Source organism: Parambassis ranga, chromosome 8 (genome assembly GCF_900634625.1).
Source record: "Parambassis ranga chromosome 8, fParRan2.1, whole genome shotgun sequence".
In the NCBI taxonomy this organism is placed as follows: domain Eukaryota; kingdom Metazoa; phylum Chordata; class Actinopteri; family Ambassidae; genus Parambassis; species Parambassis ranga.
Genome location: NC_041029.1, coordinates 2,483,626 through 2,627,804, shown reverse-complemented (window position 1 = coordinate 2,627,804; position 144,179 = coordinate 2,483,626). Strand labels below are relative to the sequence as shown.

Sequence of the window (144,179 nt, the reverse complement as noted above, 5' to 3'; positions counted from 1 at the left end):
GTTTCTGGGGGACATTAAAGGGTGGCGGACCTGCTTAGTGTCTGGTGTCAGTTGTATAAACAATGCAAACGATGTGTGTTTTTGCTCATTTTTACTGTGTCCGTCACCTATTAAGGCCCCTGAAAACGTCTCCCCTGTGCTGCAGCGTGTTGTAAGATTGATGTTGTCCATACAGTGCTTTTTGTTCATGTTTTCTCCTCTGACAAGCTAACTGCTACTTTCTCCAATCAGTTACCAAGTATCTGTTTAAGGGCTTCCCAGATGGTTTCCTTGGTAACCTCTGACTCGTCAGGTTAGCATCTCATGTCTGAAAGGGGCTGAACAGAAACAGAAGCGATGACACAAAAATATCGCTGCATTTTTTTACCTCTAAATGTTTTCCATGAAAAAAAAAAAGACAGCCTTGTTAGAAGTAAATGTTCCGTTACCACAGTGCATCACTGGATGATTTCGATGTGTAGGGAGGCGAGTGCTCCTACGGTGTCCATAGAGATTAAAGCATACTGTATGTGGTCAGCCAATAAAAGAACTATCTGTCCTAAATGTCACCCACACCTCAAAGTAAAGGCCCAAAGGGGCGGCCCTCTGCAGGTTACAGCATGTAAAGTGTGATGGCGCTCCACGGGTCAGTCTAAAAGTCCACCGTGTGTCCCGCTCTGTGACCGTCACACCAGCCAGAGTTATGTAAATCTCTCCCGTCGTCCTCGGTGACCGCAGTCCACAGCCAGTATACAAATGTGTCCATATAAGGCTATTGCAGAATCCCGTTCAAGTCTAGCCCATAAGGAAGACAAGCCAGTGCCCCCCCCCCCCCCCCACCCACCCCCACCTCTGTTGTTGTCCCACTGGAGCCTTGGCACAAAGTGCAGTGGGAGGAGAGAGAGAGAGAGATAAAGAGAGGCGAGAGGGGCCCGAATACTTTCGCACATAATCGAGGACACCATGCATCAGTAATCGCTTACAACTGGTTGGGTACACTGAAGCGGCAGGAAGGCTGGAAGAGGAGGAAGGGGAGGAGGAGGAGGACAACAGCTACAGTTGAAAAAACAAATCCCAGTTAGGGAAACACCAAAGCCGAACAAAGCTGGAACGAGGAACCTGGGCAGGCAGCTATAGGTGTGGTCGCTTGAGGGTAGCTACAGGAGCCCGCCGGACAGCAGGGGGCTTCTGTGGCAGCTCTAGTAGGTGAGGCGGGAGGCCTTCATGTTGTAGCAGGGTCTGTCCGTTAGGCCTCCAGCCCCGGAGAAGAGGGACAGGCCTTCTGCCTTTTCCAGCACCACCTCCAGCTCCTGGAAGTCCTGCAGCCGGGCCACATCTTTGTCCTGTGCAGGAGAGATCAATAACAACCCTGATCATTGATTATAATCAGGAGACATGCAAAACCTAAATTATATAAGTATTTATATGTACAGCTGCCAATACTAGCATTAATGAGCACATAAAAAAGTTAAGCTAACCTTTCTTAACATGGTGTTCGGCAGCTTGCGGATCTTCTCCACATGCTCGGCACTGATGTCCAACTCGCGGCAGCAGACCCTCAGCAGAGAGCGGTAGGTTAGCTCCTGGCGGTCCAGCTCCACCTCAATGAAGTCATTCTCTCGTGCGTTGGGGTTTTGGATTCGCACCTTCAGTACCAACTCTGTAAAGGGAGCACGCATGCACGACTAGCATTTGATTCAAACATTTTAATCAGACACACTTTCTGGGCAGTATGACACGGCTGCAACAGTCAGAGATGCTACAGGTAAATTTGTTAGGAACTGATTCTATCATTTCTTCTGTCGACAGGGCGGATGTTTTGTTAATCTCTGTTAATAATGAGGATGCTGAGCAGCGAGCCTCGGCCTCCACTGAGAACCCTGTCTGGTTTGACTGGTTGGATGCCTTCACACAGACAACGCCTGTTCTCCAAATGGTCACAAGACAAAATTTTGACTGAAGATCTGAACACTGTTTACACATAACATATTTTAAAAGTGTGTGCTTTTCTTGCCCCTGTTGAGCCTCACAGGAGTTCAGCCAGCTGCACTATCTTTAAAGGGGTCGGTGGTAGATGCCTGGCAACCTCAAGGTGATGAAACAACTCCAGGAAGTGACTCCTCTCAGTGTTTACTGGAACCCCCTGTGAGGAAGTGCTGGCTGTTCTAAGTGGCGATGAAGAGAGGTCTGTTGGTTCATAAATAACTTTAAGTAAAAGTGTATATAATGCTGACATTTTCCTCACAAAGACACAACAATCCTCTACAGACATGCTAACTGCTACCTGCTAGCTATCCCTCACACTGTAAAGTTACATTCCTTCTTCCTGTTGAACGTATAATTAACAGTGGTCTCACCTTGCACGTTGACAGGGAAGGTGCTGGTGAAGAAGAAAGGCTGAAAGGCTGGCATCGGCCCGCTGGCCTGGCCGTAGCTCAGCTGCTGTGGGATGGACTGCTGTCTGCTCACCGTAGGGTTCGCCATCGGGGCTTGGACCTGACTCCCCCCGTTGCTGGCCAGGCTGGGGCTGGGTGAGGCCAACGGAGGCGAACACATGGTGCCGTTGTGCGCCACTGCATGTGGGTAGTCAGCGTGGTTGACCAGGTGAGGCTCCACTGACAGGTCCATGGGCACCGTGCAGTTCACCGCGGCATGATTGTGGGACGAGGCCATGCTGGGCGACACGCCGTTCTGCTCCGTCACAGGAATCAGCTCGCTGGGCTGGGCTGGACTGTGATTGGGGGCGGGGTTCGGGCTGTCAGAGACCAGGCTCTGTGAGGATTTCTGAGGCTCATGTGTTGGCGAGAGCGATGCTGAGTCGCTTTGTGTGTCTTCAGCATGCTCTCCAGACCCGTTCTGCGTGAGGTGCTCGGCGAGGATGATGTCCGATTGGTTGTCCATCTTGGAGTACATGAAGGGTGGGTTGGACAGGTAGTTGGGGATGATTGGCAACTCAGGCTCCTTCTCTTCAGGCACTTCCTCCACCTCAACTGTGGCAACAACAGAAAGGGATTATTTCCATAACAACAGCTCTGAAACATCTTCATCTCATCACATATTTTACCTCCTAACAGTCGCTTGATCTCCGGTTTGGATGTGAGCTGCGATGCCAGCTCGTCCTTAGCCGTCAGGATTTCTTTGTCCGCTCCACAGCTGAGTAAATAGGACACTATGTGCTTATGGTTCCTCTTACATGCCCAGTGCAGGCAAGTCCTGGCGGGGATTAATGGAAACAGACAGACAGTTTAATTACTTATGAAAAATAACCAGATGATATTGGCACTAAAACAGGCTGCATGCTCATCCTGGGAGTCAGTTAAAAGACATTTCCATAAAATCTTCTTTGACTTTACAGGACGTTGCTTCTCCTCCACTGTCAGAGGGTAATTGATACGTTTAATTGCAGGGCAACTCCTCAGTCACTGTTTATCTCTGTTTTATTCACGATCACTCAGAAAAACTAGCCAGCTCAGCAGTTTGTGTACACTTTGTGTTGGTGGCGTGGCTGATTAAGCTGCTCTGCTAAGAGGATCAGGCTGAACATCTTAATCCCTGCAGCTTCGCACTTTGCTGTTAATGGAAAACAACACTTTTAACTATAATCGTGCCATGTCAACACTCACCATCCATTGATTTCGTTCTGTGAATTAACATTTACTCCACTCTCCACTAACGTCCGCACCTCATCGATATCTCCGATGGCAGACGCCTCTCTCAGGCGCTCCTGTAATTCCTTATCCAACGAAGTCATGGACATTTTGATGCAGACAGCTAGCGGCGTGAGATCATAGGAAATGTACAATTAACTTGCCAGCGCTAACCACTGATTGTCAGTGTAAATACACCCTGCTCGGCTAACATTAGCTGCCCCGGCTAACCTTCCTTCCTTGGCTAGCTCAGCGAGGTGCTAGCAGAGACTTTGGTGCTAGCTTGTGGCAGCAAATCGACCCGGATGGATCTAAGTCGGTGTTGATGGTTCACACAGCGAGTTCCGTCCTCGCCATTTATTTCTGCTGCTCGCTTCAAGTTTTAGTCTCACTGTCAGCGGCTCATTCAGGCAATCAGCGGCGTCAGAGCTCCGCTCGGTGCGCTGCCAGGAACACCACCGCCTCATCAGGGGGCATCTTTGGATGTGACAACAGTCACCAGGAAGGTTAGTTCCCCCCCACCCCGAGTAACAACACGCAGCTCAACCATTCAGCACTTCAGTCATAAATATGTTATAACTTTACACAGTTATTACCAATTAACTCAAGTTGAAGTACTTTTATCACCAAACACGTGTTGCTGGAGGGAAGCTTTCTGCTCATTTTAAAAGTTTGCAATATTTAATATTGTGAAAAGGTAAACAACAATTAAACATGAACAAAAATAAATACGACGTAATAAAATGTTACAGCACTACAGCATGGAAGACAACAAAAGTGTTTAAGTCAATATTTTGATAACCTATGCCCATCTACTGCCACATCCCTAACTTTACAGTTGATGTTTTTCAAAATGTTTTTCTTTCTAAAGATAATGATATTTTAATCCTACTTGTCTAGTTTTAGTTTAGTTATTTTTATATTCTTACATTTGCGTATCTTTTACTTTTATGTTTATGGGTTTGCAAAGATTAAAAAGTTTTAAAATAGTATTAAAAATGACAACAAAATTGCTTAATATTTAAAAAATTAGATTTTTTGAAAAAGTTGAAGTTGACCCGGAATGTCCTCTGTGAGATGAACATTTTGATAGTTGAATGGCTGAAATCGGTCAATGTATGATGAAGATATGCTGCGCCAAAAAACGTACGGAAGAATATAAAAGAAGAAGAAGAAAGAGAGAGAGTGAAGAGCAAGAGTGAAGAACAATAGTTTGATTGCCTAGCAACGGCAATCAAACACAAAAATGAACGTCATGCCAGTGACGAGACACTCTTTTCTGTTTGTTTTTGTTTACGAAGAAACGCAAAACTATATTATTCATACATATTTAATACCTTTATTTCCATTGTGTACATTAAAACATTATATTATTATTATTTTATTAGATATGTGTCACACTTGTACTTCCGGGTCAGCGGCCGCCGGAGCTGTTGGGCTGTGAACGGGCGTTGTTGTCACGGCGGCGTCTGCCATTTTGATTAGTAGTACTTTGCGCAGTAGATGTTGTGAACTGGCCTGCTTCTAACCGAGGTTCCTTCTTCCAGGCGAGATGCTTTCCGCAGCCCAGTTACTCGATGAGTTAATGGGCCGAGACAGAAACTTGGCCCCGAATGAGAAGCGGTCCAACGTACGATGGGACGACGAGAGTGTAAGTTAACGTTGGAGCTAACATTAGCTTAGCTAGTTTGACAATGATGATAGTGTAATATAATGATGTCCAAGACAAGAGCAAACTGTGCGGAGTGTAGGAGTTAGTTTAAGTAAGCGGCGTGTCATTGATTCAGATTTAATTGATTATTCGCCGAATCGGTGCGTATATGCTGAGTAAAGTCTGCACACGCGTGTTAGCCGAATTAGCAGAGAATGCTAAAGCTGGTTCATTGACACACAATGAGGCTTCCTGAGCTGCTGCAAGCGCCAGTTTGAGGATTGAACTGAGTATTGTAGCCTGCTCTGTCTCATGTGTTTTTATGTTAAGAGTTAACTGAAAAATTAAAAATATAACTATGCATTTTACACATTTACAGGCTTAGTACTTATTTTATTTTTATTTAACTCTTACTACGTTACCTTATTTTATATTCCTAACCTGTTTTTTGAGTATACATGGAGCACCTGGAATGAAAGCAATTTCCCCCAGGGATCAATAAAGTATTTCTGATTCGGATTACTTAAATTGGAATTAAGAGGTCTGTTTGCAGAACATTAAAATGAATATTTTTTACTTCATGAAGGTCTGTCGGTACTATCTGTGTGGCTTCTGTCCAGCTGAGCTTTTCACAAACACCCGCTCTGACCTGGGTAAGTGGAGAACGTGAGGATCCATAAATAAATCTGATTTAATCCAGCAGTCCTTGACAGATCCATGTGCTCTACCATTCCCCACAGGTCCTTGTGAGAAAATCCATGATGAAAATCTCAGAAAATCGTAAGTTCTAGTTATAAGTTTGAAACCAATTTCTCTGTAAAGTCTCTTTATTTTCAACTATTTAAACATTTCCGTGACCAGATATGAGAAAAGCTCCCGGTTCATGAAGGAGGGCTACGAACGCGATTTTCTACGCTACCTGCAGTCACTCCTTGCAGAAGTGGAAAGGCGGATTCGTAGAGGTCATGCCCGGCTGGCCCTTTCCCAGGCGCAGCAGAATGCCGGAGTGAGTTGCATTTTGATTTTGACACTTTATTCTGTCATCTGCAGCACAAATCATGAACTCAAACTGCAATACGTGGCCTCCATATTTCAGCAGGGTCCTGCTCCGTCAGGGAAGAATGAAGAGAAGGCCCAGGTTCTAACAGAGAAAATTGAAGACCTGGTTGTACAAGTATGTAATGGACACATTTTTATAGTTTGTACATTTTGAAGAAAAGACAGTTGAAACTACTTGTTGGTGTTTTTGCATTGCTACATAGTGTGATTACCTTCACTCAGATTGAGGAGCTGGGGTCAGAAGGCAGAGTGGAGGAGGCCCAGGGAATGATGAAGCTGGTGGAGCAGCTAAAGGAGGAGAGGGAGCTGCTCAGCTCCACCCCCTCGGTAAGTCAGCTAACATTGGGCTAATCGCCCTATAGACACTGTTCAGGGGGTCGTTTCATCAAGGAGGTTCAACAAACTCTGGTTTCAAATGGGCTCCTTGGAATCAGTTCTGTCAGTCGCTGAGTTAAGTGAATGTACATTAACTGTCAAACAGTCATCATTAATGGAGCCCTGATACCAGGATTCACCATGGAATTAGAGGCTGAGAGCAAGAGGTGCACCTGAAGCAGATACATGGCGAGTTTGAACATATGTTCCGTTAAAAAAGTAACATGGCTTCAGCAGCAAGGAGTGTTGCTATCTTAAATCTGAAATTCATTATCTTGTAGCGGCAGCTGACATGGGTGGAAAACAAAAGGTGCTAAAAGTGAAATATAATAAATCAATTAAGCATAATCTTATAGTTGTATTGGAGCAGTAACTGCTAACTGTCAACTAAATCAGCCTCCTCGCAGACAGGTTTTATAAATATTCACTCAGCTTCTGGTAAAGCATGCGTCGTAAAGATTGAGCGATTGAGGAAATGAAACTGCCTCTTGCTGTTTAAAGGGAAGGAGTCTAAAAGCGAGTTGCCATGGTAACAGACTCAGAGTATAAGTTACCTTGCTGTCTATTTAACATACTCCTTGTTGAAATGGTAAACCTGCGAACCCCATGCTGTTTATGTTATGTTGGCAGCTGACACACAGTTTATTCATGTTAAATACAAATGACTCTTTTAATATATATATATATATTTTGTGTCTAGACTATCGAGAGCTTTGCAGCCCAGGAGAAACAGATGGAGGTGTGTGAGGTGTGTGGGGCCTTTCTCATTGTGGGTGACGCACAGTCCCGGGTTGACGACCACTTGATGGGCAAGCAGCACATGGGCTATGCCAAGATCAAATCCACTGTAGAGGAGCTCAAGGTAACGGGATTGTGCCTGAGCTTGTGTTTAACCAGGTATGACGCTGAGCTGTGATGTGACTTGATGTATCTTCTTTCAGGAAAAACTGCGTCGCCGCTCTGAAGACCCGCAAGGTGAAAACCCAGCACTTAGAAGAGACCGAGAGGACCGCGAGCGCGAGAGGGAGGAGAGGGAGAAGAAGCGCAAAGAGGAGGAAGAGAAGGAAAAGGAGCGAGAGAAGGAACGGGAGAAAGAGAGGGAACGAGAGAGAGAACGTGAAAGGGAGAGGGACAGAGAGCGGGACAGAGATCGAGACAGAGAGAGGGACAGGAGGTCACGGCGAAGCCACTCCAACAGTCGCCACTCCAGTCGAGCGTCGGACAGGAAGCGGAGTCGATCCCGGGATCGTCGGAGGTCCAGGAGCAGAGACAAGGAGCGGGAACGCAAACGCAGCAGGTACAGCTGACTTTACCCACAGTGATGAGACTGGACTTAGAGCACAGTTTTTATCCACCCTCAGAGCTAACATGACAGTTTGACTGCTCTGTAAACCCTGCAAGTTAAGCCTGCTTTGTGTTTTACAAATGTCCTGAAATTGCAGGGTGCATCCAGCATGCTGCTGACAGTACTAATTCAAATGATGAAGGCTATCAAACTTCACTTAGCTGCTCTAAAAGTAACTCTTCTCCTCCTTATTGAACATTTTAAATACCAGCTCTCAGTAGTGAGGACAGAGAGGAGACAAAATGTAGGCATACATCCCAAAGCACCACCACGGCTGCATCGTTAACACACGCCAGACCTCTGCGTTTAACATGTAGTAACTCCTTCTTCCTGCAGGAGCCGTGACCGTGAGAGGAGGCGCAGTCGTGATCGCTCTGACAGAAAGCGACGCTCCCGCAGTCGCGACAAGAGGAGGTCCCGCAGCTCGGAGCGTAAATCGCACCGCCACCGCAGCCGCAGCAAAGACAGGGACAGAGAAAAGGAAAGAGACAGAGAGCGGTCGTCCAAAGACAAAGGTGAGGACTTTGAGGGAGATGGCAGTTTGAAGCTTTTCCTTCTCAAACCTTAAAATTGGGCTTAGTCTAATTATATTGTTTTCTCAACCATCAGTCACTAAAAGTTGTTTTTTTCCATTTAGCCTTGTGTGTATGACCAAAGACATTTTGCCACTATAGACTTTACTTGAGTAAAATGTTAATGAAAAAAATCAGTTCTCTCCAACAACACATCCAGCTAGTAAAATAATAGTAGATTCCAAGGCAGCTGGCGAAGCCTCTGCATGCTGCAGCTGTGATCACTTGACTTGCCTTTCCTCTGTATTGGACTTTTTTCTCACTATGTAAACGATAGTGCCATCTTATGCCTGTCTTCACTTCCTGGGTTTAGAAAACATCATGTAATGTTTTGGCCAGGACCGTAGTGCTTGTTGCAGAAAATTCCCCCTTAGGGGTTTTTTGTTGTGGTCTGATTATTACTTCACCTTCTGAGCCCCATGACTTCTACACCTCAGTGGAAGGTCTGAGGCTCAAAGGGACGATAAGGGGACCATTTCTGTTGCAGTAAAAATGTCATGACGAGTAAAGTGGACCCTAGACGACCTGACCATAGATGATAATAAATTAATGTTTCCTCAGACCGTAAGGTGACGGAGGAGAGGAGCAGCTCTAAGAAAGACAAACATGCCGACGGTGATGCGGCCGCCATTAAGGCTTCTTCAGAAGCGGAACCGATGCAGACCGAGGCAGCTGCCTCCTCCCCTCTGCTTAACGGCCAGCAAGAGCTCCTCCATTCTGAAGGTGACACTCAGTCCAATTAAAACTGATCTGATAGGACCTCAGATCAGGCTCAGGTAAGTGCGTCCTCCTCCTCACTCTCCCCTGGCTCTCAACCCAGCCCTCCACCCTTTCACAACCCCAACCTCCCTCCCCCATCCCCCATCCCCCCTTGCCTTACCCACCCTCTCACCTTTCCTCTCCCACCCTGTTTATGTTCAGTTCAATGCCTATGATTTTGTCTTATGTACTACATGCAAATATCTTTATCCTGTTTTTGAATAGTGCATCTTAAGTATGCACTGAAGATGAAGGACTAGGCCCGATGAATGAGAAGAAGGTAGAAAACATTCACACAAAGCCAAGAGGGAAAGGCCAGTGTAGCCCTGAGCAAACATGCCCGGAGGTACCCCTCGTTTTGTATCGGTTTTTGATCCTTATAGATGTATTATTTGTCTCTGTGGACAAAATGGCAGAAAAAAACAATCATAAATAATCAACGTTTTCCTGCCTGTTTTTTTTTTACTTGTTTTTATTTTTTTACTTTTAAAGAAGGAAGCTGTAATAACTTGCTCTTTGTTGAGATATTCCTTGTAGGGTTGAGATTCAGTCACTGTGTGCCTACATGTGTGTTGTTGTGTCGCTCACATGTAAACACACAGACACACAGGGCCTAAAGGCGTATGTGACAAAACTCGAATGCCATGGATTTGTTGTCGAGCTGACTGTGCCTGATGATGCCATGCAAGTGTGTGTTTTGGTGGGCGGGCTTACTAACTGGAGGGTAGGGGTGTATCGCATGAATTGCAGCTGACTTCCATACCTCACACAGCGTTGGTGTTGTGAGCGAGACCACATGAGAAAAAGGGCAAATTAAAAATCAAGGATACTCTCTGACTGTCAAACTGTGCAGGTACTCACCCCAGGTACTCCTTTCTCTACCCACATCCATTTCTGTCAGAATAACAATGCTGTACTGATCCAGAACGCTTGATGGTGTATATTTATGTATATATATTTTTTTTAACATGTTTGGGGAGAAAATGTGATTTGAATCAGAGACACATGTTTGTAAGAAAATGATGCACAGATGGGTATACCTCTGCCAAAAGTGGAAATTGTCACCGATGTATGTGTTTCTACAGAGTTCAGATCTAAAGCATTGATTTATGCACTTTCACTTTGGCAAAGGGAATATCATCTTCATTTTAGACCTCCCAGAAAAACATCAATAATGTACAAGTGTGTGCTAGTATTTGAGTAGCTTTTACGGTGTCTCTTGTTTCCGTTCTCCTCTGAGGGATGATGATGATGTCTGATGGTGGGACCTTTGCTAACACTCCTCTCTGTGGACGTTTTTTTTTGCCCCACAGGGGATGCTGGGATATTTCTGGTGGAGGAAGAAGTGGAAGAGCGCAACCCATCCTCACCCTGAACCTGACACGTCGCTGCTTAAAAACAAGGTGAACCACAGATACGTAGTGGCTTATTCAAAAGAAAAAAAAAAACACAAAGTACACATGTAAAAGCAAACACAGAGAGAGGAAAGGTTGAGTTCCATTTCCTGTCTACAAATATATCAGATTTTTTTTCATTTTTGGCCAGACGAGGGTAGTTGTGGTTCATCTGATTTTCAGACCTTTAAATACCAAACCTTAGAGGAGATATTGGTTTTTGTTCTCTTATTTTGAAATCTTTACACATCCTCCATGTTCCTTGACATTTAGTGGAATTGAAATAAAAACAGTGCTTGTGGTTTGTATTGATTTGTCACGTTCCACCTCACCTCTTGACTTTTTTTTTTTGGAAGCGTATGTACAATGTTAGACAGGGAGTGTCTCTTTTTCTCCTCCACTTTAGAGCTACGTCCATCGCTCGTGTCCCGTAACTGTAAAAATACTCTGATTTCATTTTGATCAAAATATTTTGAGGACTGAAGAACTTGTTTAAATTTGCTCTGCTTTTAATGTTCATGTTAAGATGAAATAAAAAAGTAAAAACTTGTATTTATTGTGTGTTTGCTTTACTTCACGTCATGGAAATATGCGAATCTGCTTCCACACCTCAGCTCGTTCGCTCTGGTCTGAATTGCTCGACGAGTCACCACGGTGACGGTTGATTACATCACAGCATTTTTTGCACATCAGTTCGACAAAGAAGCTGGAAAACAAATCTGCTGATGCTGCAGAGTCGCATTTCAAGGTGGAAAGAGCGCCACACAAGACCTGACCAGATGACTAGGAGCCAGATCTAATCTTTGGGCGTCTCGGTCTGAATGTTTTGGTCTGGTCATGATTTCTAAGACGAAGACTAAACTAACCTCGAAGGCAAACTGGTTCTCAGGGAAAAAAAGCAGCCTGAGTCAAGGCTAGACTTTTTTCCCCATCAATATTATGTGACAGTCACTTGGACTGGAATGGTCTTAAAAATGAACTGAAGAATATGGAGGTCAAAGGTCACGTCCTCACCAAAAACAATTGAGGTAATCATGAGCAAGAAGTCGTGTCCCATCATCACCTTGTTTAAAAACATTCACAGCTTATTTAATCATATTTTTATTTTATGTGTGGTCAGTATTATGAATAAAACATGCAGCACATACATGAAGGCCTTTGTATCACCATGCATGAAGCTGTCTTAGCATTTTTTGTGTATTTACTAATTAGGTTTAAATGAAAAAAAAGCTGTTATGAAAATATATAGACAAAGCAAGACGATATGAGTGCAGATTATCTCATGAAAGACACTTATTTAGACTTTACATGTAGCTGAGCCCTAAATCTCGCACAAGCTACTGTGAATGGTATTCACACATGACGTCTCTGTGACACTGCTGTTATTGTGGGTGCTGTTGTTTTGCAGCAGGCTGACCTTTCCTGAGCAGCTGCCTGTGGCGACAGTTTGTTTTCACTTTGCCTCTTAATTCCTGCAGAATCACTACAAACTGTAAGTAAAACGTGTAATCCCAGTGACCACGCACACAGGAGTGAAGTGTGTGAGTGTAGGAGAGAGAGGACTGTGCTGGGAAGTGAATGTGACACATCAAGCACATGCAGGTGTGTGTGTGATCACAGAGAGGGCCTCCAGTGATCACATGGGTGATTTGGACACATTTTCCCTGAATTGAAAATGATTTGGCACTCTGCTGCTTCACTCCATCATCCCCACTTTTCTGTGGTCTCAGTAGAGTTCAGTTAAAGTTAAGTGTGTGTGAAAAATAAACAGCTTTGTGTTTGTGCATCCCACAGCTTTACAGATTACCCATCAATTACCTGTAACCATGCTTGATTGTGCAGGTGAAGTGGCCCAGCTGTGACCTCTGCCTCAATCAGCCTGAGCTTTCTGGCTTCATCTGTCCCACAACACCAAAGCAGCAGGTGTGTTTCAGACGGTCTGGGAGTGAGGCGGAAACATGGAACAATGACCCGTGGATGCAAAGGCCGGGATGGAGAGCCAGTCAGAGAGCCTCCTGTGGGGACCGGCGGCTGGCTAAAAGCTTACTGCTGTCTGCCTTCTTACAGCAACATCACATGACTTTGATTTGGAATGGACTGAAAGATCCAGAATTATTGAACCAGCCTGCATCCTTAGATCCTCAGGTGGGACCCTTCTGATCATCAGAACTATTATTGCATCCCGTTGTGTGCTCCATCGCTTATCGCTTTGTAAACCTTATTTTTAAAGGTGCTATATATATGATGATGTTGATGATTATTGTTTTTGTTGTGGCTTTAACTTTGAAATGTGAACAGCAGGGGGCAGTATGCACCTATGTTTTGACTGGAACCTCCTCAGTAGTGCAGATGCAGGATTTCATGTTCTTGCTGTTGCGCACAGGAGGAACCTTGAGAATAGTAAGTGCTTTAAACAGTGTGACACTCAGGCGGCATTAACATCGCTCTGAGAGTGCGTCATTAACAGAGCAGCATTTCCCCGGGGTGAAGGAATAGGAAAGCAACAAGCGAGCTGCAGAGACAGGGGAAATGAAAAAGTGATCGAGCTGGAAACAAGGGAAGAGATGTAGGGTGTGTGTGATGCTAAATAACCAGCGTGAAGAAGGGGGTAATGGAGATGGATCGTCTTCTCTTTTCTCTACTTTCACTCAGTCAAGTCTCCAGTGAAGGTCGAGGAGGGGAGGCCAGCGTGTAGATTAGATGCAGCAGAGCAGGCGATTCATCAGTGCTGCTGGCATGCTGTCTGATTAATAATCGAAACTCCAACACACAGCCTCTGTCAGCTGTCAGTCATGTTCTGACGGGGGAGTTTAATTTCTCCCTCAAGGCGTCTGTCATTTGTGCTGAGCTAATGCTAAGTGCATACGCCACCATTATTCTTACAGTAACACAGGTGCAGTCATGTCGCTCACCCAGCAGGTCATCACACAGGCTGTTGGTGGAGGATTTCTATACTAGACACTGCTCACTCTGGCTCTTCCACTTCTGCACTGACTCACTCCACCATCCAGTGGTTCAAAGTGGGGGCAAGTGTTTGCAGCTTGTTAGCATGCTAGCTTTAATTATACACGTTGGATGTTGGAGTATGAATGTACGAGACCTCACCGCTCTGATTCTTCCTTGGGGCAGACTACACTCAACAAGCACATATGCATACAATTAAAAAAAAAGAAAAAAAAAGAGGCTGTTTGTATGAAATTTGTTCTGCCCTCCTCCAGATGGGGGCGCTGTTGTTTCCCCTAAATGGCTCTCATCACTCACACAGAGCAATATTAAAAGAAAGGATGCTCTCTTCCTCTCTAACTGGTCTGAGACTAGATATTACGTTGGCCTATTACACCATCTAGTGGTGCAAATCTGTATTGCCAACACAATGTCACACATATCTTAAATATGACATGCACTATATAGACCACAGGAGGGCACCAGATGTGTGCACTGTAGTCCTTTCTGAGGCCTACCAATATCAAGACCTCTCAGCATTCTCCTAGTGATGTTGGGTGTATTTACGGTTAGCAGCTTAGCATGCTAACTTTAGTGCACCCTTAATGCTCGACGACAGATGCCGGTTTTAAGACTTGTGCTGGACTGCAGAGGTACAGCCTTAATACTAGCACACAGCAGAGGTGCATCTGTTTTCTCTGCTTTGACCTGCACGCTGTAAAATCTAAATATTCAGTGATGCTTTAGTGTTTGCAGGTTTGAAGGAGAAAGCTTTTCCTTTTTCCTCCTTCTTCTTTATTTCCCACCAGGAGCCAGAAGGGAGGGTGGCAGCCAGCGAGCATTTTTTTTGCCCACCTGAGCATCAAAGTCCTGTTTGTGGCTAATGGAGATAGAAGAAGAGGTCTGTTTCATCCTCCCAGAGCTCCTGAAGAGACAGTTGGACCGAGGACGAAGGTACATTTCATAAAGACACGGACTGCTGGCAAGCTTTTAGTTCAGTTTTGTATTTTATGTTCAGGTGAATCACCTCATCCATGAATTATTTGAGTTTTGGGGCAATATGGAATCTTCCCTCTGGTGTAACCCTGTCTCCATGGCAACAGGTCAACCTTGCCTAATATGTACCGTAACAACCCCACGTTCGCACAGAGCGCCGGAAAAATGTGCACCAGCTGAAATGATTTTGCACACACAGAGCAAAGAGACCCGCCTGTGTGTGTGTGTGTGTGTGTGATAGTTGAAAAGTACGGAAAGACCATCGCCGCTGAGACAACGCGCTTCATTTCTGCATCAACCCAGCTGACTTTTCAACCCTTTGATGAGCTGCTCTGTCACTACAACAACCATTAACTATCGGAGTTATTGATCCTTGACTGCGGCTCATTACAAGCTGAATCCATGATGCTCTGTTTTTAATCTGCACTCAGTCATGAGTGATCGCTGTTCTCCAGGTTCATCGGTATTTACTCACTCATTGCCTGCTGATGGACATCAGATCAATTAATTCATTTTCTGCAGGAAACATTGATCTGACTCTAATGTGAAGACGTTTTTATTGTCCAAGAGGAAATTATTGGAGGCTTTTATTAGGTGTCAAGATGTATTTGATTTAGAACAATACATCCTGCTCAGCTATTTCTGACTTAATCTGAGACACTGGAAGGGATCTAAGTCCCACTGCAGGAGTAAATTTCAGGAAGCAATTCTTCAGCCTAATCGACAAATCCCCTCCAACATTTACACCCCTCCTTGTGGAGCACACAGATCTCTTCTCTGTCTCTGAACGGCACTGAGCTCCTCCATCCTGTTGGAGAGGTGTCAGTGTGAGAGTGTAGATCAGGTGAACAGGTGTTGGATGATGGTGGTGGTGGTGATGATGCTGATGATGGTGGTGATCATGATGGTTTGATGATGGTCTGAATCTTGTTGGTCTCCTCCTGTACTTGTCTCAGAGATCAGTGCAGTCGGCCCCTGTAACAGTGTGACCCTTTTCCAGGTGGTCCAGCAGCAGAAAACAGAGACCATCACCTTGATGCAGACCTCACTGATTTGGAGACTCAGTCTGTTTCCACTGTTTGGATTGTTCTCTGGTCTCTGGTTGGAGGTGGTGGACCCAAGTCTGATCCATAGTTACAGAGAAAATTGTTGGGTCTGGTACCAACAAGGAGAATCTTGTTTCATAGTGTTGAGTTTATAGAAGTAGCATAAAAACCAGGATTGTATTCAGGATGGTGGAAGAGTTGAAATGAGCTTGGTGTCTTTAGTAGATTCTAGAGTTTTGAAGGATGAGGGGTAGGAGGGGTAGGATAATGAATACCAGAGGGCCAATGAGTGAACCTTGAGGAACACCAGTACCATGTGATAATAGTAATAATACCGGTAACTATATTTATATAGCACTTTTCAAAACTCACAGTAATCATTGAGTAATTAGATAAAATACAGTAACACTCATGAGTTTGCCTGCTGTGTTCAGGCTGAAAAGGAGTTAAAATGTCCTGTATGTAAGAGGGAGCCAGGCCACAGGTTTTAAAACCAACAGTAGAGCCTTCAAATCAATTCTCAAAACTCAAGCCAGTGAAGGGCAGCTAGAGCTGGTGTTATGTGGTCACCGTTCCTGGTATGAGTTAAAGCATGGCGGCGGCATCCTGGATCGAGTGTAGTCTGTGAATGTTGTGTTTATTGGAGGAGATGAGGGCAGGTGTGATGGAGGGCAGGTGTTCACCATGTTCCTTTGACTAGTTGTGTCCTCATGTCCTCACAGACCAGGGCTCATGTCCTTCATGAGGTTGTGGATGTCTCAGTCCGCAGTGGCATTGCAGGAGGAAGGTAAATGTTTGATGTTACATGGTTTGCACAGGGCCACCCTTCCAATCTGCTGTAATCCCACAGTAATCAGACCTCCAGGCTGTGTGAGAGAGAGGCGGCCGCTCAGCCAAATCACTGCAGGCTCTCACTGTAAAATTTTACCAAGCATTTCATATTTGTTCTCTCTGCGCTGGTGATGAACTTTCTTCAGCTAATGCCTTAATTTTCAGTGTATTTCTCTCGTGCCGCTTTAGATATATGTGTGTTGTAAATGTGCTTCACAGACAGCAGGATAATGGTCTGAGCTGCACAGATTTACCTCCACTCATATTCATGAGTCCACACTAAAATAGAGCGTTTGTCCTCATAAAGATGGACAGTGCTGCACCATTTGAAGTCCAACCACCTCTACACGCCAGAGTTTTAATTTACTGTGGAGCCCTAAAGCTGTTTCAACAGCACTGAGTCACCAGCATTCATCTGTATTAAATCAAGTGAAATGTATCTGTACAAACTCACATTCACAGCGCAGACACAAAAGAGCCTGTGTGAGCGCCGAGCTGTCAAACCAAACATTGTTCTAAATGACACATTGTGATTGTGGGCGTGTGTGTCAGTGATAAAATAAGCATATGGGGCCCTGAGCTCTCTCGTGTGGTGATAGCTCTCCCGCTAGCTGTTAGCTTATTGGGAAAGGGTTTCAGACCGAATCTCCTAAACATCCTCCATCTGTCTCCTCAGTCCAACGTTGGCTCGCTTTGTCTAGCAGCTTGTGCACACACTCCTTCCTTATTGTTGCTTTTAATTAAAAGTCACTTTTGTACAATGAGCTGCATATTTATGTACATGCATGCTCAGCAAGAGAGCGGCCACATCATGCTGTGACATGAGTGGACAAAAAAAACACATCACTGCACATTGGAATGTAAAGGAGTAAATATTGATCAAAAAAACTGTCAAAACTTTCCAATGTAAACAAAGGCCCTGTTCACACTGGAGAAAGTCAGTCTAGAGTAGATTTGAATCTGGATAGCCTGGATATGTTCAGACCTATTTTCAAATCTGGGCAAACTGCATGTTGCATCACCATCTTGTGGTGCAAAGCGGTAGTGTTGCAGACGGATGTTGAGCTGGATTACATGTTAACATCTATAGATATCTGCAAAATGCTTTGTCATAGCTGTTGTCTGTGAGTGTTCCCTGCTCCCTGATCACGTATCCAGCCATGTGTTTTTACATCCTGCCCTTCCAGCGGTTAGTTTGTGGTCAATGCACCTGTGTTTGGGCAGCATCTGTCTCTGTGTTTTACTTCTGACAGAATGCACAGCCAAATCTTTTTTTAGGTGCAGGTAGCCGTGACGTCTTTGATATATTTTTGTATGTTCTCGATGTTTTCAATTGAAATTCCTCCCTCTCACTGTACCTGAGCCTCCACTATCACCCTGGGGTCCTTCTCACTCCTCTCTGAACTCATCTCTTCCTATATCTGCTCTGTTGCTGCATGTTGCCGTCGCCTTTCTCACTTTCCCTCTTTGCCCCCATCTCTACCTGCAGAAATGTCCCTCATAATCTCTCTCTCATTCTTCAAGTTTACTCAAACTCGCCCCCTCAGGCGGGGTGAGTCAAATGTGACCACATCTCTGGAAGTGCCTGGGTTAAACATCGCACACACACAATTCCTGCTGCGTCTACGACACACACTGTGCTGTGGGTTTTTGTCTGATTCTCGGCTGGCTGTGGTTGTGGCTCTTCTATCACGGTCCATGGTGTGTGTGTATCTGTGTGTGTGTAGAAATGTTGTACATGCTGCTACTTTGAATCAGTGCTAACTGGAACTCCTTACAAGCACCAGAGCATCAACATGCAGCATTTCTGTGAGTTTACAGGCGTGTTACAGACGGTTCTCTCTTCTCATTTTCATCCCTCTGCTAAACGCTCCCCCCTCACGCTCTCTCTCACCTTTTCCTGCCTCCATCCTCGAACCCTAGCTGCCTCCACGCTGGGTTCCACTCACTACTTTTTTCTCGCACGTCTCTCTGAATGTTCGGATCAATAAGAGCTGGCTGCGTAATAGAATTAGCCTCTAATGGAAAGTACAAACTAGCTTTCTATTTACTAAATCCCTCCAGGGGAACTGTGGGTAGGTAAAGAGCAGACTGTGAAATGAGACCGTGGTTGTACGTGCACGACTTATGTGCAGACTTGAAATCAGCTTCAGCTGGTTTAAATTCTTCTGCAGTTGTCTCAGCAGGGTGGAGTGAAGCAGGAGGAAGAGTGTTTCAAATATATTTCACGCATCTCATGTCATGTCTCAGCGGTTTGGTCGCCTATCCCTGGACACTGTGTACAGATACATACACACAAACATGCAACTTCAAGTATCTAAAAAATGTTTCTAATTTTCTGGTTTCTGTTGTTGTTCAGTTGAGCTATGAGCATCTATTTGGGATCTCATTCTCCTCCTTCTTTGCGGCCCAGTGCGGCACCTGCATCACTGCTGAGGCTGGGACCACTTTCTGTCCATCTCCCTGTTTTCTCATCACTCTTGAACAAAACCTCGGACAGACTCTCCTCTTTCATCTTTGTCTTTTTTATGGCTTTAGATTTGGAGGAGCTGCTCCTCATTCCAGCTGCGAACTGTTCTAAGTTAGTTAGCGCTGTAGGGACCTGCTTCAAATGTGACTTTCTGTCCATGATGCCAGACCCCTTCCTCTCCAGGATGTGAAATCCTGTCCATGAGAAGGTGTAGGGCAGCAGTCCACTGCCGACATGTGGCTGCAGCTCTCACTCCAGGTGTAAGTAGTTTAGTTGAACACTTGCTGGTCAAACTGCTGCCCACTTAGCTGAATGCAGAGGTGTCATGTAGCACTGTAGCAACATCGCTTAGCAGGTCAAACAAACCTACTGATTGGAAACGGTTAATTAAACTGGTTTTGGAAACAGCGAGGATTAAAACTGACTAGAGTTTAGTTTCAGTTTAACAGAGAAAACAGGGCCCTGTAGACACATGATCCCACAAAGCTCTGGCTGTTTCCCTGTGTGACAGCAGATTGTTGCCACAGTATCTGAAATTTATGAGAATGTTTTAATTGGAAATATTGTTTAATTTGTCTAATTTTTTGTTTGAGACAACACAGCTAAACAAACACTCGGCTGGATTCAACATTCCTCAGGGTTGAATGAAAGTCGAGCTGATGTCTGAATCACATTCATTTAGACTGACACTTTGTCTGTGACTTCCTCCTTGTTCTATAAATCTCTTCTTTTCGGTTCTTCGTTGCTTCTTCTTCCCCCTCCCCGTCCCCCTCCTTCCCTCTGTTGTCTGTACTTTCCTGTCCTCATGTCACTTTCTTTTTCCTGTGGTGCTGCAAGAGGGGAGTAACATGAACCTACTGTAAGGATGGCCTGACATGATTGATGTGACACACACACACTTGAAATCTGAACGGTGCCCTTCTGTGTTCTTATGAAACATTCAGAGTCTCACTTGACTGGACATGTGTTCACCTTTTTCTGTGTGTGTGTGTGTGTTGTGTGTAAATGGAGATGGATGACAGAAAAGAAGAGCTGTGAATGGAGTGTGAGAATTTGTGTAATTTGCATGCTAACATCTCTTACACACTAATTGTGTGTGTGTATATTACAGTGTGTATATGTTTGTATTTTTGTGTGTGTGTGAGGTTTTTGCCTGTGGCGCACTAATCACGTTCCTCCACATCCCTCCATGCTCGAGGTACCTCAAGGAATCCCCCTTATCTCCACTCAGAGAGGGTGACCACACACACACACGCACACACAAACACACACACCTTGGGATGCAGCCTATCTCTTCCCAGCAGCCCCGGAGGCTGTGCACCGCTGGCATCTCTGTAGGAACGAGCCTCTATCAGCGCGGTCATCCAAACTGACAAACCCGATCAGAACAAAGTTTTGCAGGCGAGTCAGGCGGAACATTTTATTTTAGTACAAAGTAAAACCTATCTTTGCTGTTTTTTTAAACTGTATTAGAACTGAGCTATAGCACATGTTTTTTTTATCAGCAGCATGTAAATTCTCTCAGTAGGAGGCTCATATTCAGAACAAAAACACAGTAAAGACAATAATCCATTATTTACTAAGAGGAAATGCCCCACATTACACAGTCTGCTCCAAACATTTTACAAGGAGGCATCTGTGTTTGCCCTCAGTCAGACATTTCTCTCACTCTCACTCTTAGAGTTAGCTAACAAACCTCACCATGCTAAGTTGGCTGAGCTACAGATAGTCCCAGAGATACTCTGCTTGTGATTTAATTAATTCACCACATGTGTGTGTCAACCAAGGAAATCAATCTGAGCTCTCTGATCTCTAAGCTGAGTTAGCTTAGCTTTTAGCTTGGCCATGGCTGGTTCCACCAGAGCTTTTTAACTTCCTGCAGACAAGAGTCCTGCACTGTAGCTTTAAACCTTTGTCACATAGCAAGAATAAATAATGTATTTAGGTAGAAAATATAAGTACAAGTACCTCAGGAGTTACTTAAGTGCAGTAGTTTTATTGTAGATGTACTTTGCAGCAGCAGTTGTTCATGTCTTAGTAATTCAGTATATGGTTTATTTTTATATCATTAAAACACACACACAGCACTGTTGGTTTTCTTTCTTTGTTCTGCCTGCTAATTACCCAACCGGAGCATTGTAGTCGCTCATAAGTGCCAACCCAGACAAAGCACACAGTCAGCAAATATCCCTGCTAAGTTCCAGCCACGCTCCCTAAACCTCAATTATTCACAACTTATGAATAACGCACTTTACCTCAAGCTGGCAAGTGGGGGTATTTTTGCACATGGTGCCTTGAATTAGTCATAACCTCACAATGCAAAACATGCAATTTTCGTGCCTGCAGCTTTTTTCTTTTTTCCCCTTTTGTTGGTTATTAAAGTGCCATAATAAGTATTTTGCTGTCAATACATGTGTCTAAAAGGACCTGTGAGCTGCAGAGTGGGCTGCAGGCGAGCGAGCCGCTCTCAGGGTGACTGAGGCGGCACGTGAAGGAACATGCTCATGTTTAATGGATCTTAAATCTCTGTAGCCTCATTCTTTCTTTCACACACAGATCAGCATTATTTCTAATGACCAGCCAAACAATGCAAACATATTTTAGCTCACGGAGTTCGGAAGTTGAAGCCTTCCATCAGCAGTCTGCTCACGAGAAAAGTTAGTTTTTGCTCTTCTGCTGAGATCACGAGGACAAAGACGTAATGCCTTTTTAATGAAAGCCAGCCTGAAAAACAGGGAGATAAAGACAACATAATGTACGTAAACCCCAAATGTGAAGACTTCTGAATAATTTAAAGTCTAAATTTGAATTGAAAATAGCAAAAATTAAACATTTAAATGCTGAAAATCTGTAAAAATATTCAGACTGATTGACTAGATGTCAGACTGATGTCAGACTAGATGTGTGAAATCAAATGTTGGGACAGAGGGAACACAACACAAAAAATCTAGAACCTCTTCATAGACACAGATGTGGAAATATAGAATCAGACCGTGTCATTAAAAGTTCATTATTTATACGTCATTCCATGCTAGCACATTCAAGAGCTGCTAGCGTGGCTGCAAGTGATAGCCCAGTATGAGCCTTCCATTACCACTACATGTTTAATTATTCATTTGAATACTTCAGAAAAGACCAGATGTGGAACAATATGTAAACATGTCGAATTATTTAAAACAAAGGTTGTGTGAAATTGGTATGAAAGTAAGTATGAAACTGGCCGAAGGAGGCCTTGAACCCCTGAGCAGTTGAAGCTGCTACAGCTGTTAATCTCCTAAGGTAACCACTGTGGCAGTAAAACAGGTGTTTGGGCACAGGTCTAAGGAGGACTGTTCAAAACGTCACAAGACCTCAGGGATTTTAATGAAGCCTGAAGCAGAGGGAGGTCTGGTGCACACTTGTGAGGGTCGCCCCCAAAGAGTTTGAACGTAGTACAGGGTGAGTGAGAACTGGGGGGGCTGGGGCTCTGATCCTCTGTAGGTGACTGAATATCTGCAGGTTTAAGCAGAGAGGTTACAGGAAGTTTCTCAGGAGTTCCACAGGGCGCTCTGACTCCTCTCTGGAGGAGGTGCAGGCAGATAAATGGAGACTAAGGCCCCGTTTACACTGGGGAAAAAAATGTGGCTTAAGCAGGATTTGGCCGCATTCAGATCAATCCAGATGTGTTTTTTTTCCAAGTGTGAACACCTCCAATCCGGCTGAATCCAGTTTGATTTCAAGCCGGCTAGATCCACCCTCGAGAGGTGGATCTAGCAGGATTGGCTCAAATGTGGCTCAGGTGTGAACGCAAATGTGGCTAGCGAATCCGGCTAGCCACATTATTAGCCATATTACGAGGCGCCACCTAGTGGTTTGGAGAACTGTCTGGGCTCAATCCTACTCTAGCTGGAATGACTTTCTCCAGTGTGAACGGGGCCTAATGGCCGACATTACCGCCAGAAATTCAACAGAAGTTTTCAGCACCGTGGACAGCGACAGGAGTGCAGAGGGAGCTGTCCCTGGTGCTGAAAGTGCGGCGGTCTGTGACAGAGACCCTGCTGCCTTCAGGGTCCCCTTTCTGCTTCTAATGCAGTATATACAGCATGATCCGCACCCCCCCCCCCCCGCCCACACACACACACACACCCGTCCACGCCTGAAGTTTCTCACTGCGTGTGGTCCCCACTCGGTAGCTGCGTTCCTGTGTCCACCTGATAATCCACCTGATTATGCAACATTGCTGTCCAATCACATTGTTGACGTGAAGTGCATACCACACGCACGCCTCATCAAATATTATTAAAACACGCCACGCAGTCAAACAGTTTTTTCACGCATACACAACACGCGCGCACGCTCACGCACGCAGAGAGCCTAGACTTGTTATAAAATTCATATAAATTAAAATGAGTTGAATTCAGTGAGTGATGTGCTGCCAAATATTTTCCATTAAGCACACACACACACACACACACCGCGCTCTCTCTCCTCTCTCGCTCACTCTTTCGCTGAGACTTCCTCCTGAAGCTTTTTTGACGCCTCAGACACACGAATCCACCCGTGGAGCGTGGGAATAACCATAAACATGATTTGTTTGTGAGAGTAAAAAAACTGTATTTTAGGACAGTTCGGTTTTTTTTTCATCCATCCACCCGCGTGTTTGTCTGGAGCGATCCTTGGATGAACCCTCGTGAGATCATCTCGGCTGCGTGAAGGAGAAGCCGGGCTTCAGACAGATGCGCCCCTCCGTCGCGTATTCCAGCGGGAGGAGGTCTGGACGCCCGATGAAGTGAAGACTCACAGAATTTTGTGTGTTTTGTTGTGTGTGTGTCTGTGTGCAGGGAGTTGCGGTACAGGCACGCCTTTTTTGGATACAGCGTTTGGGAATATTAAGCTGAGCTGCCGGATTATTCTGAGAAGATGTGAACGATCTTCTGGCCAGAATTTATTGGGAAGTGGGAGATATGCATGGGCGCGCTGCTGAAGGCTGCTTCGTAGGATTTTTTTTGCAGTGTGTGCAGTCAACGTGACCATGGTGAAAAAAAGTGTTCCCAAATTCCTTTGCGCATCCGGCTCAGAGTGGAACTCCAAATATTGATCATCTCGTGACATTTTCTGTCTCCAAAGTTGTCTGTTGGAAAGAAAAACACATCATGAGAATTGCCGCTTGATTTTTTTTCTTCCAGGCTTTCTGGAAATGTGAGTCCAGCTGGAGAGCAGCGCGCACCACGCACAGTCACCAAGGGCTTTCAACGCACAACCCAATTTTCCGTCGGGGGAAGCGGGGCTCCGCGCCGCAGCCACAGCAGCAACAGCAGCACCGCAGCGACGCTTCTCGCCTTTTCTCGCTGAAAGATGCCTCCGCGTGCGTCCATTCCATAAATGGCAAGTGGATACTGATTCTCCATGGTGTTCACCGGCCAGGTGCAACAGAGAAGGCGACACCTCGGCGGTCCTGTTCAGTGAATCCTGAACACACCTTTGTTAATGTCAGTCAAGGTAGGTCCGGCCTGTTGTTCATCGCATGTTGGAGAAAAAAAGCTGTGAGAGGATGACGCTTGTTGGTTGAGGAGGGAGGAAAGACGCATTTGTGGGTGTTGTTGGTGGGCTTCACTGTTTCAGCGTTTCTTGTGAATTTTTAATTGTGTTTGACAATAGTCGAAGTGCAGTTTGTGTGGCTCAGAGAGTCTGAACTGACGTGAACAGGCTCAGATGGCTCAGATGTCTCTTTCTGGTTTAAGTTTGAAATCAGAAATCAGCATTTTGGGCATCGATGGAGCCAAAGCTGCAGCAGGTCTTACCTGGAAGGCCTGTTAGAATTACACAACCTGAAGGATCAGCAGTGACACAATGCTGTGTTCAAGATTCAAATATCTGATTGATCTGCTTCTCTATACTCAAAGGACAGATTTGGAAAACATATTGTGTTCATGTGCACAACAGTTGCAGGAAAGAATTAAGGCCACTGTCAAAGAGTCATTTCAGAATACAGACGTTTCCTCAAATTTTTAAAATAAAAGTTCAGAGATTAAATTCAGACTTTATGCTGGGAAAACAAGTGTTCTAAGTGACAGAAGATAATTCCAGATTTTAATCTTTGAAATCAGAGAAAAATAATCTATTTAAATCTAATCTAGATTTTTAATAGTTTCAGAAAGGATTCTGAGAAAAAAATGAATTTTAATAAATCACAGAATTGAGGAATAAATGAACTATTTTAAAAAGTCAGAAATCTTAATTTTTTTAATATATCAGTGGCTGAACTATTCTTCCTCGTATCACTCCCTTTAATTTTTAAAATTTTGTGTATGTTTGTGAATAATTTTGCACTCAGCTGCTTGCTTATTGCCCGTGCTGCTGAAGCTGAGGTCGCCTTCAGGGCTTCACGATAATGAAACACCCTGAAGCTGCAGCAGAAAACACAACCACCGAGCTGAACTTTGACCTCAGCAACTAAACATCAGAAATCTTCATCTTCTTATCTCCCCTGAAACATGCATTATGACAGATGTAGCTTAATAGATGTGTTATTTTGGACCCACACTCCTCTGCAGGATGAGATGTGTCTTTGAGTGTACAGTCTTTTAGTCTTTTGTTGGGTCAATAAGTTAACAACTTCTCTTTATTGCACACACAGACGCACAAATGCATGTGGCCTGTGTGATATTGTGGTTCACTGTAGGAGCCAGAGAGCAGCTGCAGCTCACAATGACCTGAAAGTAACAGAACCAAAAGTGTGTGTATGTGTGTGTGTGAGCAAAGGCGAAAGATGATGCAACAGTTAGAGGAAAAGGGGGGAGAGATGAGAAGAGGATGAGGAGGAGGTGTAAAGATCAAGAGAAGGATGAGAGGGAGCAGTGAATGCAGCTGGTATTAGGTGAAACGATCGGTTTGTGCTCGACAGCGGCGTGCTGAGGGCCGCCACATACTGCGCCCTGAGAGCCTCCTGTGAAGGCCGGAGGGAGGGAGGGGGGCCGAGCCGAGGAGAGGTGTCGATATTCTGTGTGACGGAGAACAAAGAGAGTCAAAATGTGATGGGTGGAGGCTGAAACGCCAGTAGAGAGGACAGGTCAGACCAAACTGGCTGAAAGCAAACACGTCCACAGCGGCAGCGCGGCTGCGTCAGGGAAAGGTGTCTGAAAAGTTCCTCACAGAGCGGCTTTTATTAATCAGATGGTTCTCTCTGCTTCTCTCCCTGAGTCACTGAAGGCCGCTGGCAGGCGAGGATGTTGACTGATGCAGGCTCTGCTATTGTGTGACTGTTGTTGTAACCAAAGGTGTGTGTGTTGATGAAGATTTTCAGTCATCCAGATACCTCACTTCAGCCTTTTGAACAAAAGTGTGTGTGTGTGTGTGTGCGACAGATTGCATGCAGAGCCCAAAAAGATGTTAGAGAAAAGCACACGTGGGTGAAAACGGAGATCTCTGTTCCTGCAGGCGGCTCTAAATCACACAGGATGCTGCTGGAGTTAGTCACGGCCTCGAATGGCGACACACACACACACTGTAAAAGGAGTAAAACACTACAGGTTGGAGTTTTAAGTCAACACACCGTCTGAAGGCCAGAGTAATAAAATACATCCATTCCCAAAACCATGAATAAAAGTCTGGAGTGTTGACACAAAGAGCCACAGATGCAGGTCAGCATATGTCAGCTGGACAAAAAACCTCATCAGCATTGTAGATTATTAGAATTTATGCCTCCTACATCTGCTCCACTTCTGTCCAGATGTGTTTTTGCAGATTAGTATGATGCCTATGAAAGATTTGTCATTATTTCTTATTGGAGAGAACTCTCTTGTCCCATAGGAGGCGCTGTGGAGACAGTCCAGAACAGAGCCATTTTTAGGAGAGTCTGTCCACTTCCTGTTCATGTCAGTGATCTATAACTGGCTGCAGTTCACCTACAGTTCACTGTGTTCATACCTCTATAGGGGCTCTGCTGCTGCTGGTTGATGTGTCCAATCAGAATGGAGGATGCTGTGAAGTGGCTCATGGTGACGTCACTGATAGTTATAGAACATATTTTAATTGATTTAACTCCATGAATGTTACATGTTTTGGGTATTTTCATTGTGCACCATCTATAGAGCACCCCTGTGACAGGAGGTTCAGACAAGTGGGACTTACAGAATAAATGGGGTCATGTTATGTCCCACTGATGATGGGCTGGCTGTTGCACCAAACAGTGGTGTTTGTGTAATTCTTCTCACTGCCAAAAGGGGGAGACAAACATCCTGCACTGTAGTTTGAAACCTGAGCAGCTGCTATTTATAACTTCAGAAAAATGTAATTAATGTACAAATATCATAAAAAACTACAGTGGATGTAAACATCAGTGTCATGCTCAGCTCTGTTGTTGTGATTGTGTTATTGTGTTTAGTGTAAATGTTGGCCACTCTGGTAAATCTGCTTCAATAAGCAGTAAACAATATTATCATTACAATAAATATGTACTGTGGTCTTTAGCTTAACTGTCAATGACAACATCCCGCTGATTATCGCAGCACTTGGTAACACCCTGAAACAATAATTGACTGCTGTCTGTGTGCGATCACACTCTTCAGAAAACCTCAGTGTGAGCATCTGTGTTTGCACTTGTTAGACAGACTTCCATTTGTGTGTCCTCACAGTCTCACATTTAATCCAGGTGCTTTCCCTCGGCGTGCCCAGGTGCAGACAGGGACTCAGACACACACACACACACTCACACTCGGCGCCTGCACCTAATCTCTGTTGACAAGCAGTGGTCGAACAACATCCCAATTATAGATGATTGTATGCCGCTCAGCATGTGACGGTGTGGATTTGTGGTAGCTGTGTGTTTAAATGTTGTGTCACGTGATGTCTTATGAGTTTTTGTGGCAGGTGAGTGTTGCTGGTTTGGAAGCAAAGGTTGATGCACGACACGGTGAACAGCTAAAAAAACGCAACACGTGTTTTTTAAAGCTTCATTCAGACAGGGTCTTGACCTGATTTTGTACACAATGGAAATACACAAACACATCCTTGTGTTGTCACGTCTTTTAAAGTGAATAGAATTTAAAGTGTTTTTAAGCATTTGACTTCAGCATCACCATTATCATCAATTAAAATAGAGATAAAAACATCAGCATGGCAGTCACATTAATTAGAGAGCTTTAAAAAAGCAAATCTTTAAAATGTTTAGTTTAAAATACAAGTTGACTGAGTCTATGCAGAAGGACTGCGTTTCTCTATAGTCCATAATTTTTACCTTTCTGTCAATCATGTTGACTGACAGATGAAACGGTAACCATGACGACGGCTGAAGCTCTCTGGTGGGCCGGTTTAATCGGGAATCGGGACCTCTGTGTTTAGCCACATGTTCTATGTGTTGTTGTGGGCGGGACTCGTCACCATGGTGGCAGCAGGTGGGATAGTGGGGACACTAATGGCTGAAGGTTTTGGTCTTGCTCAGTGTGCCTCAAGCAAAGCTAACCAGCTACTGAGAGCAGCTTTTCAAATGTGTCTGCTCTAAAGTCACCTTTTTAAACTGATCTTTGTGGTTATTTGTGGTTACTTGTGTCATGGCGGTTAAAGCAGTGCTTCCTGTGGCAGCATTTATTAGAGGGAAGGAGAGGACACAGTCTCCCCTTGCAGGTGTTTGGGTGTATTTGGACCACGTCGCCCTCAGAAGGCACCTCAGTACGCTCTGTTGTCCCAGAAACATCCAACCTCACACCTGCTCTCAGCATTAATGATCAGCCGTGACTTCAAGCTTCACACCGACTTCCACTGCAGTGATGTTTCTAAATCTTTAACCAGAGCCGAGAGCCCATACTCCTCCAGTGTGTTTTGGATTATTACGGAAAATAAATAATAAAAGCTAAAAGCTAATGCTAAGCTATAAACCAGCTACAGCACGGTCACATGACTACAACATCAACAACTTTCCCACTCTGACCTCTTGTACAGTACAAACACCTTGATGACCTTTAATGACATCGTTTGTAGTCCCATTTAGCCACTTGTTAGCATGTAGCCTTTGGGACTTTTGAGCTTGTGTTAACCACAGAACTTTCACTGAGGAACAGGAAGTGTGAACATTCTAACACATTTTCAGTTTTTAGGACTTATTCCTGCTTTACTGTGTTAGCCAGCTAGCTACAATATAGACCAACACCGAGGTGTGATCTAGTTCATATTTAAAGCTGGGTTAGCTTAGCTCTTAGCTTAGCCTCAGCGTCACCATAGAACATATTTTGGTGTCTCTGAGCTCGTGGTGCTTTGCTTTGAAGCTCCCTCGACGTTCTGCTGCAGTTTTGTCTCCTGTCAGCCCTGACACCACTGAGGGAGGCGGCTTCCGGCCTGCCACCTCCTGCCCGCCGCCTCCGGCCCACCGTACCGTCACTAAGCCTTTTTGAGGTACACCACCTTGCCGCCATTCTGCTCGCTGCTCACTGATGTGAACATACAACGTCGTGAGGATCTGTGACCTTTGTGGAGTCGGAGTGGCAGATCCGTAGCGTTAATGTCTGCATGATGTTCTGCATGGTTGGCTGCCTGATTATGAGAAATGTGTAGCGTAATAACTGAGATTCATCTGGGAAATTGTTATCAGGCGCATTATTTCTGAAATTACTCACATGTTCCTTGAAAAGAAATGATTCATACAGTCTGATGGACAGCAGTAATTGTCCACATTATGGTCATTTTTACACAGCAGTAAATGAGTCGGGCTCTTTGTCGAGTAAGCAGCAGCGCTTAAAGTGGATCATCTGCACATCATGAGACACTGAGTGATCAGCAGCAGGTCTCTGTCTACAAATGTGGGCTACACTTACATTTACTGTTACAGATCCCTCATAAATAACCCACATTTTGATATTTAATTATCGAAAAGTTTCCATGTTTTTGTAAAATCAAAGTTCTTCCGTGAGATGAAGACTTGAAGCAGAAGCTGCTTCTTACTTTGACTGAATGCAGCAGCTCAGATTTTTATATCAAGTGTATGAAGGCCTGAAGCTGCCAAAATACAACGAAATGACTCAATGTATACGTAAATATTAAAAATCAGTCATTTGCATTAAAAAGACTTTTAAATTGCTTCCTATTATAATATTTTACCTTTTCGACAGACTTTTTGACAGATTGAATAGTAACAATAGAGACTCAATCACATCAGGCGATTAGTTAGTTTTAGCTTTGAATATGCTCTTATTGATACACCAGTGTATGATTTATTTTATGATATATTTTATATTCTGTGTGGACATTTTGTCTCCTGTGAAAGCTTCAGTTTTATATAATACAAACACAAAAACCAGAGCTGCAGGGCTGTAAATGTCAGCCCTCACTGCATTTGTTGATAGATTTGATTGATCGTGTGTGTGTGGAGCTGTGCCTTTCACCTTGTCTTGCAACTGTAACTTCATGCTACATTTGAGATAGGTCACCTCTGTAGGAAGACGTGTGCAGGAGACGCGGCTCTTTTTATCTAAAGGAGACAAAAGTTGGAGCATCAGAAGTCGCTGCTGACTGATGACATGTCATCTAATGGTGTGTGGGGCTGACTCTGTGTTCACACTGTGGCTTCTCTCTGTGCTGACAGTTCAGTAAATGCTGGAGTGCTGGATCTGAACAGACGCTCCTCCATGTTTGACAGGTGCAGTGTTGTTGCTTTGAATCATTAGATTTCTGCAGATCTGTCGGTGTTTCTGTTTTTGTGCTGATGTTTGTATTTGGGCCTCTGAGGAAGGATTTTCTCGATCGCTGACGAGGAAACACAAATGCTTACACCCCCGAGTGTTGTCGAGGCTTTCAGTGGACAAATTTTGTGTCCAATTGCTTCTTAGTTTGTGTATTTGCTGTGCGGTTTCTTCATAGAGTTGTGATATGAAACTCTCACCCTCCACATCTCACAACTCTCTCTCTGATGCCAGCTGTGTTTTAAGGACTGGAGCGGCCACCCCGCAGACATATGGAGCCATTGTGGTTGTTGATGGTAATGAAGCTGTGGTTTCTTTGAGCACCTCGCTGTCATCCTGATTCATCGTGTCTGTGCCGTTCATAAAGCTGCCGACCACAAACACACAGAAAGACGCGCACATACAGTGTGGTACTGGACTGTTATTCAGTGGTCTAAAGCACATTACAGTTAAGAATATATAGTTATTATGTGGGTTATATCTTAAGGCTTAAAATATTTTGCTTTACCTGAAATGAACATAGGGTCGTTGAACTTCCTAAATAACTCGTGTTAAATATCAGTAGATGCAGAAACACCTCTGTGTGCTTCACCACAATCACTGATGCAGAACGCCTGGACTAATACATAAACATACATTATCCACACACACACACACACACACACACACACACACACACACCTGTGAGATGTGCTGACACACTGAAGGCACTCTGTCCTCTGTCCCCCCAAGGATTCTGGTAATTAGATTCCTACAGGCCAAGTCTCTCAATTTCACTGCATTTAATTGGAAACACACATTCACAGATGCACACGCACGCACAGATGCACACACACACAGACGAGGCTCCACAGGTCCAAGCTTGTTGATCACAAGCCGGGACTGTGCCGCTCTAATAATTAATTTCTACGCTGGCCCCCCTTACATGCCTCATTTACCAATCAATCCCTTCTTTGTTTTATGAATTCTATTAGAGAGGCGGAGGGGGGAGGGAGGAGGGAGGACAGGCGAGATTCACAAGGAGGCATTCTTGTCGTCTTCATGGATGGGTGGGCTGGATGGAGGTGAGCGTGTCCAGACGTCTCCATGTTGGTGCTCACCCTGAGGTAGGAGGACAGTTACAGGTAAAAAAAAAAGTCAGAGCAGATAAAAATCCAGGTGCTGCTCTTTGACACTGATTGACGCTGACATCTCAGCCCTGGGCTTTCTTCAGGGTTAAAAGCTGTGGTGCACCTGAAACCAGCCGGGCATTTGGGTGAAATTACTCTGGTTGATCAGCTGTGTGTTCACTATATAGAGTGTGATAGAGAGAGGAGTCTGTGTGTGGAGGACGAACACACTTTGGATTTGCTGACCCTCGTTCTAGATGTTTGGAAAACAGGAAGCGCTGAGGCGGCATCATGCCGGTGGTTCATGAGTGAGCTGTAGAGCCAGGGCAATGTCCAGGACAGTGTCAGCATGGTGACATCAGCTCCTGCTTGTCACCATTTAACCAACCATGCAGAGTGAAAGATGAAGCCCATGTGTCAAAACCTGCAGTTTATCCCATGTCCACTAGAGGCTGCCTTGCTATCCGTGGTAGTTGGCCAGACAGCATACGCATCTGAGATATGACCACATGACCCTAGAAGTCCTGCTATGATTACTGCATGATGTATGTTGTTGTCTCTGGGTAGCTTGATCATGTGACGTGTAGAGGATTGTGGGTAAGACTAGCCAAACAAGCTGTAAACATCTGTATGTGGTAGAACATCCCAACACATCTGGCATGTTTCTTTGTGAGTACTGGAGGTGCATCGGGTTTGTTTTAGGGTCAGTAATTCCAAACCAGATCCATGTGAAAGTCAAAGTCAGCCGCCTGACTGTAAGTGGTTATTATTCTGTACCACGTGATATATGGAGTAAATGAGAGCATGAGAACACAAACTACTGCTGACACCTAGCTTGGCAGCAGCATCTGTAGAGTGTATACTCCACTGGGACTATGACCAGAGACCATCTGTCTCACACACAGAAACATACACACACACACACTGACAGATAGATGGGACTGTGAGACGGCCCCATGCAGTGTCCTAATAATGAAGCGTGCCTCATGTAATGTGTCTAATTTATTTAGATTATCGAGAACTGGAGCAAGCAATTAAGGAAGGCCAGTTGAAGCTGTTGTGAATGCAGACACAAGGAGTGAACTAGACCATGAACACTCGCTATTTTTGACGACACTTCTCATCCCTGGAGAGGTTTAAAGCATCCTGAGGCACTCTTACACTGTTGTCTCACACACACACACACACACACACACACACACTCACTCACACACTCACACACAGCTGTGGGAGGCTGCACACGGCTGTTTGAGGACATACAAACACAATAATGCTATGTCTATATGTGAAGAAGCAAAAAATAATCTGCAGGGGAAAAAACCTGCAGAGTGAGTTGAAAATAGTTCCCAGGATGTTGGCGTATGTGTTTCCTAGACAACAATCAAGAGAAGTCTGGAGAAGGCTGGAGTTCACAAAAACAACATCAACATCAGGATGATGGAAAATACCAAAGTCCATACCCATCATGTGGATGAGAAGCAGGTCCAGAGACAATCTGTCATGTCTGAGGAGGATCCTGAGAGATTTCTGCAGCAGTCTGTAGCCATGGATCAGACTTGGGTCCACCACCTCCAACCAGAGAGCAGAGAACAATCCAGTGGAAACAGGCAGAGTCTCCAAATCAGTGAGGTCTGCATCAGGTGGTCTCTGTCTCTGTTTTCTGCTGCTGGGCACCTGGAAAAGGGTCACACTGTTACAGGGGCCGACTGCACTGATCTCTGAGACAGCTACAGGAGGACACCACCAAGATCCAGACCACAAGTCCACCATCATCCAACACCTGTTCACCTGATCTACACCCTCACACCGACACCTCTTCAACAGGATGGAGGAGGAGGAGGAGCTCAGTGGTCACCATGACAACAGTCAGGAGGTTCAAGATTTATTTTAAAGAAGAGATGCATGTGCTCCATGGTCAGTTGGCTGAGGGTATCTACAGGACGAAGAGACTGAATACAGCAAAAAGAGCAAAACAGAATGCGCAGGCTTGGATACACACAGATGACGTGACAGACCCAGAAACACACACACACACACACACACACACACACACACACACACACACACACACATACACACTAATTTAGATGTCACCCACGTCCTACAGGGTTGTTTCTATAGCAGGAAATGGTCTCATCAGATGTTTGTTCACTCCCAGTGTTTTAGACTTTAAAAAGTTTCAGGCAAAAGTGTCACCAGATGTAATCACACACACACACACACACAGCATCTGATCTGATGTGACTCATTTACCAAGTCAGGAAAACATAAACAATGTCACGTAATGTTGAATAAACCCAACATAAGGACAATGAGGCTCAACCGGAGTGGCCTATTATGTGTGTGTGTGTGCGTGCACTTGGAGACTACTGAGTAATGAGACGTATCAGAGAAGTATTAGTATTTTTAGCCTGGCAGAAGTGTTTGTGAATGGTATGTTCTCGCCTCTGCTCGTCAGGGATAACTGCAGAGGAGGGACGGAGAAGTCAGGAAGAGGAGAGAAAATGAGTCAAACCTCAAATGTGCTGTTGCTTCGAGGTGCAATACAGCTGTGTGTGTGTGTGTGTGTGTGTGTGTAGGCCTTACCTGCACATCATGACTGCAGCTCTTCACAGCCTCTTTTGTAGGGGTGTTATCCCACCATGTTTTCATGCTAATGGCATTAGCCTCCCTCTCTGCTTTGTTGATGGATTCCTGCCTGGTTGGCAGTCCTGCTCAGAACTCTGCAAACAGGAGGCGCAGCACGCAGACAGCAGTGCTCTCACATATATTATATATGCTGCACTAATAGCAGGCTTATGGGTAAAGTGAGGAGAAGAAAATAGCCTGGTAGTGACAACAGAAAAGTGTGGTGCAGGGTGCTGCAGTGGGAAGGCGACGGCTCTAACTTTAACTCTGAATGCTCATTCTCTTCTTCTCTGCCAACATTACTACTATTATTATTATTATATATCTGCTGCAAAACCTACCAAGATGCACAAGATGTGAGACAGAGAAAGAAACATCAGAGGTGACAGACAGACGCAGAGGAGGAGAGAAAGGAGCTGAAAATGAGAGGAGACCTTTGAAGATCAGCAGGTGAATCATTCCTTTGATAATTGCGTTGGCTTTTCATTGTGTGTCTCTCAGCAGTGGTGTTTGTGTGCGTACCCGTGTGTGCGCATGTCTCCTTTACCCTTCACAATCTGGGACACATTACAACATGTGTTCCAGGTGGAGTCTCACATGTCTGGGCTGAAAATCATCTGATAGAAACACAAGCTGAAAAAGCAGCCGCAGATAAACAACAACACGCATTCAGTCCAGATTGTTGACTGTAAATAAAGATGGATGATGTAACAGCTTCTGCAAAAGTGAAGCCAAAACATCTGGTTCAACTCCTGTTAGCTAAAGCTACATATCTGAGGCTTTTCCAACAATGGACAGCTCAGAAACCCACAGTCGGAACTGGGCGTCCAAAGCATGAATCCATGGAGCTGACCTGCTCTGTGGGGGCAGCCCAGCCTGTGGTGTATAGCCAGGTGGTGTAATAATGTGCGACTGATAGTGTGACTTATATATGTTTTCTTTTTCTTCATTATGCATTTTCTGGCTGGTGCGACTTGTACTCCGGTGCGACCTATAGTCTGGAAAATACGGTAGTTATTCTTTGATGCCACAGACGATGTTGTAAGCTGTGTCCCAAAATCTGGAGCAGAATCCTTTGAGGGGCAAAGTCTATGAAAGTTTTTTTGACCAATGAAATGTTTCTGTGTAAGACTTCCTGGATGCTTTCATTTAGCTGTAATCCTGGGAGCTACCTGATGCATCCTTCGTTCACATAGAAGCGCAGGACGCATTTCAAGGAGCCTTTGAAACAAACCAGACTTGTTGTGTAGCTGTGATGCAGTTAGTTGTCTCCTTTGAAAGTCTTGCGCACCACTTCATGACTTGAACATGGCAAGCTGCTGACACATCTGCAGATACCATGTGACACAATCATGCCAACATGCACCATGTCCACATACCACAGAGATGTCATGTCGTCACTTCCTCTGCACGTGCTGGGGACATTTTCTTCTGTCAAAGAGCGACACGATATATAGAGGCCTAATGTGCGCCAAAGGGGTTGTCAGGCCTGGTATTTGCGGATGATTTGACACAGTCATTCCGGATTATGTGTGTGAGTTGGTAGAATTTCTTTGACATTTTGAATGGAAGAATAGTCAAGTAAAAAGTCAACCAGTTATACTGTACCATGTTCAGTTTTTAGTTGTAAAAAAAGAAACCTTAATGCTGCAGTCTACTGGATGATTAACTCGTCTCTACAAACCAGTCCTGAAACTGTTCCTGTTTCCAAACGTCCGTTCATCGACTCATTGTTACAGATGATGAGGATTTAGATGATCACTTTATGTTTGTCTGCACAAAAGAACCTCAAATGAATGATCTTCACAGCTTGATGTGGAAGATGTCCCGAGCTCTTCACCCTTCATCAGACTTTACAAATGGTTAACGAGCTGAACAGGAAGTAGTCGAAAGACAGATGTCACCACATCACATAAACAGCAGTCCACTTTGGCTGGTTTGGACTCTGATAAATAGGGTGCATAATGAAGGTGGTCTTCTGGGAGATTTCAATATGATGTAAAATTAAACTGCATACATTTGGTTTGACATTTATGTAAGGTCATTGCTCAACAGTTTGCTCTGCCAAGTCTGGGGTAATTGAATTTTGGATGCTGTTTTGCCTACAGCCATTCATAGATTACTTACAGGGCATTTAGAGCACACGCCTACATGCTCCAGACCACCACCGGAGGAAGGCTGTGCGAGACGATATGCAGATGATTAATCACAGATGACATACAGTACTGTGCAAGGGTTTCAGGCACTTTACATTCTTATCATGAAGAACCATCGGGAGGCTCCTGATTGGTCCTAGTTCATCCTGCAGCATGGCAATGACCTTAGATATACAGCCAGAGGGCTAAAGGGCTATCTTTAGTATTAGATGATGTTGATCTCACAGAAGTCTTCCAAGAAGGTCCATTGTGCTAGCTTCCACACAGATTCAGAACGTCTGACAGAGAGTTCCTCGATATTTATCTGTGCTTTTGAAGTCAGGGGTAGCCACAATTCCAGAAACACTGAGGTCCAAAAAGTGAAGATATCAAATGTGAAAAATGCTCTTAGATCTCCGTTATGTAAAGTCCTCACTGCTCCTTATCAACTGGAATCATAGACTGTACAGAATATATATGAAGTGGTGTCACCAGTGTCCTAGTCCACCTAAACTTTCATTTAATCAATATGCAGGCCAGGAGGCGGAGCTGAGGTGGAAGCAGTAGAACCAAACAGTCTTTGTACCAGGCTGTAAAGGTGGTTATTTCTGCAGTGACGTTGGACATTTTAACATGGAGGTTTGTGGGGATTGACTCAGGTTTGAAGCCAGCTCCTGGTGGCTGCAGAGGGAAGTCATTGCTTGTGTAGAACCTGCATCTGAAGCCGATACAGGCTGCAGGAGGATGTCTTGTCTAATATTTTGTGGGCCTGTGGGCTCACCAGGGATGTGTAATTATGTCCAAAAGTGCCTTTTTGTTTAGTGTTATCCTGTGAGATGTGTGGTTCTGTCTCATCAGTCGGCATCCAGCAGGTCTGTGTTATCAGTAGTTTGTGTGTCTGTGTGGAAGTGAATCTTTGCTTTGTTTCCTCTGAAGCACAGCTAATCACTTCACTGCCTCCCAGTGGACAGACCTAATGCATTTAACCAGTCCTGAGGGAACCCATGTTTGACAGCTTGGAACGGCCTGGCTGCCCGCTGTCACAGGATCTGTGCCTCTCTCTCTCTTTATTCTGCAGACTCTGTTTAACTTTTCTTCTGTCTATCTGCTGCTCGTCTTCCTTAAACTGTCGCTGACTGTGTTCTAGTGGTGGGAGAAAAAAATCGATTCCACGATGCATTGTGATTTGGCCGTGGACCATTCTGATTCTGACACTTTACTGGAGTCTTCATGTGGATGAAGAGTGCTGTGTTTTTATCATGTCCCTCAATCATGATGTCGGTGCACTGGCTAACTAGTTAGCTACTATCTGCTAACATAAGTCCATCCATCAACGACAGGCTGATTAACATTAGACTAAAGTGTTTGTGTCCTGAAGGGTTGCTTAAAAGCCTTTTCGTTACAAGTCAACTGTCCACGGAAAGAACAGGTGCTTTACAAAGAATACCTGGCAGCTGATTGGATGAACCATCTGTCAGTCACTGTCAAACACAATTAGAACAACTTTTAAAAAGCTAGCTAGTAGCACTGTGGGTCCATGTTCTTAGACCTTCCTCTCCCTCACCACCTCCTCCAGCTCATCAGGGAGGATCCCACAGTGTTCCTAGGCCAGCTGAGAGATATAATCCCCCTCCAGTGGGTCCTCGGTCTGTCTCTGGACCTCCTCCTTGACTGGTAAATCAGACTCTTGTGTTTTGGCTCGGCTCTCTGGGTCAGGGCTAGGCTCTGGACACTAATCCGCCTGTTAATTCATCTTTCCCTCACCCATGAACAGGATCCTGACATACTTAAACTGCTAAACAAATCATGCCAAATTGAAGAGGACATTCCATCCTTTTCTGAACTGAGAACCATGTCCTCAGATTTGGAAGTGCTGGTCCCTTCACACTTGGCTCGCCCCTCAGACCTTTGACTGTGCTAAAAAATCCCAGAAACACCAGAAACATGCCTGACGTACTGCCGGTGATTTGAACCAAGCTCACACTCTGCATGTACATCAATGTACAAACACAGACAGGCCTGACAGCACTCAGGGTTCTGATTGTTTCGAACCAAACCTGGTTCAACACGATCTTATAGACTGAAGCCTGGAGGATGGAAACTGATTTACCACCAGTAACTTCATGCTGTGCTACAGCCATGTGGTCAATTGGGCCACAATGACCTGGGATAATTGTATTCATCCCACTGACACTGCAGAAAGACTGAGTCCTCCTGAACGTTCACAGCAGCCTTTTTGCTACTGATGTTATGTAACACACACGCAGCAGCAGCAGGGCGAGAGGATGATTCATCTAAATGAGCACCTGAACATGCAGTATAACAGCGTCACTTACATCATGGCTGGTGGTTTAGTGAAAGTTAAATGGCGTTTTAAGTGGCCTGAGGGAGCAGATGAAACACACACACACACACATACACAGCGTGCTGCAGCACGGTAACGCTGCAGACACTTTCTGCTGTAATTTTTCTCTGATTGGAACCCTGACTTGACGCTCCATCCTCTCCTTCATTAGCATACATATACAAAAAAACAGGAAAAGGAATAATCCCAGTCTGACTGTAAAAAAAGGAGCAAAGAACTGATATGAAACACAAGAAAATCCAAGTTTCAATGTTTTGGAGTGTGTGGATCTGACTGCACTCCAATCCAATATAATTCAGAAATAATGCAGAATCAGACTAACATTTGACCAAACTTCCAGCCTGCAGCGGCACTAAAATGAGCTGAATGACTGACCCGACTCAGCGATGTAAACATTATTGAGTAGCTGTCTGTTTGTGAGGCCTCAGACGTCGCTGAGCTGCTCTCTCTCAGTTTGACCTTCAGTCTCCTTCCTGCATCACCTACCTCTAACAGGGAGACCAGCGGTGTGGATTTACTGGAATTAGCATTTCAGCTGATTTACCTGCTTCAACCAATTAGCCTTTTATAATGTAACTTTTATCTGCAGGGAGGGAGGGATGGAGATGTTTAGTTGGGTGTTATCAAAGGCTGGATGAACACCTGCGCTGGCAGACGGTTGACAAAGTGTGAAGTGATGCAATTATTCCATCTGGAAGACTTCACACAAAGCTGGAAAACCAGACCACAATATGAGAGCAGGCAGTGGGAGGTATGAGGAGTAAGCATGTTTAAAAGTGTGACTTGGGTGCAGATGGGATCATTGCATGTTGCTGAACACTTCACCACATGTAGACAAATTAAAGAGTAGCCAAGCAACACCAGGAAGTTCTCCTGCTGCCAGGCGAAGGCTTCCTGGCAAATGAAGACGTCTTTTTGTCTTCTCGACCTTTTAAGTGTGTTCTTACACATTATGAAGGCAGCTGGGGTACAGAACATGTCCAAGAACATTCTCATGAATGAATAACACAGCTGGTCGATAATGATATGACACAGAAATGGTTTGTTTTTTGGCAAATGACAAGAACAGGAGTCACAACGTAACATAATCACAGGTCGGATACACCTGCAGGCTGGAGGGGAGAATGGTGGCTGTAATCCTGCAGCAGATTTTAACCCGTTAGAGCCTGAGTTCATGTCCCACCTGGCTCTTCTGCTTTATTTGTTTAGTTTAAATTCTCATGAACAGCACGGATGTCACGTTCTTTTCCACTCACAGCTTTGGTTAGGCATTCCACAGAGTCGCACTTGAAATCACGCTTTAACCTGCAACCTGCTGACAGCTCCCAGCGACACCAGCACAGGAAGCACGTGACCTTTTCCTGGTTTACAGCATACACTGTGTGTGGTGTCCACATACTTTGAGTCCAGAACTCAACGTGTGTATTTTGTAATTGCATTTTTTTTCAGATTAAAGCCTTATCTTTTAAAAAAAATGCTCGCATCAATCTGACATCACAGACGACGCTTCTTATCTGTCCTTGGAGAGGAGGCCAGCACTTGGCACTTGATGGCCTCTTTCCGCTCGGCTCAGTCCGCCGCTCTTCCTCCGCTTCTTCTTGACATGTAAAGAAACAGGCGAGCAGGAAGGTTAGAGCATTTTAATGAAGTCCATTTTTTCTCCACTTGATCCCCTGTCTGTGTTTCATTTCCCTCCATTTCACAGCTCTTCTCTCTTGTTTTATATTCATGGTTCCACTGAAGCCCCGTCCTGATTTGTCCCATCTGCCTCCTCTCCGCGGCTCACCTTCCTCCTCTCCTCCTCGTCTCCTCTGGCTTCCTGTCTTCATCTGTCTCTCCCTTCCTTTGACAAGTGGCGTCACAATCCTTTATCTTTATATGAGCGGCCTTCTCGTTTTTACTTGTGTGTGTGTGTGTGAGAGAGAGAGAGTTGGGTGGGGTGGGGGAGAGGCTCCGGCGAGCCACAAATGCTTCAAGAGCCATATTCAAATCTCATTTCACAGTGCTGAGGGTGAAAAGACCTGACACAGCACTCTGTGGGAGAGGAGCCGAGCTGAAGAGAGATGGGAAGGAAATGATGGTGGAAGTGGAGGAGGAGAGCGAGGGACACGACGTGGGAGAGGAGGAGAATAATGGCTGTTGGCATTAAGCTACCTGGAGCAAAATGAGAGAGGATTCTAAAAGAGGAAGAGGGGGAGGGGGAGGAGGAGGAGGAGGAGGATGGAGAGCAGAAAATCATCAGAGCAGAGGAGGAGTTTTGACGGCTTTCTCTCTGTATTTTTCTTCGTTTTTCTATTTCCAAAATTACACCCCCCTCCTCCAGGTGAACCCCCCCCCCCTTTTCTTTACACAGTGTGCATGTTTATGTAAATGAGGTAATTAGGAAGCTGCCTGGCTTCGCTGCAGCTCTGAGGTTTGAGCAGAGAGTGTCCGGATGTGGATTCAGGCTTTGGAGTTGGTGTGTGTGATCATCTCTCCTGCTGATTGCTCCTCTTTTTTTTCTGTCCTTCCTCCTCCTGTCTGTTTGCTTGCTCCTCCTCCTCCTCCTCTCTGTCAGCCTTGTGTACAGTCGGCCCTCTCACTGTGTTGTCTTTCTGTCACTTTTGTCTCCATCCCCTCAGTCGCCTCAGCTTCAGGTTTTTTTCGTCCCGTCCTCGATAACTCATATTGTTCTTCCTTCATTTTCTCGTGCATGACTTTGCTGCTTTTTATCTATATTTTCTATGCTCTGGTTCACCGTACGTCTCACATGGAGCTGATTTCTTCTGACTCCTGAAACATCAGAGTCATATTGAAGGATGAGTGTATTGGAGGATGGCAGCATGATCTCATGTATGGACAGTCTTTCCATGTCTTAGGAAGCCAGTGTTCACATCAGCTGTCCACATATTATTTGTGGCAGTAGAACATAATAGTTTTTTTATTCTTATAATTTTATGGATTTACTCTCATAATTTTGTGATTATAAGAGTAAAACCATAACATTTTTATACATTTGTGACTTTTTTTGTTTATATTTGATTATTTTTTTAGTTTTCTGTAAGTATTTAAGTAATTTTGTTTGTTTTCTGACTAAGTAATTTTCCCAAAATTAGTCCTAGAAATTAGATTTTTTTTTCCCATTTTTATTTTCATTTTTTAGCTTTTTCTTGGAAATATATAATGGATAGTTATTACATATTTTTAAGATTTTTTTCTCAGAATTATTTTACACATTTTGTGTACATTTTTTGTCCAATTTTTGATGTACATTTTTTTAATGTTCTTCATATTTTTGTAATTTTTAGTTTTTTCTCTGCAGTTTGAGACTTGCTGTAGAAAGTGTGTGTGTAACATTCTGTCATGTTGTCTACGCCTCTGAGCCGAACAGGCATGGACACACACTCTGTGGCAGTCTTGTTCCTCGGGTTCGCCTCCTCGGGGTTGATATCGAGGCTTTGTCTGCACTCACGTTGTGTCACAAAGCTACACATAAACATGCACAACTGCACACAAACACACACACACACACACACACACACACACACACACACACCATTTATCCCTGAGTTTTCAAACTTTGGATGGCAGTTGGCTGTCAGGGCATGAAAGCAATGGGGAAGAGATTTCTGAACGGAGAGGAAGAGACGGCGGAGCGACAGGAGGAGAGGAGAAGCTGACAGATGTTCAACTTTTTTTTGCCCCACAGTGGAGAAAAAAGAGGAATAGATGTGTCATTGCTTCTCCTCCTCCTCCATCACTGCCTCTGTTCCTCTCCTCCCATTCTTGTTGTCTCCCACGTTCGACAGAGTTCTTTTGATCTTAAGGCGATGAAGCTTTGAGGCAACTTTAACTAGAAAACAAGAATAGATTTTCAGGCAGCGGAGCTGCAAATGTCAAACAGCCACACGGTTAACAAGTAAGGATGAGTTAAATTTAAGGTGAAGGCGTCACACCAAAGCCCTCACACACAGCCAGCCTCTCCTGTGCTTTAAATCAGAGAGATGAGAGAGCTCTCAGCCAATTAAGGAACACCTGTGACAATGATCGCACCCACTGTCCTCATTACTGTTTCTTCTCTGAAGTGAGGAGGACGGAGGAAATTATGACGAAGCACAAAATCTGATGAAAGGACACACACACACACACTCCGCACACTTATTAAATGTGCACCTGCAGCAGTCTGATGTGAATCGATCGACTGTCGGTGCACGGTGTACAGGAAGGAGCACACACACACACACACAGACACACACACACTGTGGCTCGGTCTGCAGTGGACGCACTCAGACGTCACCCTGTAAGATTGACCGTTTGCTTTATTTGGCACGTCTACAAGTAGGAGCTCTATTCTCCTCACACACACACACACACACACACACACACACACACACGGGTATTGTGTGTCATTTATCTGCAATGACAGGCAGAGCTCTAATAGTAAATCATTGGCAGCATTATTGGACCTCCCCTCCCTCGCCGATATGGATCTGTGTTGTGGCCGTCTGTCATAAATCAGCTAATAACACACAACAACAGGAGTGAAAAAATCCCACAATAAACTGAAAAGCCTTCACACACACACACACACACACACGTCAGTGATGGTGATAGATGAGCTGTGACAGGAGTTCTCTTGTGTCGATTCTACTTCCTGTCCTGGATTCTGTATCACTCTGTATCATTCTGTGTCTGTTGTTGTAATGTCGAAGTCTGAACTAACACTAAGCAGTAAACTCTTTCATTCGCTCTTTTCTTGAATGTTGCCAAATTCCTTCTTCCAGGCTTCAGGCCCTGAGCTCGTGCTGAACCAGGTCTGGTTCGGACCAATCAGAGTCCTGTGAGGAAGTGATGTCAGTTCTATTTGTGTTTTTGTGCCTTTTATGCTCATATTGTCCTCACAAAGATGACAACTCTCCCCTACACACATGCTGACTGCTGCTCGGCAGCTGGTTGCGCGTCTTCTTTGGTTTGGGTGATATCAGCTGGTGACAGATCAGTCAGCTGTATTCTTTACAATAGTTTCTCGATGCATATTTATTGTTTGAAAACATGAAGCGAGAGTCTCGCCTGCTGCCCTCAGTCTGTAACTAATCTGAAATGAAGGTCAGAGAAATGTCAATGTATTTACAATCTAAAGAGGAAATGAGTGCTGAGGATTTGTTCAGTGTTTGTCTTTAGTCAACACCGCACCGTCAGCTCATCTTTCCGCCTGTCAGTCCTGCTGCTATTAGCACACTCTAACCCTTATCCAAACTCCCAAAGCTGTTAGCATGATGCTAATGCTAACAGCCTGAGCCACTTCACAGTGTGAAATATTGTCTTGATGTCAGCGCGCTGACACAAACAGTGCACGCACTCGTGAGGGGAAGCGTTGGAGCTAATGCTGTTACAACAGATTAAAGCGAGGGAGCTTCAGTGTAAATCCACAGGAGGCTGCTGTACAGATGATTTCTGATGCAGAGCTGAGCGTCATCCTCACCCTACAGAGAGGGGAGAGGAAAGGAGGAAGTGAGCGGCAGCATGGATGAGCATAAAATAAAATCACGGCAGATTAGATGGAAAGGGAAAATGTAAAATTCCAAAAAGGAAGATGGAAGATTAAAGAGGAGCTCTTTCATCCATTCCTCACATCAGACACTTAATTGCTGTGGAGAGCAAAAACTATATTTGACAGAAGAACCAGAAACTCCGACTGAGGAGGACTCACTGTTTAACTCACTGCTTGATGCTTGAAACCGTGACGACAGCGCCGTCGCTTCTCTGCCCCGCTTCACGCCTGCGCCCTGAACGGCTGCAGAATGGATCGTTTAGTGTGAATATCTTAAATTTAAACATGTCTGACTGTATGAAATCATCTGATATTTACAAATTTGTAACTTTTAACCAAAAACAAAGGTGAAAATTGAATTTAATTCATTCTGAAAGAGTAAAAGGAGAATTGTCGGTCACTTGTGACATTAAATGTGGATAACGGATGTGTTTGTGCAGCACGCTGCTCCTTTAACTCATTTAACTCATCGCTTCATTACGATGTGACGGATTTATCGCTCGTTCGTGCTTCTGTTTAATAGAATCGAATCCTTGTTTTAGGATCATTTTTGCAGCCTGTCATTTCAGAATAATGTGCTGCTTTCTCCAAGCATATGGTCGCTGGAGGTAAATCTGCCCACCTGGCTGCTCTGTGATCCAGAACAAATTCCTTGGCCAATCTGGCTGTACTGCAGAGTCAGGATAATGCTGCTGGAAGCAGGAGACGGGTCTGACACCCATATGTCACTTAGCAGCTGAAACCCCTGAAAGTGTCTGAGTGCGGCTGCAGAGTAACGACCTGTTTCCCTGAAGCGGATATTTTAACCCATTTCAGGACTGGAAGTGTGTGTGTGTCTCTATATCTGTGTTTGCAGTGAGCGCATGTTAATGTAGGTTAATTTATCAAGCAGTTATTATTAAAAGGAACGTCTCTGAGGAGTTTAAAAAGTCGGGTCAATAAGGAAGACAAATCTTCTTCCCAGCTGTTTCTTCTGATGTTTTTCCTCTTCTTTTAGTGAGGCTAACTGGCAGCCACAGTGAAAAAGATCCTCCTCCACAGAGTGTAACAGGGTCCGGTCTTAACATCACTACGAGTCCAGTTCATTGAATCATTACTCATCTGCTGATGCTCTGATGTTTTTTAGGGATTAAAATGTGACAAAGCAGAGTTTTGGTGAATCTCATACACGCTGTGACAGCCACGCGCACACACACACGCACAGTTGGACACTCAACAATCAAAATCAATTAGATCATCAATTAAGCCTGTTTGTTGTGGTGTGAGCATGTACTGTGCAAGCAGCTGGAGGGAAACAGACATTTCTGTAGTTTTTGTTGAAACAGCTGGAACATTATCCTTATAAGACAAATGGGTTTTTGTCCCAGACTGTGAACACACACACACACACGTTTATCTCTGCTGTAAAGACATTTGAACGTGGTGGTCCTGTCCCTAGAGGCTGCAGGGTGAACTGCATTTTTTCACACTTCATCATCTGCTTCATTCTTCAGACCTGAAAGTTGCTGCTTGAATGAGACTGCAGCTCGTTCAGCTGCCTGTTAGCCTGATAACGTATTATTTCACCAGCCTCCTGAGACTACAGTGTGAATCCAAGGCGAACATTTTCAGTGTCACCGGAAGAAAATTCCGATCAGGAAAAATGAGTTTCAGCTTCCCGCAGGAATGAACAGACCTCAGTGTGAGGACGAGGAGGGGAATTTATATACTTGATTATGTGGAGCTTGGAAACCAGTTTGCAATGTGCAATAAAAGTCTGATCATCTTTTAAAGTCCATTTATGCTGTCATATTTAAACACTGCACTGACCCTAAAGCAGGCGTATTAAGGTTTGTTGGCGAGGTGAAGATGCAGAGTGGGAATAATGTTCCTCTCTATTATGTCAGAATCACATTCATCACATTTTTAGAAGGCAATTTTATAGTGCTGTCAAAAAGCCAGCTATCATATTCAGAGCCGGCTCTGCTGTCAGTGGCTGCTTTATAAGTACATTACCCTCCCTCATTGGATCTACTGGTCGTCTCGGTAACAAAGTAATGTGCTGTTTGGATCACTCAGCAATGGGTGTCAAAGCTGGTTTGTCTCACTGAATGAAGAGTAGTCTGACATGACTGATGAGACGGGAGTGTGTGTGTGTGTGTGTGTGCAAGGTGTGTTCTCAGGGGACACTTGCCCTGAGGTGAACCATCCAATGGTGCATTTCATAAAACACACACACCCACACACACCCCTGTGGGACAATAATCATCAGCGGTTGTCTTCTGACTTACACCGGCTGCGTAACAGACGTGTACTGTAAGCGGCGTGTTTTTGTCACATCTTCAGAGCGACATCAGAGCGTCCTCCCTGCCTTTTCCTCTCTGATGTGCTCCTTATAAAAAGCATGTTATGTCCTATGAAATGTTGTTTCTCTGCTTCCAAACTGGATCTCTCCTCGTACATGGCTGTGCTTCGCCGGTTGCGATGTTAAATGATACTCATGGTGTTTTATTTTGAAAATCTGCCGGAGTCTCTCTGGTGCTCTGGTACCTGACTTCCTGTCTGCTACATTGGGTTGGTACAAATCGACGCCTCTTGGTCGGCGCGTAGCTACGCTTCTAGAATGCTTGTGACGCACTCTGCATCTGGACTAAAATGGAAACGTTTTCGGCTGTCACTCTGCTTGTGATAAGCTGTTACACAGCCGGTGTAAATCCAGGGTTACAGGGTCTGATTCTGGCTGATCTGGGTTGTTTCCGTTTCAGATCAGTTGGTGCGGGCGTCATTAAGCTAAAGATGCAGCAGCAGCGCTTGGTCTGTTATTAAAATGTCTCAGTGCAGCTTCAGGTCTTGCCGAGTTCGTCTGTACAGACCATAGACCATAGAAGTCATTCAGATGCAGTGTATGTGAATGGGACGTGAGGGAGGAAGAGGATCAGCTTTCTCCCACACTCTGTGCATGCACATACTGTATTATAATGCAGACGATTTCCCAATAAAGCTTTATACATGAACAACACAGAGTGAGTGTACAGTGAGTTTCTGCTGTTCAGAGGTTGGAGCGAGGCATCTGGAATGTATGGAGAAGCAGAAACTCACTGTACAGTCACTCTGTGTTGTTCATGTATAAATCTTTATTGGGAAATCGTCTGCATTATAATACATTATGTGTGTGAGTCACATTCACATTCAACCTTTTGAATGAAAGTGACCTGGATGAGAATCTTCATTAACGCTTTCAGAGTCGGACTTCCTGTCTGCTCGACCTGGTGATGCACCTCGGCCGTGACTGAGCACCAAAACACACTCAGTGTGTTTCATTTGTGGAGCTGTGTGTTTGCAGCTGACCCAGCAGTAGCTAACAAAGATGCTAGCCTTGAAAGATTTCTTTGAATTGACCCTTTTTTGGGCTGATTCTTAGATGACTTCCTGTCAGGTTATATCGCTGTGATGTGTCAGAAATCAGATCATATTTTCATATTTGTTCCTCACTGTATTTTTGTGTGATGAACCTCATATCTGTCCTCTGTAAACACTGAGGGATGTGTGTCACATGTGCTCCACAGTCCTTCACTCAAACAGACATTAATCCTGTGAGGGAGGCTAAATGGGATTTTATACTTTCCATTTCAGCTGCTGCACACACAGCAGGTCTGTATGTGCTTCTATGGAAGAACACTGATCTGCAGCCACTGCACAGCATTTCACATTGTGTGTAGTTCCTGATTCAGTGTCACAAGGGCACCTTTGTTTTATTTTATCAGTGTTATTGACCCTTGTTGTGGTCTTTCTGTCTTGTGGTGATGCAGGTTCAGACTAACAGACCTTTGTCAGCCTGCCTGTATGGCGGTTTTTCCTTGTGCATTTTGTACTTGTGCCTCTCAGCTCATTACATTCAATTTGAGAATATTTCTTATTCTGGTGTACATGAGCTCATTCTGTGGCTCTCAGAGATTTTAGAACATGTTGATTTAGATCAGATTTCTGATCTCACGCTGAAATCATTTTGAGATCATCTGTATGAAGTGATGCCACTGAAAGCTCGGTGTGTTTGTCTGTGTTTCCCACCCAGCCTCTTTCTCTTCCTGTGTGTGTGAGTGTGTGTGTGTCTTAGACTGTCGCAGTGAGTGTGTGTGGGAGGGGGAAAGCAAGTTCTTCCAATGGCTCATCACAGCCTTTAGCTCATAGTGCACATAGTGACTGTATATCCGCTTCCCCAATTAAGGGTGTTAATGTGCTGAGAAAAGTGTGTGTGTGTGTGAGCGCTAACACATCAACGAGGGGGTTGTGCGTCCTCTTTTTCTCTCCGTGTCACACACACACACTCATCAATCATCATCATTACACACACACACACAGGAAGCAGGAAAGTAGACTAAATAATGTTTTACACGTAAACAAACTACAGAGTTACACACACACAAACACACACTCCTCCCTACTGCTTCTGCAGTGCTGTCTCCGACTTAATTGTAGTCGCTGGTAATAGCTGCAGGGTCTCCCTCACAAGCTTTGTCATGGGAAATAAAACACAACAGAGTAAGAATAAACTTCCTGCCTCCACAGGAAGCAGCTGTTGCCATGGTGATGCTAATTTAAAGGACAGTTGTGAACAAGTAGCCTGAGATAGCCTAAGATGATAAATGCACACACAGGTACGCAATCCATCTAGTGATCATTAGGCATCAGTGTGTGGCGGGTGACTCTCTGGTTAACATGTCGTCAGAGGATTATCCGCAGAGCCGTGAGAGAAATCACAGCTGTCCTATTTTCTTAGCTTGTAATGAACAGCCGTTAATATCATTAGCCCATAAACACAAAGCCCGCTCTCCCACTGGCACTTAATCCCACTGTAGGATTTAGTGCAAACACAACAACACACAAAGGAAGCTGCACCTACACACACACATGTTCGCTGTTAGCTGCAAAAGTCACATGAGGAACATTCAGCTTTGTCCAAACGCGATCCTGAAGCTCCTCCATCGGCCGCTGGGGTGACAACACAGACTGTTTATCATTGCTGCCCCCTGCTGGTGAGAAACAACAACAACACTGTTTCCATCTTTGCACACAGACACCCAGCAGTGTCCGGCGATAAGGAATGCAGTTCCTGCAGTGTCCACTAGAGGCTGGCTCCAACAGTGTCTCAATCCCCATAGACGTCCATGTTAAAATGGCCAAATGTACAGCAGAATAGGCCTGTTTACAGCCTGGTGGAGGGCTGTTGTTGTGGTTGAGGCTCCTTTAATGTGATTTGACGGTGTGTGTCCAGTGAACAATGATATTAGCCAGCGTGGGTTTTTGTTCTCAGTCCCAGCTGACGCTATTGTTTTGTTTTCAGTTGCAGCTGGAGTTAGTCATGAAAAACCGACAGGTTAAGGTAGAAGAACAGGGTCAGTGGTTGAGTAAACAGCATGTTTAATGTTACAGAAAACACTTCCTGCCGACACTGCTTTCACCTACCATGACGACGAGTCCCGCCCCTAGCAACAGAGAAGCATAAACATAACCACGCTGTCAAAAAGACAATAAGACACGGTCAGGAGGGATATGATGGTTGTATGAAGTCTGAGCTTCATAAAGGATCCTTCCCTTATTTGCAGTCATATATATTTGTTTGTATTAGAGAGAGAGTTTGTGTGTGTGTGTGTGTGCCAGACTGTGCATATGTCTGTCAATGCACACGTCCAGCCTGGGCTGGGCTCGCAGCCTGCTTCTGTTTTTGGCTGCCTGTTGAAAGCAGAGTCCAGCGTGTTGTTATGTATTCACTGAAGCTCCGGCTCAGCGATAGCCGGCTCACTGGTTTGACACACATGAAGGCCGGCTGAGCCCAAAGAATAAAGTTTCTGTCATCCCGCCTTTCTCTGTGCGTCTTATATTATTCCTCCTGCTTCCTGTTTGTCGGCTGCGGTCCAGCAGTAACTCGTGACAACAGCTTTCTAAACTCACTGCAGAGGTTTTTTTACAGATCAGATTTATCTTTAAATATGGCACAGAGCTCTCTGCTTTCTTTTCCACAGCACTGCGACTGGATCGAATGAATTTCTGGCTGTTGACAATGATTTGCTGTCCTGCTTGTGCGATTGATTGTTATCAGTAAGCAATGCACTCTGCTATGCAGACAAGTGAGTTTACAGTAAGAGCTTTAACAGAGACTGATGGCCCTTCAGGGCTGAAAACATCATTAAACGTCTGTCAGTGAGGTGATGGTTATGAAGGGGCGGGTTTGTACTGGTCTGTTGAAGTGGGAGTTTATTGCATCAGGGAATAAAACGTTCAATTTACTGTGTTTCAGATCTCAGCTGGGTGGCCATGACGAGCGAGGAGTGTCCTGTGCCGCTGGGGAGTGTCTCCTCAGCAGGGCCAGGGCAGAGTGAGGAATACAGCTCAGCGCAGGCTGATGACATCATCGAGGAGGTGGGCCCAGGTGATGATGACGATGTCAGTATGGGCAGTGACCTGAGCACTCTGGTGGTGCCCTTCCCGGAGCTGGCGCCTGTGGTCTTCTTCTGCCTCAAGCAGACCACCTGTCCTCGCAACTGGTGCATCCGGATGGTCTCCAGTCCATATCCTTTCAGCCGCTGCAGGAACAGGCTCATTTAATCCACCGGCATACATACATCATCTGTCCAGTGCGCCGATCTTTAAATGTTCCTACACTTAGCTTCCCTACCAACAACAGATCCACGTGTCCTTGTTTACAGCTAGATGGCTACGTTTAGATATGCCTGGTGTGGCTAATGTTCATAAGCAAAATACAGATTTGGCTGTTCTGGGTTCTGGTAGCTGAATTTGCCAGATTTCTGTTTGCAATTGACATCATTAGGTGACGTTATTAGGTGACAACACAGTGTCCATGCAGTAAAGCTAATTACAGCTAGCTTGTTTGTTAAAATGAATGGTGATGTCTCAGTTAATATCATGTCCAACATTAATACTTTTAACCTAGAACAAATGTTTATATTGATTTTCAGTTACTTAAAGTCAATTTGCATGGCAGCTAGTTGGCCAGCAGACATAACAGTAGTGGGTACGAGTAGCTAACTGCAGTTCACATAATGACCACAGGTGGCACTGTTACCAAGGTTTCATGTTCGTGTTGTCACACCGCATATTAATCTTCTTCACCTCCTCCTCCATCTTACACATGTTTTTACGGCATTCACTCACATTTGAGTGTTTGAATGTTCAGCTATTTGCACACAGGCACACACACACTACCCCCCCCCCCCAAACTCACACTGCTACATGATGGGGATTTAAAGTGGTCATCCCAGAGTCGTCTCTAAGTAAGTGTGTTTGACATCTTGCAGCAATCAGCATTGCACTTCTACGACAGTTTACTGTAACATTCACATTTGTGTCTGTGTGTGTTTGGGCTTATAGCTCAGATGTCTGTTTGTTTGCTGACTACACTGAGAGCCAGTGGGACTGAGGATGATCCTTTCACATTAGGGATATAGTGCTGCAGAAATGTGTGTGTCGTCTGTGTGTGCCTGGGTGTAATATGAAGCTGCTTATAGCCTTGCTGGTCAGTGTGCGGGGCTCCGAAGATCACCACACCTGTTCACTGTTTTCTGGGTCACTTTAAATGTGGAGACGTTCAGTGAACTTTACATAATGATGAAGCCACTTCACAACTTAATGAGCGCTTCTTGCAGGTGTTTCTTGAATGATGCCATGTTTGCCGGTGAGGGGAAATGATCTGATTTACAGTAAATCCAGCAGACGCAGTCAGACGGACAGAGCAGGGCAGCGAGACCTTCTGTTTGCCTTTCAGACTCTGTCTTTGATGTTAGAGGGAGAAGAGGTTTCAGAAGGATTTTATACTGCCTGCTAATGGCTGCTGCTCACTGTGGTCCACAGGGTGCACACACACACACACACAAAATCTTATTTCACATCAGCTATGGCTTATTGGTTGCTGGACAAAGATTGTGTGTTATAGTTAGAGGGGAGGTTGTTATTGAGGTGGTTTTCCTCGGTGAACAGTCTCCATGTTTGTTACTTTTGATTTTATTGTGACTGTGTGTGTGGGATGAATTCACAGGCTTTGCTTGTGTAGGACAGGGAGGATGTGCAGGCGTTCTGTGTTTGAGGTTTGGTGCACTGGAAAGTGTGTGTGTGTGTATATATTGATCCACCTGAAATTTTTGTGTTTGGATTTTACTGATGTGATGACATCATCATCAACCTCATTCCTACTGTCATCAAACAGCTTTTGCAGTGTTGCCTGGAGTGTGTGTGGATGTGTGTGAAGCTGGTTGTTTCACTGTTTTTTTGCAGATCAATAATTCAGTTCACTACTCAGAAGCTGTGAGAGGCCTTTAGTGACACACACACACACAATGATGGTCTCCCACGCCTGCCTGCAGCAGAGCACCTGGAGCACCTCTCTATATTGCACCCCACACACACACTCTCTCTCCTGTCTATTGTTCTCACACTGTACATACACACTGCTGATTAACCCGCTCCCTCCTGCCTTCACTTAATGTTTGGTTTTAAAGAGAAGTTCAGGTCTGAGTGATGAAGCTGCAATTCCTCCTGTGTCCACTTGAGAGGACAAATCTGGCCGTAGAGGAATAAACCTCCATCTCATGGAGGTGGAGGGGGTCACAAATTGAGCTGCTAACTCCCTGGCTGCAGTTCCTGTGGTGTCCACTAGAGGCTGACCATAAAAGTGAGACGGTGTGTCAGGCAAAAAAGGGCACAATCAGTTCAGTCACCTACTCAGCCAACAGCAGATGTTCACACATCTGGGATTATGGATAATCTGGCTCTGGGGTTGAGGCGGAGGTGGCAGACCTTCATCCAGGAGGCATGTCCCGTCTCCATGTTACTTCCTGGGCCTGTTTTATGTCTTCATGGTGTCAGGCTGCTGCTGATAAAAGTTGCATTGTGGGATTTTTTGCTGTTTTCACAGTGAACCTTCATCTGCTTACATCTGAGAGAGGAAAAGTGATGAGTTGTTGGTGGGTTGATTGATTGATGTGTGGCTGTGGGCATATTTTTTGCACACATCATTACACCTGTATGCAGCCTCTCTCTCCATCTCTGTCTCCCTGTCTCTCTCTCTCCCTCCCTCTCTCTCTGTCTCCCTGTCTCTTTCTCTCTCCCTCCCTGTCTCTCTCTCGTTGACTCTCTGACTGTCTCTCTGTCTTTGACTCCCTGTCTCTCTTTCTGTCTCCCTGTCTCTCTCTCTCTCTCTCTTTCTCTCTCTCCCTCCGTCTCTCTCTGTCTGTCTCCCTGTCTCTCTGTCTTTGACTCCCTGTCTCTCTTTCTGTCTCCCTGTCTCTCTCTCTCTTCCTCTCTCTGTTACTCTCTCTGTCTCTCTCTCTCCCTGTCTCTCACTGTCTATCTCTCCCTCTCTCCCTCTCTCTCTCTCTCTGTCTGTCTCCCTCTCTCTTTCTCTGTTTCTCTCTGTCTCTCTCTCCCTCCCTGTCTCTCTCTCTCTGTCTGTCTCCCTCTCTCTTTCTCTGTTTCTCTCTGTCTCTCTCTCCCTCCCTGTCTCTCTCTGTCTGTCTCCCTGTCTCTCTCTCTCTCTCTGTCCCCCTGTCTCTTTCTCTCTCTCTGTCTCCCTGTCTTTTTCTCTCTCCCTTTCTCTTTCCCTGTCTCTCTCTGTCTGTCTCTCCCTCTCTCTCTCTCTCTCTGTCTCTCTCTTAGCTCATACTTTGTTGGCAGTAAACTCTCAGTCTCCTCACATTATCTCACCCTCCTCCCTGATCCTCTGATTGGCTCATGCAGTGTTGGATCGGAGTGACCGGCCTCTGTGGCCCATGATCCTCCCTGGCCCTGACAGCTTGTTATCTCCATGGTGACGGATGGCCGAGGCGTTGCCGTGCCTCGGTCTTAACTACTGCTGAGGATAGAGCGCACACCTGGGACACATCACCTTCTCTCTCCTCTGGTTTTTCCGTCTCTGAACTTTTCACTTTCCGTCCTTGTGTTGTTGGGAGAAGTTGCTGCAGGGCAACACGGCAGCTTGTCTCTGCTGCGGGTGACACTCACTGTGAGGTGTGTCACTCCATGCGGCTGTTTTGACAGATGTTTTAATAAAGAACATCAAATGTGTGTCTTTAACTCACGGCGACAGTCTTCGGGCGCTTCTTCTCCTGTCTCTCTCTTTTCTTTCTTACCCCCTAAAGATGTTGTCTCTTCCCATTTTTCCATTTATGCCTTCATCTTGTGCAATAATGCAAGTGTTCCACTTATTTTAATGAGCCTCTGCTTCAAGTAGAGTATGAACTGTTGTCCTTTTACCATGGGAAAAGTCTCCTTTTTTAAAAAAAAAGAGGTACAACATTAATGAGACAAACCTCTCTTAAAATAAACACAGCTCATTAGAATACTAATTCTTTCAAAATAAATCCCAGTGCTGTTGTTAATACTGGTACCAATACTAACTCTAATGATCCCCACTCGCTCTCTCACTCATCACTCCTTAGCACTTCGCTCCATCTTAGCCCCTCTCCTCCTCCTCCTCCCCCTCTGCTCCCTCAGGTCCAGTCCAAACTCCATTAGCGGCTGTGCTGTCTGAGGGAGATGAGAGGGGGAACAGGGGAGACGAGATGAAGGGCTTAAAGTGACTCTAATGACTACTGTAGTACCAAGCCTGAGCACACACTCTGCGTGACCTCCTTCACATGCATTATGACTCCTTCACGGTGGTAAGGCTGCTCCGAACATGAGCACGTTTTTAAAAGATAAAGACAAGAAACTAAAAACAGGGTGTGCGATGCTGTTTCTTCTTCTTTTTCAAAGACGATCCATGGGATTCATTTTCTTCCAGAGCTGCACGGACACTCTCCTCACCAGCCTATTATTTATATTTAAATAATATTATATGAAGTAAATGAGCCACAACCAAACAGAAATATCAGAAAATGACTCTGATGCTGTCAGAATTATTTTAATATATTCTTCTGTAACTCAAAATCATCTGTTTTGCTGGGATGCAGCTTTGGAACATAAAGTCGTTCCTCCAGTAGATTCAGCACATTAGGGTGGTAACTCAAATGCATCGTGTGCAGACTTTCACTCAAAACATGTGACATTTTGTTTTTCTTAAGGTTAAAGTTGTGTCCTAGTTTTAGGGGCTACGTTCTTTTTACACCTCAAAGGTTGCGAAAAAGACTTCCTGTTTATCATGGTGCACTTGTGTTGCCTAGCAACCCAGCATCATCGAAAAGTTAATTGTTTCATTTAGTTAATTCATTCATTAATTCATTTAGTAGCCTCTGTTTATACCCTTTATTCATGCTATGCTGTCTGCTCCAATGTTGCTGCTGGATTCCTGATTTCCCCTCAGGGATCAATAAAGTATCTGTCTATCTAGTGAGAGTCATTAAACCCTGTAGGATCCTTAGATCCCAACCCAAGAGAGCATCCCACAATGCATTATGAACAGCACAAATGCATTGATGCACTCTGTGCTCATTTATTCAGCCTGTCCGTAGATGCTTCATTTCACAGAGGCCCACTCCTCTACAAAAATTATGGATGAAGATTATGCTTTAAATATTTAAGTTTCTATGAGTGTGTGTGTGTGCATGTGTGTGCGTGTCTTCCAGATGCATCATGTAAGCGTTCTTCGGGTGTGTGTGTGTGTGTGTTGAATTATGATGATGTGGACACTGTTCTTCAATTGCAGCCATAATTGGGTTATGGGTGAGTTCAAAGTGACATTCTTTGTGGGGAATGAGGCTGTGCTCAGCTCGCTGCCTGACATCTTGCCCCCCCCCCCTTCCCTTGTGTGCTGCATATTACAGCGGCCGTCAGGCAGCAGCCCCTATTTGTCTGCACTCGGTACCAGCAGGGCAGATTGCTTTTGGATAAAGCACACAGATAAATGTCAGAGGTGCACAAACACACACATTTTCTTCTTCTCTCCTTTTGTTTTACAATTGTCACATTCTAGCCACATTTTTTAACTCCTAAAAAAAATCGGAATTTTAATTTGGCTTAACTCAGATGAGCTGCTTTACGAAAACTGGGAATCTTGAGAGAATTTAATTAAGCATTTAATGGCTCCATTGCTGCTAACTGCAGGGTACATTTTTATCCAAGTGAGTGCTTTGTAGTTTGCTATTTCTCATCTATTATCCACAAATCGTGTGAGTCATCCTGCTCTGCTATAAATTCTACTCAACAGATCGGAAACACAATTTCTGTCAAAAATATGGGGACGTGATTGAAGGTTACCGGTGAGGCAATCATAGAACGCTGACCAACTCATCTCTCAGTCAAGTTTGAAAGACAGAATTGGACTCATCAGTGACTCTGGAATATAAGTCCAAAGTTTATTTCTAGTTAACCCTTGAACCTCCATGTGTTTAGTCACTGGAAGTCTATGTAAACAGCACAATCATGGCTACAAGCAGAGAGAACTCAGACATATCTGTGTGCAGAATAAGAACTTGAATTATTAATTTGTTGATTGAACTGGAATCAATGTTTTTACATGTTAGCAAGCGTGAAAAAAAGTCTCCATATTCGCCTTGTTACAGCCTCTACAAAACCAGGTTTAGCTGACAGATCAGCAAAAAAAATCACTAAATTTTTGTCATGTGACTGCTGGTCATGTAATGAGTCAATCATGGCTTCCTGGTTGCACAGAGGAGTGCATGACTGGGCCTGGACTGTATGAAAGAACCTGTTCACACTGGGGAAATCAGTCCGGCTAAAGCATGATTCGGGCCGTGGTGGATCTAGCCGGATTGGCTTACATCTGGCTCAGGTCTGAATGCAAATGTGGCTAGTGAATCCCGCTATAGACATCCTACTTCCAGGTTCACGAGGACAATGTGTGGGTCACGTACAAAAGCCGTATGTAAACAACCGTCGAACTACAGCTTAACCCCGAGTTTATTTTCCACAGGGCTATAAAGGAATAAACTGCTTTTTGAACCGAAAACCAAAAGAACGAGCGACACAGGACCAAAAAAAAAAAAAAACGGACACGTGTGTGTGATTTGAAAATAGGTCTGAATGTATTCAGTCGTACTCTAGCTGGATTGACTTTCTCCAGTGTGAATGGGGCCTAAGAGAGGGCAAAATATCTGGATTATTTTACCCAAACACGCTCACCTCGCCATCATTTTGTCTTTGCATTCTTCCTCCACATTTATCCAACAATAACTTATTAAGTAGAAACATGAGCATCTCAACACAGATCAGTCTGACTAAAACACGCTTTAAACAAACCAGGGGGGTCATAGTGTCCATTTTTATTTACAGTCTGTGGTGCAAACATTATAATTTTCATGTATTTATGACATTAAACATGTGGAATTTGGTTATAAAATATCTTTACAGAGTTACATTTCCTCTTCACATGATGCATTTCAGCACCACTGGGAACAAAATTCAGTTTTTTACATAATACATTTTATTTATATATAAAGTAATTCTGACAGCCATGCGTAGGTTTAGGTTAGCAGAACATATTAAATTCATACATGACTAGGCTAAACATATGAGAATGTACTTATCATTATAATGTAAGAATATATATCAGCTGCGGTTTCTCCTCTTATGATTAAACATGTCTCACAATAAAAAAGTGCCATAAGCCCTTTTGCTCCTTCAGATCAGACTAGCGGCAGCGGCGCCCTCGAAACGGCAGCATTTGAACAAAAGCAACCTGTTATTGGTTTGGATATTAACGCTACAGTTATTACCAGAGGCGGCTGTATTACCAGAGCTACAGTACAGATAAGCAAAGCAATAATTATTGTACTCCAAACGTTCTGGTCTTGTTACTGTGGGAAGCTAAACTGCCAGCAGACAGAATTACTAATAAATCAGATGTGACAGCTCACAGTCTGTCCTCACTTTGTAGAATACACTCTGTACTGCTGCCCGCGGCTTTAAAACAATGAAACTGCAAAAGTATCACTGCATTTATGCTTAGATTAATAATTACAAATTATATTAATTCAATCAGGATGGATTGATGAGCCGAATGATTGATGAGATTTTGGTGAAACCTCAGGTGATGCGACCCTGCTGCTCGGACTAATAAAGATTTAACATGATGTTCTGTAAAAGAGAACAAACAGCTTCCAGTCCAGGAAGTGTGAGGATTGCGTGAGTCACTGAGGGATGTTTATGAATATTCTGCTTTGTGATTGATCGTCAGTATGTTTCAGTATTGAACCATCGCCCGCTCGCTGTGTGCCCTTTGAGGTCTCCCCTTCGGTAATGAATACTTATGAGCACATTAGCAGACCAAGAAGACTCATTATAATATCAAGGAGACCAGCAGCTCACATGCCCTTTTAGTGCCTTTGAGGAGGGTGTGTGTGTCTTTGTGTCCCGTCTATATATGAGGCACCAGCGTTGTGTTACAGTCACATCTGTTCCAAACTCACCTTTACATGCTGGAGGTTGAATGGTGAAGAGCTGGAAGCTTTGTAAGAGCTAAAGCATCGTGTACATAAACAACAGCAGGGGAGGAACCACCTACGTCCTTCACTACTAAGGAAACATCCTCCATTGACCGTCATGACAGATCCCTGAACACAGACTGTCCATAAACATAGACGAACCATCTGCGATTTCACCCACTGGTTCCTAAAGAGTCCATGTGGGTCCTTCTAATGGTCACCAGGCTGTCGTCATGCTGCTCTAGCCCGGCTAGCCGTACCCATTTACTGTGAAATGTGCCCCATCATACCAATTGGAACTGTTTATCTAAAATAGGGCGGGCTTAATGTGATGACTTGCTGCTGCCATTGTTCAGAAATATTTGCAGAATTGTTAATAAAACCCTGGATTTTCAAGGTCATTCACTCATTTCATCTAAATTCAGGCAAAGAGATGGAGCATGAATGGAGGAGAGGAGGTGCATATGAGTATTAAAGTCTCAGTATAATATGATGAGTAATGTAAGTGTTCTCCCTTCTTATTGTCATCATAAATAGATACTAGTCTCACAAGTGTTGTGAGTGTTGTGTAATGACTTAGACTGCCAGAAGGGGGCCAGACATTCTGCTTTGCAGCTTTAAGCCCTCACGGCCTCCCCTGGCTGACAGTTCCTCACCGTGGAGGATGTATGACATTAGCATTCGAGGCCTCTCATTTCCTCTGACGAAAAGAGGGTAAGAAGGAAGCTTATGGCCGAGTCAGGCAGATCAAAGAAAGTTTCACTTGGGTTGACAGATGGAGGAATTTCATTTCTTGAAGGCACTCTGATATTAGGACGTATCAGAGATGAGTATCCATATGGAGGAGGTCAGTGCAGCAGGACAAGAGAAAGAGGCTTATTGTAAAAAGCCTCTTCATATTCTCCGTCTGACTGAGAGCTGACAAAAGTTGGGTCAGTATTCATATGTGCAGCATTATGTATGCACGCTGGTTCGGCTTCTTCATTATAAAATATAAGAGCAGGCAGTGCAAAATTAATGCAAACAGGCTAAAAGCTGAATGTGATGAGCATGAAAAAAACCAGGACGAAGGAGGATGAAGGAGTAATTATGGTGCAGATTCATGGAGACGCACAAAAAGCAAGAGTGAAGGACAGGCCTGTAACTCCTCTCAGAGAGCAGATAAAAGATGGAGACGAAAGAGGAGGATGATAGCCCTCAGAGAGAGAGAGAGGAGGAGAAGATGTGAGATTGCTAGTTAGCACTTTTCTTGAAAAGGCAGAGCATGAGAGGGAGACGGCATAAAGCAGGAACAGGGAGAGGGAGATAGTTAGCACAGTGGCAGAGTGAACTTTTGCCCAGTGCCTGTCAGTACAGAGGACGACAGTGTGTGTGCACAACATGTGTGTGTGGTGTGTGTGTGTTCTGGCCTCCTCTTGACAGTGAGGAGGAACATGAAGTCTCTAATTGCTCTGGTGACGGCAACTTCAGACCTGAGAGGCAGAGAGACGGAGTGGGAGGGAGGGCAGAGCAACGCGGAGATCAGGACAGGAAAAGACAAAAGGTCTCTGAGACTTCTTCATCCGTCGCTAAGCTAACAGTGTGGGAAGGCTCGCAAACGATGCTCTGCTGGTCAGAAAGAGGCTTCTGAATGTGAAGCTGCAGATACTTTAAGCCCTGTTTGAACCTGGACACATTGTTTTAGTAAACAATGTTATACTCTGTGAGCTATGCACTTGTACCTGAACCACCAGAGGTTGAGACCAATAAGGGGAGGAAGATCTGACAGATTAGTGTGTGTTTGAGGTGTGACAACAACATAGATCAGGGGGCGGCAACCTGCGGCTCCGGAGCCGCTTGAGGCTCTTTCATTCCTCTGTTGTGGCTCCCAGGCAGCGAGCTCATTTTCGGAAAAAAAAAAAAAATAATAATATGAATAAATAATGGCCGTTTAATTTAAATGTATTTTATTTTATTCATTTAGTTTTTTCATAGTTAGTTGTTTCTTTGGAGATTGAGATGCTCTTGTGATATTAAAATAAAACTTTTAATATTTTGTCAAAATATGCGTCACAATCGCGTCCTGCGTGTGCGCAGCACCTGTGACACCGGACAAACTCGTGCTCGACAGCCTACATGAAATGACATTCCTGACACTTATATGAACATCGAAGTTTATTTGGAGTCCTGTTGATCTTTGGACCCTCATACTTGTGCGAGCTGGTGTTTTCCATCATGAACTACATTAAAAGTAAACACCGCTCCAGCCTCACAGATCAGAGCTCAGTCCTTCGTGAAAATCAAAGTGACGTCTTACAGCCCTGAAATGGATACGATATGCTGTGCAGTGAAGTTCCAGAGCAGAACTCACATTAACGAGGTGAAAGAAATAATTACACAAGCTGTTATTCTGAAAATATATATTTTTATATCGGACCCTGAACTAACGTGTTTCATAATTCAGGTTGACTGTAGCCTACAGCATGGAGGACATGAATGACAGCACACTGAAATCAAAATAACATATAAACTGGCATTTTTTTATTCAGATAAATATTATATCTATCTACATTAGGCCTATATATAGATTAATATTACCTTCAATTTAGTGGTCAAATGGGTGTAGATTAGTAGTTAGGGGTTTGTGGCTCCGAGTGTGCTTTATTCAGTGGAAAACCGGCCCAAATGGCTCTTTTAATGCTTTAGGTTGCCGACCCCTGACATAGTTCATCATGTGACATGCTAACAAAGATGCTACGTGTTAGCCTCTTGTTGGAAACTTTGTGGTAACTTCAGCTTAGACTGCTCCACCTTTCTAAACAGATTGAAGCTTTTTAAAGTTGGTGGGAAACATGATGTTCAGATGCCGTGTCTGTAGATCTGTCACAAGCTCGTTTTGTGACCGCTCTTCCACTCTGGATAAATATTAAATAGATATTATTCTACATTATAAATATGTAAATATCTGTTTTCCAGCTGTCTTCTCCAAACAACAGTCACTTCTAATTGCTTTGCAGTGATGCATTATTGCTGAGAAAACATCAATTACTGCTCGACTCTGTGTCTGTGTTCAGAGAATCCAGCAGGTGGATTCATATTTCAGATCAGCTCCACAGAATCACATCACACTCGGGTGATTTAGTGGTTTTATCTGTGCACCCTGACCTGGCAGGCAGGTGATAGATCCATAAAGCACACCTTCACCGCTGAACCCCTCCCTCCCCCCGACCTCCGCTCACTGACCCTCACACTCTCTCTCACTTCCGTCAGCTCTGAGGGCGACGCAGCGGCCGGGGAGGGGTTAAACGAAACGCAGAGATGGCGGCAGGATGAAAGAGTTAGTGACCACGAGGGACCTGCTGAAATGGCCCTGCTTTGTCACTGTCGCTCGCACACACACACACACACACAGCTCTCTCTGTCATATATACACATAATCCCAGCTGTCAGATATATATTACACATATATGGATCATATTTGGTCCAAATCCTTCTGCAGGGTTCTTTCTATGTGTGTGTGTGTGTGTTGATGTGTGGGCAGCATCTGTCAGGGTGGATTCCTTTGGCCAATGATAAAAGCTCAGCCCCTGTGTGTGTGAGAGAGAGAGAGAGAGACCACCCAGATGTTTGGACATTAGTTGACTGCTGGAATCTGCAGCTCAAATGAGGCTTGAGGCTTAGGTCATGAAAGTCCAGCTTTAACACACACATACACACACAGACACACACACACGCATGCATACAGCTTTTGATGTTCTCTCCGAGCAGCTGAGTTGGTACATTTCTTCTAAAACTCTGTAGACTGTCGTGTAAGTGAATCAGCGCCTGAGTCACACAACTGCAACAAGCTGAAGACATTCAGGAACAAACTGTTCAGCAGGAGGGGGGTGTCACGGTACGTCACACAGGAGAGAATGTTTAGAGAATGTCAGCGCTGAGAAATGCAGTTCCTTGAGCGTCCACTAGAAGCCCAAAGACCTCCATGTTAGACTGGAGATGTTTCTCCTTCGGTGTCGGTGTTGGTCCTCTCAGTTTCCTCGTCACATCTGCAGCTTTCACTGTCTAACGGTGGATAATGCTGCCCTGCCTCCAACTGCAGCCAGCTACCAGGGGGCGATCGAGGTGTTTTGGCCTCACTGTTTGGAAGCTGTCATGTCACCCATGCTTATAAAGAGTTAGCTGAGTTGATGAAGTTGCCTGAAGAAGCTCTTGATGGACACAGACCCACAGGAGCCGAGTCTTTATAAGACACACTCCGTCTGATATCACCCCCTACTCACTATACAGTCCATTAACCAGTGTGTGAATGTGCTACAGTGCACTTAATGTGTCGCACACAGTATCATGTGATCAGCACATCTGAGCAACAACACTGCTGTGATTAATGACGTCCAGGAAATGATGTAAGAGTCTGAATTTGGACTTCAGAACTAAGTGACGTTTCTATGCCAACCGCTGACCAGCTATCATGTGACCTCAGCATCCCTAAACAGAAAGAAATGGACTTCTCTGCAGGGAGTCCAGGAACCGTTTGACAGAAAGCACGATAAAAAGAGAGAGAGAGAGGGCTGTGCTGTGTGTGGATGAGTGGTGCTGATGTGGGGGAGCCAGCAGAGGACTGTGCGTGCATGTGCAGGTGATGGCTGTGAATCTCTGCATGTGATGAGCGCTGCTGCTCGTCTGGAGCTCCGTGTGGGAGCAGACGTGTTATTTTACGCTCTCCACAGGCCGGGAGAGGATCTGGCAGCGAAGGCTGTGAACCATCAGAGGCAGGGATGGACAAATAGGTCAGAATTAGTTGGTAACACACAGGTAAGGTTTCAGCGGTGTGTTTTCTTTTCTGTGATCACACACACATTAAAAACGAGATGATTCATCAGAAGTCTTCAGGTAACACACAGCGCACCATTTCTCTCACAAATCAGACCTGACAGCACAATTCTGCACAATTTAGTGTCCTGGCAGAGGAGAGAGAGTGAGAGAGGGGAGGTGTGTGTGTGTGTGTGTGTGTGTGAGAGAGAGAGAGAGAGAGAAGTGTGTGTGTCTTTGTTGGCTGGTTTCCCAGAGTGTAAGAGGGAGTGTAAAGGCCCTCAGAGAGCTGAGCGCTCTTTAAATGATGTTATCACAATACGCCGGCTTCCACTCCATCTGTTTCACTTACGCTCGCTCATCCCGCAACTTATTTCATTATTTTTTCACTCGGAAAACAAAACAAAATTGCAGACGTGTGCAGGTGTGACCGAATACTTTGACCCCTCAGGCACCTCCACACAGGCCTCGACCTCACTACATTTCATGCCTCACTTACTTATTGATCAGAAAAGGCCTGCAGATTCTGCTGGTTTCTCTGCTGCTGAATAAGTTTAGAAGTCTTCAATACACTGAGAGGGTTTAAATCTATCTACACAAGCTCATCTGTCCAGTGATCCCTGTAGTGAAGGAGAAAAAGAAATCAGTGGAAACTCGGACACTCAGAATTAGGTCATCAAAGTGGAATTTAAGGCCTGACACTGGTACCTCTGTAAGTCTGTGCAGATGAGACAGTGCAGCTCGTATATGAGCCGCCTGTGGGTGCATGTGTGTGTTGTCAAGTTGATGGCGTCTTAATTAGCTGCTGTTTTGTCTGTTTTGCAGTGTGATGAGCTCTGTCAGTCACTGTAAGGTTTAATAATAGGTGAGTTATTGCACAATTTTTGTATTTTTGTATTCGTTGCTGTGAAATTCACCCTTTCAGGGGAAAAGTGCAGACCACTGTGGATGTGTGTGTGTGTGTGTGTGTGTGTGACACTTCCTGTAAATGTCATAAAATATTGAATTCTATGGTTTTCCTCTGTGGATTCTTTAGTAGGATGAGCTGCTGATGTTGTGAGTAAATCTGCTGAATTTGCTTCCTCGCCACATGTGATTAATAAGAAGCCCTCCTCTCTCTCTCTCTCGCTCCGCCTCAGTTGCCCAGTTTTGTCACTCTTCCTCACTCCTCTCCCTTTGTTTCTTTTAGTCAGGGAGCAGGAAACAAAGTGAAAGTGTCAGCATGACAGAGATCACTCAAGGAGCTGTCAGTGAGTCAGTGAGCAGCTGATCTGGGACAGCAGCAACAATGGGACCAGGTCCTGTGAAATGTGTGGTGTGTTTTCTTTACAACATGAATCTTGTGCATGTCCACTACTCGCTGTCCCAACGTGTGTGTGTGTGTGTGCACTGCCTGTACCTGAGCTTGCAGACCTGCAGAGATGCGACCCCGCTGGCTGCAGTCACTGCCAGTGCCTGTTAATATCAGTGGAAGCAGTTGAGCTGCAGTCAATGACTTTGTTTTTTTTTTTTTAGGCTAACTGTGAGCTACATTTTTCTTGCCATGTTTTAATGATATCTGATGGAGCCCCCGACATGACAGAGGGAAGAGTAAACAGATGCTGGATACAGTAGGACATGCAACACAAAATACTAACCGCTGTTAGTTCTGACTGATTTTGTGGTTGTTTTATTAATTGTTTTATTAATTGTTGTTATGATTGATGCATTTTCATCCATTTGTTTCTGGCCAACACCTTGCCACCCACATGAGCAGCCTGGATTGTTGGAAAGGTCAGGCCGTGTAGAGAGAGAGATCTGAAGCTCCTGAAGACTTCCAAAGATATTCCAGTCAAACTGAAAGGAGATGAGTGGTGAAGATGATCTCTGGCAGTGACAGGCGCACTTTGTCAGAACAGAGGAGGACTGATCAGATCATCCATCCGTCCGGTATGTAGTATCATCAGGGATGGAAGCACAGAGTCCTCCTGGGTGGATCCCAGCCGGGCAGATATAATCTCTGGGTCTCACCCAGCTGGCTGAGTCTGATAGTCCTCTAAAGAGGAGGCACCCAGGGGCAGAATCCTTCTGCCTGAACCACCCGGTAAGGCTCCACTCAGGGTGGAGGAGCAGCACACACACATGTAACTGCAACATATGCGTGTATGTTGATGGACAGCTCCCAAAAAAGTGAGGCCAAAACATCTGGATCGCCCCCTGGTGGCTGTGTCCATGTTAGTGGAAGAAACACTAACCCAGCGATGAATTACGGCTTAGCTAGCTAGCTTTGCTAGCTCTGATCTGTGTTTTTTTACTACATTTGTGGTAATTGTTTATTGTTGAATCAGTCATTAGCCAATGAAGCAGCTAAGCTGCTGCTTCAGTGTGGAAGTAGGTGGGTGGTTCAGTGATGGTGCAGCTTCACCTTTTGACCTCTGCTGCCCTTACATACTCTGTAAAGCAGCTCACATAGTTTCCGGTGTGTTCCTGCCTGAAACACAGTTCCATGGGAGCTATGGAGGAGGTGGTCGCATCACATTTTGCTTTCTGAGACTCCTGCTGTCCCCTCACAAACTCTGACATTGCCTCAAGGGAGGGTTTATGTCTGTGAGAGGAAGAGAGTGACGATAAATAATGCAACACCACGAGTGAAGCTGCCTCTGTTTAAACAAATGGAAGGGAGAAGGAAAAATAACTCTTTTGTTCCTCAGCTTTCTGCAAACGCTGACGACTTTAAAGTCGGAATATGATATTAAAGAGATGCCCTGGTTCTGCTGTCACTTACGTACTTCGCTCTCATTCTGAAATGTTATTATTGTATTATTGAGCTCAGTGACGTGCGCCTGTACGGCTGTAATACCGCTGTGTAATTTGACTCACCGGGGAGCTGCCCCGTGCAGACACACACTCGATAACTACTGAACAGCACCACCGCAGCCGCTCAGGGTTTACACAAGGGCACCTTGATGGCTGAGAGAGCATCTTGTATCATTGCATGATGCCTAAACTCCATTTTTTTAAAAATCATTTAACATTAGCATTTTGGCCGAGGGACTTGGCAGCTGAAACCACATTATGAGAATTATCGGGCCCATTACAGAGAGAGACCGGCTCTCATAATGATGGTAAAACAGATGAAGATGGAGCAGTTCGACACATTTTTGTGGCAGGAACAGATCTGACCCCTATAAATACGTCATGTGGTGCTGTGGCGCTCGCTGTGGGTCTTGGCGGCCATGCCAGCAGCTCGTGGTCGAGGCGAACAGCTTCTTTCTGCTTCATCTGTCCCTTTCTGGCCCCAACCAAGCATGAGTAAGTGGAAGTGCAGAGGGGATACGGGGACAAATTACTAGCTTCCTGTCACTGCTGTGTGTGTGTGTGATGCACTGCAAAAATAAAGGAGGTGATGTTTTTGGAGACAGGTGGCATTAAATTGAATGGAGTGGTTTAATGGAGACCAGGAAAGAGAGTGAGTGAGTGTGTGTGTCTGTGTGTGTGTCTGTGTGTGTGTGTGTGTCAGGTAGTAATTAATAAAGACAGGAACATTGGCTTTCCTGCTGTGATGACATGCCTACAAGGGACATGCCACCAGTGTGTGCGCACACACCGACACACACACACACACACACACACAGACACACTAACACAAGAAATAAAGATGAACTTATTCCAGCCAGCTGCACCTAAAACTTTCTTGGTAAACTTTATGTAGCCGGTCATCATGCTCTTATAATTTCTTCTTTGTGTGTCTCCACCTGCACACAGAGCAGAGCACCATGCATTATTCAGCTCCTTCTTCTTCTTCTTCTACTCCTTCATTCCAGTCTTGCAGCACATGTGGATTAATATTGTAGTAGTCTGATAAGGACAAACAAAGGGAGGCTGCTGAAGAACTCTCCGAGCTCCTCACAAAAACACAAACTGTCTGCAAAGTTCAGGGTTCAGCTGGAAAAAAAAGACAAACACACCAACAACCAGCTCGCTGCCTCACAAGATATCAGGGTTTTCTGACGTGAGGAAGAACGTTCTGTTGCATAGTGATGAGGCATCATGCAGGTGTGTGTCTGTTTTTATGGCTTTCAACAGTCAGAAGAGGACATTTTAAATGTATTTTTTTTCTTCTTCTGTTGTCCAGAGTTGTTGAGTGTGTGAGTCGTAGCCTCAGTTTCCTGTGGTCAGCTGACAGGAGCAGCAGTCAGTCGTCTCTTCTGCTGTAGATCATCTGCTTTAAGGATGTTGTGTGTTTCGATGCTCTCCTGCAGAACTCTGCTGTGCTCATTTGAGCTCTTGTTGCCTTTCAATCAGTCTACAGAGACCTGCTGTCTCACTGGACATTTTCTCGTCCTCAGACCATGTCATGGTCTTACGTGAACATCAGCAGCTCTCTGAGGTCTTTGAGCAGGTGTAGCTAATAAAATGGCCGATGAGTGTAGCATATATCGAAGGGATGTTCTGTTGCAGTAATGAGTGAGTCAGTACTTTGCAGCAGTTTTTAACCTTGAACGTCTGTTTGACGCACTTTAACACTCTGTTAGCTTCAAGTGATGAAAACAAGGAAAGTTTTTATGACTTAGTTTTCTCATCGACCAGGCAGAAAATCCTCTGCTAACAGGGTCACTGCCATAACTTGAGAGGAAGACAGGAAGGGATGACAAGCAAGCAAAAGCAAGGTCAAAGAAAACAAGGACAGAGAACCTGAAGTGGAGTACTGTGTGTGAGACTCTCTTCCTCTATCAGTCTCACTTTAATGCTTAGAATGAACATTTTACAGCGCTTGTAGTCATTTTTAACAATAACAACGATGAAGGACGGAAGATAATACATGTTGATAGAATCTTTGTAGGTAATCCTTGCCGCTCAGATCCATTGCTGCATATTTATGCAACCCCTGAATGCAACAACTGCAGTTCCTTATATGGCCACATGAGGGCTGGCTCTTAGCTCTTTATGCTGCTAATGGCTGCTGATTGGTCAGTTCAGATTAGGACTGATGGGGGCAGGAGGTCCTCCCTCCATGGCAGCTGGAGTCCTCATATATATATATATCTGCTGCTGCTGGTTGATGTGACCAATCAGAATGGAGGACGCTGGGAAGTGGCTCCTGGTGATGTCAATGAGAGTTATAGAACAGTGAAAGCATAATAATTGTTTGAACTTTTTTGGACTGCAGTCATTCTGGACTGTCTGCAGAGCGCCCCCTGTAGGACAGGAAGTCCAGACAGTGGGAAATCTCTCCACATGTTCAGCTGGCTGTTTTCATCCATAGGCTGGATTCTAATAATCCTGTGCAGACAGCCACCAGTGTGGTGCCTGAAGCTGTTTGGGTTAATTAGGTGGACTCAGGTACTGCTGGTCTCTGGTGGTATCTGGCCACAACCACATCCCTGGGTGTGTGTGTGTGTGTGTGTGTGTGTGTGAGAGAGAGAGAGAGTCTGAGGCCTTGAGGATTTTCTCCGTCTCATTAGGACACGTGTAGGAGGAGAGCAAACTGCTGTTGAAACTTTGTTGTGTGTAAATGATTCATGCCGGCTGCAGAATGTGGTCTTGACAAGGAAGTTTGCACATCATGAACATTTCCTATACACAGGCACAGTTTGCATTATTCAGGTCTCTAAAACAGACTCAGACCTGTGGATCCATTTATTTGTCTCATCACATCAAACAACTCTTTTACTTCAGCGCCTGTTCTCTCATGTGGACTTAAGTTCACAAGTTCACACATATTTGTATTTAACAGTAAAGGGAGAGAGAGAGAGAGAAAGAGAGAGAGGGGCCTTCACCTCCCTGCTGAAAAATTAGCATCACAAATAGCTGCATTAGAGAGTTTCTTTTTGTTCTTATCGTCTCCCTCACTCTGCGCCGCCTCATTCATCCACCCTGTTTGTTCCTTCTTTCATCAAACACCTGTGAGACTCGGGGATCCAGCCACCATGCCTGCAATTACACGCATGCATTCAGGGAGACGAACCAATCACCAGGAAATCGATTGGCAGAAAGTAAAAAGAAGAAAATCTAAAAAGTTCACGCCGTGGCCGTGTGGTGAGACAAGCAGGCAGGTGTTATCACAGGCCTGGAGAGGAGATCCAAAGCAGCTCTCACACAGGCTAAAGGCTGTTGTTAAATATTACATGTAAACAGCAGTCAGAGGGTTAACATGCAATGAATCCATCAAATAACTGTCAGTTGACCACAATCACTACAGTCATAAATCATACCTATTTAACTGCCTGCAGGTTTGTTAAAGTCTCTCTGGGAAACAGTCAAAGCTCCAGGGGCCAAATACTGTCACACAAGTCTGTCCATATTATAGGATATATAGGGTTAACTATAACACTCCTTGAATTTGGTGCATTTATTGAAAGGAAGCAGGTGTTTGAGAAGTCCGTGCTACACTTCCTGTCTGCCTCTGAATGGTACATATATACTAACACACTCATCAGTGTGTGAACTGACAGAGGAGAGTGAGGATAACAGAGATCAGAAAGAGAGGACGGGGATGAAGAGGATCTGGCTGAAAAGAGAGTGTAAGCCCTCATCTCTCTCATCTCTTCATCCATATTTCAACAGGGGTCTAATGGGCTGACATGATCCCTCGTTACAAACAGAGAGAGAGGAGAGAAAGGACCGCGGGCTCAGAAAGAGGAGGAGACAAGAGACAGACAGAGGCTCAGCTCCTTACAGCTTTCTTTCACTTTATGCTTTTACAGCAAACTTTGGTTTGAGAAATGAGGTTGCAGTTCCTCCAGTGGCCACTAGAGGCTGGTCAGTCAATCAGTTGTACAGCTTTTTGGGGCTGGAAGATCACAATCTGGTCTAGCCAGCCACCCCCCCAGAGGGGGAGGATGGAACTGCAGTTTTTGGTACATGTTTGGACGAGCTTCTTGGTTCTTTTTGGTGCATTTTGTAGTGAATAAAACAGACTGTATTTTACACACTTAACCTAAAAAAATACAGTCAAAATAAGAAAGCACTGGAAGTGCTAACATGCTAACATCAGTACTGTATGTCCATGAAATCATTTCTGATAAGAGTGACAAACTGAGACAGGGCTGTTTTATTGTTGAGCAGCCAGAGCTTGTGCTGCTAATTTATACCCTGCAAAGTGTGGTAGTGTGTGTGTGTTCTGAGTGATGAGCAGACAATGTCCAGCCTTGCTCCTCTGACACTCGCTCTCAGTCAGAGCAGCTGTAAGGAGGTGGGAAGATGGTGGTGAGATCACAGAGCAGATGGAGTCACCACATGTGAGCTGCTATATGAAGGACGAGGAGGGCTCCTGAAAGCTCCCACGTTCTGGAGAAACACTCGATTGTTGCTCGATGAGAACTTTCAAGGCTTTTCCTTGTGAATACATTACAGATGGGGACAGATGGCCAGAGGGAGGCCGGCGGCTTTGTGAGGATGGTCACTTGTCACATCAGAGTCTGACTCGTCCCCATGGATGTCAGCGGCACAGTCCTGTCACCGCGTCCCTCTCCGATACCCTGTGTCCAATTCAAGCTAATGACTGGCGCCGCCGTCCTCTGACCTTCCAAAACTCTCCAGGATCTCTCTCTGTTTCTCTCCATGCATGCCCTTTTCAAATGTCTTTTTCTCACCTCCTTTAGCAGCAGCCTCTCGACTTGCCTGCGTGCTTTCAGTTTATATTGGGCTGTCTTTCGCTCTTCCTCCTCTCCATCTCACTGAGTCGTGTCGTTCTTTCTCTCTCCTCCTCGCTCACTTGGGCAGAGGAAAGTATTGGCTTATATTTCCCATGGTATCTGCAATACATTCAGCTTCACTAGCGGCAGCAGCAATGTACTGGAGCCAGGCTCCTGCTGTGCTGAGCTGATACGAGACACACACACACACACACATACACACACACTGTGAGCTTTCAAAGGCTGGATGGAAATACAGCCGCACACTGTCTGATACTAAATGCAAACTCACAGTGTCTGGTCAGTTACAGCTACAAACAAGCAATTTATTTTCAGTAATCATTGTGATATGTGGTTAGCACTAGCAGCAGCAGCAGCATGTCTGCAGGCTTTACTATCTCTGTATGTACAGCTGGTTTTGGACTCACAGCAGCAGAGGGTACATTGTAGTTCCATGACTGGCCACTAGAGGCTGCCTCACAAAAAGGCAGTCCCTTTAAAAACAGAGCAAGAACACAGTAATAAAAGTAAATAATAAAACTAATTGCAAGTTAATTAATTTTTAGGCCTAATCCATGCAAGAACAGTAGGTCTTAAGAAGAGATTTATAAGTTTGCACCGACGTGGTCTGTCTGAGATCCTCAGGCTGCTCGTTCCACAGCAGAGGCTTTTAAAATAAGAAATAAAATCAACTTTTAAACTCACCAATAACCAGGGAGGAGCAGCATGGACTGCGGTGATGATGATGTGGTGGGTTCTGGCAGCTGCATTCTGTTTGAGCTGCAGTCTTTGAATGTTTTACTTTATCAAACCTGGAGGGAATATTTACATGGATGACCCAATCCAGGTCTTTGCTGCAGAGGAACAGCCAAATCTTAGTCAAGTGCCTCAGCTGGGCAGAAGAGGCCTGCATCACCTTTGTCACCTGGGCATCAAAGGGGAGTTCAGAGTCAAAGATAACACAGAGGTTTCAGGCTTCATTATGAATATGACTGGGGAGGGCACCAGGATTTGTGAAAGGTGGCCGACGGCGGTAGTGCTGTGATTGGACATCCAAGCATAAAGACAAGACCTAGCATTTACAGGACAGAGTTGTGTATCATTGGAATAGCAGGTTACACAGGAGTAGCATGTAAAGGGTGAATAGACGAGGAACCAGAATAGACCCCTGGGGGACCCCACGAAGAAGCAGAGCACTGGGGCTTATTGATACTGAACTGATAGTGATCTGCTTTGTAGAAATTTACAGGCAGCCACTGAACATTTTGTCGCAGTCATAGTCTGTTTATATTTATGTTTGCAGCTGTGAATGCAGTGTCGTCACCCACAGGTTTCTGTGGAGGTGTTTTGAGTCTGTGTGGGAGGCTCCGTCATGTTGGCAGTGATCTAGAATTACTGATTTGCATGTAGAAATCGATTTACCCTCTCAGACATTGCTTATAAATGGAGATGTTTGAGTGGACACCTTCCCAGCTTAAGCCCAAATGCTCCAGGGACCCTCAGAGCCAGAGCTACAGGCTTACAGGAATCTTTTGAAGATTTTAACCTGTCCGAGGTGCAGCAGAGTGACCTCAGGAGAGCATTTCATGCCACGCTGTACATACAGAGAAGGCTGAGCTGGATGTGCCTGAAACTCTTCAGATAATTCCTGCCTGCAGTGCTGTGGGTGCCTCATCAGTGTGTTCAGTACAGACGATAATTATTTGTATGTAGTGCATCTTTAAGTGCAGAAAAACACAATATTTTTCCTGGCATACAGTTATATGGGTTTACACTTTGTGTTGTCTCGGCGTCTGAAGGCAGCCTGTCTGCTCCCGTTGCCATGGTTACACACCACGGACTCGTGTTGAGAGGTGCTCCGGGTCTGTGCCGGCCATGTCAGGCTGTGTGTTTGGCACTGTGAGTCAGTCTGTGTGTGTGTGCTGGAGAGAGCATTATGTGGCAGTTTTTGATAAAAAAAACTGTGTTTATTTTTTTCAGTGCAATCATCCTATTAGATGCAGTTTCTGGGGTTGTATAATGATTCTACAACCTTTAAGAGCATGATGAAGCATCTGAGGAGTCTTCCTCATTTAACCTTAGATGATTGATTAAACGTTGGATTTTTACTCATCTTTACAACTTTTTTATATAAAAAACTTTTATAATAAAACACACAGAAGGTTTCTTTTTGTCCTTCACACATTCAGCACTCTGAGTTCAAGTGTTTGAACCATGTGGCGGCTTCATTGTTGGAGTGAAGCTGTGGTTTAATATCCACACTGCAGCAGGTTCCTCACTGCACTGCAAAGCAGGTTTCTGTTTCTTTTTGGACAATTTAGACCCAGTTCCATTCAAAGCCTATCACACACACACGCACACACACACACACGCACGCACACACACACACACACACACACACACACACACACACACACACACACTCACTCAAAAAGCCCTTACACTATGAGGTCTTATCTTAAAGACTGCCAGCATTGTTGTGGAGTGAAGACGGATTTTAGTGCGAGTGGAATATGCAAAAATATAATCCCTCATATTTCAGATGGTGTTTTGAATATGGGGATGGGGGGACAAGGGGTGGGGGCAGAGAGTACAGGAGCATGTGACCAAACTTCTTTCCAGGGCAGGAAAAAGTGAAAGTTTTTTTTTTTCTCTTTCATTTGCTGAGACAAGCAGGACAGCACTTACAGAACGTATGCTGCAGTTTGCTGTAGGCTTGCTGGTTTACTTGTTATTCTCAGTGTGTGTGTGCTCATTTAGCTGGAGAACTTTGAGCCTAATAGGAAGAGCTTTGTTCAGAACATTATGAAGTTTCATGGTGAGGTTGATAAGGGTTTGATCCTTACTTTGGTTGGCTCGGCTGTTCTCTGTCCTCCTGGTTATTTTAGTATGTTTGTATCTTTTTGGTGGTGTTTCCTGTTTTATTTTGATAGCAGTGTTTCCTTGTGTCGCTCTGTGATTCGTCCTCCATCCTGTTGAAGAGGTGTCAGTGTGGGGGTGTAGATCAGGTGAACAGGTGTTGGATGATGGTGGACTTGTGGTCTTGTTGGTTTCCTCCTGTACCTGTCTCAGAGATCAGTGTAGTCGGCCCCTGTAACAGTGTGACCCTTTTCCAGGTGGTCCAGCAGCAGATAACAGAGACCATCACCTTGATGCAGACCTCACTGATTTGGAGACTCTGAAACTGTCTGTTTCCACTGTTTGGATTGTTCTCTGGTCTGTGGTGTTATTATTGATGATGTATTTGACAAAGTTAAGTTAATAAGTAAACAATTAGAGAAGAGAGATGGTGAAAGAGCCGAAGTAGGTTTGGTGAAAGGAAGGGAAGAGTTTAAAGAAGGGAGGAGGGCAGAGTTGCTCATATTGTAGACAGTCACATGACCCATTTTGACGCCAGCTCTGAGGAAATGTCGTGGGATAAAAAACATAGGGGTGAGGTAGAGGAGGGGACAGCTTCACATCAGTAAGGATACAAAGAACAACAAAGCTGAGCCCAGGATGCACTCTGCATCACTTTGAACTCTGGTTGACTCAGGGGTCGCTCAGCTCCGCTAACGGATTCTTCTTCCAGCAGCTGGGACCTCCCTCGCCGTTCTACAGCGGCGGCAGCTTCTCTCCACACTTGAATACACACACACATACACACACGATCGGACGGGACAGTGGCTGTCACTAAACTTTTGGATAAGGATGTGTGCATGACCAGCTGTCTGCTGGTGTGAGTGTAAAGGAAAGTACTACAAATGTGTGAGCGTGACTTTGTTCTCGTTGTGCGACAGGGACAGGAGACAGAGAGAGTCAGGATGTCATTTTGATTAACTTTGAACGATCCTCAGGGGTTCATGGACACACACACACACGCGTTTTGTACAAACGTTAGCGTGTTCCAGGTTTTTCATGTGTAAACCTGCAGAGATGAGCATGCTGCCTGTGTTGTTGCTGGATGTTGATGGTGAAGACAGACTGTCGTGAGTTGTTTGTACAGTCAGAAGGCAGCTACAGACAGAGAGTGAGGACTACTTTTACTTTTCAAAGCAGATAAAAGAATCATGCAAAAATAGAATTTGGTTCCTGAATTATTTACATGAGGAGGAAGCCAAATTATTATCATGCAGATTTTTTTTTTTACTTGCTCCATCTTAGAGGAGCCGTCATCATCTGAGTGAACAGAGGAAAGGACTGAAAAGACTCAAAGGACTTCTTATGTAACTCAGCTAAAATAAAAATGAAATGTGTATTCATGTAAGAATCTCACAGATATCTATTTTCCTTTTTCTTGAAATGAACACACATGGCAGCAGGCTGAGAAGTGAAGCCCGTACAGAGGTGTCAAAAACTGCAGTTCCTCCAGCGGCCTCTGGAGGGCTGGCTACAAACGTGAATCAATTCCCATTTAACATTAAAACGTCCAATTTTACAGCAACAAATTATTAATTGAGCTATATGTATGGATTCAGAGATGCTAACTGCTACATGCTAACCTTGAACATTCCTCATTGGCTTGCTGTGTTTTCTCTTTGATCTGATTGGTTGATGCTCTGTGGCTGACAGTCTGTGGAGCCTCAGGTTGGATCAGAGGGGATGTGGGAGGAATCACGTAAATGGTCCGAAGACAGATATTAGGCCACATTACATTGTTATTATTATGTATGATTATAGCCACATTGTTTAGCACAGATGTGTCTTTCATCAGATTTTCATCTGTGAATGTCGCTGTCCTCTGAAACACCACGCATGTCCACATCGACTCGCTCATACACCTCATGTACACAGAAAAATGTATATTTGTGAGACGACTTAAGACAAAATGTGCTCAGGAGAAATTGAAATGAGAGCACATTTGTGAGAGTGATAAAGAGCTGCAGGGGATGGCAAAGAGTCGAGCTGAAAAGGAAAAACAAGAAGGCAAAGAAAAGCCACGGCTGTGCTAATTTACACCACGCGTCAGGCGCAGACTGATGTTGACAACACGCACATGCATGTCTGAAAAAAGACTTGTTGATTCTGACTTGGCTGTTTTCATTCATGTCGCAAAGGCACAAATCAGATATTTACGAATTAGGATCACATCCTGACCCAAGTAGGCTTCAAAAAGTGTTAGATTTGAATTTAACTTTGACGTCTGGCAGCTCACAGACTGTCTTAATTCCCCTCTGTTGTTGTTTGGGTCCATTTATGTAGTCATATTTTCCGACGCACCTGTCACACACACACACACACGTGTTTGAAATTATAAAACAGCTTTGTGCACTGAACGGATCCTTGAAGAATTCAAAGCGGCAGTCACAACATTTCAACAGGTTAAACATTGGCACATTATAATTAGTTTCAGCTTTAAGAGTGCTAAGTGTTTGGATGCAGCAGTCGGCGAGGGAATAGGGAACTTACTGAGGGACAAAATAAATCAGGAATGCACTCAGGTAATAAATTGGTTTTTGCACCACAGCCCACCTTTTTTACATGTTGACGATTAGGATGATTGTTTTCTTTTTCCCCTCCCAATAAAGGTGGAGAAAACAAGATCAAACTGCATTCTTTATGCATCACAGACACTCAGAGGTCCTGTAATGTTTTGTCAAAAAGGGAGACAGGGTGCCTGATAAAGTCAGAAAGCCCCAAATAGAAAAAAATGTAGAAGAAAGAGGAGGCCGGGTGTCTGACGGAATCTGTATTGACGCAAAGAGACAGGCATAAAAATAGGTAGAGACGTGGAGAAGAAGAAAAAGGAGGCCCCGACTGCATCCTAAGAAGATTAGACATGCAGTGATGTGACGCTAAAGAGAGAGAAAGAAGACATTTTGACTTCATATCACACGAGTAATAGCTTTAAAAGAACAATCAGATTAAATGTCGGAGCTCAATCACAGCACGCCTCCCTCTGCCTCTCCTCAAAGCATCCTTCGTGTCAGACTCACTCAGTGTTCGTCCGACATGATTAAGGAGTGACACCACCAGCGCTCTGGAATCAGCTGGCCGTGAGTCAGCCGCCTGCTGCTGAGCTCCCCGAGGAGCAGGGTGGGGGGAGAGGTCCGGGGGTCGCAACGACACAGAAACTGAACTCTGAGTCAGTTCACATGTCGCTGCAGATGCTGCTGATTGTCCCATCGCTGTGATGGGCTGGAGGTGAGGAGGGGGTGAGGGGGTGAGGGAGCCACACTGAGGGATGGCTCAACAAAAATCTAATAGGCGTCTTCCCTCTAATGGTTATTCAGGCACTGATATCTTGGCGGGGGTCATAAGGCCCGTCTCTCTGCGAGTTCATGCCTTGGTTCTCGCCTCTCTTGGCTAACACAGAACCTCAGGGCAGGTTTCTTTAGCTGCACTGTGGGAGTGCCACACACACACACACACACACGTTTATGCAGGCCTGATTGATTTTTCATCGCCCCGTCGAAGTCTAATGCGTCCCAAAGTGTTTGTTTTTGCTTGAGGGGCAAAATTGTCCATCATTGGTTGAGAACAGGAGGGGAACAAAGGCTGAACAAAAATAGAAAGGAAAGAGGGGAGGGAGATGCGACAGCTGGGGAAATTGAAATGATTCTGAAGAAGAAAAAAAAACTGTGTAACCCGACGGGGATTGGGTCCTCATTTCAAAGAGGGAGCGGGCGGTTAGATGAGGAAAGTAGGCGAGAGGAGGCAGACTTTATGAAAACATTTCTTCTATTATACCTCTCAGGGAGAATGCGATAGCTAGGTGTGAGCAGACATACAGATTAATGGATAGCACGGCAGTGTTTCCGTGTGTTTCTGTGCACAGGAGAAGGCGGGAAAAATGTTTTCAACCACATAATCCCTGGATGAAAAAAGGCAGTGTGTGTGTGTTGCTTTACAAGCTGCTTAACATCATGAATATTTTCATTCCATGGTTTTATCTTTTGTTAAATTAGAGATGAGGTGTGTGTCTCTGAGGTTCGTTGAGAGGTTGCCCACCAAAATAAGACGTTACACAACTGCTGGCTTCAACAAAAACAAACAAGCACACAAACAAAGGAGGGGAATGCTTCCACAGCAGTTTTTACAGTTCTTCGGTGCAAACTTTGTTTGATGGTGTTCTGGGTGGGATTAAAAAATATTTGCACAGCACACAAACACGGACACGTTTCCAGTCCACACTACCAGCTGAGAACAAAAGACATTAAGCTCATTCTGTAAGTGGAACAAAAACAAGACGGAAGACAAAAATGTAAGAACGTAAGAGGATCGAGTTTAGAAGCAACGAAACATAAGCTGACAGCTTATGATATTAAAAAAAAGAAAAGCTGTGAGAGTTTAAACTGCAATATACTGATTATGACACACACATAACTTGTGGAGCACAGTTGTACATGCAGAGCGATGAGGTGAAGCTGCAAGGCTCCCGACACTGAACTCCCCACAGCTCCACCCTCCACTGTCAGCAGTTCTGGAGCCACTTAAATCCTCATTTTGGGTCCAGTATTTGTTGTTGTAGCTCCATGTGTGGTCTCCACCTGCTCCAGCTCTTCACATGTTTCATTTCACATGTTACTGTCGTCATTTTTTAGCTGTAGCTGCTTCAGCCTTATCACCCTCTTTCTTCTTCTTCTTTTTTATTCTTCCGTACGTTTTTTGGTGCAGCGTATCTTCAGCATATATTGACCAATTTCAGCCATTCAACAATCAAAATTGGACATTCCGGGTCAACAAAAATTATAGTTTTTCAAATATTAGGCAATTTCAGCATCATCTGCCAAATGTATCTCCTACAAATTTCAAGCTACAGACTCCATTTTAGTCTTAAAACGCTCATTAGATGCTGCTCTGTCAAACTTGCATTCAGAATTTTCTAATTCCGAATTGTTTCCGCACGCCAGGCTCTCAAAGTTGGAGTGGTTTTTGAGGTCTCCTCTGCTGTTACCATGGTGACAGGCTAACACACAGAGGCATACACAGAGGCATACAAAGCTCTGAATTGCTCTGATACTCCAGCAATTCAGATCAATCCTTCAGCTCAATCCTTCAGCCAACCATCACACAGAACCTTTGGATATGAGGTGAAGGATCCGCCTGATGCACCAAAGAATAAGAATGAGCCTTCAGGATGTAACTGGTCTGCAGGTGTGTCCTGTGAGGGATGCGGCCCCTGAACTGAGACATAGTATCATAGCCGCTCTTAAACTCACAAACACACTGAGAGTGTTGTGATGCTGCTGCTGCATGAATCATCATTTTGAATAAATGTAAAAGGGGTCCTGTGCTCTGGCAGAGCTTGACGGTAACGTTTACGTGTCATGGGTCTGATTATGTGACTCACACAAAAATAGAATACGTGTTCATTGATGAATGGCTCTGCGGCGTGATCTCTGAGCACTCATGCATGCTGGGAATGAGTCAGTCGCTGCAAATGAGTCAGGTATGCATATACTCTCATTTTATCATTTATACTTGTGTGTGTGTGTGTGTTCTGCTCAGCTGCACTGATCCTTAACTCCTGTCCTGTCATTACGTGGTTCGAGAGGATTAGCATCATGGTGATCCTGCTCAACTGTGTGACGCTGGGCATGTACCAACCCTGTGAGAACATCGACTGCACCTCGGACCGCTGCCAGATACTGCAGGTAAGGCAGACCACTGTGTGTGTCTGTGTGTGTGTTAGAGCAAGATGTTGTCACACTTGTCTACTGTCCATCTCTGCACATTTGCTTATTTTTTATATACTTTTAAGGACAGTCCGAGCTCTTCACAGCTCTTATTTTGGTGTTCTGACACGTGCAGGTGGTGTTTCTGCAGTGAGAGGACTTACTAACACAATACTAGTAGGTATCCTCTGGAGAGGCTGTGGGGACTGAAACTAAGAGTCAGCTTTTACTTTGAGCCAGTTTAACAAACCCTGAACTCTCAGCTGGAGCTCTGTGGTCATTTTCTTGGTTCACTGATGGTCTGTGTGCATTTACATAAAGGAAGATGATCTGCATTTTATGTGGAACTGAATCCATAAGGGAACAGGTAGTTATTATGGAAAGACCTTGCTAACCAGCTGACTAGCTGTGCTGGTACACAAATGTAACACACAGAGACCCCTGTGGAAAGATGTGAACAACATCAAATATTTAAAATAAACTCACGTCTCTTCTTGTCACTAATCTCTCTACACTGTGATGCTGCAGATGGAGTTCCTCCCTCCTGCGATGTTTATGTTTCCTTCTCCTCTCTGAACAGGGAATTTTATTTATTTTAATATTGTGGTTGTAGACAGCCACAAACATCTCAGATTCTAAAGCGCTATTTACTGCTTACTCTAGAGTGTGTTGTATGTTGAAACATACTCCCGCACACAGCACAGATGATGTGAAGATACATTTACTGAAGAAAAACCTCAGGGTCTGCTCTCAATGATCTGATCCTAATCTGATCCCATCATCAGAGTAAATCTTCCTCTTTCCCTGTGACAGGTTGAGGTGAGAGCTCACTTTATGTGTTTCAGATTGTTAATACGCTGCCATTGTTTGTTTTGGGCTGCTGTGGGCGCTGGCTGATGGCCAGCTGGCCGAGGCCTCCTCCTCCTCCGTGTGCAGCTCTGGGATTGTAATTGCTTTGCATTGAGGTAAAATTTGGCAGGCTCAATTTCAGGTGTGACAAGGACGACCTAATTCTGCTCAGATGCATTCAGGGGCCGCTTACTGAAAGTGTCTCTGCAGGTTTTCTGTTGATTGTGCTGCTGTATCTCAGATGCCTACAGCACATTAGCAGGGATTATAATATAAAATAAAGCCCTGAAGACCAGACTGTAACAGGTTTATTTATCTCACTGGATTTACTCGTTGTTGCTCAGAGATTAGGAATTGTTTTAAAGCCGAGTCTCTTTCCTTTCTAATGTCGTCTTTACTCCTTGCTGTGCTCCTCTTCCTCTCCTCCTTCCTCCATCTTTTGTCTCTAACAAGCATATTGTCTCCCCAGGTGGTGTGCGGGGTCCTGTTCTGCTGGTTGCTAATGGAAACAGGAGGGATTTTGCTGACAGGGCTCAGATAGTTAAGAGTGGCCCTCACATGCTTCCTTTGGCCCTCTGCTGAACACACAGCGTCCCCTCCTCGCCACCAGGAGGCAAAAAAACAAAAACAGTGTAGATCGGTTCAAGTTTTTTCTGCAGGGGTTAAACTGTGATATGTAATGAGGCAGAGGCCTGAGTCTCGATGGGGTCTGCACCAACATCAACAGCTTACTTTATTATGTTTCCGTAGTGTTAGCATCAGAATCTCACCCAAACATATTGTCTGTTTATGAGCTGTAACAAACACACCAAATATGTTTTTCTATATGCATCCTTAAGGATCAATATTTGATCATATTTCTGTCCATGTCCCACCCACAAACACAATCCCTCCTATCTGTCCATGCTTCTTTTTTTTGTCTTTGTGAAATGGGTCTGGACTCCCTCCCCTTTATATAAACTTCCACAAACCCTTCCTACAGTAGAACCAACAACATTCACCGGTGTACCTGCTCCACAACATTTTGGATGTCTGTTGTTGTTATTAGCCTGGTTGTCAGTCTGCCTACGGAACTCCAACTCAAGCCCACAGAGACCAGACAGTGAAAGTGTTGCTCATTACAATCTCTGTGTGGCCAAAATTAACGGTGTATTACACAGTATCAGTGAAAGCTGGACAAAAAAATGTTGAAATTGTTGGTGAGGAAGTTGTCCATCATCTGAGGCCAGGTTCAACGCTCAAAGTAGAGTCGCTGCTTCTCCACTCTGAGGTCAGGTGCTTCAGGCAGGCACCTCTAAGCATCTCCAAGCTGGACTGGGATCCTCCAAGAGGAGGTTGGGTCAGGACCACCCAGTTACACCCTGTAATTATATATGTAAGTTTACAAGTGCTACAGGGGGGGAGACAATCCCAACACTCATGGGTGCAGGTTGTAGGCATCCACTGCCCGTCCTTCCACCTGAGCATGGCAGAAAAAATGGCTAATTTATGTAACAGGTGACTATCTGATAAAATAACTGAATGGCTTATGTTAAAATAGATTTAATTTCATGACTTTTTCATGGATGAGTCAGGGAGGTCTGCACATCTCTGCGCCCCCTGTTGCTACTGTGACCCTAATGGACTAAAGCACAGAGTTAGAGATTCTCTGCCGGCAGCCTAAAGTCACTCACTTGTATTGGTAGATAAAAAGAAAGTTTGTTCTGCCTAAAATTGATTTTCTCATCAGATCCTCACCTGTCAGAGCCTCAAACTGAGCATTTGTCTCTTTGGTTTGATTGTCAGTGATGGTCCACCATGGCTCTCCTGATGACCTACTTACTGCGTCCTCTCCTGCTGTGGCATAAGCGGCACACTGACAGCTTCCACACCGCGGCTCCCATTTCACATCATGAAAGGGCCCATCACACGACAGCCGCCGCCTCTTTACAAATCATGTTGATGATGAAGGCTGATAGGCTGACTGAAGAGGAAGCGGGCCGCAGTGACAAATAACTATGATGAATTCATTCCCCTTTCACTCAGAGCGCCGCACAACAGGGACCTGACTGCAGCCAGCAGCCTGTGGGATTACATGTGATGCGTGCAGGCTGCATTATTTATCAAAACATCATTTAAACAGCATGTGAGACTGTTTTTCTCTCATTGAACGCTGCCAGCTCGCTGGGTTTGAGCTGATTCATGAGCTTTTCTCTGGGTGAGCGTGAATGAGCACTGATGGAACACACATGTCAGCTTCAAATGCATTACAAGGAGCCATATATGAACACAAAGCCTATCAAACAGCACCTGCAGCGTCATGCTGTCGACTCACCCATCACCTCCATCTCAGCGTCATGTTGTGGGACAGTGCAGCTGATCTTGTTAAGGTGCAGTCTCCAGGACGCATTAATGGCTGTCCTTAGATTGTTCTCAAATATGCCAAGATTTTAGGTTAGATTTGGGGGATCAAAGGTCATTAAATCAAATAAATCAACGGAGTCTAAGAGCCTAATTTTTCTCTCCTAATTCTTCACTTCAAAGTTACTTTTAGACAAGTCGTGTTTATTTGGGGAAAATCAAAGATATTAACTAGAAGAGTTTTTTATCTGTTGAGGCCCTCTCAGAAGGAATTTAAGCCGTTGTTTAAGCCAACTTGTGCTGTGGTTACTTCTTCACCTGGTGGGTGTGGTTAAGGGAGTGTACTGCGTTGCTCCCTCGTGACCACATTTCGTATGATTTTCCTCACTTCACACATGTTGGAGAACAAGCTGTCTTGATTTATAGAATGGTTTCTTTCTTTTCAAACGTGTCATTAATGTTAGAAATCCTCCCCTGCAAACACCACCTTGCTCATTGTTCATCAGAGCTGAGTCTCTGGTGGTCCAAATATACCACATACCCGCGTTTTCCAGCCTGCTGTGGCTTTTTATCAAGTCTGTCATTTAACTTCTGCTTGAAACCCAGAGCAGATAATAACCTTAAAGTACTTGTGGAAAATTGGTCTCCCATTGCAGCGAGTGTTTATTGCTTTTGAGTGCACAAACTGTGCTGCAGCATTCAGATGGGCTGAATACCCTGTACTGTGTGAGTACTGCACGTCTTCAGCTTATCCATATTTATCTGTCAATTGCTGCTGAAGTGTATTGAACCGTCAGCTGTAGCTGGCTGAACATTCTTATTTATTTTACATTTATATTTGGACTGGAGAGTAATCATTGGAGTTAATGCAGTGTTTTGCTGCCTGTGGATGGATGACAGATGATTTTTCAGCGAGCAGCCACAACTCCATTTGAATTTCTCGGCCTTGGAAAGCTGTGTGAGTTATGTGGTGTAGGAATATGTAACAAAGAGCAGGCGCAGTCATGCAGCCTGGGGCGACGCACTGGGAGAACAGTTTTGTTCTGGAAACACAATAGGCGGTTTAGCTAGTGATCTTAACATTATATTGTAAGCAGGACATCCTTCCGCTTTCCTCTTCACGTCTTCTTGCAGCGTGGGCTCATTCTGACTGATTCTGTGTGTTTTAAATGAGGAGAAAACGCAGAATCAGTGTTGAGCATCACTTTTTTTTTAATCATAATCTGTGGTGGTTAAAAGGGCTCTTGGTAGGAAAGTAACTGATTAGACAGGTCCTGTGAGGCTGCTGGAGTGTGAACAGGCTGCATTTGAAGTGTTAAAATTGTTTTCAAAAAGTGGAAACATACGAAAACAGAAGGTCATACTTTGTGTTTGAAGTGTTTGAAAAGGTCCAAGTGAAAAACAAAAATTGCTTGAAGTCTGAGAGGTGATCACGTGTGCAGTTTCATTTCTCAGTCTTTCAGGTTTTATCGAACTAGCAAAGTGTTTATTTTCTTTCCTGAAGTTTTACTTTTTTTAAAACTCAGACAATTTGTTTTCAGTGGAGAGCGAGCGGCTCTTCATTCACTGGAAAACAGAGCTGGAAAATTGAAGAGGGACTTTTTGTCAACAGCTTGAGTCGAGTCATTTCATGAGCACAGCAGACGCAGCAGATGCCTGGTCCATGTGTTTCAACTGAAATATATCAAAAGCATATTTTTTATTCTTTGTGTTTATTTCCCTCCCCTCTCTCTCTGTCTCTGTCTCTCGGTCTCTGTCCTCGCAGGCCTTCGATGCGTTCATCTACATCTTCTTTGCCTTGGAGATGGTGGTGAAGATGGTGGCTCTGGGGATCTTTGGCCGTCGCTGTTACCTGGGAGACACCTGGAACAGACTGGACTTCTTCATCGTCATGGCGGGGTAAGCAACTATGACAGCTCCCTTGTACCCTCCCGGAAAGCCTTAGGTGTGCACTTTCTGCCTTAGGTTTTCCAAATATCCACCTTAGGTTTTTGATGTATCCAAGGGGAAAACCTAAGTTAGGTAGGTTCAGTCTTAAACATTCCCTTCGTCCACATGGTAGGCCCAGAGGTAGATAGGTATGCTCTTTGTACTTTCTACAAGTTGGGTAGGTGCACTCTACATCCTCGGGCTTTCCATGTATCTATTTGCAAAGCCTAAGGCAGCTCAATGTATGCACAAGATAAGCCTAAGGACAGTAGGTATGTTCTTAGACTTAAGCTTTATTGCTTTAATGTCCTTACATGGGATAATAAAATAATAAAAGTCCTTTCTCAGGCTTTCTATGTATCCACCTATGTATCACCTCTTTATTCATGTAGAAAGGTTAGGTTGGCATGCTGTTGCTGCCTCAGCCTTACTTTGCACCCACAAGTAAAGTTTACATTGTGTAGGTTTGTACTGTTAAAAGCCTAAAGACAGACAGTGATACACAAAGACATTTACTCCTGTTTTTGTCATGTCATGACATGCTTTTATTTTGTTAACACAGAGTGATTTGTTGTTTTGGCTGAGTGGTTGAGAACCCTGTCGTTTTTTCTGTCCACAAACTGATTGTCCAATCAGAGCGCTCTGAGTGAGACGACCTTCAACAGACTGCTTATTATATTACCGATACTCAAATGAGTATCCGAGTCAGAGAAGATGGAGAGTAACACACACACAAAGAGAGAGAAAGAGCGAGAGAGAGAGAGAGAGAGAGAGAGAGAGAGAGAGACACATACTGGGAAACAGAAACACACACTAGATGGATGCAAACACACCTGCTCAAAAACCTGCTGTGAATAAGGTGAAATGAGAGGCTGAGACATGGGTGATGAAGTGTGCGTGTGTATTCAAGCTGTGGGAACATACTGTAAATATACGCCTCCTTTTTAGTGACTTGATTTAAGGTCAGAGTAACTGTTAGTTTAAGTCTGTAGGAAATGAATGTAAGCCAGTGTGCGTGTGTGTGTGTGAGACAGATAGGCAGAGTGGCCTGTATAATAGCACACAAACAACGATAAGGCTGCAGACTACCAGGGCAGGTGGAGGGACATTCATCTTCATTTGAGCTGAGTCAGTTCTTCCCCAGTGGATACTCATACTCTCTCTCTCTCTGTGTATGTGTGTGTTTGTGTGTTGATGACTCAGATTATGCCTTCTGAGTTGGTTTAATCTGTGTGTGAGTGAATGCCTGGCTCTTCCTTCTGGCAGCTTCCATTAGATTAGGGCTAATTGCAGAGGGCAGTTCTGCTATGAGCTCCATGTCTCTTACCCCCAGGCACCGCCATACTATCCTTCACCCTCCTCCTCCTCCTCCTCCTCACTCTCTGTCTTTTCTTTCTGACACACTCCCCTGTCATCCCCCCTTTAACTCTCCCAAACAGACAGTCTGCTCTTTGCCTGTAATCCACTGCACTGAGACTTATTCTCCCCTCCCTGTCTGGTAGCAGCAATAATAACATAAAAACCTTTTTGATCCAGCGATGAAGCATGACCCTGCTCTGCCTTCCATATTTATTCTAATATATGCTTACAGCAGATTGAAAGTGTCCATTCAGATATATTTGTAAGAAAAAGACTGTAGCTTGTCTTGTCTTTGTCTTGGGCCCCCTTTTTACATATTGTTGGCCTTTTATCCTGCCATGCTTTTGGTGCTGTGGGAACCAAATAACTTCAGCTAATATAGCATTAGCATCCTCCCCGCTCTGCCCTTGGAGCCTCCTGCTTGTCAACCATTTGTAGCACAGCCTAAATGGGTTCCTTTAAGGTAGTCTGTGCAAGCTTTGTGAAGTGTGGTGCTGCATTTTTACTTCTGGACTGATTACACTGACAAACCCAGATGTGTTCCAGATGTAATCTGGCCAGGAATGGAGGGACATTGTAAAGAAAGTTCAGGCTGCAGTTGGACTGGATCCTGAAACCTTGAATATATAAGATCCTCCCACAAGGTTTAACCCATGTAATGATCAAACTTGTTCCATCTCTCCTACCTTTTCTTGACTACAGTGCAGGGACAAGGTCGTCTGTAAAAGTTTGTAATGCTTCATGAAACATGTAGCCACATTTTTTAGGGTTAAAGTTGCAGCATTAACCCTCACAAACAGTCTGATTGATGGAACAGACATGTGTGCATCTCTCTGCTTCTTTTTGAGTCATCACATTATAATTGGATCACTAACAAAAACAATCTGTTGTGGCTTTTATCGCTGACCCTGTGAGCTCAGCGAGTCGCTTCCTGGAGAGGATGATGTGTGTGTTTTCAGACTCCGTTTTGACATTTCGTTCAGTCTCTCAGTGGCTCACATCACATCATTAGAGCTGGCACAGATATTATTGTTGTCTGAGGCGGGTTGTAACAACATCTTCGATGCTCTGCCTGGAAAAGCCTGCCCCCACCCTCTCCTCCAAAAAAAAAAACTGTTGTGCTCTTCTCTCTGTTTGACATTTTCATCAAGCTGTTGTGTGGCATTTCTTTCCACTGAGGAGAAAATTGGTCTTCGACAAACCTCTAAATCTTTGTTCTGTCAACTGTGGGACTCATGAACTTTACAGTTGCAGTGTGGAAATCTTACATGTAAATGTAAATTTGTTACAGTCCTGATCAAGCTTGTCAGCAGCAGGTACATTTCTGTATTTTACAGTATCCCTTTAGTCCAGTGATTCTTAACCATGGGGCCGCATGGGCCACATATACATTCAGTTCTGTGGGCCGCGAGTGCTGCAGGGCCACAATGCCTACTTACTGTCAGCTGGTTCAGATTCTGGCTTCTGTACGTAATCCTACCTCAGCGCTGCCGCTCTGTCGATGACTCTGTGCTTTGATGAAGGACAAATGGAGACAGCTTCCCTGTGGGATCAATAAAGTATCACATTATTGTAAATGACATGGTTCATCTGGGTGAGAGACAGTGAGTTTGTTGTGTTGAAGCCGGCGGACGTGCTCTGGGTGCTGTTAGCTCGTGGCTGCTCTGCTGCTGCTGCTGTTATTGTTGGTATCACGCCGCCCTGATGCTGCTGTAGCCGCGGGCACATTAATGTTGCAGAAACACACTTAACTAATACGGTGGTGCACGCGCAGAGTGCAGCCCATTCTGTCGTTCCTTGTGCGGCTCATTCGAGGTGCCTCTTTGATGATGATGATGATGATCACATTCAGATGTGTACAACACTTCCACACACACACACGCACGACACAGCGTGACCGCTCTCCTGTGAAAGTGGTTCGGGTTTGGGGGCACAAAGAGCTTAACCATGCTGTGGAAATGACTTGCTAACAGATGCCAGGCTCTGACTGAGCCACAACATCCTGCAGGCGACACTTAGAATAGAATGAATCCTTTTTTCCCGCTTGCTTTCTCTTCCTCACCTCTCTTTCATGTTATTCTCCTCTTTTGATGCTTTGTCACTTTATCCCCAAACATTTCTCCCTGCGCCTCCCTGTGCTGTAGATTTCCCATACAGCCGGCACTCACACAGCTCTGAGGAGGGTACAGGTGAGATCAAAGAATAAACACTGATGTTGGACCCTGATCTATCCATTGGACCCTGATCTATCCATTATTAGCTACTTTGGTGTTTTTTCTGCATTTTCAAAAGCACAGAACCGGGTAACTGGGTTTAAATAATCTAGAACCACATTTGCTGTTGGTCCAAGATGCAGGATTATGGTGAAAAGAGGGGGGTTATCATTTAATCTGACTAATCCAAAGAAAGAGAAGCTTCAATGTGGATGTAAAACCAAACCAAGAGGCACATCTAGATCAAAGAATGACCACTACAGGCCACTGCCCTGTTTCAGGAGCCAAAGAACCTGGTCTTAGCCTGGAGAACCTGATCTGCACTTGCACTTGGAACCAACAGGCAAATCTGGATCCAAGAAAAGCCATTGATATTGAGGGGGGCTTGTTCAAAGTTGATCTGGTCCTGGACCGGAAAACTGGTTCAAATGACTCTTTGCTGATCTGGATCCACTGGCTGATGTTGCTAAAGGCAGGATTATGGTGAGAGGGGAGTCAGTTAATCTGATTTATCCTAAAAACAGAGAAGAAAAGTTGTATAATGTTCTAAAAAAAAATAATAACCTCTGTTTCTGTCTCTTCTTCTTCTAATATCATTCTAGGATGGTGGAGTACTCACTGGACCTGCAGAACATCAACCTGTCGGCCATTCGAACAGTGCGGGTCCTTCGGCCCCTGAAAGCCATCAACAGAGTGCCAAGTGAGACCATTTAAAGTTTGTGTGTGTGCAGCCGTCTGGCTCGTTCCCTCCTCTAAACTTGAGCTTGTAGCTTCTCTTTGTACTTGTGTATGTCTGTCAGTTCACATAAAGCCAAAACGCGTCTGCATGAAAATTCATGTATATGTATTACATCTCTGGCTTTTTTTCGTGCGTCTGCATGCCACCTGTTCCCTGTGGGCATCATTAAACATTCATCTTATGCTTAATCACACAGTCAGCTCAGGCACTGAGTCACAGCTTTATCAGATTTACAAACCATCCATTAATGCTGCTTCACTGATCCGTGTGTGACCATAACCCCGTTCCTCTCATCCAAAGCTCACTTCTTGGCCAAACTTTTAAACTTGTATTGATTTCTTTGTCTTGCTGCCCTAACAGGCAGCTCTTAATCATTGTAAGCAGCAATTAGCCCGCCCGACCTAAGTTCAGAATGTTTCCATCATTTCCGGCACTCAGATAGCAAAGCATTAGCAGCAAAGGCTAATTTTGGGTAAAACCAAAAATAGTGAAACTCTTCATCATAATAAAGGTGTTGCTTTTACAGAAGATAAAAAGGCACTGAAGCACTTTGTGTTCTTTCACTGACTAAGCCTCTCCTGAATAACAGAACACTTGAGTTCAGTTCTTATCAAGTGGCCCAGAGTTCCTCCTCCCTCGGTCAAAGAAAGTGAGAAGAGAAAATGTCTCTCCCACTTTTAAATAACGATGAAATGAGCCCACAGCAGACGGAGCTGATTGCACAAGATCCCTCTCGTGTAATTCAGTTTGGACCTTTGGGACAAATACTGTAAGAAAAGTACAGATCTCTACTGACTGAGAACAGAGACGTAAAGAAACAGAACGGGGATGAGTTTGTGGCCCCACGGATACACAGATACTGAAATTACATTGGACGATTGATAAGTTTGTGGCCTGAGGTAAAAGGAAAAGTTGATAACGTTTTTCTGCTGCTTGAAAATTACAAGTCAGCACTGTTCTCTGAGGAAAAAGACATCGGTGTTCACGCAGTCACCCACTACCTCAGTCTAAATGACGGATTTATCTGAGGAAGTCCATGAGGACATGGTGGCAACATGGTGGGCAAGAGCCGAGGGAGCTCCTTCTTCCAGCATGTTGAAGACTGCAGAGAGAGCCTGGAAGATGATCCCTGTTCTTAAAAGTTGCACTGACAAGATCCATGACATGATTTAATAATGGATCGGTACATCAGCTCAGAGCTGGTATCTACCAGGAAAGTGTCCATGCAGTTATCCACAAGAAACTCCCAATGACTGAGCTGTCAGCTCCCTGTGGGCCTGATGAGAAAATCCAGAGACAATCTGTCATTTCTGAGGAGGATCCTGAGAGATTTCTGCAGCAGGCTGTAACCATGGATCAGACCTGGGTCCACCACTTCCAACACCAGAGAGCAGAGAACAATCCAAACAGTGGAAACAGACAGAGTCTCCAAATCAGTGAGGTCTGCATCAAGGTGATGGTCTCTGTTTTCTGCTGCTGGACCACCTGGAAAAGGGTCACACTGTTACAGGGGCCGACTACACTGATCTCTGAGACAGCTACAGGAGGAAACCAACAAGATCCAGACCACAAGTCCACCATCATCCAACACCTGTTCACCTGATCTACACCCTCACACCGACGCCTCTCCAACAGGATTGAGGAGAAGGAGTTCAGTGATCACTTTCTGGATTTCCAAAAAATCCATCCAGTGTTTGGACAAGTTGTTTGGACAAGTTGTCCAAACACTCTACAACTGCTGGACTAACAGTGACTGAAGTGAAGGAAACCATAAATGGACTCAGTCTCAGTCTTATCCATCATATCCATATAAGGTTGTGCAGAAGAGACAGAAAAGACCCGTTCAGTCAGGATTATTTCTTTATACACACACATAAATCCAGAGTGACGTCCTTCCCTCTGTCTCAGAATGTCTTACTGATTTTTGCTCAGCAGTTAAGTGTCCAATCATGGCAGCTTCTTCCAATTCAGTGTAATTATCTGAAAAAGCTTTCAGTGCATGAATTGATTTCATTTTCAGCTCCAAGGACGAGCTTCCCTTCAGGTGGAACCTTAACTCAGCCCAACATTTCAGACTGCAGCGGCTCTCAGGAAGTAAAGATGTTAACTTCGTTACGCATCAAGTGTTTGATTAGAAGATATTATGTGCAGCAGAGTGCAAATGTTATTTCAGGGACAAGTGTACAGATTGTAAACAAATCTGCTTTGATTATGCGTCTTACCACAAATCTCTAGATACGTGTGTATATGCAGCAGATGGATATGCACTATTGTAGCTCACTCTACTGTTTATATGTTTTACTGTAGTTGTGTGTGTGATGTATGAATGTGCAGTAGCCTGATTCCGTCCTCCTGTGTGTGACCCCATTAGAGGTGAGGAAGCACGGGAATAAAACTATTTGTTCCTTGTTTTGTTGGATCGCTTCTTTGACCACGAGTACGCAGGGAGGGCGAGCACACCCTGACCCCTCACACACCTCAATTTGTAACCCTCCAACAAAATGGCAGATAAAAGTCCTGCAGTGTGTGTCTGTGTGTGTGTGGGTTTTTTTTTTCAGGAGAAATTGGTGTGAGATAGGAGTGTGAGACACAGCAGTAGAGGAGGAGAGGAGCTCCTCCAGTCTTGTATGAGTAGCACAGGCGGGTAGCTGTAAATGTGTTTCCACTGTGGTGCGAGGTGGAGGCATTCATCTTTATTGGGGAGCAGCAGGAGCTGAGAAACTGGTGGAGTCACCAGGAGGTGGAGACAGGTAAAACAGGCCTGATGTATGTGCTGCGGTGTCTTTTTCCTGTGGTTAGCTTTGTTTGTCTTCACTCTGTGTCTTCGTGCTTTCTTTCTTCGGCTGTTCCTATTTTTCGGCACACCCTGAGGCGCCATCTTATTCTCGTTTCTCCACCCCTCGTTCCCCTCCATCCATCTCTCCCTTTCTTCACCCAATTAGGCCTAATGGAACAGTGTCCTAATGACAAGGGCCCTGGGGAACAAATACATTTAGACTCGCCTCCAGCCGCCACTAGAGACACCACACACTGGCGACGCTGCTGCTTCCCATTTAATACTAGGTTACTAGACAAATTAGTCAGAGAGAAAACAAGACAGGTGTAAGAAAAACTTCAGGTTCCACTGCCAAATCGGTAGGTCCCGGTGAACTCTTTATCCCTTGAGGACCATGTTAGTCTGGACTTGTTTCCCTTGAGGGACCTTGCCAAGAGCATTAGGGATCCACTAAACCATAGAAGAGCCCAATTTCGGAGGGGCACCACATAAGGATGTGCTTTACAGGTCTACCAGGTACAACAAGCTGGGCTGGACACTCTGGTGCTTAGGACCTAGATTATATCTCCCATCATCAGCGTAGCTTAGCAGCACCTATGGATCCCCAAAGAGGAAGTCAATGGAGCGGTGGTGCCCTGGTTCCGCCCTGTTACCACCACAGCCCTGATGGATGAAGTGATTCAGAGAACAGATCAAACCCGTGAAGACGCCAGTGAAGCAGTAAATAGTGAAAATAGCTGACCGTGAAGAAGGACGGACTCCATTTGGGTAGCTGTCTGTGCAAAGCCAGCCTTTTGTTAATGAGCTGTCAGTGTTTGTGTTTGTTTTTTTTGTGCAGTGAATGAGCTGCAGGTGTTTGTGTTCTTGTGAATTCTGTCATCATCACCTCTCTGTCTCTGCTTCTCTGCTGTCACTCAGCCTGTTGGCGCTTTGGTTGCCGTGTTGTGACACATTAACCTACTGTTGAGTTGTTATTCACAAATCTCACCATGCCGCCGAAGAAACACAATCCTCAGCTTACAGGAGACATACACACACACACAGTAACACACACCCCCCTCTCTGTCGGCTGTCATCTTTGAATGTCCTCAAGCTAATGCCGTGTCTCTGCAACCTGTCATTGACACACACACAGGTATGCGCATCCTGGTCAACCTGCTGCTGGACACTCTCCCCATGCTGGGCAATGTGCTGCTGCTCTGCTTCTTCGTCTTCTTCATCTTCGGCATCATCGGGGTGCAGTTGTGGGCGGGGCTTCTGAGAAACCGGTGCTACCCTGAGGAGAACTTCACCCTGTGAGTTCCATCAGTGTGTGTGTGTGTGTGTGTGTGTGCACACAGATTGACAGCTCTGATGAGGGACTTTTTTTAAAATCATAAATCTGTCTCCTGGTGTTTCTTCTTTTTGCATCAAGCTACAAATCAACTGTAACCGTACGTTCTTTGCAACTGAGAATGTGATTAGATTCCAGCTGCACACCTCCATATTCATGACCCTGCAGGACGGCCTCGCCTGCTGCGTGTGTGTGTGTGACATTCAGCAGTGTTTGATTTCATTGTCTCAGTTTCCTTTTTATGCTGGCATCAGGTAAGCAGAAATGCCTCTGATGGGCTTGTTCTAATATGTATATAAGGCGCGTATGGTAGTCCGCACCTCCGTCACTGTCTCAGGTGGTGCTGACGCAGCTCATAAATGGCCGGATGAAAGGAGACACGTGTCCGCCAGCCAGCCAGCGTTGTCCTACGTGCTCTGTCCTCCCCTTTAAAGTGGAGAGCTGCCATTCACACCAACGCATGATTCACACACATTGACTGCTTGATGAGGTGAAGTCATTTTTATTTTTATTTTTATCGACACCATCAGAAAACAAATGTCTCTTCTCACCGATAAACTCCCACACATTCACTGATTAATGCAGCAGCACATTTTTCTTGTGTTTATCTCACTCTGAACTCTTTTTTTTCAATTTCATTCATTCTGCACATTATTTATAAACACAATATTAGCATATTGTTCAGGTTATGGAGGGTGCTTGAGTGCTAAATTAGAAAGGCCTTAGTGAGTTAGCACTTGAGGACTATTATGCTAAGTAAAGGGCTAGGTTAGAATGGAGTGTCGCAGTCAAGTGCAGCATTCACATGATTGTCTTACACCCTCCTCCTTTTGATCTTCACTGTTTTATTCTTCTTCCTCTTATTATTATTAATATTGCCTCATTTTTGCACCTTCGCAGCTTTGTAGCTGGAATCTCTGTTTGGGTTGTTTTGTTCTGATTAATGGAAACTGCTGCAGATGGATTAATGGATTAATGGATTAATGGAAACTGCTGCAGAAGTCTCTCAGGATCCAACTCAGAAATGGAGTACCATGTCCAACAAATGCACCCGGGTCATTGTCCCACTCTTGTCTTGAGGTTGTATCATCCTTCTAGAGGCCTTGCCTCCTTTCTGTCCTTTCTTTCTGCTCCTTGTCCCTCTCCCTCTCCCTCTCTCACTCTCTCTCCATTGGCAGGTGTGTTCTCAGTGTGATGCCAGGTTTTGCTGTGCCACACTGTGCGATGCCAAGTCCATCAGCAGGAGGGCAACAGCCTTCATTCATGCTCTGCTGCTCAGACAGGGTCTCTGTCTTTCCCTTCCTCTCCATCTTTCTAAGTATTTATCCGTCCTTCCACTGTGAATCTCTCGACGTTCCTTCTCTTTTATGCCCAGTCTTTCTTTGTGTTGCTGCCGTTGTCACTTTAGTGTGTCACTGCATACGTGAGTTGTGTCATTAAATCGATGGCGGTTTGTAAGCTGCTCTCAGTGGGAATTGGTGCAGCCCGATGAGGCCACTGTAACTATTGATCCTGGAATTACAGCCGAGTGCATTCATGTGTGTGTATAGTCTGAGGTAAAGTGGACATATTCCACTGCTGTATATGTCAGCAGTATGGAGCCTGCTATTGACTGAAGGAGGTCAGGAAGGTTCAACCGAAGAAGATGAGGGTGAGCATAAAGGAAGAGAAGAAGAAAGGCTTAGTGGCCTTATATTACTCATAAAAGTGACATTTTCTATCATTTCTGTTTATGGGGCTTTCTGGTGATGAAGGAAGTTTAGGATTGGGATGAAGGTTGATCCCTGGATTAGATTATAAAAAGCATTGAACATCAAACATTCGCAGTATTTATAAAACAACACAGACCTCGGACACGTAGGTGTAAGTCCGTTGCAGGGTCAGGACCTGTGCCCACCCCTCCAACCTTCTTATGAGATGAAACTGGGTCATGCCTTCCTTCTGGCCTTCAGTGTAACTGCGTGTCATGCGCGGGGGACGAAATTATGTACCGAATGTGACGTTTATTTAAGGGAGTGCATTCTGAGGTTAGGATAGACAGGTGGAACACTGGCTGTAAGGTCTGGGGTAGGAAACAGGGCTGTGTTTTGGCATTAGTTAACAGGTAAAGTCCTGTCGGCCATTTTTAAGCTTAGATCTGGCCCAGGATTATCTCACACAGTGAGGGTTTGGATATTGTTGCCTACATCATGATGCTGCTAACATAAAAATGGGCCCATCACTGGTTCAGTGTCAACACATTATTCCTATTGCCTTAATCGAAACATGGATATTAATAATAGAATTATAGATGACATACTTGTTATCAGAAAATGAGAAAAAAGGAGTAAATGTGCAGCTGGAGAAGGGCTGACAGTGATATGAGTAAACACTGTGCTGCAGGTCGACTGACCCTCAGTGTGTGTGTTCAGTAATGACCCTGCAGATGGAGAGGCTCTATTTTTGTCTAGCTCAGGCCCAGACCTTAGTATGAGCATCCACACCCTGCCCTCATTTACTCCACAGCCATGTCAGAACAAACACACACACACACACACACACACCGTCAAGCTAACAGCGAGGGTTTTCTTCCATGTTTGTTGTCCTCTCTCAGGTTTTTTTTTTTACCAAATTGTTGCTTTGAATCTGATTTTTTTTACACAGAAATGTATTCAGCTGAGTTTTGTAGGAAACTGGTCATGTTAAAGAGAATGGCGCCCTGTGAACCAATCACATGTGCCCCTCTCACTCTCTGCTCTCCAGTGTTCTGACCTGGTTTGTATTTAGGATCATTTGATTCCTGGCCTTGTCTGAACCGTAGCCTGATTTTGGACTGTGTTTCTGGAGTTTGACACCTGGACTTCACTTGTTCTCTGAGTTTTCCCTGCTTTTGCAGCATCGCTCTAACCTCTTGATTCCATGAGGTGCGTTTGCGACACGCTGTTGCCACTTCAGGTTTTACTGAAACTAAACGTTAAACTTGTCTTTTGTATGTTATTTAGACAATGACTTTCTCATCTTTATTGCATATTGTAGGGAAGGCTTAGCCCCACTAGCCCATTTATACCAGCCGTCACTGCTCATGACCCCGCCCGTCTCACCACACCTGTCAGCACGCCTCTGCTTTAGCTTCAGGCAGTGTCCACGGGTTCACTGCTAGGTTATATCTTCACACACATACACACACGCTGCATGTATAGGTCTGTATCGATCCAGTCAGGCAGGGTCATCAGTTAATGGACTGCATGTGGCTGCAGTAAGACTGGAAAAAATGGTTAAAAGAGACAGTGAGTGTGAAAAGAAGTTGAAGTGTGAGGAGACTCCCTGCACTTGCAGGATCATTTGCATTTCTATTCACATGCTTGCCTGCATTTATCCCGCAGGCACGGCTGAGTACTTCCATGGATTCACTTGAATAAATGCTCTATAACATCCCTCCCTTCTTATGCTGAAATTTTTTATGACACTCCTCAAGTTAGCAGTGAAAAGGGATGAAAATCAATCTGCAAATCTATTTCTGTATTTAGAATCAAGCTGATTTCCTCCTCTTGTTCGTCCTCCAGCTCCTCGGGTATGACCCTGCCAGCTCCATACTACCGCCCGGAGGAAGACGACGAGCGCCCCTTCATCTGCTCCCTGCCGTCTGATAACGGGATCATGTCGTGTTCGGATGTGCCGGCGAGGCGCGAAGGAGGGCGCACCTGCTGCCTGGACAAAGAAGACGCCCTCCACAGGCAGGCTCTGGGTCTGAGTCCCGAGCCCCTGTCCAACGGCACTGGTCCAGGCGAGGCCGTGGGACTGTGCATCAACTGGAACCAATACTACACCCGCTGCCACACCGGGAACAGTAACCCCCACAAGGGTGCCATCAACTTCGACAACATCGTCTACGCCTGGATTGTCATTTTTCAGGTACATTGAATTCATACATGAACTCAGACGATGAGGAGACAGTGGCACAGCACAGCAAATTTGTCACCAATGTTCACTTAACCTTAACAATAAACTGATTAAACTTTGGTGCTCTGAGGTCCTTCTGACCCATAAATGAACTTGATGACCCAATAAATGCGTCCCAGTTCAGGGGCTCATCCCTTAACAGACATTTTCTATGAAGCCACAACACACCAACATACCGAGAGCTGTTATTGACAAAAAACCTTGAAAATGGATTTGGTGCAAACTTACTTAAGATTCATCCACTAAGTATGACAAAGATGACAACTTTTTCCTGCAGGTGATCACTCTGGAGGGCTGGGTGGAGATCATGTACTACGTGATGGACGCCCACTCTTTCTACAACTTCATCTACTTCATCTTACTCATCATTGTAAGTAAACGTTATAATCAAAAAGGCAAAAATCTTTCTCTAAACATTCCTGACCTCTGTGGTCTGTGCTATCAATACATGGAATTGAAATTAAAATCAATCACTGCATAAAGGTCTACAATCAATGTCTGTAGGGGGTGGATGTTAAATTTGTGGCATAAGAAAAGAAAAGAAGTAAGAAAAGAAGAGGAGGATGGAGAGATGAAGAGGAAAGCAGCAACATCAGCGTTTTGCACAGAGTGCCAGATGGCAGCACGGTGAAGGTTGTTTAATTCACGTACCATTGACTGCAGCATTCAGTCCGTCTGTGCAGCAGCAGACGTGCAATAGAGTCCCAGATGTTGCACTTTCACACCAGCAGGTGAACATTCAAAGAGACGGACGTCATGATTTATGAAATACAACAACAAAAACCAGTATGATGGAGTCTCTGGTTTGTGATGCTGCAGATGAAACTCAGAGGAACGATGGAAAAAAGCAGACCGATGACATGTTTCTTGGGTTCGATAATAAAGTGAAAACATGCTAATGCTTACATGTTGTTACATGTTGACTCTGATAATTCCCCTTTTACACAACTGCCACATGTTGACCAGGAAGAGACACACCAATGCTAATCTGTGTTAGCTTTTTTTGACATTTGTTTTTAAAACATGAGTATCTTCCGTGCCTCTGTCTGGAAACTCTGACACTAACCCTGGGATGTGGGCTGGTTTGTAATCATTCTCTCAGCATTAGCGGACCACGTTGACCTAGTTTAGCTCTTATGTTTCTGCTGTCACAGGGGGCGGACATTCATCATCATGCACATCTCAACCAGAAAGCCCTGCAATGTGGGTGGGTTCAGAGTCAGAGTAAACTGTCAACCACCCCAAGTTGGGTAAGCTTAGCAATTAGCCTAGCCATGCATATTCTGCTGTGACCAATGATTCACACACACACAGAGCTCCCTTTGTGGTACAAATGATGATTCATAATGCATCTGTGCAGTATGATTGATTGACTCAAATACCCCACCTCTTGTCAGCTTCCTTGCACTCTCTTTGGCAGCTTGTGGTCCTGAGGGAAGCCTCCACAGTGTCTGGAGCCCCTGTGGTGCCATCAGGTCACCTTCACTCCTCCCAGTCATCTCCTTTGTAGCCCTCTTCACTCATCGTCTTTTGTCTGTGGTGCCGTTATTAAGTTGCAATATGTTGAACTTTAAAGTTTGTTAATTGATCCAGCGAGTGTGTGTGTGCAGGGATTCAAAGAGACCTCCACAGAGTCCGCTGATGTGTGAAGACTGAAACCCAAGTGGCTGAATTGGTGTCACATTGAACAGCAAAAATTATGATTAGGAAGTTGCTGGAGTGTGTGTGCATCACAAAAGGCGGCTTTTGTCTGAATGTGTGTGTGTGTTTGCATGCATAATGCAGTGATGATCTGAATGATATTGGCCTGCCCTCTCTGATTATGCATGAAGCTGTCGACTGATCAGAAACACAGCACCCGCACACACACATATAAACACACACACACATAAACACACACTCAGATGCAGGCCTGGAGGGAAATCAAAGCCTACCGCACCTGCAGACCTGCTTTGACCCAGAGGCCACAGATGGCCATCTCTCCTCCTCCACATGCACGCCTCTCATTTCATTTCCTCCCGGCTTCCCCCATCTCTCTCTCTCTCTCTCTCTTTCCTTCCCCTCTCCCTGTGGATGAAAGGTTTGGGGTTTATGACGTGAATGTTTCGGCCTCATGTGTCAAACACAAAGAGAGACACATGTTTAGATTTGTAATGCTGCCGTCTCCAGCATGCAGCAGTCTGGTGTCTGAGTTGTTCAGCATTAGCTGGTATTGATCTAATCATTGTTCTGTAACCTGCTTGATAAAAGCCATTTCAGCAGGCCTGTAGTGATTCCCATTACTGCCAACATTCACAGCGCACCCCAGCACAGAGCACGAGAGACGCCGTGAAGTTAGTTCAACTCGGAGAATAAAGAGATAGCCAGACACTAGAACTGTGCTTTGGGCATGTGTTGACTCTGTCTGTCTGCTCCAGTCAGCCTCGGTTTTGGTGGGAAGCCAGTCCTCGGAGACCTTTAGCATGTGCTAACAATTCTACAGGGGGATTGGCACACATTATTAGAATCAGCAAGTGTGTGAGCCTGATGCAGAAACAAGTGTGTGTTTACCAGTGGAACATCACGGTTCTTTACATATTTCATGTTTCTTAAATGAGCAGCATCTGCTTTAGCCGCCGGCTGATTATTCAGAGGAGGAACTGTAGGCTACTTTTTTTGTGTTTCAGCTTTGTGGTTATGTTAGTTAAACCTTGATTTATTCAGCTGGTCTTTACCCCTCTTTTTAGATAGCACAGTTTATTCTTTGGGCTACATTTTAGCTTATAATTCCAGCAGCAGCTTCGCGCTGGTTGATCAGGCTCTGGCTGTTACTGGAGGATTCCACTAGAGGGCACAAGAGAGCTTACATAATTAGTGATTTTGACTAGCATATTTGTCCCTATGCACACATGGGACTATAAGAGCTAAAGAAAATAGGCGAGGTGAGTCAGTTCCTGTAGATCTTAGGCTTTACTGTGCTCCATCTTTACGGTGTTTCCGTAGCTATGTGGTAGCCAGGAAAATGGTGGAGAAGCTTGTTGCAGATGGGAGATGTAATGGTTTTTACATCGTCTGCCTTTTTTTCCCCCCCAGATCGGTTCCTTCTTCATGATCAATCTGTGCCTCGTGGTTATCGCCACCCAGTTCTCAGAGACCAAACAGCGGGAACACCAACTGATGCAGGAGCAGAGGGCGCAGTGCCTGTCCTCCTCCACCCTGGCCAGCATGGCTGAACCTGGAGATTGTTACGAGGAGATCTTCCAGCTGGTCTGCCACGTCCTCCGCAAGGCCAAGAGGAGGTCGGCAGCTCTCTACTACACGCTGAGGGGCAAACCCCCGCCGGCTGGTGGAGGCAGGGGTAACAGGCGCGGTGGAGGGAACGCAAACGGAGAGCGGCATCATCACAGACACCTGAGATGTGAGCGGGACATCAGAATATGTCGTCTTTATGTAACATTTTGCCACAGCTGCAGATAATGTTTCATACCATCTGCTCTGTAACACTGTTTTCCTGTCACTGTATCTCTTCAGCACACCACTGTCCACACCAAAGCAAGCCGGATGGTGGTTCTCAGCCACAAGCCAACTCCATCAGCCTGTCTGTCCCTCAGAGTCCAGAGGACTGCCCGATATGCGCATTATCCCTAAAGGAGGGGGTGAGAGACTCCGCTAATGGCGAGGAAAACGAGGAGGACGCCGTGACGGAGACGGGCAAAGAGGAGAATCACTTAGAAGAGAGGGGGGATGGAGAGAAGAAGAGGAGGAGGAAGACGTGTTTTGGACATTGTAAGGACCTGTGGAAAACAATGAGGAGGAAACTTTGGGGGATTGTGGAGAGCAAGTACTTCAGCAGGGGCATCATGATCGCCATTCTCATCAACACCATCAGTATGGGCATCGAGCATCACAACCAGGTAAGAGGGTCTGATAGAAGATACATTTTGACATCTGTTGACTTCCTGTTGCTGCTTAATCCTGACAGAAAGCTAATATCTAGAAAACAAAGAACTGTTTTTGTTCAATAAACAGTCCACACATTCTTAGTTACCCTGTAAAAAGACATGAAATGTACAGTTAAAACAAGCTACTGTTTGGTGAAGGACACAAGCCCATGCAGAGTACAATGCAGTTATGTATAAAACTTAAAAAATTTAGTTTTAGTGGAGGAAGTAGAAACTGAGCTGATGTAAACACAGCTGCCACCACGGCGAGCCTTATCGCACAGAGCTGCACGTCTGTCAGCACCAAACCAGCCGATCCAGCTGGACGGAGGTGTCCACAACTCTGTCTCTGAGCCATGTCTCTTTGAGGACAAAGACACAGCAGTCTCTGAACTCCCACCGCCAAGCCCAGATAGGAGACATTTATTCAGGGAGGAGACATTAGAGCGAAGGATGGAGCGGCCAGCCGAGCACAGACCTCCTCTTCCTCACACAGAGACATCGGGCAGCGTGGAGGACTAGAAGCCTGGTCCCTGCAGCGAGCAACAGGCTGCTGCTGGAGGATAGGAGTACAGGTCACTGCTCCCTGGTTAGCATGCTAACTTCAGTAGAGTTGTTTGTGAGAAGATCTGCTGTCATGTCTTTACTTTCTGTTGATAATTTTGGTTCATTTTTTTATTGCATGGCCATTAAATAGCTGTAAATGCATTCATATTTATCGATGCTTGTCTTTTACTTAGCTGTGAGCCAGAAGCAGAAAGCTGATGCAAACACAGCAGCCTCCATCATGACCTTATGCAGCACAGTGCTGCGTTTCTGCCAGCACCAAACGAGGCGATGGTCTCATTTATACGGTCAGGAAACATTGTGCAGAGCTCAGGATGGACTTTTGGCCGAGCACAGACCCCTGCCTGGTCTCTTCCAGAGCTTCTGCTTACTCGCACGTTGCTAACTCCTCTTCATATTTATTGGCGTCTGTCTTTCATTTAAAACATCTCCATCATTTATTTTGTGAGCGGCAAGCCCACAGAGAGCTACTTTGGAAGGCTGCCTCTAATTCTTTACACTGACATACTGTGGTGTCAGTGCAGTGTGTTATCATCGCTCACACCAGCAAATCAGCAGAGAGGAATATCCTAATGGCAGATGACATTCAGAGGGATGAGTGTGGGAGTGGAGCACAGTTTTCCTGACAGAGGTGTAAACATTTAGCCTAGCGGTAGACCAAACCGGGGCTGGCTTTTAACATTGGCCCGGCTCCTTGGAGGCAGACGAGGCAGGTGTCTGACAGCGAGAGTGGGAGAAGCCTGCCAAGAATATGAACACATGCGCGCACAACAACACAATACACACACGGCCGTTTTTGGCACAAAAACAAAATATCTTTAAACAGAAACACAAGCTGTTACATAAGACTGCTCCTCTCTCTCTCCTGCTAATTTTACTTCCACCACAAATCCCTCTGCGCACCTTCGCTTTGTTCCTCGCTGTCTTCCTTCCTCCCATCCTTCCTGCCTCACCCCAACTGTCTCATCTACTCTGACTCCTTTTTTTTTACCTCCCTCTGTCTCCCCACTTCTCCCTTTTCTCATCCACCCACTCACTCTTTGACAGAGCAGTTGCTTTCTCTCATCTCTGAAGACTCTAAAAATAAATGAGTGTTGTTGGGGGGAGAGGAGGAGGAGGGGGGAAAGGGAGTAGGGGGGAGTGTGAGGCAGACGCCGGTTACACAGCAGTTTTCAGTTCAATTCCCCGTGTGATTCTGTGTGTGTGTGCATTTCCAAAGCGATGCTCATTTGCATGCACACACTCGCTTTGTTTGTCTCGTCTCTTTTGGGCCTTTCTGCCTCACACAGGAAGCATCGATATCAGTGTGGGTCCAGAGCAATGATCGGGAGTGTGGTACCAGCTGAAAAATGCATCCTGTTCCCTATATGTTACATAAAAACAGTAAAGGAGGATGTGAATGGTGATTAGAGAGTGAACGCTTATGGGGCAAGAAGAAGGAGAGCAAGGAGAGGGTTGCTGGTGTTCTGTTTGAGTTAAACTGTGGTGTCAAAGGCTGTGATGGTTCTGTCAATAGCAATAAATATCATATCCTGTGTTTGCACTACAGGACTAGAGAGAGGGTTCTAGACAGATGCAAGGTCAAGGTCAGAGTGACTGCTGGCAGAAACTTGTTTAATTTCTGCATTTATACTGCTGCACATCCTGTGGTTTCATTAGCACATCTTGATTGAGATGGATTAGATCTGGGAGACAGCTGGCTCTGAGCCAGAGCTGGGTGTCTGAGCCATGGATCTTGTCTTTGGTCTTCTGACTGGTCTTCCAAAACGGACGATTTGTCCACCATGTCTGTAAGATGGACCGCCCCCCACCACTTTTCTCAGACAGTTCTGACATGTGAGAGAGTAGAACTCATTTTACTTCAGTCCGTAAACTTATCAATCTCCTTATTGATCTCCAGAGATGTCTAATTGGAGACCATGTCGGTTCTTTCTCTGTTATCACTCCTTGTTTTCTCTCTCTTACACTTCCAAACAAACCCTCTGCTTCCTCCTCTGCTCCTCCAGCGGAGCTCTTCCTCTCCCTGCTCTGATCGACAGGAGATATTGATTGGGAAGAGATGGGTCTGCTTGATAATGAGACTCAGAAGGAAAAAGAAAAAGGCGGGATGGAGACAGATTGGGAGAAAATGCGGATTAGAGGAAGGGGGAGGGCTGAAATGGAGAGTGTTTTCCTCTGACATGGTTTGCTAGCTTTGGCAGGGCTAGCTGGTTATTTCTCTGCTGAAATTCACGGGGGGTATCAGAGAGAGCATCTGATCCGTATCTTGCACAACGCACGCACACTCACACACAAAGAGAGGCCGCTGGTGCACGTACAAATGGAAATAAACCCAGAATTGACTGGAGAATCTGTGTGTGTGCCGTCACTCACATATGTATGCTTGTTCCAGATAAGTCACTCCTATTCAGCCGGTGTTTGACACCGTGCGCTCCTCACACTCACGCTCCCCGTCTCATTTCTTGTTTAGATTTGCTGATGTGAGTTTTCTTTCACAATTTAACATCAACAGCTCTGCTAGAAAACATTTTGTTTCCTGTTTCCCAGCCTCCATCCTCCCTGTAAAGGTGGAGCTTCATGTGTTTCCTTGCACAGCAGTTTTTTTATCTTTTGCAGCAGCTTCTGTAGTTTAATATGTGGTCATGCCTTTGTCTGAACCTCCTGTCCCCCTTCAGCCCGATGAGTTGACCAATGTCCTGGAGATCTGTAACATCGTCTTCACCAGCATGTTCACCCTGGAGATGATCCTCAAACTGACAGCGTTTGGCTTTTTCGAGTACTTGAGGAACCCGTATAACATCTTTGACGGCATCATCGTCATCATCAGGTCTGTAATGTGGCAGATCTTTGAGTTTGGTATCTGTGTGTGTCAGAGAGAAGTCACTTTCTGTATATATACACGGTTCCTGTTTCAGTGTGTGTGAGATCATCGGCCAGGCGGATGGCGGTCTGTCCGTCCTGAGGACTTTCAGGCTGCTGAGAGTCATTAAGCTGGTGAGGTTCATGCCTGCTCTGCGGCGGCAGCTGGTGGTGCTGATGAAGACGATGGACAACGTGGCCACCTTCTGCATGCTGCTCATGCTCTTCATCTTCATCTTCAGGTATGTGCGTATGAATATGTGCATTACTGCAGGAGAGGAGGTGACAGAGGATCCAATGTTCCTCAAGGGTCGGTCTAGGACTGGCTGTTAGGTCAGCCTGACCTGCCGTCTAAATTCTTTGTTCTGTACAAAGAATCAGTCTAGTCTCTGTGGATTTTTTTGTGATTTTTTAGGGGGCAGTACCAACAGACACATAACCAATCTAAATGAATAGATTAGAAATGAAGCACGTGCAGGCAGAGCGACACCCAGACTAGTATCAACAAAAGACATCAAAAATGGCGTTCAGTGGAGTAACCGGTGAATGACTGGTGTTGGTTTTGCTATAAAAGCTTGGAACTTTGAGGTATTATCTGCAATTCTGCACACATTTTTGAACAAGGTAAACAGCAAGCCTGCATGCTTTTAGATGAACAGTTATGAGTGTTTCTACTGAGAAGAACTGCATGTGAAGGGGAGGGATTTCCAGACCCCTCTCACGGAGCTGTTAGTTAGTCCTGTTTCACCTTTAGGCTGGTTTAGATAAAGCAGAAGTTATCCACGTCACAACTCCACAGTATTTTACTCCTCCTGGCCACTGCAGTAAGCATCAGTCTGACATCAGTCTGAGGAGGATCCTAAGAGGTTTTTGCAGCAGTCTGTTACCATGGATCAGACTTGAGTCCACCACCTCCAACCAGAGACCAGAGAACGATCCAAACAGTGGAAACAGACAGAGTGAGACACTGGCTTCAACACAGCTGGGATCCAAGTGGACTGAGGGGACTGTATTTTGGAAATTATGTTTGGTCACGGGCCATACAGTGTAAATTTCCAGTGAATAAAGTTCCTACCCTAGTTTATGAATGGAATTATCTTTACTCTGTTAAACGTGTAGGTTTCCATTACATTTGACAGATCAGTCTTGACCCTATCATTTCACTCAGTCAGCTGTAAAATCTGAAGCGGGTGAATTATTCTAATCATTTTAAAATTACTCGCTCAATTACATGTGGGAGTTAAAGATGCTGCTTTTAAATATACATTTATATATAGATGTAAATGAAAACTAATCTCTCACTGTTTAAAATAAGGACATATCACTGTGTTTACACAGAGCAGCTTAGTGTTATCATCCTCTGGGCTGCTTGCATGCATATGTGTGCACATATGTGAGTGACCTCATGTGTGTGTTCGTTCCTGCCAACCTGCTTCTTCAGCAGGCCATAACAGATGGCGTCAGAGACACACACACAAAAAAAAAATAAACCCGTTCAGACCTGATGTTTTCTGGATTATTGTCTTTTTGTTCTGTATTTATTAATAGTTGTTGTAATATTTGTCATATCTGCTGTGTTGCAGTATCCTGGGGATGCATATATTTGGCTGTAAGTTCAGTTTGAAGACGGAGGCAGGAGACACAGTACCTGACCGGAAGAACTTTGACTCCCTGCTTTGGGCCATCGTCACCGTCTTTCAGGTATACACACACACACACACACCTGTATGAAACACAAACATGTTTGCTGACGTGTGTGTGTGTGTGTAGATCCTGACTCAGGAGGACTGGAACATGGTGCTGTACAACGGCATGGCCTCCACCTCGCCCTGTGCGGCGCTCTACTTCGTGGCTCTGATGACTTTTGGAAACTATGTGCTCTTCAATTTGCTGGTCGCCATCTTGGTTGAGGGATTCCAAGCTGAGGTAAGATGCCTCGATTTAAAGGGACAAAATAATACTACGTGTTCTGTATGGATAAAGATTTAATATAAGAAAGAAATATTGGACTCCTTAGCTCACAGAATACCAGGTGGATTAGGGAGAAAATGTCTCTTAAACATAATAATGAAAGGAACAAAGATTGGCAGTTCCTTCTTAAATCAGCTTGTAATTGCTCATTATTTTCACTCTGGCCATTTATTGTCTCTCTCTGTCACAGGGTGATGCCAACCGCTCCTACTCAGACGATGACAGGTCTTCCTGTAATTTTGATGAGAATGATAGGCAGAAAGAGTCCCTGCACCTCTCAGGTATGACAGCTGCAGGATTTTACAGGATGTTACATCTTAATAGAAATCTTTCATGTTTCATACAGTTTCAGTTACGGAAGATGAGGATTCACTCATTTTTTGACCCAGCCCTCTAGTGGACATTGGACAAACTGCAGTTTTTGACACTTCTGCTTCATTGCTCATCCCGGAATATTGTCCTATGTTTCCTCCTGCCTCAACTATAACACCTCTGTTTTTTGTTGTTGTCCTGCAGACCCAAAGATCTGCACTCTGACCCCTAATGGGCACCTGGACTTGTCCCCGATGCCTGCCAGTCTCTTTCCTGGAGAGAGGTTGACCTTTGAGCTCGGCTCCAGGAAGAACAGCGTTATTTCTCTTGGTAGGGCGAACCTGGAGCAGCGGGCGGCGGTGAGTGGAGGAGGGTTGGACTCTCATCTCATTGATTTCAGTTTTGTGAGTGTTTGCTGATGTTTGGTTCGCTCTTCAGTATCCAGGTCGAGGTTACCACAACTGGGGCCGCCCGCTGCCCCCCCAGCCTCACGCCTTGTGGGCCCGCCGCTCCAGTTGGAACAACCTGGGTGGAGGCCGCCCCTGTTCCTCCTCCTCTCCTTCTGCCAGCCCGGCCTTCACTCCGACCTCTGCCAGGCCCTTCTATGGCTATGACCTCAGCGGTCTGGGAGGCGTGGTGGGAGGTAGCCTTCGCATCCGTGGCCCTCGCGCCTCCTCATCCCCACACCACCAGCACCTCTGCCGCATCCACCCCGATGAGGAGGAGTCTCTTCTTTCTCCACCTGATCCCCACTCCCTCCACCTTCCCCACCCTGTGCTCCCGGGCTACTTTGCCCCTAGAAGGGATCGCAGAGCTCTGTCGCTGGAGCTGCCCCACCCTCCACCACCGCCACTGCACCACCTGCCGCCGCCTGTCATGCTCCACGGTCACCCCAGGAAGAAGAGCTTTTCTGGAGGTGGCGACTTACGAGGAGTTCACCAAGACTGTAACGGGAAGACTCCACTGTCACAGCTCCTCCAGCTGCCCCCCAGACGGCAGACGGAGCCGGCAGGAGGAGCGAACCCGCAGAACCAGCTGATGGCCGACGTCTTCCCCCAGGTTAACACTCGCAGCAAGGACTGCGAGGACATAGATGACGACATCGATTACGTAGGTTTCAGTTCCGTACTCTCTCCCTCTGCAGTGTAGTTTGTGTAAAGCCTGCACTCCTGATCACCTGGGCCTCCTGGGAGCCCCGTTGTTTTCATTGTAAACAAGACTGTGTGCAAGAGAAACAAGGTTAATTAGAAAGGACTGTTTAGACAGCGGGGGGAGAGCGATACAGATGGAGGCGTTGGAAGACGCTCCAAGCTGTTGCTATATGAGTAAATAATTTAAATATGACTTTGTGTGTGTTGCAGAGCATATGTTTCCGCATCCAAAAGATGTTGGAGGCGTACAGACCCGACTGGTGTGAGACGAGAGAGGACTGGTCCATCTTCCTTTTCTCACCACGGAACAAGTGAGCCGCTAGTTTTCTTTATTTTACAAAGTTCAAATACCAACAAACACAACACAAAGCGACCTTCTGTGTGATACATAATGAGAAACAGCAGACTTTGAGCCTTTTCATCACATGTGTGGAGCAATATTATCAAACTTCATCCATTTTCACACGCCTCAGTTGGATAAATGATGCTCCTTTACAGCTGTAAGTCGCTTTAATGAGCAGCTTTATGTTTCTGCAGCTCCTGTGTGGAGTTTTCTTCTTAATGTTGGCAGAATCTGAGCACATCATGTTGGAGTCAGAGCTGTTGGATGTTCAGATGTAGAACAAGAAGTTACCTTTACTGAACTGAATGCTGTGCAGAGCAGAGATGGCTCAGTTCAGCACTCTGTGAGCAGACCGATCACCTTTCCTTGCATGTGCACATCAGGCTATGGTGTAGCGTACTGCATAGATTTGATGTAAACCATGTGCATGTATTATCATATGTAATGAGGAACATCTGAATAGCTCAGCCTGTCCTGAAAAAAAGGCGCAGCAGGAAGCATCTCAATAAAACAACATGGTTAGATCAGCTCCATCCATCGACAGGAAGGATGGCCTCCCAGACTCTACACCAATCAGCACCTTGAACAAAGGGATGCTTCCTAACCTCCTGTTGGAGGGCCGGGACCACAGGCGGCTCATTATGTTCTGCTGGTTTTAATAAAAAGCTGTTTAAATGTTCCAGAATAGTTTAAAATAAATCCCTCAGTCCGTGTTTATTCTGTTTCTCTTCATCCGTTCCAGCAAACGCTGCAGACGTTTAATTGCTTTTTGGCAGCACGCAGCTTCACATGCTAACTTCTGAGATGCATATTCAGTGTGCCTGTGTGCTCTCCCAGCAGAGCTCTGCACTCAGGAGTCTGCTGCCTCCCTCACCGTTGTTAATGTAATTTGTTTTGAATTAGGAGTGATGTAAACAGGAGCTGAATGAGGCTATTTACTGAGATGTGAGGAGATCCTCTGCTCCTCTGCTGTCCTCTGATTGGTCAGGACAGGCTTTGTAAATTGTGGTCTTTATATACTGAGAGGGTCTCTTTCAGCCTCTTCCTCTTACTCTCCTTATTTCTTCTCCTCTCATCTCTTCCTCTTGTTTCTCTTCTCCTTCATTACCTCTTCTCCTCTTCCTTCTGCTCTCCCCTCTTGTTTCTTCTGTTTTTTTCTCTCATCATCTCATCTTCTTCCTCATCATCACCATCTTTACATTTAATTTCTCCTTACTATTATCTTCTGCCTCTGTTCCTTTTATTGCTTGTGTTTTTTGCTCCTCCTCCTCTTCCTTCCCTTTTCCTCTCTTCCTCTCCTCTCCTTCACCTCCTTTCTCCCTTTCCTTCCTTTCTTTTTTTATGATTTCCTCTCCATTTTCCTTCTCGTTTCCTTGTGTCTTCCCTTTTCTTTCTCCTCTCTATTTTCTCTATTCTCTGTTTTCATTCTCGTTACCCCCTCCCCCGTCCTGCTTCTTCCTCTCATCTCCTCCTCCTCCTGCTCCAGGTTCAGACAGATATGTCAGTCCATCATCGCCCATAAGCTGTTTGACTACGTGGTGTTGGCCTTCATCTTCTCCAACTGCATCACTGTGGCTTTGGAGAGGCCCAAGATACTACAGGGCAGCCTGGTAAACCCATCTGTGTGCGTGTGCGTATGTGTGTGTGTTTATGAGTGTGTGTGTGTGTGGTAGCAGCAGCTGCAGATATTGTGTTTGTATTCTCTGAGGATGAGAATTCAATTTCATGATGTAGAAGGTGCAGTCAGTGAGGTTTTACTGCTCCTGATTGGCTCGTCTCTGCTTCCTTCCTCTCTGTCTGTCTGACTGTCTGTTCAGGAACGAGTCTTTCTGACCATCTCTAACTACATCTTTACTGCCATCTTTGTGGGCGAGATGACACTCAAGGTAACATTTTACTACTTGCCTCTATTTTCCCCCTGTTTAGTGTCTACACACTGTGTGTGTCTCCACAACCATTCACACACTTCACACTTGCTAGGTATTCTCAGTGAGCCTGATTCATTTACATTATCAATCACATACAGAAGGTTATCAGAAGGTTTCCAAGGCCTGAAAAATGGTGCTGTAACCAAACAGAGAAATGGAGCACCAAAAACTGCAGTTCCCCCTGTGTCCACTTGAGGGCTGGGGCCTAAACAGTCAAATCCATGAAACTTCAGTCTGTGACAGTGAAGTGGTTGGTCAGCCCGTATCAAGCTATGACCAAGATCTCTGTGCCAATTGCCCAAAATACTGCCAGGCTAAAATCCAGCACCCTCCTGTGGTTGTATCAGAACCGGCTCTAGACATTTTGGTGCCCTAGGTGAGATTATGGTCTGACGGTCCGACACCCAGAGGGCTAGTTACAGTTAGGTTATGAGAGTGATGAGATTGAATAAAGAAGACAATACCAAATCCCTCTCCTGATTTTCCTCCCTGCTTTACCAGCGTAGTCCACAACTGTCTCTCCGTGCTCAAACAGTATTTTATGTTTTTGCCTGAACATCCGCTGCCACTCGAGGCAACATCAGTCCTGCAGATTCCCATGGGAATTGCTCACCAAGCTCTGAGATTGTCCTCCTCCTTTCTAATTGCTGCATACAGACTGCTGCCACCTGCTGGCCCGTGGAGCACATGAAGCACCACCATCAGTAGTCATCGCTGTGGCTCAGCTCATATCCTCAAACCGTAATCGGACCTTTTTTAAAGGATACTCATCATCAGCTGGATGATCAACAGCTTGATCCTGCAGGCTGCATTCAGCCTGTTTTTAACAGCAACTCCATCACTTCCTGCCTGTCTGTCTCCCGCTGTGTCCCTTGGTTTGACTTTGTCTCACTGCTTCTTTTCTCAGCACCCATGTATGTTGTTTTAAAGAATACAGCAATTAAACAATGTCATTAATTAGCAGGTAGTCTGCTCTTATGGATGCGATCCATCTCTGAGCCCTCCCCCTCACACTCTGTCGCTCCGCTATATTAAGTGCTTCTTTTTTAAGTCTGTGTTTCCACTTCCTGAGAGTCGCTCTGTTCTGTGTCTCTGTCTCTGACAATTTTTTTTATTTTTCTCTCGCTCTCCGTCCCTCTCTCTACTGTCTCTCTATTCTCTGGTACAAGTGGACCATCAATTATGCACTCCCACAATCAATTATTAACCAATCGGAGCCCGTCAAGGAGCCGCAGACTTGTCAGCCCCCTGGCCAGGCCGTCTGAACCCTGTGTGTCTCTGTGCTGTGTGCTGGAGTTTGTTTGTGTGACATTAATCTCTCTATAGGACTCCTCTGTCTTCTGTTAGTGCTGCATGAGAGACGCAGCCGAATAAATGAACAACACAGCTTGGCCGAGGAATCGTTCCGCACAGCGTCACGCTGTTAAAGAAAGTATTTTTATAGTCTTTGGCATTTAATCGTTCTGTGCGTTTTTAACATTTTCCTGTACAGACCTGAGATGTTTGCCAGCCGCTGATCTTTCGGCCATCTTGATGTTTGCACACTGCCATCCCTCTGAGACAGACAAACAGCTCTGCAAACAGCTTCAAATGTCAGCTGCAGATTTTGTTTTTTGCAGAGATCGGCTTAGTGCAGCAGCTCAGACAGACACACAGAGACGAGAAAAGTCCGGTGTGTCCACTGCTGTGTGTGAATTTAAAGGGACCCCAAAAGTTAAATGTTTGGTTTATTTAGCTGTTAGTCAGCCAGTCAGGGTAAAGCAGTGCCTCTTGACAGTTTTAGTGGTATATTTGTTTAAAGTCTGATGTCTTATGAACACTGGCGTGGCATCAGAACACATGACTACACATTTTCCCTCCAAAATTCTCACATGGTTTCATCTCAGTAAATATATAAATCTGTTTTCACAGCAGTGGTGGAGTGTTTTTGAGCTTGTGGTTCCTCTGTGTCCTCCTCAGGTGGTCTCCATGGGTCTGTACATGGGTGAGCAGGCTTATCTGCGGAGCAGCTGGAACATCCTGGACGGCTTCCTGGTTTTCGTGTCTTTGATTGACATTGTTGTTTCAATGGCGGGAGGTGCCAAGATCCTGGGCGTGCTGAGAGTGCTGAGGCTGCTCCGGACGCTGCGTCCCCTCCGGTATATACACACCGAGCCCCTGCGGCCCACTCACGCAGCTCATCAGTGCAGATTTAATGTGATAAACGTGTGATTTGTTCTTTGCTCAGAGTGATCAGCAGAGCTCCAGGTCTGAAGCTGGTGGTGGAGACGCTCATCACCTCCCTCAAACCCATCGGCAACATCGTCCTCATCTGCTGTGCGTTCTTCATCATCTTTGGCATCCTTGGAGTGCAGGTACAGCTGATTCCACCTGACCGTTAATAACCCCATCTGTGCATCAATCACAGCTTTGTTTATTGTAAAGTTTCATTCTTCTCTCATGCTGGCAGCTTTTTAAAGGGAAGTTCTTCTACTGCTTTGGGCCCGACGTGAAAAACATCACCAACAAGTCAGACTGCCTGCAAGCCAACTACAAGTGGGTGCACCACAAATACAACTTCGACAACCTGGGACAGGTGAGTGTTTTTTTCTTCTTCTTCTTCTGCTAAATCAAGTTAAAGTTGTACCAGCGCATGATTCCCCCCTCCCTCTGTCGTCCAGGCTCTGATGTCCCTGTTTGTCCTCGCCTCTAAGGACGGCTGGGTCAACATCATGTATCACGGCCTGGATGCTGTGGCTGTGGACCAACAGGTATCCACTCGCTTACATCACAGAAAAACACACCCTCCAGAGAATCATCCTGTCTTCTTCCTGTTTTTGTTTTTCCTCTCCTTAGCCGGTAACTAACAACAACCCGTGGATGCTGCTGTACTTCATCTCCTTCCTCCTCATCGTCAGCTTCTTTGTGCTCAACATGTTCGTCGGCGTGGTGGTGGAGAACTTCCACAAGTGTCGGCAGCACCAGGAGGTGGAGGAGGCCAAGAGGCGCGAGGAGAAGCGTCAGCGGCGCATGGAGAAGAAGAGGAGGAGTAAGAGAGACAGAGAGGAGAGGAGGGGGGAGGGGAGAGGAGGGGGAGGAACAGAGATCTGAAACCACCACTGTGAGATACCTGCTGTGTTTCAGTGATGTGTTGTGTGTTACCAACAGAGGCACAGAAGCTGCCGTACTACGCCTCCTACGGCCAAGTTCGCCTGATGATCCACACACTGTGCACCAACCACTACCTGGACCTCATCATCACCTTCATCATCTGCATCAACGTCATCACCATGTCCTTAGAGCACTACAATCAGCCTCATGTAAGAACTGTGTGTGTCCGTCACTGTGAGCACGGCACACGTGTGGTGAGTAGCTGCACAAAGGAGCCATGATTGCAATGCTGATTTGACATGCTGTTAGCTGTTAGCTGTTAGTCGTCGGCCTATGTGCAACAAATGGAAGTTCGGGGGAGAAAAGTGATTAAAGCTAAGATAAGACGGCAGTTTGACCTTTAAGAAGCAGCCATCTTTGTCAAACTGACCGAGCATCAGATAAATATCACAGGTCCCGGCTGTGTTTGTCAGCTGTTGGTGCTGACATTTGGCAGCTCTGTTTATGAAAGGAGGACACAGTTTGAAACACTCAGGAAGCACAGTCAGGCTTAAAATGTGTGTGTGTCTGTGTCTGTGTGTGCGTGTGAATGGAGAATGCTCTGCTTTGGCCTCTGGCACATTTAATTTTTACTCTACAAACAATGGGATCAATTCCAGTTTGTCCCTGCTGATAAGTAACACACGCACACACACACACACACACACATACACTGTTGACTCTCTCTCCTTCCAGTCTTTGGATCTCGCCCTGAAGTACTGCAACTATTTCTTCACCTCCACGTTCGTGCTGGAATCTATTCTCAAACTCATCGCCTTCGGCTTCCGGCGCTTCTTCAAAGACAGGTACAGTGTGTGTGTGTGTGTACCTCCTCCTCTGTATATGTGTGTGTGTGAAAGAAAATACTGTATCTGAATAATGGTCAGTCAGCTTTTCTTGTTAGTGCATCTGCAGCTAAAAAATCTGAAAGCATCTCTCAGGGCTGTAGGCAGATGCTCTAATCTGTATAAAACACAATAAGCTTTGATGAAATTCCATCTTTTTCTTTGATCATTAGTAATGGAACGAGGACTAACGAGGATTATCAAACACGAGGAAATGTGCCGGCTTAATATGACACTTTGTGTGCATCATCAGTTCTATCAACAAACATCAGAAAGAAGCATGTTTCCTCTTTAGCATGTAGCTTCCTTTAATCACCCCATTTTCTTCTTAGAAGTTTGTTGCATTAAAGGACCAGTGTGTGGGATGTGGTGCCCACTAGTGGTGAGGTTGCAGATTGTAACCTTTGCCATTAGATGGCTGACCTTTTTTCAAAGAGGAGTCAGATTTCATACCGATTCAGAGGCTCCGTCTTTTGGAGGACAGAGAGGTGTGTTCTTTTGGTGGAAGATGTGCTGCTCCGGTTGCCTAGCAACATGCAGATGACTCTTCAAGTTTTTTTAAGTTTACCATGCCCGTCATGCAATGAATTCTGGGATATGTTGGGTTGCGAGGGATCCACCTGATGAAGAAGGATGCAGCTGCTATGTGACCAAAAGTAAATGGACACCATGTGCAGCATGAGCTACACGTGTTTGACTTTCACATTCTCTTTACTCTTGGTTTCCACACACACACACACACACAAGCTGATGTAGAGTGTGTTTGTGTGTAACCTGCTACTCCATTGACCCATTTCTAAAGCTGGACCGAGCATCTCTGCCCCTTCCAACATCCGCCCATAAATCACCTCATGCACAATGACTACCACGGCTGCTGCTGACGCTACATAAAAGAGACAAAGTGCCAGCTGATAGCGGTGAGATAAATCCTCCCCGTATCCGCCCATCTGCTTCTCATTCCATCACTCATCTGTCTGCAGTCTTTTTGGTCTCAGCGTCCTCTCCCTGTCCCTGTCTCCCCCTCTTGTCCACCTTCTCTTCAGTAATCCAGATAGGTCAATGACATTAAATTTCCCTCAGAAGAAATCAGGTCCAGGGAACTCTTTTATATCATAGGTCTCCCTGATGAAGGGTGGAGCAAAGAGGCTCACTAGCACCCCCCTTTAAATTTTCGCTGAAGTAGCCACACACACACACACATTTTTTGATGTCAGACCAGTGGCGCCTGTTGGTCTTTCAAACAGGTTGTTGTCCATTTACTTTTGGGTCTGTGTGTGTGTGTGAAAATATATAAAATATATACTGTTTATGTGTGGAACAGATGAGGAAACCTGCTGATTCCTGTGTGTGTGTGTGTGTACCTGTGGGCGGTGCCAGGTGGAACCAGCTCGACCTGGCCATCGTGCTCCTGTCAGTGATGGGCATCACTCTGGAAGAGATCGAGATCAGCGCTGCACTGCCCATCAACCCCACCATCATCCGGATCATGAGAGTGCTGAGGATCGCACGAGGTATACACACACACACACACACACACACACGATTGAATCTTACTCATGTGTTAATATGAAGCTCTTTAAACGTTTACAGGTCAGTTAGCTGTAGCAAAATTACAAACTGACCTTTCCACACTTTAATGTTCCACATTTAGTCTGTAATTGAACCAGAGAGTCTCGTTCTTTCTCCTTCCCTCCCTCCCTCTCTCTCTTCCACTCTCTTTCTCTCTCCATCTCTCTCTCTCCCTCCCTCCCTCTCAGTGCTAAAGCTGTTGAAGATGGCCACAGGAATGAGAGCCCTGTTGGATACGGTGGTCCAAGCCCTTCCTCAGGTATACACACACACACCATCTCCCCCCTCCTCATGCTTGCCTCACACACACACTCCACTCTCCCCCTAGAGGACGGAGATCTCAAACTTTTTATTACACTGTAAAGTAAAAACACAGCTCTTTGATGAGGACAAAAGTGAAAGGCTCATGACCTGACTGCTGTTGGTGAACAAAGGGCAGATTTTCTGACTGCAAAACACAAACAAAAAAAGAAAAGTGATGATGATGATGATGATGATTTGTGAAGCCTGCCTGCATCATGTTGCAATGATGAAAAGATGTGCGTGTATTATCCTGTGAAATAGTGGTCCATCAGGGTAGACTGCCCTGAAACAAACAAGGTGCAGCATGTATAGCAGCACTTACAATGACCAAAGAGAAGACAAAGTCAGACAGGTTAGGCACACACACACACACACACACACAGGTGCACACAGTCAGATCCGCTGACCATCAAAATTAAGTCTAAGCAAACAAAGGGAAACAGGTGTGTTGGTGAAAGGAGGGCAGGCAGAGGTGAGAGAACAGATTCCTCATCTTTCTCCTCTATTGATCCCGCTCTCATTAACACTGAGCCCTCTGCTCCGTCCCGAGGGCAGCAGGGGAGGTAATTAAAACTCAGGCTAATTAAACAGTTCCATGTCCCCCTCCCCTCCCCCTGTCTCTCTCCTTTTTTTGTGTGAGTGATCGTCTTACACACTTACAGGTGAGAGATTAAACCTCAGCTCATACCACAGTAAGTTTCACTGTGAAAATGGAACGGCGGGCTGTCAGCTTTGTGCTGGAGGTTCTGACATTTCAACGACGGAAGAAGGACAGCGCCGCTGAGTAAGCAGGAAATGTACTCATTGGTGTGTGTGCGTGAGTGGATTCTTTTTTTAAAATATTTGACTTTTTGGTAAAGTCTGCACAGGTGGAGTCTGCACAGACGGAGCGTAGTTTTGTCCAGCTGTGGACGTAACATGTCCTCACTCTGCAGCAGACTGGTGCTCTGATAGAAGACGTTGTGAAGGAGGACAGGCTGTGATAAGATTAGATTTGGCCCTGAGTGTGTACGGTGCGACATCATCATCATCATCAGCATTATGTCGTGTGAACAGAAGGCAGTGTCATGGTGGAACCGAGCCAAACACAGAAACATGAGCACGGCCCCAGAGGAGGCTCGGGTTTACAGAAGAAAGGGAAACAAAGCAGCAAGATGGCCGAGCTGCAGATATACAAACAAAGACATGACTGAAGGTTCAGTCAGCAAAAACCAGGGCTGTCAATCAATACTCCATTGACTTAGTGGCCCCACGATTAATCACAAATCAATCACTTTTCTTTAATCAGCTCTAAATGTGCCTTAAAGAGAGTATTCCAAAGTTTTAACACTCTGTGTGGACAAATGAATATTGAGCAGAATGACCTCAAAGGTACAAAAACTATCCTGAAATCACCTGCATCACTTCCTGTTTCCCAAACTGCAGGGCACCCTGAGGGTCATGATTACAGAACATGTGTGGATAAAGCATTTAGAAAATCCTCAGTAAATTTGTGTTGTGTTATTATGATGTGTGTGTGTGTGTCGCAGGTGGGTAACCTGGGTCTGCTCTTCATGCTGCTGTTTTTCATCTACGCCGCCTTAGGAGTAGAGCTGTTTGGAGAACTTGGTGAGTTCACACAACGTCCCGTCACAACACAAACAGCTAATTTATCCCGCAGACCACAGCTTAGCTGGAGAAAAAAACAAAAAAAACATGATTGATCCATCCATCACAGAGCACACACACAGAGAGAGAGAGAGAGAGAGAGAGAGAGCCATCTAGGTGAACGGTACACGTCATAAACAGGAAGTGAACGGGCTCTGGCCAAACTGAGCAAGACTCCACCCACCATCGTGCTCCAGCTCTGTCTGAAGCTAGCAAGCTAGCGTCTGTACTGTGCAGGGAATCAGTGACCCCATGTTTGATTGAAGTGCGGGATGAGTCAGATTACATTATTACTAAAAAACTAAGTCACAGTCAGTTCGTGGAGTGACGGTGGATTGAGGATGTTTTCCACACTTTACAACATATGTTCCTGTCTGTCCCAGTGGGTGAACTGTTCCAGGCTCTCATTACAGTAAGCTCAGTGTTGTGCACATGAAAGCAGCAGGACTTAAATAAACTTTTGTCTCTTTCTGTTCTTTTATTTCCATTTTTAAAGTGCAGCCTCCTGCAGTGATGCAACCATCAGGGAATCAGCCCACTCTCCTCCATTCTCTCACTAAGCACTGTCCCTAAAATATCCACATTGAAGTTGGGGGGAAAAAAAATACAATACATCCTCCAAACTGTCACATTTGGCTCGTGAGGCTGCCGCCAGTGGCAGCGCTGCCTGTGAGCTTAGCAGGGGGAGGATAAGAAGGCCATTCTACTGATAATCTTTGGATATAAGCTGACAAACAAAGTCACATTTCTATTGACTCCACAACAGGCAGCTTAGTGACACTGATGCTGGCTGTTTTGTGGATCATGTATTAAGACGTGTGGGCTTCTTTCTTTGCTAATATGTGACCTCCATCTTTGCACCTCCACCCCCCTCCATCCACCCGCCTCCCTCCTCTGACCTGCAGTTTGTAATGAAGACTACCCGTGTGAGGGTATGAGTCGTCACGCTACCTTTGAGAACTTTGGCATGGCCTTTCTCACCTTGTTTCAAGTCTCTACGGGCGACAACTGGAATGGCATCATGAAGGTACCAACCAATTTTCCTCTCATGTATGACTGTGAGACGGTGGTGGTTAAAAAATATGTTATTTGTAATAATTATAGGGAATGATCAGTAATTAATTTTTAAAAATAAATAAATTCAAACTTAAAATATTTTAATAATGTAAAATCATTATAAGATTTTGTGACCTTTATCTCTTCAGGCAGGTTATTTCAAAGTCTAGGGGCCTTTCTGACAAAAGCTACTGGCTTCTTCTTAACTAGCTATGCTAACGTTAGCTCGGTTAAACAGTCGTTTCATCTGTGTGCCTTCTTGTGGTGAAAAGGTGCAAATAAAGGTGCATATTGAATATTAACTGTACAGCATGTTCTCAGTGGGACAATAAAGCAGAGGGTAGGACTGTATGTAACTGTACAAAGAGCGTCTGTGGAATCATTCAGGTTCTGACCGGTGCTGTGCTGGCGGCCCCTTCGTCCGTACTTATATTCAGTGCAGTATTTAGATCAGCAGGAGGTGTTCCTTCTTGTTGTTTTTCCTGTGGACATTTGTTTTCCACTCTGGTTAACATGCGCACAGCAGAGCTCAGTCAGAGCAGAACCAGAAGTGACAAGTGTTTTCTGGAGGAAGTGCACAGAATCTCACCCAGGCTGTGACCACACATAACCATTTTAGCCCTCTGAGCTGAGGCTGCTCCTCGCTGCCTGATTTGGATTGACATTTAGACACTGTGCTCCTCCCTGCCTCCATTTTATTCCATTCACACGCACACACACACACGCGCGCGCGCACACACACACACACACACACACACACACGTTTGCTGTAATTTAATACATCAAAAACTGGTCAGTTCTTTTAACCCCCTCCTCTTCCTCTCTTATTACTCCCTCTCTACACTCTCCCTCATTATTTCCTCTCCTTCCAGTCCTCACTGCATGACTAATTACTTGCTCTGTGTCTCACTAAACCGAAGCCGGCGTCTCACAGCCCAGGTAGTGAGTTGATGGTTAAAGTGGCAGAGATTTACTCTGTGCTCCGTGTGTGTGGTTAATGGTCCACGGCTGCACGCTGCAGCCTGAAGGTGTGTAGAAGAGACTGTAGTAGATGTGGACTCAGGGGAAAATTGGAGTTTTTTTTTTTAATGTGTGTGTGTGCGATGAGGCAGACTCACTCCTGTTCCCATTAATAAGAAAATCAGTGATCCCAGTGCTGAGCAAGCACTGGAGAGGAACGCAGGAAGGATGGGATGCCATCTACCAGCAGCAGAGGTGGTATTGACCCACATTTAGCCCAGGAGATTGATGTTTGTTCACCCTGCAGCAGGATTTTGTGACAACTACAGACAATCAGCATCTATTCAGTATGTTTCTACTCATCGCCATGGTAAAATGGCGACTACATCATCTCTACCTACTCCCAGACCCTGTATTCGATGTTTCGAGGTTATCAATAAAGACCAAAACAGTTTACATGTATGTACCAGCTGCTGAAAAGCTGGACATTTTAACAGGGACGTCTATGGGGATTGACTCATTTTGGAGCCAGCCTCCAAATGGCAGCTTTAGGTGGCAGTTTTGGTAATATGTAAAATAAATTAGTGTAGTCCCGTTGGATACACAGAGGATACCCTGGGATAAGTGGACTTGTCTGCTTTGGTCATGTGAAGGTTAGCATCATAAACTGATTCCATTATTCCTTCTCCTCCAGGACACTTTGCGGGAGTGCCCGCCTGACCACGGCACCGATGTGGACTACGCCTGCAATCCGAGCCTTCAGTTTATATCGCCCATGTACTTTGTCTCCTTTGTGCTCACCGCCCAGTTCGTGCTCATCAACGTGGTGGTAGCCGTGCTGATGAAGCACCTGGACGACTCCAACAAGGAGGCCCAAGAGGAGGCGGAGATGGATGCAGAAATTGAGCTGGAGCTGGCCCAGGGCACCCTCTGTTGCATGGGCGCCCCCGGTTGCGGGAGTGGGGGTGCAGACAAAGGACTGGTCATTGCCGGAGCCGGGTCTGGAGGCAGCGCGGCGGGGAGGGAGAAAGGAGGGGGGGGAGGAAGCGCCAGAGGTGACAGAGGGGACAGGGTGAGGAGGACGCAGCAACACCCGGGACAGCGCAGCTCCAACCGGACCCTGTACTCACCAGCACAAGTGAGTCTGTGTGAGTGTGTGTGTGTGGGTCTGATGAAAAGTTTGTTTGGTGTGTGTGTGAGTTTTCATGTATGGATGTTTCAAGCAAATCCACATTATTGTGGTCCAACTTAACAATCAGATTTATGTCTAAATCCTTTGAAAAAAAAATGAAGCACCAAACGCAGCTAGCTGCTAACATGCTATGTGGCTATTGGCACATTTTGTGTTCCATAACAATAAAGACGGTGTGTAGGCAGGAGGGAATACAACCACCACCCAGTTCATCCACCTTCACCTCCATCACCCTGCAGGTTTCACCACAGCAGAGGCAAAGAGTGGAAGAGACTTTGCGGCCCTGAAATGTGACCTCAGAGTCTAAACCATCTTGTGGATATTTAATCAGGGTGTAGTCCATAAGATTTTCTGTCATTTCTAACCCTATTTATGAGTCACAACCACTTTTGGAGTTGAGCAAGCTTTCATCTACACTGAAGGACAAATTAACAGACAACAGAGATTTTTGTTAAAAAATGGATTTTTAGGCCACAAAATATCAAAATATTTGAAGCCTAAATATGCTTGCCAGAAGCTAAAAGCTAATGCTAAGCTATAAAGCAGCTACAGCACGGTCACATGACTATAACATCAGCACCACCAAGTTCACTGCTCTGACCTCTTCTACAGTTTAAACACCTGGATGACCTTTAATGACATTGTCTGTAGTCCCATGTAGCCACTTGTTAGCATGTAGCCTTTTTTTATATTTGCTTTTCTCCTGTAATAATGTTTGAAACGTTAGTCGAGTGCATATAAATATTCTGTATGTTTGCAGGGTTTGTTTCCGTGTCTCTTCATACAGAGAAAATGACATATTTGAGTCAGAAGCTTGAGGAACACACAGGATGTAAACAGCGGCCTCTCACACTACTGCAGTGTCAGCATCTTTTTTCTTTGTTTTTCTGACAAAGGTCACACAAAGAGAGGACATGCTGAAACAAACAGCAACAAGGCGTTTCCACAACGTAAAACATGCAGATGTGAACTAGACTTTATATTTTAAACAGTGTGTTGTCCTCCCTCACTGTTGCCATAGCAACAAACCGTGTTTGTTAAGCAGGCAGAGGTGAAAGAAATTCTAATCGCTTACTCATGAAGCTTTTTTTCATATTAACCTTTCCACACCCACATGAGACTGCACACAGGTTACAGGTGTGTGTGTGTAAGGATTTCTGCTCAGAGATTTCCAGTACGAAGTGGCTAATGATAGCCGCGCCGCAGAGTAACACACATGAAGATGACTCACCGCTGAGTTTCACCTTTGGAGTTAAACTTGGCTGCATGGAGCCATTTTTAGTTCACAGAGGAACTTAATGCAGAACACACTGGAGACATCCCTCACTCCCTCGCTCCCCCCTTTTTTCCTCCCCCTCTGGTTATCTGTCTCATGAGTGATGAAGTGAAGAATCTGATGTAATTTATTCACAACCGTCCTCTGTGTTAAAGGACCAGTTTGTAATGAAACAATTCAAACAGAGGGGGCGCCATTTTAGATGTGGTGAAAGTTGTATGTAATCTTCACGTATAGTTTGCATTATAGCTCCAAACCACAAAAAATATTCTACATATAGTCTACATAAGCAATAATAAGTCTTAGCATCAAACTTCATTCTTTATCTTGCCAGGTGTGCAGTATACTGAGTATAGATTGTGTCGTCAGCAGCAGTAAGGATTGTTTCTGCTCATCCAACAAGATCAATTTGCTCTAAGGTCTAAACTGGCTTTTCTATCAGTGGGCTGGCTAATGTGTGCAAATCTGTCAGTTTCTGAGTTAGCTTTAATTATGTCTGCCATGTTTTAGCATAGGGCAGCACGGTGGTGCAGGGGTTAGAACTGTCGCCTCATAGCAAGAAGGTTTCAACTGACTGGGGCCTTTCTGTGAGGGCACGTTCTCCCTGTGCCTGCATGGGTTTTCTGCGGGTACCCCAGCTTCCTCCCACATTCTGAAGAAGTGCTTGTTAGGTTAATTGGTCACTCTAAATTGCCCATAGGTGTGTGTGTGTTGCCCTGCGATGGACTGGTGACCTGTCCAGGGTGTTAACCCTAACCCTAACCCCCCCTCATGACCCTGCACTGCAGGATGGAGTGGGTAATGGATGATGGATGGATGTTTTAGCATACATAAAATCATAACTTCATAAGTTTAGCCAATGTTGGAAATCTTCTTAAGCACTAATTGTTTCACTATTCCAGCATGCTGTGACCAAATTATATTAGACAATGGTATGGGGTGGTGCTATGTGGTTAGCACGCTAACTACTGCACTGCAAAACAGCCTTATTTATTAATGTTAATACCATAAAATGTATTTATTAATATTAATATTAATGACGGTGTTAGAGGCGCAAATAAATAAAAACATAAATGCAGACTATGTCATAAAAAGGCCCTTTCTCTGACATGTTGAAATAAGGGGTAATATATTGCACTAAAGGAGACACAGTAAGTTCACACAGACACACACAGATAATAGCTGAGCCAGTGACAGTCAGATAGAGGCAGTAATTAATTTCAGCTCTCTCTCTGCCTCCATTCCCTGCAGACAAGCCCTATTGTTGTCCACTAATACAGTTATTAATGGAGGCCAGCACACCGGCTACTGCAGTCAATCAAACATTATTTTTATATTAAACTCTCCACCTACTCAGAATGGACTATATTGGGTTTGTCTGTGAGTGTGTGTGTGTTCTGCAGTGCTGTTTCATAAAGCAGTGTGTGTATATTTATCCCGCTGGGAGTACAGTAACCTTTCTCTGTTCAAAATATGACTGATTGTAATGTAACGTGTGAGTCAGAAGTGTGTGTTTGCATAACAGAGCTGGGTGCGCTTTCTTATAAGCAGCATTGTAAAAAAAAAAAAAAAAAGTGTTACGAAAATAGGCCTGCGTGGGGCCTGAAGAGAAGCGACCTTATTTCACAGCTTCTGATGTAATGCGGTTATTTTGGCTGTTAGGAATGCGCTCCAGGCCTCCGATCCATTGTGAAATTCAGCACGCTGCCAGATATCACTTTGAAATTAGTTTTTTTTTTCTGCCAGATTAAAAAAAAATAAATAAAAACACAATCTGGCAGATGAGATTGAAGCGAGCAGGGATCATTTAAATGGCAGAAAAATCCCTGAATGATTCCTGCTTTAAACCTAATAATACCCGCAGCACAAAGCACAAATGCTTAAATCTTAAATTGTTTCAACAAGGTATTGAACGGCCTAATTCAGGTGATATATCAAATGTAATTGCAGCACTCGCACTGCTCAAGGCTTTGATAGTGAAATGATGTGTTACTGCAGCTAATGAGTGTTTGGAGTTTTATTATTGAGGAGCTTTTTTTTCCTCCCAGAGAGAACAGTGTTTGGCCCTAAAGGCCGAGATGTTGTGGTTGATTCGTGTGTGTGTGTGTGTAATTTTCTGGCACATTTCTCACCCTGTGCATTTTTTGTATGTGTGCGTGTACACACACAGGCCTCTTTTTAATAAACGATGCTGTATGCATTTCCCTACGTGTTCTCTTGTCCTCGCATGTTCGCATGTGCACCTGTTTGCGCCTGCGTGCATTCTGGTCTGCCGGCCTGCGTCCCGTGTGCGTGTTTGTGTGTGTGTGTCTGTGCGTGTGTATACGTGCGTGTGTGTGTGTGTATGTGTTCCAGGAGAGCCAGTGGTTGGACAGCGTATCTCTCCTCATCAAGGATACGTTAGAGGGGGAGATGCTGATGATCGACAACCTCTCCGGTTCGGTCTTCCACCACTACTCCTCTCCTCCGCCCATCTGCAAAGACTGCAAGGGCCACCCGCAAGAGGTACCACCACCCTGTCTGATGCACACACACGATAACACATACACACACACACACTAGATGGTCCCACATGTTAGAATCATCCACAAAACAGAAGAGCGAGCTTTGATTAATTGGCTTGGTTGCTTGTTAGGGGGTATGATTGATAAATTCATGGCCTGAGGTAGAAGGAGAAGTTCTGAAGGAGAGCCGTGGAATGTGGTGAAGTCTGGACGACGACCCATGACATGACACAGTGGAACATCAGCTGGGTGTCTCCCAGGAACGCAGTTATCCACACACAACAAACTCCAAATGACTGAGCTGTCAGCTCCCTTTGGGCCTGATGAGAAGATCCAGAGACAATCTGTCATTTCTGAGTTGGATCCTGAGAGATTTCTGCAGCAGTCTGTAACCATGGATCAGACTTGGGTCCACCACTTCCAACCAGAGAGCAGAGAACAATCCAAACAGTGGAAACAGACACAGTCTCCAAATCAGTGAGGTCTGCATCAAGGTGATGGTCTCTGTTTTCTGCTGATGGGCACCTGGTAAAGGGTCACACTGTTACAGGGGCCGACTACACTGATCTTTGAGACAGCTACAGGAGGAAAACCAACAAGTCCACCATCATCCAACACCTGTTCACCTGATCTACACCCTCACACTGACACCTCTCCAACAGGAGGAGGAGCTCAGTGGTCGCCTTCTAGATGGTAGAACCCCTCTGGAGGTCCAAGCTGCCAGCTACTACAAAAAGAGTTTTATGTGCTCCACCAGTGCTGGACTGAGTGTGACTCCTTCTACCAGAGGCTATGAATCTATCATACATCGTTTGTGTCACACAAACATCACAGCTGAATAATTTACTAGACAAATCTCCGGCTGCTTGTGAGGAGACCTTCTGATTTATTTTGACCTGCAGCCAGAATAAAATGCATTGTCTCCATATTAATGCAGTAAAAACAGCTTATAAAGTTTTATGTTTAGTAGCTTTCAGTGCATTCACAGAAACATCTGTGTGAGCTGCAGCGGCTTCACATCAAATTTACTTTTAGACTTTATTTTCTGCAGCTCAGCAGAGATCGTCATCATTTATAAAATCCTGCTGTACCTGAACCAAATATTGGACTCATTTCTCGCTCTCATAAGAATAGCTGCAGGTGGTGGATGAAAATAAACACAGTTTGAAATACATAAAGGTGTGAAGGCAGAAATGTATCCTGCAGAAGTCGACCTTCGCCTGTGCAGGATGTTCCAGGAACAGTAGGTGCCGATATTTTAGCCTGCATCAAACGCTTTGCAGAACTTTCTCAAATATGCACACAACCTAACACAACAGACACACACACACACTGATGTGCAGCTCGCATGCATGTAGGGTGACACACGGGAACATGTGCACGCCCCCTCATTTAAACACACTGCAGGGCTTCATTCATCACACAAAGTTCACGCTTTACAGAGCGTGTCAGCTTCTCTCTGTGCCGCCATGTTCCAGCATAACAGGGACTTAATTAAACATATCAGCACAAGATAAAAGCAACTTTGTGGATTAATGAGGCCCCTTTGCATGCATACACACATGCAACCATTCCTGACGATGTATGCATGCACGCACCAACAGCATCTCTCCCTCCTGCTCACATGGTAGGGTGTTTCTGTAAGCAGGAGATCCTGCATAAAACACACACACACACACACACACACACACACTGTCCTGTGTCTGTCACGATGACAAAGTGCAGCAGGTCAGCTCAGGAAAAGCAATAACTGGGCTCTACACCTCCTCACCTGTCAGCCAGGCTTTCTGCCTGTCTGCAGCCGCTGTCAAAGCATCAATCTCTCCTCCATTCTTTGATAAGCTCCCTCCTCCTGCTAACTCTTTCTTTCTCTGATTTACTCTATCTGATCCACTTCTGTTCTCCTTCACCCTCCATGTTCTGCAAACATCTGACTTGCATTAGGTGTGTGTGTGTGTGTGTGTGTGTGTGTGTGTGTGTGTTGTTCGCAAACTCTCCCTGTGATGTGCAGTTATGTTGTTGTGTTTAAGGCACAGCGGGACACCTGTGTGTGTGTGTAGGCGTAATGAGTGTTTGGGATGAGCTGCAGCTGGAGGGTGACTGCAGTCTGCAGGGATCAGTTCAGTGGAGCCGTGAAGGTCTTTGCTGTTCATTTGATTGAATAAACAAACGACACGAAAGTTTGTCAACATGGTTTATGTTAGAGATTTAAATAAAAGGCCTAGAATCTGACAGAAAAGATTATGTGGCACAATACTCACCTCATCAAAAAACGTTATATTTTTGTTTTTTTGTTTTTTTTGTTTCAACTTAAGGAAATTTTCACAATGAGAGTTATTTTTTTTTAAATCAACATTTTCATCATGTTTCCCTCTGAATAAAATTATTCACTTTACCTAAAAATTGCCTAAGAAAGAAACCTAAAAATAAGTTTTTCATTGTAATTAGATTTTTTTGAATACCTCTTTAATATCACACTATGAACATTTTGTATTTTTTTTCAAAATGATCAACCTCTAAAATTCTAGAAACATTTTTAAAATTATGCAAAAAAAATCAATATATTAGAAACATTTTTACAATTTGTAAATATTGAGAATATTTTTCTAAATGAGAAACAATTATGAGAAACTTTATAACATGATTATGTAACAAGAGAACTTGAATTTCCTTCAGGCCTTTGGATCACATGGAGCATAATATATAGAGGGTGTGATGCTGGGAGAAATGATAGAATACATAAAAATATTTTGTCTTTGATGACTGTGTGTGTGTGTTGCTCCTGGGTTGCAGCATAATGATATCACATACACTCGCCCTGTTCAGCTGGACAGGCTCGGCTCTGAGATGTTAGCCATTCTTATTTTCTTTTCAGTCACACTCATCCAGCGCTGAACAGAACCAAGCTTTGCTGCTGCAGCTGTGGGCACTTTCATTTGCCTCTGGCCTCGAGTCCCCCCCCTCGTTAGTGAGTGCTTCAGTGTGTCTGCAGTTACCGTGGGAGCGGCGGTGTAGCATCTCGTCCTGTACCCGTTGTGCTTTTTCATTGTCCCTGGAGGCACAGCCGAGGATACAGGACGAGAGTGGCTGTAGCTTCCTCCACCTGTCGATAAACTGAAGATATTTACAGCCCGCCTCAGAGACAGAGAGCAGGTCACACAGAAACAAATAGTCAGTAAACACCAGTGCATGGAAGGGAAACTGTAAAATAGTCCCTTTAAATGAATCAGCTGCACTGCTTTGCCTCATCTCCTCCTGCTCTCTCTCTCTCTTTCCTGGAGGGGGGGCTCGGCTAATGATAATTTACGGCCTCGTATTAGCCATGATTCTTCCTGTAGAACCACTCTCTCATTCTTGCCTGCTGGCATGTGTTAATATATCGCTAACCGGCCGCACTTCATCGGATTTCACTCGACACCCTTTTAATTTGCCTTTTCTTTCTGGCTATTTATTGCTCTGTCTCTTTAAAGAAATGCTGCTCGAGCACATCGCCGACAATCCACCCCGGCTCATGAGTGCTAGCTGAGAAGCTAGAACTCTGTGCAGAGAGGCCTACAGCTCTGCTGAAGCAGCCTCAGCCTGAGCTGGAGCCAGTGCTGGAACAATTAACAGGAGTCTCTGTTATTTTGGCCATGTCGTCTCTTCAGGATGTGTGCCTGGATATCTGCCTCTCGCCTCCCATTCATCCTGTTTTTTATGCTGACAGTGCTCTTACCATGATCTCATTATGGACAGGTGCCACAGCATCATGGCCTTTTTGTCAGTGTGGTGAAGCAGCTTGGTGGAGGTTTTATCTGTCAGACACTGAACAAGGAAAGAAATCATATCTCTGTACATATAAATCCGACTTCATGCTGCTCTGTTGGTTTTTTAAAGGCACGAGTAACTGACGAAAGTTCTCTGCAGCAGATCAGGATGGCAGAGATCGAACAGGCATCGCTAAAGTCGGAGCAGCTCTCAGACAAGTCCTCCTCGCCTGCGCTGCCAGATGACCTCAGCCTGGATGAACACATGGCCTATCAGCTGCTGGCGCAAGACAGCAAGGTGTGTACAAGCACAGAGGGAGCAAGTGAGATTTATCAATTATGTCTACAGGAAGTTTTCCAATGCAGAAATACTACTTTATGCAGACGATACTGTTCTGTTTGAAACTTACTGTAATCCTAAATGTTTTCATGTACTTTGCAGCAGTTCAAGAAAAAAATGGGTAGAAAATATTACATAAAGTCAGAAAAAGTCAAAAATAACCATACTACATAGGGATGTAGGGATGACTTTTTTATCTCTTATCTTATGTCCCGATCTGATGATGTGATTGGAAATCGGGCCCGATTACGTGATTTCAGACTCGATCGGAATCGGATGTTACCTCCCGATCAGGACTCGGATATATTAGGGCTCTCAAAGTTAACGTCTTCTGTGCAGGGTGGCTCTGTGTCCTGTAGTGTAGGGGTATGACTAGGCCTGTTGCGATAAACAATAAATCAATTAATTGCATGATAAATTAAATGGGCTCGATAAGTTTTTCGGCCGCGATAAATTACATTTGCATGCTGGTTTGTTTTCCTCTCTTTCTCTCTCTCTCTCCCTCTCGCTGCCAAAGAGACTGGATGACAAAAGGCGTCACTCCGGTGCGTAGCGTATAAAGGCCGTCGGACTTTATATGTCCCACGGCTTCTGTCTTAAAATGTGTCAAGTCAACAGGTAGTTCTTATTTTTTAACTCATTGTGTAACGTTTACGGGATGTTCTGAGCAGACCACGGTCAGCTCGCTGTCTGCGTCGCCATGGTGCGTCTCAGCACTGCAGGGCTTGGACGTTACAGCAACACAGAGAGCTGTGGAGCTGCTCAACACCGTTTCAACACTTTGCCAAATTCACCACGACACTAAACATGCTCATGTATAGAACCTGCTATCAGAGAGAGTCCGCGTTGTACGAGTGAAGTTCTCTGCCTTCTCACTGGCGGCACTCGCTGCAGCGCCACCCATTCTAGTTCTCTTGCCCAGTCCTCTTGTGCCATCTCTGCTGTCAGTTTCTATGTGTTTCTGTCTACATGGTGGCTCTCTACATGCAGCTGTCTGCAGCGGCCTGATGCGCATACACACATGCAAAAGCAAACACGTGCGCACACAAGCACATGTGCGTACAGGTGAGCCCACTCCCAGAGAGTGCGTGTTGTTTGGCTCTGTTGCTCATGACGTGCTGGTTGGTTTGACTTAACTCCATTGACTATGCTCAGATAAGCTATGGTAATAGGCCTACCACTACTCATAATAATATCAACATTAATATTAATATCATTAATAATAATAATAATAATAATAATAATAATAATAATAATAATAATAATAATAATAATAATGTTGATGATTGAGGGCCTTTCCAGTGTTTAATGTTCTTTAGAAATTAAAGTTTATTGATCTTTGAAAGGGTGTACTTGCATTATATGTCGTTATCATTATATTAGTTGAACATGGTCTCAAAACGACAATATTATCGATTATCGCAATAATTTCTCTTGGCAATTAATCACCCAGCAAAATCTGTTATCATGACAGGCCTAGGTATGGCAGTTGCTTTTGGTGCGAGGTCTCGATGAGCTGCTGCGTGTCTGAAATCCTATTTACTACCTTTATAGAGAATCTTGAAAGTATCGGATCGGGACTCGGTATCGGCAGATACTCAAAATCAAATGACTCGGACTCGGACTCAAAGGCAAAAAAACCTGAATGGGACATCCCTAATACTACAGTAACTAACTAACATCATTCATTAGTTAATATGAGCAACAATGAAACATAATGAGAATTGTATTTAAATATATAAACTATAATATATTATATATATTATATATTATTATATAATAGCCTGTTTTCAATATATAAGAATTTTATATAAAAGTTCTAAGAAACCACCTGAAAAGTTTTTGTAAAACAACTGAAATTATGACAATTTTAAAATCTGACTTTTTTTAAGGATTCAAAATGCTGAAAAATATTTTTTAAATTTTTATATTCTATTTTAATGCACAGATCCAAGCCTTGGAATTTTTTGGTAAAATTGAAAATGTTCCTTTCCTTCTGTACGTACACACACACCTCACAGTACTCACAGTACTTACAGTCACTGGATACTGCCCACACTCACCATTACTCATTGTACATCAGAGTCAGCAGGTCCTCCTCCTCCACCCGTACATGTGTATGGTACGACTTTCTATAGTTTCCATGAACTTCACAGCGGTTTGACAGTGTGAAAACACCATCAGATTACAGATACACATGCACATACAGTAGATGTAAGAGATTACAGGATAGAATTCTGCCCTGGCGTCCTTCTCGTGCAGGACAGTCCAACAGTGGCCAAAAGTCCCTGATGGTGTTTTTCTTTCCTGGAAGCACAAAACAAATTAGCATCATAAAATCAGTTTCTGGGCTCTGCTGTAGGCTCTCTGGGGATTTTTCATTTTTTTGCCACAGATCTCTCCATACATCAGCTTAACTATCTTGTCTTTGAAGAGGTCTCTCTCCACCACGGACCGCCTCATGAATAAATCTGCCGGCTCTCCCTGCAGTTGCTCTCCTGGGTGACTCCAGTGTCTCCCTTCCTTGAACCTGCTGTCCACCCCTCTAGGCTTAATCTTTTATGCTTCCCCTCTCTCAGTGTTACCCCTCCAGTAATTGCACACCTGTTCTTCACCTCCTTCTATCTGCAGCCCTTATCGTCCATCCTTTCTCTATAATGGGGTAATGCCTCTTGGTTCTGGATAGTCAGATAAGCCAGCAATCACACAGCGTGGCTCATTAGAGGTAGAAGACAGAGGTAGAGTTAGAGTCTTTATTTATCAGACATTGTTTTCCCTCACTGCAACATAAATCATTAAAATATATCATGGTTAGGCTCAGAAAATAGTTTCAATGCAAATGCTGAAGTAATAAGAGCAATGCTGTGTGTCTGTTCACATAAATGATGTTTTATCCTTCTCAATATTTCAACATCTTAGTTTTTAGAGTCGTGCTTGTATGTTGAAAGATTTATTCTTTCAAACTCATAAAAACATTTCCAAAGCTATGAAGCCTTCTCATAATATAATAATATAATTTAACATTTTTCTACAAAGAAAATTCCTTTAAATTCCTTTTTTTATGATTAATAATTCATTTTCAAAGTAACATTAATTTTTTTTTAATTAGAAAACGTTCCTCACTTCTGTGTATGTTTTTTTGCAGGGACGCTGTCATAGCGGCTCCCACAGCTCCGAGGAGACCGGCAGCAGCGGCGGAAGTCATGAAGGAGGCCACCTGCTCCAGACTCAGACCGTGGTGCTGAGCCAGGTACAGGGCTCAGGCCCACCATGCAGGGATGAGGTGGAGACACAGGAGATGGAGATGCAGACATACCCAGCTCATACATGCTCGGCTCAGTGCAGCCCTGGTTAGTAAATCAACTGTATTCCGTACACAATGTTAGGTTAGCTTAGATAGACCACACTGTGTGCACATGTGCAGACATGACCTGTTTTGACAAAAAAAAAGGTCTGGATCTATTGTACTGACGAGGGAAAGAATAAGTGGTCTGTCAGCAGGACAGATTTGGACAGTGTGTTTCTTCCTGAAGGTGGTGTTTCCAGCAGCAGCAACAAGGACAGAAACAAAGATGGTGGAGGAGGAGCCAGTGGTATTTCTGCTCTCTTCCATCTGCCCTCAGAGTTCTTCCACCCGGCAGGAGCAGCCATCCCTGTACCTCCACGCAGCAGGAGCCTGCGTTTGTCCAGGGGTCTCAGGCTGACCTCGCCGGCCTCCTGGGCCTCATTCCGAACCCCCGGAACGCACAGAAAGAAGCTCTATACACAGGTTAGGCAACTTAGAGATCTAAAAGACACCTGCAAGTGTTTTGTGTTGGCTTCATGTGTTGTGTGCTTTTTTTTTTAGTACCCCTCTCACAGCGACTCGTCCCTCGCCACGGGCAGCTCTGAGGGCAGCCTGCAGACCACCCTGGAGGAGGGCCTGAGCTTCAGTGTCTCTCCACCTCAGAACTTGGAACCATCAGCTCCCTTACCTCACCTGCCACCCGATGACACCACCACCATTTCCTCTCCTGTGCAGACCCTGAAGCTGAGGCCGACCCCCTCATCAGCTCTAACCCTTCTGGCCACCAGGGGTCACCAGCGAAGCCAGAGCAGCGGACGTGGCAGCACCAGCCCGGGCTACACCCGCGACGACTCCATCGATCCGTCAGACGAGGACCTGGGCATTGGCATCGGCTCGTCCATTGGCGGCTGCGGCTCCAGCCAAGCAGGAAACAGCGAACACTTGTCGGAAGTGATGAGCAGCCTGTCGCTGACCTCACTGCTGTCACCTAGCTCGCTGGTGTACCCGGGAGGAGCGGTGAAGAAGTGCAACAGCACAGGCAGCTTGGACCAAGGGGGCATGCTGCTGTCCTCCCGTGGCAGGGAGGGCCGCAGAGAGATTCTGGGCCTGGAGCTCATGGACTCACAGGGCTTCCTGGCCAACCCTTGGACAGCCGACTCAAGGCAAGGAGACAGAAGAGGGGAAAAAGGCGAGAGGGAACCAGGGCTGAAAGGGAAGAGCTCAAGCCAAACAACAGTAGGGCCTTGTCGAAAAAACAGATGAAACGTGTTGCTCACTCTTTCTTTGTCACTCCATTCCTTGGATCTAACCCATCGCTGTCCCGCTGTTTCTGCTTCATCAGTGAGACAGAGGGCCGAATCCTCATCTCTTACCCCGCCCAAACCTTTTCGATACATTTGTGACGAGTCCTGTTTTGTGCTACGTAAGGAGACATGGTTGTGGTCTGAGACCCACGGAGCTCGTGGACGCCTGCAGAGTCTGTGGTTCACAGAGGCAGTGCAGCGAGGAAGTGGGCGGAGCATCCGGATGGAGGCCGGCTGGAAAAAGCAGAGAGCGGATATAACGTCCATCTGCTGCGGCAGACGGAAACAACAGGTCCGACTCGACCTTCTGCTGAGATCAGAGGTGGAGGAGAGTTCAGGAGTGTGTGTGAGAGCAGTATGTGTGTGTGTGTGTGAGCACTGCCTCAGGTATCTAAGGCATGACTTCATTTGTCCTCATCACTGCACCTCTGCAGAGGTGTGACTGATTTTTCTTTGTGTGTCTACGTGAGATCATGAGCTGGATCGTCATGTGACACTTTAAGCACACTCCTTTTTTGACAAAAAGCGTCGCTGCTGGACCTTTGAATGCATGATGGGATTGCATTTAACCAAGATTTTTACCTATATACGGAAGTGTATCGAGATGTCAGTGTCGGGTGATGACCATGTGATTTCTATTCCACTATTTTTGTAGAGAAGAGAATAATAGGCACGTGCCGGTGTTTGTCCCTGTTCGACTCATCTTCTAGGACTTTTTGTCTGCCAGTGGCTTCCAGTTTTATAACATTTTTTAAAAGTTGTGGACGACAACGAAGCAAAAAATTTAAAACTGTGTGCGCTGAAGTGATTGTTCCCTCCAGCACATCTCCCTGTGGGAACACTGGTTCCTGCTGGATTTTTTTTGTTCATCAGAGGTTGGAGATGGGAACCGCCATATTCACTCACCACATGGAGGACTCCTCTGTTTGCTTTTAGCCTGAAACAAAAAACAAAAACTCAAAAAAAATCTCTCCGAAAGCTTTAATTTGAGCGTTACACCACAACATATCGAGCACATCGGTGTTCCTTAAGCATGGTTCTGGGATTGCAATACAGTATGCTTATTCTTGAAATGCACTCATCTCCTCTTCCCCATCACACTCAGTATGTTGTAGCAACCCACACACACACAAATCTTTTAATGCAAGCTTATTTTTGGCTTCTTCTCCTCCATCCTCTTGATTTCTAGAGGTAGACTGTTGTATCCCTCTGATCATTACCTTTAATTTGAATGAGGTGATGTGAGACACTCGGAGGGTTTGACCTTTTTTATCATGCAAAATCACTTTGATGACTATGTTCCTGTCACATGGAGTTAGGTATTAACATGTGAGAGACGTGTGTGTATGTGTGTGGGTGTGTTCTTGACTTCAGGTGTCCTGTTTGTCCGTGAGGATACGGTTGAAGAAGGAAACACGAAGCAACCAAGGGCTGTTTTAGCTTCAGAGATTTATCCTCCAATCTTTCTGAGACAAATCTGTGTGTCAGTGATCAAAGGTTAAAGCCTGGAAACACAGCAATAAATGTTCTACGTGTATGCCCTGTGTAAATGATGTCAATGTGATTTTTATCTCCTCAGAGCAGTATTCATTGCTGTCTGTTTGCGCTTCTGCTCATCCAATCAGACGGCACCTCTGCCCCGTCAGAGAGGGGCTCCAATTGGAACAACAAAATGAGGTTATTGAACTCAGGTCGGGGGGTAAAAACCACTACAAACTTTAAAGATGTGCTTAAGCTGTGCTCAGACAGAACACGAAGCAAACTTTCACCCTGCTTTCATTCGCACAACTTTCACTGATGCACAAACAGCACCGGCGAGTGTGTGTGATATGAAATCATGATTTTCAATTTGTGTTGCCCTGTGTGTGTGTGAGGGTGTGTGTGTGTGTGCAGCCATGCCACCTCTGAAATTTTGCTCGTCTTCAGTCTGAACACACCTTAAGTGTTCACATTTGTACATATCTTTGTATTTTGCATGTGTGCATTGCTGCCAGTGACCCTGATTATATCATTAGTATGCATTTCATAAAATTGTACAAAGTTAAAGGGATTGCCGCAGTGTTTTTTAAAACCACAAAAAAAAACTCAGCAAAAAAAAAGTCACACAAAGAATGTTTTTTTCTTCCTACACATACATGAATGTTATTAATCAGCACATCCTCTCCAGGGAAAACAAAGACTTGATCAGGATCTCTCAGCGTCACAGTTAACATTAAAAACAATAAGTGATCCGATGCTCCTTGAGTGGAACACCTTTCCGTCAAAAACAAAAAATCCGGCACGCCTCAGTACAACTAAGAAGCCATGACAGTTCACATGTGACCAGCCTGAAAAAAATTTATAGAGATTAAAAATTAGAAAGCCATGATTGACTCAGTGATGACCAGCAGTCACGTTACCAAAACTCAGCGACTATTTGAGTTATCTGCAGCTTTCTACAGCTGATGTTCATAAAAAATGCAAATATCCAAATATCTGCTGTAGCCATGATTGTGGTGTGACCACAGAGGTGCAGTCAGCAGTGAATCCACACTGACACAACATGTGCCAGGAGGGAATAGACTCAGAAATGTAATCGAAATGTATTAGCATCAGGAATAGACACCATATTGACAGCTCATGACAGGGCTGTAGTTGTTACCATGGTTACCTGACATGAATCATGATCACACAAACAATATAACAAGATAAAGCAGTAAAAAACATGAAGAAGTTAGGGCCTCACTAGTCATGCCTGATCGACCCTTGTCACAGACTGTGTGCCGGTCTTTGTACGACCTCTGGTGGTAGAAATATGACCTTAAAGCAGAACCTTCAATATGGCACACATCAGACTGTAAAATAAAAAGAGCTAATGGGGGTAGCGTCATGCAAACCAGCAAAAAGGTGTGGAAGCTTGTTGTAAACCCAAATGGTGGTTTGGAAATTATAAGCAATCGACTGATTCTGTGGTTTATGTGTTAGGATGTGCTGAAAAATACATTCCACGTTTGTTATATGTAACTGAGTCTGACATGGCAGCAGGAGAAAGGAGGTCGAGTCAGGACAGCTGGACAGAGTGAAGCCAGCAGACAGCGTGAGATGCTGCAGGAGCAGCAGACTTCTCCCGACAGCTTGTCATCGGCAGCTTTGCCCGGCAGAGCCGTCAGCGCGAGAGGCAGAGAGGGAGCACATTAGGCATGCACGCTGAACTCAGAGGTGTTGTTTACCTCACACCCTCAACCAGCGAGCTCTCCACATCGCCTGAACTCCCAAAAACACTGCTTCTCCTTCCAGGGTCCTTCAGATGTCACCGCAGGAGGGTGGAGGTGTGCGAGCACAACAAACAAGTGGATGTGTGGCTGCTTCGCTGGTCTCTAACGTTTTTAAAGAAGAGAGGGACCGCTTCTGTCCATTTTCTAGATTGCTGCTACATCACTGCACCAAAAGGTCAGTATCCAGCTCACCGCTGCCCTCCCAGGGGGTTTGACATGATTGATTACCCCCCACAGCAACACACAAGCCCCCTGAGACATCCAGGGTTCTTCACCTCACCTGGAAGCCTCAGCCATAACCTTTACTGAGCTCCTGAGCAGCAGGAAAACAGAGAGGAGAGAAACCTGAGTCTGGAAACGCATCAATCAAGACTGAATTAAAGAGGCAAAGAAATGTCAGAGGGATCCAGAAGCTTCGTCAGATGTGTCTGGTTGCTGTCTGTCTGCCTGTTTTCATGCTGCTTTTTGTTTTTCTGTAATGAGTCACATCAGGCAGCAGAAGGCCCTTGATGTGTGCAGAGGCGACCTGAGCGCCATTTAAAGTATTACACCCAGGTTGTCTCTTTGAAGTTATCAAACATAAACCCGTATAAAACGGAAGGGTCAGCAAGCAGAGCGGAGACAAATATGTGGACAGGTGCTTTCAAAAGAGCCTCTTTCAAAGTGAGTTTGAAGTGGTTATAATGTCTGTGCAGGATTGTTGTCGTTGTAAAAACTAGAAAAGCTGAACAGCAAGCAAAAACAGTTGCAGGATGCTGAAGAGGTTCAACACAAGCACATAGCTTAAAGACTGGAAGATGGATCTTGCAAAACTCACAAGAATCCACCAATCAGGTCAACACATCGCCAAAGAAAAAACAGAAGCCAATGATGATCTTAAAAAAGCCAACGAGTAGCTTGTCTGTGCTAGCCCAGCTGGAAAGCTGTGTGAAAAAAACTGCATAAATCCTCTATGAACATGCTAAATGCTTCGAGCTAGCTTTAAAGTTTTTAGACTTTTCAAATATTTCTTCTGGCAGATTGAGCGGAGAAGCCAGAGAAGAGGTCAGATTGCTAATCTAACTAGCATGGATGCTACCTTCAGTAGAGTTATTCCCCTTTAGGTTAACTTGACTCCAGCTTCACAGATGGAGGCTCATGGTGCTCCTTCTACCTGCAAATTGTTGCAGAGAGGTTTAACTTCCTTTTAAAGGTTCGAAAATGAAGATAAATGAAGCGTATTCTCCTTTCTGATGCAGCATCAGGGGATTATTATTGTAAGACTGAAGGTCTTAGCTCCACTTCTCTCACTTTATCTCTCTTTTTTCACCTTTATTTAATCACATCAGTCTGTGAAACCTTTTCACCTGACAGACACACACACGATATAGAAAGCAGCGCCTGTCAGCTGTCAGGGCTAACCGCCCGGGGAGTTGTCCAGACCTGCTGATTGTATCACAGACTCTCAGGAGGGAGAGCCAGATAAAGGCGGGCAGCAAACAAAGGAATGAATAAAGTGCCACTGACATGTGGAGACTTTTAATCTTAAACGTTTTGAAATCTAAACGGCTTCTTTTCTTTCCTGAACATTATAATAAATCTGTTCCCTCTGTGGCTGAAGCCTTTTCCTCCATCCTCTCTCTGCGACAGCTGAAACTCTGCAGACGCTGCTGCTTCCTGCCTCGTTGTGCGTTCACCATGATGGATAAGTGACTGAGCACCTGGCCTGTAAGATAATAGTGAGGGAAAATAATACAGCAACGGTGCTGAGCGACTGGTGAAAGATTTACTCAAAGCGGCGGGGACGTGTTGGCTCGTCGTCGTATCTCGGCTTAGTTTCTCTGAACACGATAATAAGTTTGCTGTTGAAACTGAAATCCTCTTTTTTTTATATTTTCTGCTGAGTGAGAAGCAGCAGGAATGTAAACAAACGCTGCTGATCCCCATTTCACCTGCGAAACAGCAGAGGAAGCTTACAGCAGCACAACACTGATGAAGAGGAACACTTCATACAGATGTAAGTGGAGGATGGTGCTGCTTCTTTTGACCCATTAAACTGTCAGTTTGTCCTGCAATGAACTCTGGGAAGTGACCACAGAACTCCAGCCAGACCCACTGCTAACAGCAGCTAATCCTGTGCAGTGTAAGAACATGAGTGTACAGCTGTATGAAGAAATAAAATTATCATTTAAATAATAACATAAATAAAAAAAACAACATTTGTTAAGATAAAGAGGAAACCAGAAGGGCAAAAACTTTCCAAAACAATAAATAACTAAATGCCCCTTAAAAAAAGGAATATAATATAATATAATTTAAAAACACGCCAGTAAGATAAAAGAACAAAAATCAGGAGGAAAGAATATCAAGCTTCCCATTGAAGACCCTTAAGCAAGCAATTAAGGTTTCATTCATGCAATTAAATGATCTCATATGTAGTTTAATGACGGTCACCTTCATGCACTTCAAAGCAAACACATGAAATGTGTTCCAGAGCCGCTGTGAGCATGCTGGATTGAGCAGTGTGTGTCAGTTTGTGGCCTTCAGATATTTCTGAAGGGTTTTCAATGATAAGATGTTTGATGCCTCTTTAACGGCTTCCATTCTTCCTGCAGGGTGTGAGGAGCCACTGGCTGCAACTGTCTGCACGCTTCGCTGATGTCTGCTCACATCATTAACATGTAACGCATGATGGTGAAGGCCAACGCCACGAGCATCATCAACGCCACCAGGACAGGCGTGGATTTTAAAGAGAGTCTGAGGAAGACAGTGGTCTTCATCGAGTGACCAGAAAAATGAATAAAGTTTATCTCCGCTGTTATTCTGCCCGTCATGTTTGGATTTAGATAATAAATAACAGGAGGAGGAGTTTAGGTGTGTTTATGTCTCTTTGCTGTTTATATGTGTTGAACATGTATTTGTTGATGGAGCTCCTCCCTCTGCAGCTTCATTCCTTCGTCTCCTCCACCTCACATTTATCTTTGCAATTAGTCGCTCAGCTGAGCATGTAGACCCAAAGCATCTCCTCCACCGGAGAGCCTGTCTGCTGTGTTTACCTGAGTCTGTGTGTGTCTGTGTGTGATAGACACTCCACCATCTCTGCTGCAAATGGAGCTCTGATTGTGGCATGTTTTTGTCTGTCTGAGCCTGGACCAGCCACCCTGCCTCCTTCTTCTTCTCCTTCTTTTGTCCAAAACACACAGTGACGATATCGCTGACACACAGAGACGAGGACAAAAGACAGAGAAAAAGAATGAGGATGAACCAAAATGGAGAAAGGTGCCAAAAACATTTAGGACAAAGTGAAGCAGAGAGTGTCACACTGCAGAGGAAAGCAGGGCCAAATTTAGCTTCGGAGCATATGCTGGATATCCACAGGAGCACAGGAAGAGGAGCTGGAGCCAGATCTTCATGAGCAGGACTCTGATGCTCGATGCTGTTATTATATTTGGCTGTAAATGCACTGAAATGCAGCACTTTAATGGCTGCTAGTTGTTGCTAATGGGCAGAGAGAGAAAAGAGGAACGATGTGAGGCCTTGAGCAGAAATGAGCAGTGAGGAGGAAACATGAACTCAGAGGGGAGAGTGTGTGCGTCTTTTTCCTTCACAGTGCAGCTACAGCTGGAGGCTAATTCACCAGTGGTGAGGACAGCTAATGTTAGGACACACAGAAATGTTCCTGCTTTGTGCAGACATATGAGTGTAAAAAAACATCCTGCTTAGATTCATCTGTTGTTTATTTTATTTAATTTTTTTTATTTTGATCTTTATTTCAACTTGAATAGTTCAGGAAACAAAAATAAATAAATAAATAAATAAAAGGCACAAGTATGGGGAAAGAGGAAGTTGTGGAGGTGTCAAAATAAAAGCCTCGTCCATCTTTATATACAGTCAATGATTCAAACATGTGCTATCAGTGTGTTTTTTGTGTGTGTCCTTCCCTCTCACCCTTCTCCTCCATCCCATAAATTATGTATCTGATTAATTAGTCTCGTCATTACAGTGTATGGTCAGCTGGAAACTCCCCCTCTGTTCTCGTTCAAACACTTCTTTTTTTTGCCCACTGTCTGCCATGTGTTATGGATGAGAGGGAGGGCCCTGGGTATGTGTTGCACCCCTCGGGATGCTGCATGGTGTTGCGCTGGGGGAATACAATGAAATAACAAGATAACAAGATAAAAGCCTCGTGTCGGACTTCAAAGCGGAGCGGCGGCTTGAATAGGAGCAGAGAGAAACACAGTCTGCATCGTGCTGATTTCAAAGAAGACGCTGATGGATGGTGCACACACACACACACACACATACATACATGTGACGGTGTGAATGCATAAACACTTTGAATGGAAGCAACCCGCCTCTCATTGCTGTTGTGTTTTGTACAGTAATCAGTGGAATCATGAAGTTAAAGGGTTGGTTCACCTTAAAAATCTGATTTTATATGATCTGCAGATCTGTACATGAATCTATTTCCAAACAGCCTCCTCCATCTAAATCAGGGGCAGCGTCTTCAAAGGTCGCACCTCCATATTCTTCAACGATTAGATAGATAGATAGATAGATAGATAGATAGATAGATAGATAGATTTGTCCTGTGGTCTGTGATCAGCCTCAACCCTTCTGACCCCACTTGGTAAATCTCTATAAGGGTGCCCACATTAGGTGCCTCAACCTTCCCAGGATTCTCAGATTGATATGACAACAGGTAGACCTACTGATGGTCTTTGGCTGCTTGGTGTGTGGAGCTGAGCTGAGTGAGCTGATTGTGATGATGTGACCTGGTGACCATCACAACACTGTCCCTTTAAGCTTTATAACATACATTTTGAGCACTGGAGTGTGTATCTCCCAAAATTCCCATCAGTTGGCATGGTCCTCAGGCAGTAAATCTGCCTGCCGTTTATTGATTCACACTCAGACTTTCGGACATTTCACATTAAACTGGGACGAAGACGTTTTGGTTTCCAGGAGCTTTACACATGTCTGCGGGATTTCTCTCTACCACAGGTAGGGACATGAGACGTGGGAGCTCCACGGTGTGTGGGACGTTTGGACACGGCAGAAGGACTCGTTCCAAACTTCAAAGAGAAGCTCGAACTCAAAAGGTTAGTGGTGCCTTGATTGCTAGCTACGTTAGCCGCTAATGCTAATCGGCGTTGCTTAATTGTCGTCAGGTGTGTTAGCTTGTTATGTTCCATGGTGGCCTACTTCGGACTTTTCTACGGTTATATAATGCCGTGTTTTAATTAAGTTAGTAAACTGAAAAGCTAAATAAAACGGCAGCTGAGCATCCACAACCTGGTTAATAAGTCCACAGGATCCATTCACATAATTCCAGTTGTTGTGGTTATAAATCAATGTTTGCTAATGAAAGAAATTACAGTAAAACCTTAACACACCAGTTCAGTTCACTGGGTAAGGGATAATACAAGTCAACTTCTAAATGATTGATTTTTGTGTGTTCTTCCTCTCTCAACCTCTTAATGTTATAAAAGTTAACATATTTTAAGTAAAGGCTCAGAAAGCTTTCTACTGTTTATATAAAATATTACCAGAATGTTCTCCTTCAACTAGACTAGGTCCAAATCATAAACAACTATTCTGAGACAAGTCAAGCTGTAGATTGTTACAGAGGCTGAAAAAATATTTATGGAACAGTTGTTGAAACCATGATTTTGAGTTAAATAATGGGTGTGTGTCTGCAGTCAGAAGGATACAAATTTGTGGTGTGTGGTAAGGTGCAGCTTTGCCCCCTGTGGGCCACCACACGCCACTATTGTGCTGTGTCTCCTTCTCCCTCCTCCTTTCTCCTCAGGTGCTCTGGGATGGCAGTGACTGCAAGGTGGAGCCGGGGCTGAGCAGACGCACCTGTCATCAATCACCTCTTCAGCACCGCTTCTTAAGGGCCTCACTCCTCTTCACCAGCCACCTGTTCTTCAGCTAACCACGCGTCGTAAGAACCGTTCTCCATTCTGCTCACCTAAGTATTCTCCCTGGCTGTTTTTGACCTTGCCTTCTTTTTCCTCTTTGTTTTTGAATAAAGACTTTGCTCGTGAACCCTGCATGTGGATCTCCTACCTGAAAACTCACACAACAGAAGAACAGGTGCATCATGGATCCAGCGGGTTCCCCTCCTCCGCCCTCCCGAACCCTGGGCCCTCAGGGAGTCCTTCCGGGCCGCTCAGGTACATGAACGTGACTTGGCCGCTCAGGTACATGAACTCACCATGCAACTCAGAGAACTCACCTCCCATGTCCTCTCCTCTGCCCCAGCTGCGGCCTCTCCCCCGCCTCCTCCCAGCCACGATCGAGACCTCCACGTGGTTGACGCAGAACCCTACCACGGGGCACTACGGGGTTGCCGTGGGTTCCTCCTCCAGTGCGCCAACGTGTTCGCCCTCAAACCTGCAGCCTTCGCCACGGATCGGGCGTGAAACCTGTACATCGTGGGTCTCCTCCGTGGCCGGGCGCTGGAATGGGCCGAGATCGAGGATGCCGCGGCGCCCCTGGCACACCTTCCGCATCCTGTCTTCCTGGAGCTCTTCAGAACGGTGTTCGAGGTCCCCGACAGTTCGGGTGATGCCACCCAGCGTCTCCTCCAGCTTACCCAGGGCACCAACACCGTCGCAGAATTCTCCGTGCGCTTCAGCACCCTGGCGCGAGATGCATGGTGGAACGAAGTCGCTCAGAGAGGTGCGTTCCTGAAAGCACTCAATGAGGAAATTAAAGATGAATTAGCCACCCGTTAACCACCCACCTCCTTGGATGAACTCATCTCCATGACGATCAAGCTCTTCAGCCCTTCGGGAGCGCCGTCTGGAGAGGTCCCGTCGCTCTCGCTCTCCAGATGTCCCCACCCGCCAGCCCACAGCAGCCCCTGGTTTCCGACTCTGTGTCCCACCTCCTATTGCGGACAGTCAGCCGGCTGCCACTGCAGAACCTAAGCAGCTGGGCAGGGCCCGCCTCACCCCAGAGGAGAGAGACTGCAGGCTTAGAGAGGGTAGGTGCCTCTACTGTGGGGATAAGGGCAATCTCATTTCAGCTAGCTCCATTCGGCCAAAATAGGGGGCTCACCCGCAGACCTAGGGGTGCGGGTGAGTCAAGCATGTATTAGTTCAGACCCTAGATGCTCCCTTTCTGTCCAAATAATCTCTCGTTCTGCTTCCTTCTCAGTTTCCGCCTTGGTTGACTCAGGGGCAGACGGCAACTTTATCGACTCAGTATTCCTCCGCCAATGTAAGTTCCCCTCCGTTCCTCTAGAGGAACCAGTGCACGCTACAGCCTTAGAGTGCCGCCTCATAACCCGGGTCACCGAGCAAACACTTCCCCTTGAGGTGGTTACTTCAGGTAACCACCGCAAACAGATTACTTTCTTAGTTATCCTTACCGATTATCACAATCTTGCAGAGGTG

The 144,179-nt window shown here is 45.1% G+C and overlaps 3 protein-coding genes across 6 annotated transcripts in view; 2 read left to right on the top strand and 1 right to left on the bottom strand.

Moving 5' to 3' along the window:
• Window positions 1–4,119, bottom strand: part of ankrd40 (ankyrin repeat domain 40) — a 4,152-nt gene extending 33 nt beyond the window's left edge. The window contains exons 1-6 of one of the 3 annotated variants that reach the window (XM_028411299.1): window positions 3,858–4,119; window positions 3,603–3,750; window positions 3,044–3,192; window positions 2,337–2,969; window positions 1,458–1,639; window positions 1–1,322 (exon numbers count right to left, since the gene is read on the bottom strand). The exon at window positions 1–1,322 is cut by the window's left edge and continues 33 nt beyond it. In XM_028411299.1, coding sequence (XP_028267100.1) covers window positions 1,179–1,322; window positions 1,458–1,639; window positions 2,337–2,969; window positions 3,044–3,192; window positions 3,603–3,736 — 1,242 coding nt within the window. In that variant the 5' untranslated portion in view covers window positions 3,737–3,750; window positions 3,858–4,119 and the 3' untranslated portion in view covers window positions 1–1,178. The other 2 variants (XM_028411298.1, XM_028411300.1) reach the window with 2 other exon arrangements.
• A 931-nt stretch (window positions 4,120–5,050) lies between these two features.
• On the top strand, window positions 5,051–11,333 carry luc7l3 (LUC7-like 3 pre-mRNA splicing factor). 2 transcript variants are annotated; one of them, XM_028411287.1, is made up of 11 exons: window positions 5,051–5,277; window positions 5,864–5,930; window positions 6,018–6,057; window positions 6,139–6,283; window positions 6,374–6,451; window positions 6,559–6,663; window positions 7,412–7,573; window positions 7,653–8,008; window positions 8,393–8,571; window positions 9,190–9,404; window positions 10,701–10,866. In XM_028411287.1, the coding sequence occupies exons 1-10, from the start codon at window positions 5,179–5,181 to the stop codon at window positions 9,369–9,371; spliced, it is 1,413 nt and encodes a 470-aa protein (XP_028267088.1). In that variant the 5' UTR covers window positions 5,051–5,178; the 3' UTR covers window positions 9,372–9,404; window positions 10,701–10,866. The 2 variants fall into 2 exon arrangements, with proteins under 2 accessions (XP_028267088.1, XP_028267089.1); XM_028411288.1 differs by having other exon boundaries at window positions 6,377–6,451; window positions 9,190–11,333.
• Window positions 11,334–24,426: 13,093 nt separating this feature from the next.
• Window positions 24,427–135,447, top strand: LOC114439334 (voltage-dependent T-type calcium channel subunit alpha-1I-like). Its single transcript, XM_028411191.1, has 37 exons — window positions 24,427–24,545; window positions 50,757–51,027; window positions 79,720–79,831; window positions 84,807–84,940; window positions 89,145–89,242; window positions 93,193–93,352; window positions 96,933–97,281; window positions 97,607–97,699; window positions 100,402–100,726; window positions 100,840–101,222; window positions 104,492–104,643; window positions 104,732–104,917; window positions 106,259–106,376; window positions 106,446–106,601; window positions 106,837–106,927; window positions 107,163–107,317; window positions 107,397–108,068; window positions 108,320–108,420; window positions 109,939–110,062; window positions 110,270–110,338; window positions 112,340–112,518; window positions 112,608–112,734; window positions 112,830–112,955; window positions 113,041–113,130; window positions 113,216–113,408; window positions 113,528–113,679; window positions 114,206–114,315; window positions 115,732–115,865; window positions 116,112–116,182; window positions 117,756–117,834; window positions 118,779–118,900; window positions 120,584–121,027; window positions 124,713–124,862; window positions 128,768–128,905; window positions 132,093–132,297; window positions 132,481–132,716; window positions 132,795–135,447. The coding sequence occupies exons 2-37, from the start codon at window positions 50,774–50,776 to the stop codon at window positions 133,494–133,496; spliced, it is 6,990 nt and encodes a 2,329-aa protein (XP_028266992.1). The 5' UTR covers window positions 24,427–24,545; window positions 50,757–50,773; the 3' UTR covers window positions 133,497–135,447.
• The last annotated feature ends 8,732 nt before the right edge of the window (window positions 135,448–144,179 follow it).

What these genes read in the sequence shown, in the direction of transcription:
- luc7l3 (XM_028411287.1), top strand. Translation starts at nt 5,179, where the DNA reads ATGCTTTCCGCAGCCCAGTTACTCGATGAGTTAATGGGCCGAGACAGA. An exon ending in CCACTGTAGAGGAGCTCAAG is followed by an intron (nt 7,574 to 7,652) that starts GTAACGGGATTG and finishes ATCTTCTTTCAG; the next exon opens with GAAAAACTGCGTCGCCGCTC. An exon ending in GCGGTCGTCCAAAGACAAAG is followed by an intron (nt 8,572 to 9,189) that starts GTGAGGACTTTG and finishes ATGTTTCCTCAG; the next exon opens with ACCGTAAGGTGACGGAGGAG.
- LOC114439334 (XM_028411191.1), top strand. Translation starts at nt 50,774, where the DNA reads ATGACGAGCGAGGAGTGTCCTGTGCCGCTGGGGAGTGTCTCCTCAGCA. An exon ending in TTCTTCATCGTCATGGCGGG is followed by an intron (nt 84,941 to 89,144) that starts GTAAGCAACTAT and finishes ATATCATTCTAG; the next exon opens with GATGGTGGAGTACTCACTGG. An exon ending in GCATCGAGCATCACAACCAG is followed by an intron (nt 101,223 to 104,491) that starts GTAAGAGGGTCT and finishes GTCCCCCTTCAG; the next exon opens with CCCGATGAGTTGACCAATGT.